The 138,021-nt window shown below is 39.8% G+C and overlaps 2 protein-coding genes across 3 annotated transcripts; one reads left to right on the plus strand and one right to left on the minus strand.

Moving 5' to 3' along the window:
- Positions 1-14,124: 14,124 nt before the first annotated feature.
- On the minus strand, positions 14,125-68,867 carry ALDH1A2 (aldehyde dehydrogenase 1 family member A2; the record flags this gene model as incomplete). 2 transcript variants are annotated; one of them, XM_082005305.1, is made up of 13 exons in its annotated part: positions 14,125-14,197; positions 18,891-18,965; positions 19,770-19,927; positions 20,368-20,532; positions 21,270-21,454; positions 24,129-24,231; positions 33,312-33,425; positions 33,558-33,686; positions 36,414-36,475; positions 42,357-42,486; positions 44,077-44,217; positions 44,415-44,519; positions 68,583-68,867. In XM_082005305.1, the coding sequence occupies 13 exons, from the start codon at positions 68,697-68,699 to the stop codon at positions 14,125-14,127; spliced, it is 1,557 nt and encodes a 518-aa protein (XP_081861431.1). The 2 variants fall into 2 exon arrangements, with proteins under 2 accessions (XP_081861431.1, XP_081861432.1); XM_082005306.1 differs by lacking the exon at positions 33,312-33,425 and having other exon boundaries at positions 68,583-68,699.
- A 12,100-nt stretch (positions 68,868-80,967) lies between these two features.
- AQP9 (aquaporin 9) lies at positions 80,968-107,530 on the plus strand (the record flags this gene model as incomplete). The annotated part of the gene is made up of 6 exons (XM_082005456.1): positions 80,968-81,069; positions 93,549-93,675; positions 97,249-97,386; positions 99,943-100,061; positions 101,697-101,914; positions 107,353-107,530. The coding sequence occupies 6 exons, from the start codon at positions 80,968-80,970 to the stop codon at positions 107,513-107,515; spliced, it is 867 nt and encodes a 288-aa protein (XP_081861582.1). The 3' UTR covers positions 107,516-107,530.
- Between the last annotated feature and the right edge of the window lie 30,491 nt (positions 107,531-138,021).

Below are 138,021 nucleotides of genomic sequence, written 5' to 3' on the forward strand. Positions count from 1 at the left end.
CAGAAGGCTTGCGTTTTCTTCCAGTAGGGAATTCTTTTTTTTTTTTCTGAAGTGCAAACGCTGAAGCAGCTTTCTGCGATAGGCCCCCAGGGGGCTCCTCGCGGCGGTTCCTGGCGCGGTGTGCCAGGGCGCAGGGGGCTCGGAGTCAGCAGGGCAGGCAGGCCGAGCAGGTGGCTGACACCTGATCAGTCACAGGGGCTGTATGAGGCAGATTGTGACAGAGGTGGTGATCTGTGTCAGCATATTTAAAAAAACCCTGTAGATAATGTATTCTCGGACTGTGTATGTTTTCTGAAAGCAAGATAAATCATCTTATACCTGGGTCTGCTTTAGCTTTTTAAAAGAATGTACTGAGTAGTTACATGTCTTAATAGCAACTACACACAACCTGATAACTGATACTTTCGTGGTGATACAAAGCTGTCAGACCCGTTAAAAAATCCAATAATCTAATCCCCTGAACAAGTTTTATTAAAATCATAGAAGTACATGATGCAAACATTGTAGTTGTTTTCCCTGTTTATAGCAATCTTACAGCTGTTGCTTTGCAGGGATTAATTTGTCTCCAAGGGGTTTCAACACTATCCTCCCCAGTGCATTATGAGAGCCTGTAATGTCATGTAATCGGGGCCATATTATTTTTGTCGAAATCTCTGGGAGTGATGTAAGAGGAAAAAGGAAACTAGCAAACTCCCAACCATTTGACCAGAGGTTAAATTAGTCTTGGCCTTCTCCCAGCTGGACCTGATGCTTTTCAGTCAAACATTTGTTCTGCCCTGCTCAAAAAAATTTGATGTCTTTTCTTGTCTTTCTCCCACCCTTGTTTTTTTTTGTTGTTGTTTGTTTGTTTTTCTTTACCAGTGTCACATGTTTTCTTTAGTGTTATGCAGTTATTTGTTGTGGAACACATCACTGGGACAACAGATGTCACCTACTGGAAGGTCTGACCTTTGATTCATAATTCCTATAGATGCTATGGAATGCCATGGGCATTAAGAATAAATTTTAAGTAGGTCATATTACACCGTGCAAGAAAACTTGTTATTTTTATTGTGTATAGTAGCTGCACAAGTTCAGCCCAATCCAGTCCAAGTTGCCCCAAGCATGGCCTTTTCTAACACTGCAGAAGCTGTTTATCTGCTTGAAAGATGCTAGAAAATCTCGCAGCAGCAATGTTTTGTAGGTGGTAAAAAAGTCTCCCTGCAGACTATTCCAGACCATGTACAGTCTGAAAACCTTCCGGTAGTACAGAATAACTAGCATGTGTTATGTGTGTATTCTCATGTCTATTTCCATGTGCAGTGATGTATTCTCGTTTGGAATTTTTTTTTTTTACATTTGTCTGTACATATTTAAGGGAAAAGATGATAAGGTTTTTGAGGTTCTTTAGGCTGTTAGGCAAGAATCTTGATTAAATTGCAAAAGGCTGGTATTAAAGTGTTTTGTTCTATGTTACAAGCAAGTAATGTCTGAAAAGATCAGAAAGAACATTGGTCTGGCCTTTAAGAAGTCTGTTTGCTTATCACCATTCTTTGGTGTGGAGCACAGGTTGGGCTGCTACAAGAAGAGATTTCTAACCGGAGTCAGCTGGACTGAGACAGTCATGACAAGAAAAAATTATCTGGTGCACTGAACTGTGAAACAGATTCAGAATGGGAGTGGAGCAGGGGAACGGACAGGAAGAGATGTACTTGGATATTAATCCTTGATGAGAGTTCAGAGATGTTCAGCAGTTTGCAAAAGTTCAAACTATTTCTTAATGCATCTGACTTGTATGCTTTCTTTTAAATGCATTTCTGCTCATGTCTAGTTATATATTTGAAATACAGATTGACTTTTATTTGTGTAATCTATTATTAAATCTTCACTATTTTGAAAAACTGCTAAAAGTCCAAATCCCATTAGGGGCCAACTCAGAGATACATATTGTGGCTGCTTAAAGAAGAAAAACATAACTTAAAAATGCTATTTATATACATCAGAATAACAAATGTAGATATTAGGTGGTCAAAGAATGGTAGTCATACAAAGAATCCTGATTAATAACTAAAGAATTTTTAATAGCACTAATCCTGTCAAATCCTTTGTTACATTAATTAATATATTCTAGTGTTCTTTATTTACACAATGCTTTAAAAAGCAAAAAGTATAGAAGTTATAATCTATTTAGATGATGCTGTTTTTCTTCTAGTTAAACCAATTTCTGAGTGATAGGTTTGGAAGGGAATCCCCAGCAACTCTTATAGAAACATTGAGAAAATAATTGAGCCTTGTGCATTTGAAAATTATACACAACTTATACCTTATACTGCAACCATCTAATTTAAGCTTCCAGATAAAGTCACAAGAATTCAGCACTAGTCAGGTACCTTTTGATACTATTTAGGAGAATGTTTCAATCCTTGCAAATGAAGCTGCAGTTAATTAGTCTTAAGCAACTTCTCTTTGCTAGTACATGTACTGTGTCTATGAGCAAAGATAGTTCAGAGGTTAATTTTCTTTTCCCTTAGCTCTGATGGGTGGACTGTGGCCACCCCATGGGAAGTAAGGGTTCAAAAGTGACCTTGCAAGTCATTCTCCTTGGGAAGAAACAAGTTGAGAGTCTGGCTGGGGGATGCTCTCCACCCTTGGGAAGAACACAGCTTGCATTGCATCACTTGTTTGCACTGGCTCGAGTGTATTATTGTAGTTGTGAAGGCAGCTGAATTGTCCGTAGTACCCAGTACCTTCTAGGAGGGTATTGCATTGTAAAAAGAAAACACTGGGAGCTAAGAGCAAGCAGCTAGTATGACTATATGCAGTTTGTTCAACCTTAGACAGCAAAAAAGAGTACTGAGACTAGTAAATAAAAGAACAGAGAAAAATAACATACAGAGTGGTATAAATCACGCTCTGTAAGAACTTTGGTGAGTAAGAACCAAAAGAATAAGTGGCAAGAGTTTAGAGAAAAATGTATCATCATTAATTATCTGACCAGTTTACAAAATCATTGGCATTTAGGATGGTGATTAAATGAACTTCTACTGTTTCTGCCAAAGGGTTTTGTTTATATATATGTTTTTCTAAAATTATAGCTTGCTTTTACTTAAAAGCATGCATTTTTTAGGGTTTGTTTTTTTTTTAGTGGTTGGTTTGCTTGGTTTTGTGGGGTTTTTTTTAGTTTTCACATTCTCAAGGCATTGTTGTGCCTGTATTACAGTGCAGTTGTGTATTGCCACCTTGATATTTTGAATCCTCAGGGTTTAACAACAGAGTTAGTAAGAGGCTTTAATCAGGCTTCCCTGAGGGTAACCCAGCACATTGCATACATAGATATGTAACGTTGCCATCAAATCATCAATAGTTTGGAGTTTAAAAAAAAGAAGCATTGAATATAATTTGAATTAATCTAGGTCAGGATGTAATTTTCAAATAAGATTCCTAAATTAGGAACCCGGGCAAGATGAATATCACCCAAAGTTGATATGTCTATGCTGGAGGTGCTGACACCTGCTCTGTGGGTCTAATCTCCCGTTGCTGTCTTAAGAGATAGAGTCAACGGAGTGTAGAGAACAGTCCATCTCTACCTAGAGCTCTAACCTGTAAGCCACTGCTTCTGCTGGCTGGACCTCTGTTACAGATCTCATGTAGCGGTCCATCTCCAGACTCAAGTTTTCAAAGGTTTTTATTCAGGCAACTGCATATTGGTGTTAAGCACAGCCAACCACAAACTGATGCCTAATTGCTTCCTTGAGTTAAAGCCTTGCAGAAAGTTGAATGCCCGTATGTCCTAGGTTTTCAGAAGTGCTGAACACCGTCAGTTCCCAGTGAACTCAGCAGAGATGAACAGTGCTTAGGACCTCTACAAGCTCACCTCCTGTTGTGGGAAGCAAATACATGAATGGAGACAGAAAGGGAATGCAAGGGATTGAACTATATGCATCCAAATAAAAAACCTGCAGCCTGAATGTACGTACCTATGTATGTGTGTAAAAAAAAAGAAAAAAAGAAAGTAACTAACAGGCATATCTAAGTACGGAGCTTGCCACTTGGCTATGGAGAAGCAGGAAACAACACACCAAAACTATAGTAAACTGATACAAGTGCTGAAAAGGTCATTTGTCTACAGTCAAGCCTTGGTGAAAGTTGATGGTATTATTTATTAGCTGAGAAATTCTGCGCTGAGTCTAAATATGTAGAAATGAATGGCTGGTGTGGCTATTTGTAACAAGAAAAATCAGACCCCCCCTACCTAAAGTCTTAAAAGATCATTAGTTCCAAAGAATTTCAAGGGCTTTTCCCAGTTTAGTTTGTCAGAAGTGAAAAGTATTGAAATTCTGCTCATACACATCTTTAGACAAACAGAATTCCTCTGTAAGAGTCCCATCAGTTCTCTGTGTATGTGTTTGCATGTATTAATTTTTCCTTTACGATAGTGTAATTACAGCATTTATATGCAAGAAACACAGCTCAGGAAAAAGCCAGTACCAAGTAGAGGACTGTGCCAGGAGTCCGGAGATCTGTGCTTGGTCCTAGTCTTTGCGGCAGATTTTCCTCTGTAATCTTGGGATGAGTTGTTGCATTTGTTTCTCTCTATCAGCTCCTTGCCTATAAAATAGTAATAATAATTTTTTTTTCTGGCTTTTTAATTTTACTTTTAAAAACTGAGGCCTAGGCCAAGTCTGTGTTTGTAGAGAACAGTGGGGCCATGGTTTTAATTGACTGCATACAAATCAGGTGATCAGTTAGCACCTTTTTCTTTTTTTTGTGCCATGAAGGAGGATTGACAAAGATGATGCAAAAGAAAGCAAATATTGTTGTTCCTGCAGGCCATTGCAGCTGAAATAACTTGATTTTATTAGAACAGTTTCAAAATGGATGCTTACCTTGTAACTATAACTCCCTCAGTTCTTGTAAGTTTGGTTTGTAGACCATCAAAGCCTATTTGTGTTGTAAATATATTCCTATGGAAGTGCTATGGGGACTTTTGCAGTCTTATGAAGAGAGGACAAGTTTCTTTCCATGTCTGAACTTCTTGAACATCCCTGACGTAAAGAAGCAGCTGAAGCAAATTAATGGTTTTGGATTTTGTATGGATTCTGGAAATTCTGAATATTGCGTGAGGTTTATGTAGCTTAATTGCTTATATGCAGGAGAACCTTTCCCTTTAGATTTCGAAAACAGTGCCACTTCAAGGACAATTGCAGCAGGTTGTGAAAGAGGAGCTATGCATGAGACATGTTCAAGTGCATGACTGGGACTGAGGCATGTGGCTGTATGAGGTGTGCTAAGGACTGCAGGGGAAAGAGGAAGTGAAAGCCCGTTTAAGCCACACACTACTCTTTCCTTTCCCTAAATTTCATCATGGTTTATCAATTTTTCTCTGCTCAGCAGCATCAGCAGTTGCCCAGATACTAATTTGCCTGTGATTGCAATAGGGGTTGGTTTGTGACTCAAGTTAGAGTAAGCAAGCATGTCTTCCAAAGTTTTAATAACCTTCAAAGCAGGGAAAGACCCAACTATGGGTAGAAATCTAGCAAGTCCTTGTGATTGTGGTTTTTTTTTTTTTATTTTAAAGGTCATAAAACATGTTTGAACAATGAGTTCTGAACATACAGTACCTTTGCTGCTGCTTAATTTCCCGATAAAAATAGATTACAAAACTATTTGCTGTAAAGGTTGATACCTATAACTGGAAAAAAGGCAAGTTGGACTGGTTAAGATAGGTTGGTGCAGATGAGACTAATAATGGCTTACTGAACACTGGCTGCTGTGGCTGAGGCCAGAAATTCAGTTATGTTGGCTGCCTTGGTTCTGCAGTCTAATGGAACATGTCTATGTCAGGAACATAGTCTAATGAGGAGCTCCTGCCCATTGTGCCCAGTGTTTAATGTCAAAGCTGGAAAATACTAGCAGAGACTACAGGCACAGTAAAGTTAAACATTCAGTGCTTTACCTCAGGAAGAACCTTTGGAGAGGCACTATTTACTCCAAGAGGAGTAGTAATTAAGAAGGGAGAAAGAAGTTCATTAGGGAGAATAATTGATTGTCTTGCTTTGTATAAAAAAAAAAGACAAATTGGAAGAAGCCCATCAGTTTGTTTTCCTTCATCAGGCAGAATGTGCTGGTGGCTCAACACACTGCACTGCTATGTGCAATGTGGTTCTTGCTGCTGAACACAGCTTTCACAACTAATGCATGAAATCTGTCTTTGTTCTTCTGAGCTTTATGTACAGAATAGCTGAGAACAGCATCTGCAGTGACTTTGATTTGGCGACTATATTACTACCCCAAAGAGGCAAATAGTAATACAGAGGAAAGCATTTTTTTTTTCCTACTTAATTTTTCAAAATTCTCGAAGCATCAAGGAATCTCTTGACCAGCCTGTAATCCTACAGCTTTTAGAAACTTTCAGCAAAGTGCCCCCACCCAGATGGATTCTGCAGTCCATAGTATGAATTTTGCCTGGAAAAGAATGGGGCCCCAAATGTTTGAAACTCCATGCTGGAAGGCCAGCTGGTAATTAGTCTTCCCAGAGTGGACACTGTAAAAACAAATCATTGAGCCATTTGTTGCTGTTCTACCTAAGAACGCAGTTAGTTAAAAGAGCCTCTTTGCCAAAACCCTGAGAAAGAGCTCAGGATGTTCTCTGTGTTTTTAAAATAGAAATCAACCAGCAACCCTGTCTTTTAGCAGAGCTTTGCACCAGTCCTTCTATAATACATGTGCAGTTCACTACAGGGAAGAAAACAGGTTTGGCATTTTCATAGGAAAGGGCTGCAACGTGATTTGAAACACTGAGTATCTGTGGTGATTTTGTCATTGTATTTTTTATGTCTGTTGTAACGAAATATGAAATTAACTTGAAACATTTGTACTAGAGTCTTGGCTATAAAGTCACTACAAAGGCAGATGAGGTCTTTTTGAAAGGCTGTTGGGCGGCTGGAGTCTACTGTCATTTTCCCACTAGAGCCATCTGAAACGATGGCATCAGAGAGGTTCACAAAGGGGAATGTAATGGGAATTGTGGAGAAGGTCGAATGTTCTGCATTTACTAAGGAAACTCCTGTAAAAGTCTGTTGTACCAGTGGCATTTTTTCCCATAAATGTCTAGCAAATTTTGTCCCTGGAAGGCAGATGCTGCAAGGGAAAGACTGCTGGAGAGACAAGGCTGCAGCAGAGATGGAGCAGAAATTGCTCTGGGTTTTGTTGCAGTTTCAGTTGGGGGGGTAGGTAGCTCTGTGTATATTAATGTGATCAGAGGCCTGGCCAACTTACCAGTCCCCAGGAGCTCTCTAGCAATAGCTTCCTGTGGCTTAGGGTGTGCAATATGCACTGTGGAGAAACATGGGACAGATCCTTGGAAGAGTCTGTTGTTCCAGTGTAATTTCATGCCGGGACAGAGGAGGCATAGTGCTCTCAGCAGCCTTCCTAGACTTGCCTTCTCCCCTCCATCGGACATGGCAGCCCCTGTGATAAGGCAATCCTGGTGCAATGCAAGGTTGTAGTGTAGGACCTTTTCTTGTACTGCTTAGGAGCTCCAGGCTGCTAGGGAACCACAGATTGGTAGCTCCACAAATGTCCATTTCTTTGGAGACAATGTGTTTTTCTCCTTAATTTCACAGCCAGGTTGTGTTTAAAAGAGAATATGCACATTATGCTGGAAGAATAAGGCTGAAGAGTACTTGGTGACTTTTCTGGACTTTTTGGAATGCTTGATTTGAATAAAGGCAGTCTGTTTTGTCCCCTGTACAGCCTGGGGATAGGGCACCTCACTAGCCCGCTCTGACTGAGAACCACACTCTCATGGTGAATGAAAGAGCTAGGAGTTCTGACTAGTGGCAGGACCATCAGATGCAAGGGGAATGCTTTAGCCATTGTCCCCAATCTGCAGTCTCTTGGTAGGAGCAAGGAGTACCTTTCCATTCAGCATCCTTCCCAGAAACCTGAGTGTTTGTGAAGTTCAAAATTAAAAACTAAAAGGAGGCCTGTCTTGCCAGGCACTGACTGTGCTTTGAGATGGGATGTCAAGTGCCAAAGACTGTGGGAGAGGTTTTGGACCAATAGAAAGCAGGAAACAGCAGAAACTTCACAAGAGATTGTGCTCTATGTCCCATCTTGTCCCAGGAGAGTCTGAGAAAACCAGTGGACCGTGAGCTGGAGCCCTTTTGCCAGGGGAAATAGTGCAAATACATTTTGTTTGGCAGCAGGAGTGGGCTGCACACAAATGTCTTGCTAATTATGCTGCTGTAGGAAATGGGAACTCAGCCAGGCATACAAAGAGCAGGGAAAAACCCCAAAACGAAGCAAGTTAACATTAGCACGTTATACCAACCTCATAATGAGGAACCATAAGAGAGGAGAGAGCCTAAGCAAGGTAATGAAAACTTATCAAATTGTGTGTGAGTGCATATCCACAAATGCATGAATACTCCGACAAAAGCTAGTGCAGCTAAGTTCCTGCTTTGTTACATAGATAAATTGCCAAAGGAAACATTATCCAAACAGTTCTACTTCAAAGACAAAACGACAAGCTTTGGGGAACTTGTGGTACTTTCAATCTGGCCAATAACCAAGTGTAAAGTGTAAAATATACATGTTTAGGAAGTAGGACACATGCCGTTCAAGACAGGCCTTTCCCATGCTCTCAGACCAGTGCAGCTTCATTTGATGTGCAAATGCATGATGTGTGATCTGTCCTGGCAATGTGCTGCCTGCCAGCAGCACAAACATTTCACAAACACCCTTTTGGGTTACTTCAGCCTGCTGTGTGCACAGCCTCCTTGGCAACCTCTGCAGCTGGAGCTTTTCTTACAGTCTATTGCTATTGTGGTTGCACAATCCAGGTTTGTCTAGCAGGTCTTGTAAAGAGACTCCAGGCAGATAAAAACACCTCAAAGCTAGCCTGGAAGTGCAGGATTTCATATTAGATACTAGGATTAAATGACAATACAAGGAATGGTTACAGTAATGCACTGGGGAACGTATCAGTAATGCAGACTTCATTGATCCTTAAGGCAAATTGTTTCAGCAAATGTCCCAGCCCTCCTGGGTATTGGAGACTTCAGGGCATTACAGCTAATAGCAAGGGCCCTCCATAATGTGTTCATAAATGGCACCTGAAATCGGGTGAAATAATGTTCCCTGGAGTGCTTCCTAGCACTGCAGGCACAGCCAAAAATGTGTGTGCTGTGCAGAGTGTGGGACAGCCTCTGCTGTTTGATGAAACTTATCCTATGAACCCACCAAAAGTAACAGCACAAACACTCACCATAAAGAAGCAGTGGATCGTGGGTGCAGCCCTTCTTTTTCAGTAGTGGCTTGAGTGGATTTAAATTTGCTCATAACACAAAAAAACAGCTGTGGTCTTCACAGTGCAACTGGGCTCTAGTGTACCTCTGCTAGGGGGATGAGGTTGGCTTTTAGTGAGGGTTCAGGATTTAAACTCAGCTGGATGAACTGTTTTAGAATTAACCATTCTTATGAACCAGGGCTGTGTAGATGTGCTTTTTCTCCCCCTCTAACAGTAAGCTAAGGGGATTAGGGGCATTATGCAACAGCTCTCATGATTTATCCCAATTGTACCAAGATGCAAGTCACTCTTGTGCCTCTACTCACTGTTTTTGGGACAGATTGTCAGTCATAAGTGTGTGCACAGCCTCTAGGCCTCAATCTTAGATAACCAAGGACTTGCTGCTGAGCACTACCCCATTGTAGCAGCTGTGGCTACACAGACAGCTTAACCTGCTCCTCACCACTAAAATGACTGAACTTGCACTGCAACCAGCTGTAATAATCCATTGCTTGTGTTAACCTTGAATTCCAGTGTGTCAGTTCCAGTCCTCTGAGGAAAATTGGGCAAGTGCTTATTGAAACCAGCATCCCAGCACTCCACATTGTGCTGTATGGAAGAGGAAAATGGGACCCCAAGCCCTAGTAGTAGCATATTCTAGCCACACTACCACTACTCTCACATCAGCCTCATCTATTCTTCTAAATGGCCCAGCTTCATGCTAAAGTCCCTCGATTTGCTTCAGAAGTTCCTGAGCTTTCTGGCAGAGCCAGTATAGTTCCCTGATACCTTTGTGCTGTCAGTGGACACAGGAGGTACAGCGAAGATACAGAAAGAATTAATCAACTATGTGTTTAACAAGGAAGGGAGATGTGTTTTATGCAGCTGTAGTCTGATGTGCTGCGAGAAATCTGTTTGAATGGGTTGGGAATGCTGATGGCATCTAATAGCCACAGAGGCTTTTCCTGCTTCCTGATAGATACAGCACTGTGAATATCAGTCATTGTGGTATGAAGTTGTTATGAGAAAAATAACTTCCTGTGTTGATAGAGTTAGCATGCAGTAAATGGAGTTGTATGGATGCAAATGTAAGGTGGTTGTAAATGTAGCTCTCCAGAGCTCTAGGTGTGACCATGCAGAGAGCCATAAGTAAACAGTACAGTGTATTGCTTGTCTTTGACTTCCTCTCTACCTAAATTGGGCCCTGAATTCAGTGTTATTATTGGTTCTCTTTTTTCCAGGACAGAACTGAGAAATAAGAGGGCAGTGTAACACAGTGCCTCTGCACATTCAAGGCAAGCTTTTTTATCCTGCCCTCTGTGGGGAGGAAGAGAAAGAGCGTTCTTTCTAACAGGGCATCAATAAGTGTGTGAATGCTATTCAAGTAATATCAAATCCATTGCTTTGTCTGAAGGCCACAGAACTGAAATTCTTTTTGCCTTTCTTCACATCCTTCTCCCAAAAGAAACGTACAGTTACCTCCAAACTTTCCCTTTGCTACACCTGTATACACGTTTAATGACACATTAGTGACAGTCTGGGGCTCCTCAGAGTCCTTATTTACTACAGACTGAACTTTGCTCATTTCATTAGATGACAACACTACTTGTTTTCAATGGGTTCCCAAAGAACCTTCCTTCGTTCCTTCACTTTGCTTTCAGAAAAGCATTCCATTGTCTGTGCCTATGTGACCACATGGAGCAGTGAGACAGGTTGCAAACAGGTCAGGGGCACGGGGAATATGGAAGGTGCTAATTGCCCACTCACAGTCCCACAAGAGTGTTGTCCATGTCAATAGCTAAATAGAAACGAAACTTTGCTTAATACATTCCTGATATCCCAGGCTTTCAGGAACAGTACTCCTTATTGAGAATGCAATTTTCACTCCTGTTAGTAAGTTTTATTCTCTTCTATCCCATCTGTTTTAGTCAAGTTACTTTATCTATTGTGATTGCCTGAGAGTGTTGATTGAACCAATAGTATTATTCTGTGACACTGAGGCATAACCATTGCTTGCCATATAATGAAGTAGCTTGGCCTTATTAACTGAGTAGTTACTTTATCTAAATAGGCACCATTTCAAAAGAGGAATGCTGTTCTGGCAATGAAAGTAACCTTGGAATAAAGGGATTGCTTGGGGGAGAGTTGTATAGTACCTGGCCATGTGTATTTTACTGGCTGTCAAATAACATTCAGTCTGTCCTTTTCCCCTGTTTTAGCATTTTGGAATTAAAGACAAGTAGAATATCATGCCATAAATGATCTGAGTGTTAATTTAATCATCTCTGTGACTCATCTACTGGAGAAAGAAAAGGCATCATGATTTTTTTAACATTATCCAAAACTCAAGCTGTGATGCAGCAGTTTGCAAGGGTGCCCCACTGGTTCTGATGATTTCAGACCTTCCCCAATAGCTAAACTTTATGACCGTGAGGGTGAAGATGAACTTTGGCTATGACCTAGATCTGCAATTCACGAGTGTTTTTCATACAGCTGCAATAATATTCCAGAAAATGTAATTGGCCTTTTACTTCATTCACTTTTGCAAATGAAAATAAAGCTACTGTGAGAGCAGATCTTTTGCTAAGAAAATATTTTTTTTAATATTTTTATAGCTCTGTCAACAATAAAGGAGTCTCACAGTCTAAAGTCTTTCTCTAAACCTTTTTAATGGAAAAAACTTCATAGAAAATATCCTTTTACTTTTTTAATAACATATAACTATATACATGATTAAAAACTGTAACAAAAAGCTGCAGGGACTGGAAAAATGTTTTGTTGGATCCATGCAGATGGTACATTTAAAGAAGGATTTCACAAATCCATGTACATCAAATGGAGCTGCAGTGACAGGGTTGAAAAAAATGGCAACTCTATATTATTTACCTGAATGTACTGGGAATAAAGCACAGACATACAAAATACACAAAAAGAATACAAAAGAGTACACGGTGTAAATGCTGTTAGCACAGGAAGTTTCTTTTTTAAGTAAATAGGAGAAAAGAAGTAAAATCTCCTTTCTCATATTTTATATTGCAGTTTAAAAGATAATTAATCTCTTATTTGCTGTATTTTGTTTTTCTTAACTCTGACAGACACTACAGTAGAAGTATATGGCATTTGCATTTAACAACTCAGGAATATTTTGATTCATCTCCATGTCTCTGAATGTACTGTAATTTGTGAGTAACGTCATGTATACATACTGCTTTAAAAACACATGCACAGTTTGACATGAGTTAGAAACACAAAATATTGAGGGCCACCACACTACAAAGTGCTGGATACTCTTGTCCTGATCCAGCAGTATGCTTAAGGACACACACAGCTTCAAATCTAAGAGGAATCCTCAGAGAGTAAAGGAAGTTAAGAACATGCAGAAATGATTTGCTGATCAGGTCTGGAGTTTTCAACAGTTCATATTATAGTCTATGCAGCTAGGAAAACTGTTACACCTGAGGCTGTAATACTGTCCTTACACCCCAGATAATGTAGTTACACAATGTAGATGATTTACTGTACTTTAAAGATAAATTTTCTTACTTCTAAGTTAAAACATAAAATGAAACCTCTTCTAAAAAAGTCTGGGGATTCTGTGAGCTCTGCAGCTGGAAAGAAGAAAGAGATGGTGTTTAGTTTGTTAGTTACAAGTTGGAAGAGATTCTGTAGGCAGCAGGTAATAATGTGACAGGTTTTAAACACCTCACTTCTAAAAGAACTTGCTCATATTTTCGTTCTGGGCCAGAAAAAGAACAGACATAATTGAAAAATCAGTACTAGCCAGTAAGCTCACCTGAGGCTCACAAGCATGGTGAGGATGGCAACCCATCGTTTAGTAAGAAAATAAAGTCAAGCTTACTTCTTGTCAGGTGGGCTTTTGCTGGGTTCTTCCTGCTGTAACGAATACTTAATAATTCCCAGTGTAATCGCAGGCAATTTAATAGCAGACAAATAAATGGCATCTGTGTGTGCGTATACTTGTTTAAAAAAAGAAAAAAGGTGAAAACAACAACAACAAAACTAGACAAGCAGTGAAAGCTGAAATATTCTGTGAAGCCTTGGGATCTGTTCCTGTTCTCCTTAACACCCTCCCACCCTGTCTGGCCATGCTCTTTTGGCAGGCAGGTAAAACCTTTCAAGTTCCTGTAAGTGAGGGAGGGTTTTTGCTTATAGCAAGACATAAGGTAATTATGAAAATAAGCTTTGAAAATGAAATCACTGTGGGTCATGAAAGCCAAATCTCACTGACAAGTGTTTGGTTTTCATTGTCCATATAATGGTTTAGTTCCTTCCCCAGTTGGACCTCTTTATGTGAACATGCTAATTGGCAAGTTGCCAGTATACCAGTTTTTGGCTCATTACCGTTCACAGTCTTTAATTTTTTAAGAATGTCAATGATATTTATGTTGTTCATTGCTAGCAGTTTTGGTAAAATCTGGCTTGTAAAGCCCTGATTGAAACTAGAATGTCAGTACAAGGCAGGTCTGTTTGAGAAGGCAACCTGAAAGCAGTAAGACTTACTTTGATTATTTAAAGAAGAGATAAATGTGTGTGTGCATGCATTTGCATTTAACAGTTTTGGAGCTAGAACCGTTATTAAATGACGCCCAATAGCAATTTTATCTCTTGTTATGATTTGTTTTATAAAGATGTAACGATTCTCAGTAGAGTTTTATGAAAACATGCAGACTTGGTTTGCATTACCTACACAGTTACGTGCCCAATATATATGTTGCAACATAATTTTTTAAATATATATTGTGTAACACTTTTTATTCCTGAGTGCTGGTCTCCATAAGGAATAGAGAGGGTGGCATCATGTGCTCTTCTGCACAACGTGGTCCTTCATCATTTTAGGAGTTCTTCTGAGGGATCTTTATTGTCACAGTTTTAACTTCAGAATATTCTCTCAACCCACATTCGCCCCTAAAAAACAAATTGCAGCATCAGCTTACACCCAGCTATTAATTCTTTATCTACCCAAACTTGCAAAGTGATTGCTTGATAAAGTTAAGATACAATCTAAAATTCTTGGCATAGGCTTCTGTTGTACTGTGATTTTGTACAAGTTCTCCTTTCATGCCGTCTTTCAGAAAGCCTGAAGATGAAACTTCAGTTTAGGTCAAAAGAACAATGGATGGCTCCAGCATTTGATAGGGAGATACAGAACGACATTAAACCCAGACATATACTCACTGTCCGTTGATGGAACTGTTGGGAGTGAATTGATGTCCTCTGTCCTTTCCAGACCTTGAAAATGTCCAAACACCAAGACCTATACCACTGACCAGTGGAATTTCTCTTCATATTTGCACTCAAGAAAGAGAAGGTCCCAGCTGAGTACTATGGAAAACGAACTACTCACAACCCTGGATAAAGGTGAATTTGACTCCTAAACCCGCTGACCATTTTTCCCTGACAAAATACCCAGCAGCAGGAATCAGCAGTTGCACATACAGTGAAAGAGCATTCAGCCTGCTCAGATTTCCACTAGATGTACGTAGAAGACGTCTTTTTGTCCTGGCACAGCATCTTACATAAGATCCTCTATAATGCTAGAAGCTAGCCACTTACTAGGTCCCAGTCATCTGACACGTGGCTCTGAGCGGTACACGTTCTGCTATGGATAAATTATGCTTAAGAAATGGGTGTTTCTGAATGCTGTGTAGATTTTGTGGTAGTCAGCTCCAGCCTGGCTCATCTCTTCGGCAACTCTGCTGAGGTTTACAGTGGCTATTGCATGGCTTCTTGGGAGTTATGCCTGTCTTCTCTGAAGTATAGGTATTTGCGTTTTGCTGTGCATATTCTGAGTAATGGAGGTGTTCTAGTCATGAATTAGGTTCTAATATGTCTGCTGGATGCTGTGTATGTAGAGCAAACAATGTCCCCACCTCAAAACATGTACAGTCCAAGTCTGGAAGTAGAGTATCTCTTTGATATGAACTCATACGAGGATTCTTTTGCACAAGCTCTTACAGACATTTGTTTCTTGGTTAAAATCTTATCTCCACCCCTAAAACACACACAATACTGCTCCCTTACTTATATTAAAATCTAAAAAGCGCTGACATGCATGTCATGTTAGCATGTTTACTATTTAACACTGCCTTCCCTCTGGATGCCCCTGTGCAGAATTTAATGCCAACTGCACCATGAAGAGTATTTCAGGGGAATTCCTCAGAATGTCCTTCTAATAAGTGTTGTGAAGAAGAATGGAGTGAGCGGCCACTGTTCAAAGCAATTAAACCCCTCTGTATGCCCCCAGTGTTGCATACGCTACTTCGTATATATCTCTACACTGCAAATTTTACATTGGGGGAGGAAGTCCTGTAACCTTCCTTGGAAAGTTAAATCATTTGGGCAGAAATAGGAGCATTTACCAGCCCATTTCACTCCACCTGCAGTTTTGAAATCTTTCTGATGTGCCTGTTGGCTTGGTAAGTCTCACATGTGATATAGTGGTTGATGCTTAACTCAGAGTGATGATTCAGTAGGCAATTTAAGATTTACCAGAGTCTAAGTAAATGCAAAGAAATATATTAGTAAAGATTTTTTGACATGTGAAAAGTTCCCATTGATTAGGACCACTCCACCCCCAGCCTTCAGTAGAAAGTGGTAGATTTGTCTCCAAAGAATGACCAAAAACTTCAGCTATTTATCAGACTCAGCTGAGCCACAGAACCATTCCCTTATGGCTCAGTGGAAGCTGTCACCAAGAGCCGCATGGAGCCCAATAACTAATGCTAGTAAGTCTCCCTCTGTGAAAGCTTCTGCTTGGTTCAGTAGGCTGCAGCTTGGCTGCAGACACCTGTTGCACACATTTTTGCAAGTCAATAGATAACCTAGCCAACAGAGTATCCAGCACTTTCATGCATATCCCAGCTGCCACTTGGTTTCTTATCTTGGTGTGGCAAAAAAATTGGATATACTTATTGTCTGTTTCTTCAGCTCAGGGCTTCAGGGCCTTATGCATTTCTTTTCTGTCCGAAAGTTTGGAAGTAGACAGCTGTGATGAATTCTAAGGCAAGTATTTTTTGAAAAAAAAAGTTTTTAAAAAGTTGCTCTTGCTGAATAGGAAGATGGGTTATTCCAGACATGCAGAGCAGAAGAGTTAGCGCATGTTCAGTTAAAGGCCTTGCTTGTCCCCACAGCCTAATACAGGGAAGTAGGGAGCAATAACATCCTGTTCTATGGCCACTTTGGGTCTTCTTGGATTGCAGTTTCATATCAGGGTGAGAACAAGGGTTGTGTCTGTGAAAAGGAAGGAGTCCACGGGTCAAGTTTGCTTTGGTTGTGTAGGTATGAGGAGAGGGGAACAAATTGCTCTTCAAAAGAAATATTGCATACTGTCTTCCCTTCCTCAGTCCAAGAGAAAAAAATGGGAAAGAAAAGAAGGAAAAGAATTATAACTCCAAGCCATTCCCCTGCTTGCATTTATTTTGGGGAATGCAGCTATGCACTGCTGTAGCTCTGAGCTATCCAGACAATAATAATTCCTGTGACATTAAAGGATAGCTCTGAAGTAGAATGGTACCTCCTTTCCTTGAAGACATTTGGACAGAGACCAGAATTTTGGGGGACTTTAATATTAAACAGCCACATGGGGCTTTCTGGATTTCTTAGAAACTAACCTGATTTTTAGTTACAGGAGTGAAATTTTACACCACTCAGGTAGTGATAAGATGCTTTAAAGAAGTGTAAATGTAAAAAAATCCTTCTTTTAGACTCCTTTAAGAAGACAAGAACGTTTTAAGTAGCCTTAATGTAAACAGAAATCAGTTGTATTGTGTAGATGAGTTCTGGTCATCTAGTGGTATGCACATACCCTGCTACATTTTGTGGGAGTGCAAAATGACTCTAGTAGATCTCAACTTTCTGTGATCATTTTTTTCCCCATGTGTGATAAAAATATGTGAATTCAAATGCAGGAGCAAAACAAGTCCCAGATAATACAGTGTTAGCACAGACAGCACAGTGGCACAATTATGATCTGGCTGTAACATAGTATTAAGCTTAGCAAGGACACACATATGTATGGACACTTTATCTTTTTTTTTTTTGTTCTTTAATTGCCTGACAACATTATTTATGCTGTAAAATGTACCATTTCAAAACAGGAGTCTAAGAAACTGTGGCATTTTAATAAAAAGTATGCAGATATTAATGCATGGGGTGAGGAGGTGAATTAGAAGATGATATCTGATCAAAGACGTTCTGAAAGGAGTAGAATAATTACTCAAAAATAGGTTTTCAGGCATCTTTGTGAGATAGAGATTATTGCCATTCCAAACATTTATTGTTTATGGTGAATGTTCTCAAAGCTGTAAACGGGAATCAGGTATACAACCACCATAGATTTTTCTGCAGGAGCTGGGGTGCTGCCTGGTTTCCCCCCTTGTCAAAAACTCTATGATACCAATATGTGAATATTTTGCTTGCACAGTTAACCTCCCTGAAGTCAATGGGGTCACCCTTGGGTGTCAAGTTACTCATGTGCTCTATCGAGCTTAGTAGTTCTAGAATATTTTCACAATGATAAGAGTTAGATGAGCTGACATATTTATGCCAGTGTGAGATCACCTCATAACTCATGAATGTGGAGAATAGCATGAATGCGTTATTCAAAGTACTCCCTAATGAGGGAAAATATTTCAGACTACGTAGAGCTTATTTTATAGATCAAGTTGTATACTTCCACATATTTAAAGTTTTAAAGAGTTTGACCTTACTTTAGTTTTACTGCGGAGTTTGCCATTAGCCATGAGCTATTTTGAAAGCTTAGGTGAGACATATCTGGTATACATGCCTCCTGCACAGGAATTAATTGAATCCTTTGTATGCGTAACCAATCTGGGGCTGATGCAATTGCTAAACTTCCTTGTGATTGTTATGAGAATTAAAAACTGGTAAGACTTTAAATTAGGTACATGGGACAGTATTTGAGTGTGGAGCTCCATTTCAAAATATTTGGCACTTAGTTCTAAATGTAATAGACAGAAAGCTTTGTAATGGAAGGTGATTTTTTGAAAGGGGTGTAAGCACATTTGTCTATCCTTCTCTAGGCCTGATTTCATTTAACATTTTTTATAAATCTGGAAGAGATAGATAACATTTTAATAAAATTCAGATGCCCCTATATTAATAAATGTAAGAAAAAGTAAAGAAAAGAAACAATAGCAAGACAGGCAAAATACATGGCAAAACAACTCTGAAACAAATACACCAAACCAGTCAGCAAGCACACAGCAGTACCAAAAAGAGAATCTTTCTGTAAAAGTGCTCGTTAATATGGCTAAGAAAAACTCACAGAAAACACAGGTTAAAAGTTCAGAAAAACACTCAGAAATTTTCAGTTCCTTTCAGAATTAGAAGGGAGCTCCAGTAACTTGTTCTGCTATGACAAAAAGAAAAAAAAAAAGAAAAAAAAAAAGGAAAGAAAATGGTCTTACCATGTAAATCAATTTCATTTGGAACTGGCAATGATCATCAGTCATCCTATATTATGCCCTCATCCTCAGATGGGGATATTTCCTGATCTTAATTTGCATGGAAGGATTCAGTAATGTTTATCAAGTTGTAGAGCTGTAAACAGTTTAGAAGACAGCAGTGTAATACTTACATCTCTCTCCCATTGCCGGACATTTTGAATCCTCCAAAAGGACTCTGGGCATTTAAGGCATTGTAGCAATTTATCCTGTAACAGGAAGAGGTATTAAGTCCAACTGTGCTGTCAGAAACACCTTGGGACAACTCAGGGAGAGGCTGAAACTTGTGGAGCTAAGGACACTATACCTCTTAGTAATAACAAACATGTCTCTTATTGAAAAGAAGCAAGGGATTTATGCCACAAAAACAACATTCTGCTCCTTAACTCATAAGGAGAATGGGATTTGGCCTGTGAGGACTGGAGGAGGGCACCAAACACTTGGACTCAGCTTCAGTAATGAACTGTTAATCTGCTGACAAACCGCAGTGCCACTTTATAACACAGAGCTATTAGATTTGAATTTGTTCTTTTTCTCCCTGATTTCTCGTGGATCTTTAGTTTACCCAGGCTTGACATACCAAATTCCAAACTATTGAACTCCAGAAGCGGCATTACCTATTTCTAAGGACTAGAGAGAAGAGGTGTCCCCTCCGTTCCCTAATGTTGTAGAAAGTACATGATTCTTTGCGCCTTTAGCAGAAACCTCACAAGATTCCTCTGCTACACAGAAAGGATCATTTATACTCTGCTTGCTTTGTTTTCAGTAGTGCCATTCGACAATGTGGTTTCTAATGGGAAGGAAGGCACCTTCCACTTTTCAATAGCTTTCACCCGTGGTGAGCAGAGTCACAACACCTCCCTACAGCTGTACCATATCTTGGTTAGTGATTCACCACTAGGATGGTCTAGATAAACATTTTTCAGACAGAGGTTGCAAAACTGAGGTGCCATAATGATAGTGAGTCAAACTCTTTATCTCCAAAAGCAGGAGTGTGATAACTTCTGCCTTACCAGACTGTCCCAGCCTGCATTGCTGAAGAGACTGTCAGGGCCTTGTTTATGTCATTTGTAAAGACAGCAGCTACCAGCCCAAAATCAGAATTGTTGGCTCTCTCTATAACTTCATCCATGGTTTTAAATCTCAGTATTTCTTGAACAGGCCCAAAAATCTGCAACAAAGATTAATCATTAGTTAATAAAGCAGCCCACTCGGAGGCATTCTATTCCTTTTTTTATTCTGCTTTTTTAATTGTCTTCTCCCTCCTGTTGTATTCTTCACAAATTCCCACAGCAACTTTTAATAGTGATAATAGCTGTCTGTAAAACTGCATGGATTTCCCAAAGCAGTTGCTTCAGCGGAACTCATCCATTCTTCCCTTATCTCTTCTGTGAGGCCTGAGACTGTACAGCCAATGACAAAAATTGAGCTTCTTTACCCAACTGATGTTGTCAGTTGCTGTGTGCATAAGGAGTTCTGAAAAGACTTTACTTTTTTTTTTAATATAGTGGTAATTTTCATTCTAAAGATTTTGTCTTAGGAACTAAACAAAAGAAAAAAAAAATCATGTTTAGGACATTCTAAAATGATCTTGCCCCTATCTGTGGATACCTCCTCCTTGGCAATCCGCATGTCATCTGTTACATTGGAAAACACTGTAGGTTCAATGAAGAAGCCCTTTCTTCCTAGCCCTTTACCGCCACATTCAAGTTTTGCTCCTTCAGTAATGCCGCTTTGAATCAGTTCCAAGATTTTGTTGTATTGTTTTTTATCAATCTGAAAGAGAGAAGAAGCCATTTGACTGGCAGACTGTGCACTTGACAATCAAGTCAAAATTGGTTTTTAGGGAAGTTGTATCCCAGTGAGTAGACTCACACTTATATTCACTACTCTTTGAGCTGGAGATGCCAAAGATCTACAAATAGATGCTGACTCTAACATAGGGCTCAGTATTCTTAAGGATGTGTCCCCTTGCGTACGTGGCTCAACCCACATTCTTGCTAAGCAATCTGGTTTACAAGGACAAACAAAGCAGATAATTATTTTTGTCACAGGTTAACTTCCTGCAAATGGTATAAGACCAGCTGATTATTAGCAGCAGGAAAATTTTCTAAATTTCTAATTCTGCCCATCTTTTGCTTAGAATTCCTGTTTCTCTAGTGGTGTACAAGCACAGTTATGGTTGTAGACAGTTCTTGAAAGTAAGTGCCCACAAAGACTTTTGAGAGCTTCTCACAGTTTACAGGTGTATCTTGGGGGCTGAAGATGGGAACTTTGCTGTTAAAGCTGGGAGGCAAACTTACTGATATTTAATATGAGAGCTTGTACTTAACAAGAAACACCTCTGAGCTGTACAGATTATCTGCTCCTTTAGAATTTTAATCTTTAAAATGTTCATCATGTCAGCTACCCTGGACTGTGAGTGAGTATGCATTGACTGACCTCTGTCCTAGTAGAGTTTAAATGCTTACAGGCACCTTCTGGGCTGTAGAGCCGAAGCCCTATTCCTTTACCTGTGGACCTTGTTCCGTGGTTGGGTCAAAAGGACTCCCTACTACTCTCCTCTTTGCACGTTCTACACTTCTTCGAACAAACTCTTCATAGATTGATTCTTCCACATAAATCCGTGATCCTGCAGTGCAGCATTGACCTTGATTGAAGAAGACCCCTTGGTGAGCTTGCTCCACAGCATAGTCCACTAAAAAAACAAGACAGCAAATATTGCTCTGAAACATCACAGACCCATCTGCTGTTGCATCAGTCAGTGTCATGTGTATTACATAGTGCCATGTTCCCAAAACTTCAAGGCACAAGTAGGATTTGGTTAAAACAAAACAGTGACCAAATCAAAACATACTGTTGTTGTGTCAGGTCATAAATGAAGATGATTCTTTTGTGTCATAATCCCTGTAAAAATACGGAGTTTTTAAACATGTCTAGAGTTAATTTTTTTCCCCATTTATTCCACGCTGGACACAGCTGTATTGGAGGGATATTAGGAGCATTACAAGTGTTTCAGAAACACTAGATTTCAAGGGACCACTTATGACTGCCTGGGGTCAGTAGAGGTGGGGAAAATTTGTCTGTTTGCACTTGCTTTAATACTGCATATGCGAGAATTACAGCCGACCAAGTACTTGAGAGAATTTTACTTTGATAATGGAAGACCTATCCTTCCCAAAAAGCCACATTATTTTCTGCAAGACAGAAACATCTTCTTGGCCTATAGAGGTGACAGGGTAAGGCTTTAGAAATATAGGTCAGCTATAGAATAACCAGCCGTTGATCAACCTTGATCAACTATCAACCTCTAACTTCTTTGGAGGTAAAATTGACACGTTGACTATCCAAGCAGGAGAGAGGATCCAGTCATATTTAGCCATTCATAGCAAAATTCTCTCATTGAGTGTAACAGCTGACAAGTCTATTGAATTTATCCTTAAACAGTGATGCCCTACAGCACTGTAATAACTCAGTTACCAGCTGTAGCACTTTGGAACATTGCTTAAAGTATAATCTTTTATGGAATAAACAAATCAACAGGGCTTTACTTCCAGCACATCCTAGACACCTCCATCTAACAGAAATGTTTTGCTCTGCCCTCAGCGTGGTCTTGAAACAAAACTATATACAGTGTTCCCTGGATCACATTCAAATTTTCCCAGGCTGCTCCATGGAGATTGAAAACACTGGCGGATAGAACTCATTAACTGATGTTCCTTCCTCTGTTGTTAACGGTTTTTCGCCATGAAGGGCTCTAACCATTCTTCCCTGTTTTTTTGGTGCGCTAAACTTTAAACAGCTTTGCCATGTGTTCTGCTAACTTTTCGCATGCAGTGTTCCTCCAACAGAACAAACAGCTCCTTTGGAATGGTGAGCAAATTGTCTGCTGTTCTTAAATAATCAGAGCTTTGAACTCTGAATCTCAGGTCAAGTGCTGATGGTTGTAATTATGGGAGGACCAGAGAGCTTTAGGATTATATACTGTAGAACAGTCCTGAACAGACTTCGCTCTCCTCTGTGCCCTGTTATTCCCCTGTTGCCTGCAATTTCTCCCTTGGTCCTCAACCTTACTTGGCAGGTATAGCAAGTCACAGATAAACTACAGCTCTGTGTGGCAGCTAGGAGCATTTGTCCTTGCCCTGTGGAGGGCCCCCAGCATACATTACTCTACTAGAAGTAGAGTAGAGTTCAGGTGATCCAGTCTGAGTTAGTAGGTTAGGGATATTTGAGATGTGGTGATTTCTGGTGGGAGATGGAGATAAGTAACTGGGGTAGAAGGCTGTAACATCTGCATCTGGCTCCAGTTGACAGGAGGCTTTTTAACTTACCAGGATGACTGTGTCTGTAATTTAGATGCCCAACCTGGCAGAAGATTTCTATGTAGAAAAGCTGCAGAAAGTTCACAAGCTTTCCCTAGTCTTTCAGACATTGGTAAGTTTTGAAAACAAACATAGGATCATAACCGACACTTGTAATTCATCCTTTTCAGAATCACTCTTCTATTCACTTTCTCCTTTGAAATTAAAAGACCAAATCCTTATATGACTATTTATTTGGGTTACAAAGTTCTCAGAAAATGCATTGAGTACAGTGTGCCTGCACACAGCCTGAAACAATAGCTCAAAGCAAGGTGTGAACTGTCCCATTCATCTTAATGGGGTGTTAACTTCAAAACCTCCTGCTGACGATTTAGATATCAACATTTTTAACTATTTAATTGCTGATCATTTAAGCAGAAACTTCCAGTTTGTGTTTTTATCCTGTCCTAAATGGCTGTCCTGTACCTTCTCAAGTGCCAAAAATCTCAGCTGCACAACATCATCCAGCTGCCAAAATCTTGAGCTCTCTGCTGACAGTGGCAATGAGGATATTTCAATACACAATTATTCAATTGTGAAAATTTAGAAAATTGGATAGTCTCTACTTATAGCTACTAATCAAAACAGTTTAACAAAGGAATACTGCACTGACTAGATTAGCCACTCAAGGGTAAATTAAAGCCCTCTGTTTTTATAATTGCTGTGAAATAAAAAAATCACCAAATTTCCAGTTTTAAAGCACCTTGCTGCAGAGTTTAGGATGACAAATGTGTATGGGACCATGACTGTGACTAACACCATTTCTATATATTTGGTTCTAACTTCTTCCTGTTTTCTTATTGTCTATGAATTTGTGGGTTAAAATGTTATCTTTTTATAAAAAATATCACACCTTAGGCTGCTTCTGTAAGATTGAGAAGTGCAATTAGATACAGCTGTATTGGCCCATTTCACTTTGTATGAAAGATATGCCCTAAAATGAAGGGGGGAAAAAACCCAAAGACACCACACAAACATGTTTTTAAGAAGAATATGCAAGTGCTGACTTACAATCAGCATCTGCAAAAATAATGTTTGGGCTTTTCCCACCCAGCTCCAGTGTAACTCTCTTCAAATTACTCCTTCCAGCTGCTTCTTGGATCAGCTTCCCAACCTGAAAGGAAATGGAGACACATTTTACAGGGAATGTAGTCATACATTTAACAGCCAATGTTGGCTATCACTGGAACAGAGCCTTAGATAATCCATCAGGTTCTTCAATCCAAACAGATTCTCATCAGCAGTGGACAGCTTTCCAGGTTTTTTTTCTAGAAATTGAGAGGGGATAAGGCACAGCACAAAGTGTTTGTACCCTCCACCTGTTCACATCTATGCTAAAATGGCTCGGGGCTTTCTTATAGGGTGCTTTAGGAGGGTTGAATTAAAAATCTGAAATTGGTGTAACTAGAATTACTTCCATCCAAACTAGTGGCATATTCACAAAGTTTTAGATACTATTATTAAGAGGTTTAGTTATATAATTTTCAGTGGAAAAATCAGATCTGATATCTGAGTATGTATTAAGCATCTATTAAGCTTATTATTAATTAGTAATAACTGCTATCATACTTCTTTGTATAGTCCAGCTGTTAGTTACTGCGTTTAGAATTCATTGCACTCTGACTACTTACAGTAACTAAACTGCTAGCCAGCCTGTCTGTAGGGGGGCATTTGTTCTCCTCAAAATACAGTTTACAGTGCCTGAAGGTTTAAGTAATTTGACCATAAAGTCATAATCCAGAATATGTCAAATACTCATGAAATCATCAGTCTTTTCTGCAGGATTAACAGCACATAGCAGAATGCCAAGTAGGGCAAGAAGTTACAAAAGCACCATCCCAGACCTGACCCTCAGCTGCCCCGCAGATAATCTTAATATGGGTTGAGGAGGTCAAAAGCACCTCCAAAATGTTTTTGTAGATTGTGGGTCAGCTGGAGCAGAATGCAGCCCTGTGGCTGCAAATTGCAGATCTTGCCAAGGAACATGAGGGTAGATGAAATGGAGTAGCAATGTGACAGCTACATATATGATGTGTTTCCACACCAGTACAATTGGAGAGGCAGCTGTGCTCCCTGGAAATTCTCCCCTCCCTGAATCAATGAATCCAAAATAGATCAGATTTTATACTGTTGCAGTGTAATTATTCCCATTTTGCAGCTAAGGAAGTAATCACAGGTAGATTTAGGCCCCTACATGGTAGAACACAGGATTAAAAGTATCTATTGAATATTGAGAAGCTTGAGAACCTTGCCAAGTGCTTTCTTTTAACTGAGACGTGTTAAAGTCACATAGAAAGTTAGAGGTGAAGCGAGATGGGAGTGATTCCACAGTTGGACTTTTTTCTCCTTGTAGTACACTGGTCTCTCTAGCTGTGTTCTGTTTCTAAGGTCAGGTGAGTGAGACTCCCTCCAGTAAGGGGTTAATGGATGAGAAGCTGAACCTTTTCAGGAACTGAAGGCAGTCTGCTGGAGAAAGTTAAGTCAGCACTGGAGTAATCAGAAAGCAAATGAAACAGAAACCAGGGCCCCCAACAGAAAAAACAAAGCAAAAACCCCACAGGATAACGAAGGAATTGTCAACCACTTCATGTACCTTTGTGATTAACTGTTTATCTGGTGATACCACAGTCGAGTGTGACTGAGGTTATTTCTTTTTAAAAAAATAATTTAAATTAGCTTCTTTTCTTTACCTCTGTATTGATGGAATGGAGTGTTGACATTATCATGAAATTCCTTGCATATCCCCTTAATTGGAGCTGATTTTATTGCTACATTTGACTGACAGCCAGAAGTGAACATGAAAAAGAAGGAGGACCCTTTCTGCCCTCCACCCCCACCACATACATTGAGCACATCATCTGGAAATTCCAATCTCTGAAACCGTGCTGAAAACGTACACTGGAAACCAGTAACAGTGCTTTGTTTATAGCCAGTGCCAGCCAATGCCATTCACACCCTCGCTGCCTTGAACCTCCCTCTCTCAAAGAACAATCAGCACCTATTTCCCCTCAAAAATTCACAAAGAGCCGAACAGACCAAGGAGGCCAGAGCCATGTGTCCAGCCTACAATCTCTCTGCCTTACATTCTATCACTTTAATGTTAAAACTCTTTTGTCCTTATAAGTAAAGATTTTGAAAGGATTCTGTGCAAACAAGTGATTGGCAAATATGCAAGTCCAAACACTACGTGTATGGCAAATACTAAAGTCCAGTTGGAGACAATGGTGTTAATTTGAAAAAGTATGGTCCCAAGCATTGTTAATGCAGGGAGGTGGTTGTCAAGTTTCCAAGTATAAACTTAACAGACGGCTTTGCTGTGTCCTTGCCATTAGAAATCAGCATAGACATCAGGATGGTAGGGCTCGTGCTGCTACAGCATTTTTGTTCACTGTGCTCCTGTTGTGCCATGTGTGCTTACAGGTTGAGAAAAGTCTTAGGGAAGGCACCAGCACTGTGATTATTTAGGGACAAAGGCAGCCTTTTGTGACTGACCCTCTCTTTATGGTGAAAGGCAGCATGAAAGGCATAAGTGATAGTGTTGCAATCTGTATGGTCTTTCAGTACATGCTTCCTGTGGTGTCTCTCAGCTCTATCTGTGAGCTCCCAACAGGCACCACAGCCTTGCAAGAGAACACTGGAAAAGAGGACTCCCCCACAGATAATGGAGCTGTGGGATTATTCAGCAGGAATGTTGGCAGAGAAAGCCTTGACTCCCCATCCTTGTTTTGAATAGGCTTCAAGATTGATATCAGGAGTATCCCTGGATAGCTTGTGAAGTACCATAACATTGTAGGCTGCATGGAGGGCGAGGCAGATGTAATTTGGCCCATTTCAAAGAAAACAATTTGTTATTCAGAACAACAACAACAACAACAACAAAAGATTAGAGAAGCATTTTGCAGCACCCCTGTGCAAAAAAGCTATTTGAACAATATTCCTGCAAGAGTCTGTTTCTGGACTGTGAACGGTATGACATTAGGCATTGAGAGTGTATCATGATATAGAACATTTGATTGTTCCTTATTTATGCCTTCTGTGTTTGGAAGTTTAATGTCTCTCTCAAGAGGAGGCTTATGCAGTCACATTTTAAATACTTGGTGCAGAAATGCAAAAAAGTCTGTTGCCTTTCATGTCCTCTTAATTTTCTGTTTTCAGACAGAAAGCTGTGTTTCTAAAATCGTACAGGTGGGTTTGCCTGTTACTATTAAAGCACTGGAAGTCTCATGGGTCAAAAGCAAACCTCCAAGGTTTGTGATACCTCCTCAACAGAGGTATGTTGGAATATCTATCCTCTGTCAGAATGTCTGGCTTCTCCGCTCTGAACCTTCCTTTGATCGCAGATACACGTGAAGTCATTAGGGAACACCTCAATGTAGGGGAACAGCAGTCTAGCTGAATGGCGGGTAATTTTCTTGCACACTGCCACAGACAAGACTGTGAAGGTAAGACTGCACAGGAAACTATGTAGATTAAAAGATTCTGTGAACAGTGCAAAAATAGCCAGAGGACACAAACGTCTTCAGTTACTTAGGCATTTTAAGTATCTGGGCTGCCCATCTTCACTGTTACACCTTTCTTAGGATATCTGAGAATATCTGAAGAACAGTGTTTTAAGCTACAAGAGATTGATTAAGTTTTGGGGAGATGCTATGATCAGACAGAGATTTTCTATGTTTTCTGTAATTGCAGTTTTCTTTCTCCAGCTATTGAGGCACTGGATGTCAGTGTTTTGGCAAAACCTTCAAACCCATGCTGCTGCATACTTTGATTTTTTTTTTTTTAAATTCCAGATTGTATGCAGAATCTTTCTGAGAAACATTTTATGACCGCCTGGCATGTTCAGGGTGTGTCTCCAGCAAAGACAACTGAATTTTGAAATCTTGACATGAAAAGCAGCAGCTTTATTTGACTGTGCAATGCCCTGGGTGAGGAGCAGCCTTGAAAAGAACATAGTGAAAAGTGCAGCACAAGTAAAAAGGCAATCCCAAACAGAAATTCCTGGAGACAATTATAAGCTATAAATGGCTCATTTGTTCCTTGGGATAAATCCTGGCCCCATGGAAGTCCATGGCTAAACTCTTATTAACTTTGACAGGACTGATACACCACCCTATTTGTTTCAGTTTTAAGAAGGCGAATCATTTTGACATGTATCTTTTGTAGGCAACAAGGCACAACAGCTGTCCAAGGACAGCTCCCTAAATTCTACCAAAAACACCAAGGAAGGAAACAACTACTTTTCATTCAGGAGGTACAAGCTGTCCAAGATATGTTCAAAAAGATTGAGCAGAAGCAGGAAGGAATAATAATGTAGCTTCCCTAAATTCTCCGTATTTGGAACCGGGCATGTGTGTAGCATTGGTAAGCTAACAGACTTCTCAGAACAGGTCAACTCACTGTTAGGATTCTCGTTGCTAAAGTAGCAAACACAAGGTTGTAATTCTTCATGGTACCCAAATCCAGCAAGAGATTACAACTCACTGCTCATGCAGTAGGTAGACATTTTGTCTACATCATGTATTGTGACATTCATCTCACTTCGGAAATGAAAGGAGAATCCTGCTGAGTAAATTAGAATCAGTGGTAATACAGCTGTTAGCTACAAACATTTGTTTGGCATGAATCAATCTTGACTCTCCTGTAGTTTGCTTTGATGGTCTCTCTAGTATCTTGTTGACTAATGATGAGATCATGGTTTGTTAATCTAAGTGCATAAAGAAAACATTCTGCCAAGCAAAATGCAGACTCTTTTGCTGGGGTTTATTGCAGTTGTTTATAGACCTTTTGTTTACACAGGCATCCAAACCAATTTGTTGGATATTTATTTGGGTTACTCTACAGAACTGCATGAACACAGACCTGAATCCTATCTTTAATCTGTCTGCATTTTAATGGGTCACAGTTTGAACAAAGTGGAAACCAGCCACTTAGGATACATTTCTTGTTGGCCAGGGCTTCAAATGTTTTGTGTGCTATCTCTAATTCTCATCTTGAGAGCATTTAGCAACTGGAGAGAGTTGTAAGCCACCCTGATTTGGAGGTCACGCATTTGTTTTTGAACAGAAGTTACTAGAACTCACTGAAATTTTGCAACAAGCAAAATACAGTTATTTTTATGTGTATAACTTCTTGCTCTCCATAATCATCTCTAATCTTAAGCCCAGAACGTACTGCACCCAGCTATTCCATGTGCACCAGGAACTTGTGGGTATGCAGTTCCTGTTCAAATGGAGCACACGTACAGACATGGCTAGACAGCTCACAGCAGTCCAAATGGCTGTATTTGCAAAGCCTGTAACTGAATTCACAGATTTGAGTGGAAATAAAAGAAGATGAAGAGTAAAGCAGCTTCTGATGGCTGCTTTTCTCTGCTGAAGGCCTCTCACCTTTGCTACTTAGCAAAAGTTCTTTCAGAAAATAAGGTGGTAATATGAAGAACTCCTCTGCAAAAATTGTCCCCTCATCAGCACTTGTCTTGGAAATAAATAAGGTCCACTGTTCATTTAACTGGGGAGGAGAAGAGACTTTTATAACATCTGTACTTCTGAGCTCTGCAGTCCAACAGCAGACACATTGGTAACAGCAGACACAGGAGAATTTCACCTTACAGCTAGGGACCAGAAGGATCAAGGAGAAATACAGTAAAACATCATGAGATACTTAAACTGATTATGGGCTTTCAAGGTAAGATAGGAAAGGGATAGGAGCAAGTGTTGACATGGTCAGATTGGCTGGAAGAAAGATTGGTTTTAGCAGCTTAAGTTTCATCTGATGGTGGAAGATGAGGGGAAAAAAGTGTCAGTTTATCTGACAAAATCTGGGAGGAGATTGCAGTAATTAAGGAGGATCATGGATTAGCCCTGGTTCACTAAAAACAATGCAGTAAAAATAAACACTTTTGTTAAAATGCCCATACCAAACAAGCTGCTGAAGAACAGGAACCAAAGCAAGCAAAGAAGGCAAGAAAGCTGCTGGAATCTAAAGGTGGCACAATGTTTTTAGGCTCGCTTTCATACTCTGTATGATTTTCTTTCAGTGTGACAGTTGTCAAGTGAAATTCATAGCGTGCTGGGTATCTGCAGAACCCTTCTTCATGAGCTGCAGAGGGAAGACTTTTGAGAACCATGCAATAGGGGACAGGCAGAGGAGCTGATCCATGGGAGGGTGTTTTGTAAGAAGTGGGCAGGCTAAGGGATGGGAGAGTTGGCAGACTACTCTGTGTGTGAGCTAACCCATAAAAGGAGAGGTCAGAAGGAAAGAGGGAGAGAAGTGGAATCAAACAGTGATGGTACCACAGAAAAAGAGGTCTTTATGATTTTTTTACATATTAATTATTTCAGGAGAATGTGTGAAAAGTAAATAGTAATACTTACAACAATTTCAAAGCACTAGAGAATCTAAGAAACAGAAAAGAAATAGTGCAAACTAGTCCAGCATCATGAATTAGAAGAAATCAGCATCATAAATTAGCAGTCATTTATGTGTTGTCATTGGACAGCCATGGGCTTGAGGCCTCAAAATAGCCAGGAGTTTCAAGAGGGTGAACTAATGCATGGATGACAAGGCCATTGGTTGCTATTCAGTACAATTGTCCCCATGCACCTTTGGGCTCAGGAAGTCTTTAAATTGTTGATTACCAGAACCTGTGAGGCTACAGCAAGGAAAGGATCACTCTGCACATGCTCTCTTCTTCTATAAGCATCTGTTACTGGTCATGTTGCAAGTTAAGGTGCCTAGGCTGAAGGGATTTTGGTGTGGCTCTGTCAGGCTTTATTGAGTTAAGGTCATGAACTTGGCCTTTTGGCTCGTATTTCTATGGACTGGGTTCTAAAAATTTTGGAAAACATTAGCATTAATTTTTTGGTAGGAAGGGCAGCCCGTTTTCTGCCTTTAAAAAAAAAACTTTGCAGGAAGTAGATAATAGTAGCCTGTTTTTTTTTGTGATTTTTACAAGGCAAATGGGGAGTTTTCATTAGCCATAAGTATATACTTCAAAGTATATAGAATTTATATTTTTTTCCAGAAGAACCTCATGGTGAAAACTTGAGAAAAACCTTGTGCTTTGGACATCTAAACTTGAAGATCTTTGCTTTTATGCTGATAGGTTTTATCATTAACTTGCTCAAATTGAAAGTATTAAACTGCCTTAACTAGCACCTGGATGAAACGGGGGAATAGAAGTTAGTATCGTGGCGTTTATATATCTGATGGCTATCAGAAGTCCACATCACTGGAGTGTACAGTTGACAAGCCTCAGATAAGACCAGAGAGACAAAATATTTCCATTACTATTTCATCAGAAATTGAAATCTGTTTTGGAGAAGTCAAAGACTCTGTAGTACAGCTCATATCATAGCATTGCATTTAAAATGTTACAATGTTGACTTGCTGTTACAAAAATTCAGTGTTACAGGAAATCAGAAACAATATGGAATAGTTTACACTAACTCTGCATTAAAATGTTCCATCTGTTCTTGCTTTAGGTTCTTAGAGAATTGCTTTTTCATCTCTGTAATGCTTTTCACTTCCTATTAGTAAGGCTTTTAAAGGTAGGCACTGAGTTAGTATAAAACCCACAGCTTTTGAGTTTAAACGCCTATTAAAACTAAAGCTGTCTGGAACTACAATAAAAATTTATTTTGGCTACAAAAGACAACTTTGAAACCTAACCCATCTGTATTTTTCCTCCTCCAAACAGTGCAACATCCTGTATAATAGAATATTTATCTTAAATAGAGACCACATATCTTTATGAAAACAATTGTTTCAACTTAAATTATGGGGGGTAATCAGCTCATATTAAAATTTTCAGTATTCCAGGATGCTAATATAAATGGGTTACAGGAGATGTAATGACTGGAGTAATTCCACAGAATAATCTGAAATCTGATGTTGCCATTGACTTAGAATATAACCTGTGTATATTATAATCTAAAATACAGTAATTACAAAACAACCGTGTTTTGGTTGTGTGTGCAAATTAGGCATATGACTGCAGCTACATTTTACTGGTAATTTAGGCTTGTATATGGTGACTTCCAAACTCAGTTACAGGATAATTCCACCAGAATCATTTATTTGAAATAATTGAGCTGCTCTCTGCAATCCCTAGGCCCACCAGGGAGATACCCACACATATCACATGTATCTAGTAGGGCTGCTTGGTCAGTGAATTTATCGAGTCAAATCAAAAACAAATTGACTTGCTGCGAAGAGCAGCATCCCTGGGGTGCATAAAGCCTCCCACTGCCACGAGTGGGAGTCAAACATATCAGAGACGGGATCCCTGGGGTTCAGCTCCCTCCGTACAATAGTTTGTCAATAGTTTGAATTGGAAAGGGACGGGTTTAGCACTCTCTAAATATAACCAGCCCTGAAACTCCCACTGAGATTCCTTTCTGTCTGCCTTCAGACAATGAGATAAGGCTCCTTCGCCTGTGACTTCAGTCTGGAGTACCTCTATCATCCCCACCCCAACCCTGATAACAGCCGGCTTTGCACATATTTGAGTGCGAGACACGATCTGAGTTTTGAGGCATTCATTACTCTTTCTGTAGATTACAGCCTTCGTCTTCAGACCGAACCTCCTCCATAACATCTGCATCATAGACACATAGCAAGACATTTTGGCATGCAGGAAAAAAAGGTCTCCCTTCATCTTCTGGCCAGCTTCTTTCCATCATTTTGGGAACAGGCACCTTGGACAATCTCCTTTTCTCCCTGCACTCCGTCCTTTTTAGATCTCCTTCTCATCCTCAATATACTTGAATGCTGCATCAAAGTTGAAGTATGTTTGCCCGGTTTGCCCCCTTCCTCTCCCCCTTTCCGCAAGTATGCCAAGATACACAAATTATTGATGCTAAAGCAGCATTTATGTGTGCTGTGATATACACGGGATGTTCTGCCTACTTGCATGTGATTCACATCCTCATAAGCCCACAGGAAATCCCAGCAATATTTTTCCAGGCATATCTCCTGTGCTGAGGTGCCGAGCACAGCAGGGGCTGGAGGAAAGGAGCCATTTCTGCTTTGGAAGTACTGCGGTACGTAAGTTTAGCTGGGAAGGACAGACCACTGTTACTTAGATGTAGCTCTTTTACTCAGTGATAGTGAGAAATGTAGCACAAGGACATAATACTACCTCCCTAAGTATTTACTCACATTTTAGAGTAATATAGCCATGAATCCTCTTACCTCAGTGGATCCAGTAAAAGCAATTTTATCGATGCCAACATGAGATGCTATGGCTGCACCAACAATTGGACCAAATCCTGGCAAAATATTGACAACTCCTGGTGGAAAGCCAGCCTGTCAAAATAGGCATGAATGAAGGGAAGCATGATTTATGAGAATTGACAGAGCACGTTAAACCAGGCATGTGCTGGTAGTTCCTTCCCCATGAGAAGAGACAGAAACATTATTCCTGTCAATTATTCTTACCTCCTTGATGAGGGCTCCCATATAGAGAGCGCTGAGTGGTGTTTGTTCTGCTGGTTTAATAACTACTGTATTGCCACAGCACAGAGCTGGAGCAATCTTCCATGCAAACATCAGCAGGGGGAAGTTCCACTGTAGGAAAAAATAAAAGTTGATAGATGGAAAAATATTGCAGTGGTGTTTTGTTTTCAAGATGTCAAGCTGCTACCTCACTTATTTCTCAGGCTGATCCTCAACATAAATCTTTCCCAGCACAAAGCAAGGATTTTTTTTGTAATTACTGCCATTAAGAAAGGGACAACAGTGACCTTTTAGGTTTCTCTCCCATTCAAAGGAATATAACTCCCACCTGCAGTCTTCATAAAAGAATCTTCAGTTATCTGTTAATTTTTTTAGTCACAATTTTTTATTCATTTACTGTTTTGCAGTTGGCATTTTTAATTCCCCCATGACAAATAGTTCTTGCTTCTGATACATTTGGAAAGAACTGTTTGTTCATGCTGAAGCATTTTTGGATGTAAATTTCCTATCCCTGAATACATCTGAAGATACAAAATTTATACTCAAAATTATACAGTCTTTAATTGACGGGATTACCCTAGAAAAATGCATAAATGTCAATGCTTGGTCAAAACATTTAAATTTATTGGAAACGTCTTACTGAGCAATTTATATGGAGGATGTTAAAAGAACAGTAAAAAGTTGAAAAACACTTTGCTGATGTAAAATTTTGTATCATTAATTGCAACTTCATTTAACTGCAGCAGAAGATGCAGTGTATTATATTAGTTTGATGCACAAACAAGTTGTGGATAAAGGTAAGAGTAACAAGCCTGTGTGCATCAAGGCCTGGTCCTAACAGGTTAAGTGGATAGTCCCGTTGGCATTTCCACGGAAATCAGAGTAATAAAATAACTGTGTTGACACAATCACTCTTATAAATGAATATAATAATCTCCTTTGGAAAGAAAATAGAAAATATCGGTCACAGAGAGTCAGCCGCTGGCCAGAAGGTGTTATTGCCTGATGCATATCAGCTGCCACTCTTGCAGACATCTCTCTAGCCCCTGGCTAGCTTGAAAAAATACACAACTGTCTGTCCTTCACCGAACACCCAATTTTTTACTCCTTCAGTTGTTTATAAACTCCAGAGACAAAGTGATGTTTTAATTCCATCATCTCCAGTATATAAACCTGGGAGGGGAGCTATAGGGCCCACAGTGTGCTGACAGCCTGCACTTCTAATGGTATTGCAAGGAGAGCTCTGACATTATAGAGTAGTATATATCCCTGTTTCTGCTACAAAGCTGCCAAAGAGCGTATGTTCTGATGGGAGCTAGGATGTGGAAGAGGATGAGGAGTTTAGTGCTAGGCTTGCTGTTTAATTTTATTTTTCTAATAACATATTTGCTAGTGTAATGTCTAAGTGCAGGCAGTGGCCCAGGGGTTGTACTCTGTGACTGGTAGCTGTGGAGGAAATATGTAACAGATTAGCAGCAGTGTTAGAACCTATGCGTATAACAGCCACATTGAAGTTCTGGAGAACAAACTTGGGGGAAGAATGAACAAGTGTGGTAGATGGCTGGGTACCCTGAACAAAGAGTTTTACAAATCTGAACTAAGTAAATCCTGGTTTTGGCATGATCTGGGCCCGTGGCCAAGTTTCTTCAACAGATCTGTCAGTTAAGCTCCATGAGATAAGCCTAAGACACGTCCAGCAACTGTGGGTTAGATGTTGGGGTTGTTATTTTGCAAATGTTTATCATGTGGCTGGCTGAAGAATGGGGACAGAGCTGTGGAATTGTTCATTCCTCAGGACCACTCACAAGTCAAGTTAGGAGAGTGCGTAGGTGTTTGCAGGACGGGTGTAGCCACATACTCTCTGAGTCGTTTGCGTGTTTCTCTGAGTTTCTGCGGAGTGCCAAACACAATAGCCACCCCTTAACAAAGACGTGAAATAACAAAAAATATAAATAGGGAAAAAGGGCTTAACATTGTTAATCTTTTCTGGCTGCTCCTCTTTTAATGGAATTGGTGTATGTTGCTCTTTAGTGGCTTTGTGGTTAACATGAACAAAATAAATAACATCAACAAAAATTTCAGAGAATGACCTGATTAGTTCCCCAGTGCTTTGTCAAGGAAAAAAGCTTCCACACAATATTTTAATAGCTATATGTGAGCCTCCCATTGAAATTTCTGCCAAAGCTGGTTAACTGGTTCTTCTGAAAAAGTTAGCTTCTCAGTGTAATTCCCATGCAGTGTTCAGCAAGAGTATATTAAAGATGTATATTGGGGTGTAGAGGGAGTATTAGATTTGATGAAATGCTGTGTTTTTCTCTCATAACAAATAAAACAAACATTTCATGTCTTTTATTAGCTACACAATGTTAATTGTAATGATATGTCTCCTGGAGTTTCCTTTTCTCTTCCAGACTTGTAAAAGAAATAGCAGGAAAGAATGGAATTAAAATGCATCACATTCTCCCAGGAACTGAGGAGCCTGTTAAATCACAGTAAAAACTAAATAAATAAAAGGACTACCACAGCAAAGCATCAATTTTCCATAAGTTGTGTGAACATCCATAACCACTGACAGCATATTAACACTGTGCTTTGCTTTGCTTGTTTTAATCATGAGAATTCTATGACTTGAGAACTTAACTCCTAATAACAGAGCCTAAACCCTATTAGCATGTTCAAATAAGCATTTGCAGGGAGGCTGTTAAAGATATGTCAACAATATGAGCTCAGCTTTTTTCGTAATGGAAAACACACATAGCTGAGGACCATGTTTTATGTGTCTTTAAAGAGAGCTGGTTCAAATGAAAATAAATAGAAAGCGCTAGTAGAGATACTCACAGGGATGATCTGTCCGCACACTCCGATGGGTTCGTGTCTTGTAAACGTAAAATAATCTCCATCTGAAACAGATGAGCACGGTTACTCTCAAGTGTGGTTTGACTTGGCAGAACAAAAAAAAAAAAAAAGGGGGGGGGAAGCTCTAAGGATCAGCCTTTGATGGCAGTAAAAGAAATAAAGAAGTCATGGAAATGTTTTTTCATGAACCAGCATGGGAAACCTAGGTTCAGGAGCAACCTAACTGTTCTTTCTGTAGAACAAAGGAAGCAGGCATCCCATTAGAAAGTAACCTGATTTGTTCCTTGGGAAAGAGGACAAGCTGTACGTGCAGAAAAAGGGCAGTAGCAAGAAAGCCACTTACTGGCCTCTGCTGATTTCAGTGTGAGAGAAGTGAAGGAAGAGTCCCAAAGACAGTTTCCTGAAAGGCATGATTGGAACACAGCAATATAAAGGTATATATAAGCAGATGTGGGATAATGGAGTAACATCCATCTTGCCCATTTGCCATTGAAGACACAGGCAGTTCGAAATAATGGAATGATATACCATGATCTGTAGATGTGGAACGAAGGGGGGAAGCCTGTGACTGATGTGTAATTGAGCATAATCTACTGCAGAAGACAACACTAAGGAGAATGCAGGGCTGATCATGCAACCATGCTTTGATAGCTGACTTGTAGAACAAGGCCTGTATCAGGAATGGCCTCAAGCTAAATAGGCAGTCAGTTTAAGTTCACAGGGAGAAGTTGGATGCAGCTAGAAAATGAGACAACAGAGAATAAGAAAAGTTTGCACAAACCTTCTGCGCAAGGTAGAGGTGAGCAAATAAACAGACCAAGTCACTGGAAACTTGGAAATTATGGGCTTTTCTTACTGGGCTTTTCACAGAAATAAGAATATGGACTAACAAAGATCCTAACAACAAAGATGCAGGAAAAGCAGACTGCATGTTCACAAACAACAGGTGTGGATAGTATGAGGCTAAAGGGAATTAATTAATTAACACTCTGATCTGGTAATTATTTTTAAGGTCTTGAGGAACAAAAATGGCAAAAAACTCCAGGTGTGAGAAGTATCTTTAGTTAAAGCGAGTGCTGTGTTAGATCTGCAGTCCTTAACTAAAGCACTGTTGAGCTCAGGGCAGCCTGACTCAGGTCATGAAATAAATAGATCTGTGATTTGGGGTCGGGCCTGTGGTCTGTGGGAACACTTCACATGGCCCGGCCTGCTCAGAGCGGCAGGTCTCTGTGCTGGCTCATTTTGCACAGCTGGTGTAAGTGACTGTCATGGGCTGATGGAGTTCATGCTCTTTCACAAAGCTGCACAGTTGTTGCTGCTTCAGCACTTGCCTGTGGTCTGGGAGTACACGCTGAGGTTATACATGCTGTGATACGATGTGGGTTCTTTCTTCGCAGTTGATAAAGAGCAGGAAAATGACCTGCTGTATGTGGGGACCAGTTAAGGTACTGTCTAACCATCAGCCTTGTTAGTGTGCGAAGTAGATTTACAGCACTTTTGTACCTAAATTGAGTCTTGTAGCTGTATAAACTAGCCCAGGCTCAAACCACCTCTGAGTTAAGATCAAATGTTTTTTAGTGAGGCTGCAACTGAGGGAGAGGCTACGCTTAAAGGCATGAGCTGAATGTGCCCTTTGGCCTGTCGTGCTTGGTCGTCTAGAAAAACTTGAATCTCTTTACTTAGAAAAATCATTTCAGCCAAGTATGTGGAATAATGAGAAGGTTACCTAGGCTTGATCACAGGAGATGATTTACCAGGGTAGGAAATGGTCAGACAGAGGAAGGGAGTAAGAGGAGGGAGATTACAGTGCTTTTGCTCCCATTGTCACTGTCCAGTGCAGGGGTATGTGCTTTCTTTCACATGGTGTGAAAGCATGTGGGCAGCTGTGGCCTCTACCTGTTCAGCCCAGACCTGCAGCCAGCCTTGTTCAATACTGAGGAAAGATCTAACTTCACAACAGAGAGTACATTTTGGGAACCTGCTGCAATGTCCTGTGCTATACATCTGGTAACAATAAATGGGTTAATCCATAAAGCTTCTTGGGTTTAAGTAAAGACTTCAACTTGAACTTGATTAGAAATAACTTATTTCCAGGTCTGCTTATTTCTGCGCATCTACTTTACAGGATTTGCTCAGTGGAAACCTGAGTTAGAGTAGCTAATACACACCTGAGCTAGAGTAGCTAATACATCAGCTGGGGGCCAGACACAGAATAATGATGAGAAAGGCAATAATGGTCTGCAACCAAGACAAGGGACAGAACAGAGGAAATAAAGGAGGGGGAGAAATGAGATTTTTATCAGGAAAAGGAGGGAGAAAATAGCTGATCAGTCCATTTGCTCTGCGTTGACAAAATGTCATTGCACCTTTTTGATCTCTAGATGCTTAACAACTTGCCAGTGCAGATGAGAATATTTGTTTCAAAAATTGAGATGATCAGTTTGATTTTCTAGGTTCTCTTTCTCAGATGCTATCAGTGGTTCACAGACCACAGGAAGAACCATCAGACCAGACAGAAGTAAAGTAGAAGTCAAAATACAGAGAAGTATATACAGGCAAAACTGTCTCAAGTGCTCAAGAGGCACATAGAGGAGTCTGCTAAAAATACCAGCTTGTACTTGGTAGTGCTGTGAGAGGTGGATTCTCATCCAGAAGGATGGTGGCAACATAACAGTAACACAGTTACGTTAGCACTGTCTGACTTTAGATTGTCACTGCATAATCTTGGCCACATGTCTGCTTGCTTCATAACATAAAGTTATAGATAACCTGAACCTGCTTGCCAAGTCAGACAAATGGTGGTTAATTCTACCGAACGTAGGCAGAACATTTTTTCCGCAGAGCAGTACCTCCCATGCAGAGTTGCTTGCCCTGCTTTCTTCCACTAGACTCGAGACAGCTGCCCTTTTTGACGCCTACTTCCAAAGTTCATCATCCACAGACTTACTGTTAAGATGGGATTTTTGAGGTTGCTTTCTAACAATATCTTTGTGAACACAAGTAACTTGAAGTTACTCAGAAGCTTCAGATGCCTCTGGACAGGCCAAAGATGTATCTAAGAGTTTCCTTGTCCATAATGTAAAATAAGCTGTTACCATGGCAAAATAACTGGAGGTTGATGAAGTCAATCACTTTTTCTGAACAGTGAGCATAGAAAGCTCCCCTGTGCTCAGAAATTAATTAGGAGACTTTTAAAACATTTAGAGTTTTAAGATTAGTTTATACAAGTCATGCTAATGACACTTACTCTAAGATGCTGTTGCTGATGATCGTTGCTCTTATCCTTCCACTAGCTGGCAGCCAAAAGAACATTGCCCGAGAGGAATCTGACAGTCTGATCCCACATCCAGTCTAAATATCTGTCTTAAAAGTGGGGGTTTTTTTAATATTCTCAGCTGATGTAAACTGGTATTCTTCAGTCCTCACTGATATTAATAGAGCCAGATCAATTTGCAGCTGCTTAGCACCTGGCCCAAAGATTTTTATTTTTTAATCAGAAAGAAGGCCCCATTTATCCAGGGATCTTACTTTGGAACAGCAATACCTTTACAGATGTGTTTGCTCAGATTTCCATCACAAGTCTCTGTCTTGGATATTTTATTTGCGTAACAATCATAACACAGTCACATGCCTCATATAGCAGGACACAGCAAGCAAGTGGGTGAGGAGAGTCGAGTTGGTTCTTTAAGCTGTATCATATCATATATTGATTTCAAGATACATTTTTGCTTGCATTCAGTTTATTAGTTTAACAGTTTCTAGTCTAGCCTTCTTCTGTTTTAATTTAAATCATCAAGGCTTTACGCATGGGAGCAAGCAAAGGGCAGTGTGAAGGTTTTAGCAGCTCTGGGACCAAAAGGAATGTGACTGTATAACGCACTGTTCTTCTTCTGCTTGTCTATCACTTGCCTATTTTTATTCTAGAGGAGAAGAAAACCTCAACAGAAACAGATGAAAGATTGGGAGGTTTCAGATTTATTACCACACTGAACAGAAAGAGGAGGAGATTTAATAGGGTTTTTATTTTGGTTTTGTTGTCGTGTTTCGTTTCGTTTCCTTTGATGAGCTGAAGGTAAGTGAATGTGAAGAGCATCATTGTTTAACACCTGTCTTGCTCTAAAATAGCTTTAAAAGAATGACAAATTTATGCTGTGAAACTAGGAGTACAGAGGAGTGTTAAACAAAGAGGAAGAACTAATTGATACCCTGAAAATCTGTGTATGGACTTATGATTCTACACTAGTGATAACTGTGTTTGTTAGCACTGAAGTTTGCATTTTAGGTAGGCATGCTGAAAATGTGCCTTCCTCTTCCCCAGCATAGCCCACCTCACTGAAAAAAATCAGGGTTTTCATCTGATAAAATACTTAAGGACAAGAATAAACAGAGAATATTTATTCTCCTTAACCTGAAAGTGCCTTTTGGTGACTGACCTAAATTCTGTGTACCTGCGGGGCTAATGAGTGAGAAGGAAGCATTCACTGACCAGGGAGAAAGGGATTAGGGAACAGGAAATTTGCTGCATATATGAATTTATGATGTACTCTGCACTTTTGCATGTTTAAATGTGAAGTGCAAGCAGCAAACCCAGGATTTATGAATCTCAGCCTAAATGACTGTGAAAATCTTCAAGAGTCCTTACAGGAGAGACTATACCTGAAATATTGTCATTTCTTTGGTGAAAATATACTAGTGATGATAAATATCAGTCAGTACACACGGCGATTTTCAAAGCTGAAACACCATGATGAGTAACACTGCAGTAAGAGTTACATGATCTGTTTTCCTCCTGAAAATGTTGGGGCCACATTTTCGATTTTATCTGCTTGCCTAACTTTGATAGTTTTGTGCTTTGCTGTACAGAGGCAAGCTAGGGTACTGCAGATATCATGTTACATAATGTAATTTTATGGAAATAGATGGGCAACAGCAAAATTCATTTACTTCTGAGTGTGCCTTCCTGTTCTCCTTCAGTAAAGTGTAATAAACATGCATGTGCAATGAACAGTGTGCACCATGAAGCCAGAAAGAATCCGTAGAATAAATGTTGCTTTTCCTTACTGTTTTTTCCAAAGATGTACTTTATGCAGACAAAAGATGAGTATATTTATCTTAATGACTGCACCTGCATAAAATCAGTCTTTGCTATCATGTGCCATTTTTGCATAACTATAGCAGTTGTTACATCTAGTCCAGACTGCAAATGAATATGTTTTCAACAGAAAATGCAGCCTGTATTTGTTAAAACAGCTGGGCAGGAGGAAGAGACTTGTTAAATAGAAGTAATGGTAAGGATTTTTTCTTATCTCTTTAGCAAAAAATAAGAGCAAAATAACTAACTTCCTAGTACTCATAAAGATTTATCTCATACATACAACATAAACTCATCCCGCTGAATAATTTGAAGACACATATATAACAAAATATATGATAGGTATGTACAGTTCTGTACAATAACGTTATAAACTCTTTCAAACTATAAATGGATTTGGAGCCAGTGTTAGTCCCAAGTAAAATGATTTGCATAGGCAGTAAGAAGACATATAAACAAGATGTATACGTAAGCATGCTGTTTCTTAAACAGGCAGCTAACACTATTTTCCTGTGTTCCAAGGTATTTGTCAGGCTTATACCACATCCATTTTTGTAAGTGTAACAATATTTACATGTAGGTATTGAGCTATCTCCTTCTCAGATGGACACATGAAAAGAAACAAAACACTCTTTGAGATGTGCATGTAGGGCAAAACAATAGCAGGTCCTCTAGTCCAGCCCTTGCTGACTTTTAAACATCTGCTGCAGCAACATACTACGCAGTGTGAGACCAAAGCAAGCTTCTCTTCTACCTTTCACAAAGCTGTAATCTATTAAGCCATTTGGCCACAAGAAGGTTTAGGTGCATACCTGTGCTTTAATCCCCCTTACCTACAGGAATGGTCATTCCATGGATTTTGTCTGCCCAACCAGCATAATACCTCAGGGTTTTTATGACTCCCTGAAGATCTACATAGAATGCTTGCAAGAAAGGTTTGCCACTGTTCAATGATTCCATAGTCTAGAGGACGAGAAAAAGTTAAGAGAGGTAAGCACAGTAGCATTTTTAGACTGTTGTACTTAAGTATTCACTGTCCTAACAGCTCTTCAATCATGACAAAGAATTTAATGAAGACCAACCAGTTATGCCTTGGCATAGTCTTAATCCAGAAGGTTCAGAACAACTATGTGATCCCCTTTGTTACTTTTTTTGCAAATGTGAAAAAAAAGCATTTTCCTTAAAAAAAATCTGCTTACTTCTAGAGTATTCTGGAATGACTGTGATTTTAAGAACGTATGTGTGTGTATCTGTCTGTCTTGTATGTTTGTGTGTGTATCCACATGCATGTACATGTGCCTGTGTGTATTTTGGACCTAACAGCCACTGTGTTTGGTCCAGATATACAAATGCTAAATTGCTTTAATCAGGAGCCAAGATAAAAATGCCTGTCAAATTAGGTTCTGTTATGTTAATGATAACAGCTGAGAAGGGGCTCCTTGTAACCCCATATTAATGATCTGAATCCATAAAGAGAAGAGTGGACATATCCCTCTTTATATAATTGATGTGAATATAAAAATTTCTCAGTATGGCTGCCAGGACTCCTGCTGAGGTCTGAGATATCTATACTGTACAGCCAGTTTATTTATTGCCATCAAATAAACAAACTGTCCTGTAGGGAAGCTCATAAATTAACAAGCTAATGTCCTTATTTTTAAGTTAATATTCCTATTTTTAAAAGTATCTTATAAGCTATCCTCTTAGGGGTTCCTAAGATCATTTAGCAAAAAGAATCCAATAAAATATCCTGAGATGTTGAGTAGCTTAACTCATTCTCAATAGCTGTCTAATAGAAATCACTAAGAACGGGCAAAGTACGCCCATGTGTAACACACCAACCGTCAAATGAGTTTCTATAGAGAAGAATGGAGGCCTAATTCTGCACTGACTTATATCCCCAAGAGCAATTAATGGTATTGCCTGCAGTGCAATTCAGTAAAGAACTTGGCTCTAGAAATAAAAATCAAATGACAGGCAGAGTAAACTTGATTTGCTGTGCACTTCCTTCTCCCTGTGGCGATTTTACAGTATACACTGGTGGTAAGATGATTTAAGTGTTGACAAAGCTGGAATTAAGATGTCCACCAGCTTAGTTCAAAGCACTTGACATGCGGAAAACAACATTAACAATGCCACCCGATAGATGGCTTCATACATGAGCGAAATAGTGCAGTACCCAGAATTACCTTGCCAGTTGAGTGTCAGTAAGCATTTCACCTGCCTTTTCATTAATATCTGCACAACTTACTTCACCCAGTCTTCCATTTTTTATTTTAGAAAAGTTACAAGTGCGCATAACAGGCATATATGTGGGTGCACACCCGTTCATTTGTCTAATGTCCAATTTAAAGCTCATTTGAGTTAATTGGAAGACTCTTGTTGACTTTTATGAGCTTTGGATCAGGTCTTAAGTAGACAGTCAGCCATCTAAGCCACCAAGCTGAGTGTAGTCTTCAAATCTAATTCATGTTAACACATTTATGAGCTGATTTGCTTTCAGAATGTAAAACTGACAGGCGATTTAACTGTTGATTTTCATGTGCCTCTTACCGCCAGAATTGCCCTGTCTCTTTCGACCAAGTCTGCTAGCTTATCCAAAAGATGGCCTCTTTCCGATGCATCCATTCTCCTCCAGACTGAACCTAGAGAAAAAGCAAGGCGAGCTGCTCTGACTGCTTTGTCCGTATCAACCTGTCAAGAAGGAAGGAAGAAACCAAAGGCACTGAGGTAAATAACATTACCAGGCTTATGTAATTTGCTGTTGTCCAGCCTTAGTCACATGATGGGTTTTGGAACTGTAATTAATAAAAGAACTGTCCAACAGTGCTGTTCTGGACCTGTTGCTTTCATCTATTTAGACGTTTCTACCCATTCATGGGATGCATTACCTTGTCAGCTTCCTGGATCTCACAGATCTGCTCTCCTGTTGCTGGATTATATACTGGAAATATTCTCCCACTTTCAGAATTTTGCCACTCATTATTGATGAAAATCTAGAAGAAGACGACAATTCATCAGTCCTCCTGCATGAATGAACAGTAATGTGTCTAACAACAAACTCCTGGGAAAGGCTGCAGATTCTACTACAGAAGAGTTGAAACTTATTTATGCCTGTAAAAATTACAGTTTCAAGAGTTCAGACTAAGGGTCAGCCCCTGATGTCTTTCTGTACTCTGTGGCAGTGTCATTATAGAAGCAACGTAAAACTCTAAATAACTTGGTTGACATTCATATTTAGTTCAAAAACTGTAACAAATAAACTAAAAAAAGAAATACCTGTATCACAGAAAAAGCCTTGAAACTGCTAGAGACAAGGCAGGGATTTGGAGTAAATCGTTCAATTCGGTAAGTAAACATTTGGTCACTGATACAACCCAGTCAAGGCTGAATAATCTCAAACATCACAGTTCTTCAATACACAGTCAGTTGATTATCGCTAGTGATGGCTTGCAGCACAGAATTAACTTGCTTATCTGCTTGGAACAATGGAAATTGTTACATTTTCTTAGTGTTGACATAATTCTAATGGTCATGGGCAAACCAGATTTGAATTTTGGTGGTGCTGACAACAGCTGTCCTGAGAGAAGTAATGACAAATGAGTTTAAAGTCGATTTTTACCGGTAGCTGCATACATGCCAGTTATTTTCTACTGAATGACTTTCAAGAACAGGATGCAATTATTTATTAGCAAATGTGAAAGAAGTCATTCTAGGAACATGACTGAGTGAAACGTTTTCCAGGTATTCAGACTCTTCCTGCCCTTGAAATCTTTCTAAGAATGAAAGCATTCATAAAGTCCAGGCACCATATGGGTTCCTTGGAGTTCAGGTATCAATGATCTTTCATTGTATTCCATGAAATACAACTTTAAATCTGTAAGGGGAGGTTCTGTCCTTATTGAAAGCAATACAAATTTTACCACTGACTTCACTGGAGGCACGAGTTCACAGCTACTTAGAAGGAATGTTCACCACCCTTTTTTGCCTGAAGAGTTAAGTTGTGTTTATAGAGACAGGGACCTTTCTGTGGTTAAAGCAAAGCAAAGCCCCATACCTCCTACAGATCTTACAACTGTGAATGAGTAGAAAGCCAAGGAACTTTCTGAAAGATTCAGGAGTCTCAGTTCCAATCAGAGATACTCGGGTTGTAGGAACTGGCCTATCTTTTTAGATCATGGCTACAGAACAAGAGTGAATGATTTATTAGATATCGGTCCAGTTTCCTCACAGAACCACCATAGACACTGGGACAAAAATCTGTCCCACTGGTCAGGTAGACTAACTATCACAACCAACCTGCCCAGAATAGTACTTGACCACCTTTTTAATCTTGCACTTTCTGCTGTCTTACTACCGTGTGATAAAGAAGCTGTTACCTTTGTACTGGTACATGGCTCAGGTCAGCCAGATGAGCTCAGGGAGATGACGGAGGACAGTTCATAGGTAAGGACTTTGCTTAAATGGTGTCAGGTTGTTGGTTGGTTTTTTGTTTTCTTTATAGCAAAGTTAGATGTGGCAAAACCAGGACAAAAAAATTGCATGTTTTTCATGTGGAAATGAATGGAATGTAATACCTGTCTTTTCTAGTCAAAGAATAGTATCTATATAAAAGATTATAGATCATCTGCTAATCTTTTAGCCTTGGAATAGTACAATGAGGGCGGCCACACCAGCCTGCCAACTAAATAATTTAAAAGTTATTCTAACTTAAGTGTTTACAACTTGTCTGACGGCAAAAAAAAAGCATTGGCATCAAAATGATGGGTGTTTAAGGAAAGAGGAGCACCAAAGCTTTAACATACTAGGAAGGAAGGAAAGGAAGGAAGGAGAGAGCTTGTCATAAACTGATGAGGAGAAACTGAGCTGGGAAAAAACCCCAACACTACTCTAGCAAAAAAAGCAGCCAAGAGAAAATACGGTCAGAAAGCTCAAGATGAGCAGGTGCAATGCCAAAGGGTATAAAGTGTCTACAAAAGAAAAGAACACGGTGAGGACACTGGTGTGCCTGTGCATTTTAAAGAAAGTAAGGAAATTGCACACACATATTTGCACATGAAGGTGAAGATGTGTCCGTAGAGTCCTCTGTTAGCAGACATGAGCTTGCTCAAACTATGCTCCAAGCCAAATGGAAGCCATGTAGCTGTGTTCTTCTCAGCAGGGCTTATTAGCTCAGGCTCAGTGCCACACTAACTGCAGTGACATAGCTTCTGGTTCGGGGCTGACTCATGTCCGGATGACTGAAGACATGGGCAGAAGGAACCCGTGCCTGCCTGGAAAAAACCCTGGCAATGTAACTGTGCACAGAAACCAACAATTACATGTGCTTTTGCTTTTATGGATGGTTTGTTGTGCTTCCTCATCTTCCTTATGCCTCTAGCCTCAGCCACTTTGCTGTGTGCCCTTCCATCCATTTCAGAGTCCGTGCTTTCTTTACTCCCCGCCCCCTCCCCCCTTTTTTTGCTTTGTTTTTCAGAGGTAGCTGAACCCAGGCCCTACCACACCATCACCCATCTGTTGCTTGCTTTGCACACTGTATTTATCTTGAACCTGTTCATATCCACAGACTGTAAGCCCTTCAGACTGTGGGTGTTGTCTTCCTGCTCAGTGATTACACTGCTTTGCAAACTGAAGTACTGGTCCCTGTTAGGACATTCTGGAGCTAACCCAGCCAAAATAAGATAATGAAAGAATTACCAGTATAATCTCTAGTGACTAACACCATCATAAGCCAAAATCCTCTGGTGGATCATTGTCACTTTCTAGACTGTAAGTGAAATAAAGAAAAACTAATGAGATCTGTGACCTCTGCGGAAGAAGGATTTTACTGTCATCCTTTCCAACCGAGTTTGATGGAGTTATCTCCATGCCCAGAGTGTGTGGGGGTGCACTGAGGAGGGAGGGGAAGGCAGAAAAGCTTGCAGCTTTGGGAGCAGATGGCCAAAGGAGATGTAAGGATGTTTGTTTAAGGTTACAGTATGTACATAAACACATAGGTCCCTTGTGTGATCTATCTTGCAAGAATAAAACAGGTTGAGAAAAAGAACCTGAGATGTGGTGGCAACCGCAGTTTGGTACTCTTCCGTTATAGAAGTGGTCTGCTCTTTTTAAAAAAGATTAAAATATGTTAACAACATTCTGCTGGGATAAACACCTATCATCAGGTTTGCTAGTACACAGGATATGTATTTGTTCTTAAAATACATTTCCCCATAGAAATAAGAGAGAGTGCCTTAGACTTACAAGAGCGCGTTACAATTCAAGTTGACTGGTACTCTAAGGTATATTATTTTATTGAGTGCTCCATTTATCCCATGGATTTAGAAAAAGAACAGTAATAGCAAGTATTTCAGATAGGACATGGGAAGGATCTATTTGGCATGAAGTAAGAGTTGAAGGCAAGAGAAATTGCTACTGTTAATGGTTAATGTTAGTTTCTTCCTGTTCCACTTTCTATAAACAAGGTATTGCCTATACAAGCTCATTACGGTAAACTGAGCACATTTAAATTGGCAGTAAAATCAGAGTGTTTACTCTAGTGCACAAATAAAGTACCTAGTCCCATGTTTTGGAACAGTTTCAAGTCTTGAAATCCAGCAGCTGGCGGCTTTACAAGCAAAACCTTACACTGAAATAATTCACTTTTGAAAGTTTTAGGTGTTCTGTGTCAGGTAGTACCATTCAGCAGATATTCCTACCACCAAGACACAGATTCTTTTGCAATAAATTTGCATTCACAGGGGCTTTTATAACTCTTCTAGCACTACTGACTCCAATAGCTGTTGATTAAATGTATATATCCTGTACATTTAATCTGACTTTCATTATGGCCACTTCGTAAAAATGCCATGAAATGGACAAGCGATGACACATTGCAAGAACAAGGAATCCCTGCAAAGCTTCAAATTGGTTTTTTTTCTGCCTTATTTATAGTGACCATGGTAAAGGCGAACTCTAAATCAGGGAGAATATTTGACAGCAAATGTTCCTATCTATGGATTATATATAACCCATCCTAAACACCAGATGAAAAAGGGGTAACCCTAGAAAAAAGAAGGGCTTGCTTCCATGTAAATCATGCTACAAATTGGACAACACCCAGTGAGTTCATTGTTCAACCTCAATTGTGAAGGCTATTCACATTTACTATTCCCCTGGAATCAATGTTAATTAAGGCTGACTGGGGCTATAAATCAGCCTTTCGTTTTTACAACTTAATTCAGCATTAAGCATATATATGTAAATAAAAGGTAACTGATTAACCACTTGAGTTTTGCAGGACTTACTGAGGTAATTTGTTTTTGTTTGAGTCCTAGTGTTACCTTTTGTGATTTGCAGTAAGGAAAAGAAAAAGTACGTAGTATGTCATGTATTTGCTATGTGGTATTGTGAGTAGTTAAATAATCTGGCCTGTTGGGTGCTATCAACAAAACTGTGCCAAAACAGCGGAAGGGAACACTCGACAAGTTTTGGAACACATGAACATTTAGTTTGGCATCTACTCTCAGTAGAGCCAATAACTGCAGTAATGCCAGAGCAGAAAGAGAAAAGGCAAACCTTCCTGTTTTACTTAGGTGTCCCTGTCAGTACAGTGATTTGGCCAAGAACAAATCCAGCAAAACAGACAATGTCTCCTGTAAGTGAGGAATCTGGCTGTAGTTGTTGTACAATGGTCTAAGGAGGAAACGAAATGCTATTTGTTCACCAGCAAAGCTACCTAAGGCAACATGCAGAACGGGGCAGCAGCTGAGGTAGCGGGTGGGTGAGGTATTTGTGCGGGATGGGGAAGTTTCAAACAGGCCTTACAGTGTAATAGGTGCGGTTGGAAGCTCCCAGTTGCCCCGTGAACGTGCCCTTGGAGTGTCATCATTCTCATGGGATCTTGTTGCAAAGGTCTCTTGATAATTTCTGTTCCTTTCCAAATGAAAGATGGAGAGAGCGTGGCATTTGTTTACAAGAACAGGCGCATCCCTCCTGGGATGAGGAAAAAGAACCTCTTTTTCACACACACACGTCTTACAGACCTTTTGATAGAACTTTGCAAGATAATGGTCCCATCATGTATTTGCTAGGTTCCACTTCGGCCCACAGTTACTTACATACAGCCACAGTTGACAAGAGTTCTGTAGACTAACCAAGGAAGCAATCTGACCCGTCCGACAGGGCACATAACTGTTTGGAGCCTTTGAGATGCCATATCATACAAAAAAGTATACAAAGGAAAAGTAAAATTCAAAGTTATCTTGTAAAAATTCAAGTTACTTTGAGACTCTGCTGACAGGTAGTTGGAAGGAAATCATGTATTGCGTTTGCATAAGACCTGCATTCCAAAAGCTTTAGGCACCGAGTTCAATAGCATTTTTGGATGCTCATCAGTTTTGATATCAAGCCGAGAGTAAATGTTTTTAGCATAAAGCAAAGCAAATTAAGCTTTGCAAATAAACAACTACAAAATCTTGTTTAAGTAGCCATCTGTCCCAGTTGGCTTACTAATAATTAGCAACCTAATGTTCATTTCAAACCATGCAGGTAATTGGAGTGATAAGTATTCAAAGAGAGAGGGACGTGTACAGAACTGGGCTGAGCCATCTAATCTGCAATGCAGTAGTAGCAAAATTTAGAGCAGGAAGGAAATGGATAGGATTTTGTGTTTTCATCACTATTTACCACTGAGGAAGTACAAAACAACTATCTTTGTGCATGCGCATATAAATACAATTACTTAAAATGCAGCACAGAAATAATACCTCCTTTGCAGCTCTTAATTGAATGAAATTTGGTTTAGTGGCACTACAGATTCCCTCTGATGTTCACCCAGGGGCTAGCCCTGGATTTGGAAAATGGAACCGATTCTTAAATTCACTGGGGGTTCCTGCATGGTCACTGCCTCTCTCTTTTCGTATTGTCTGCCCTTAAAACACAGAAAAAACGTAATTTGGGCTCCTTTAATTCTTAAGAGTAATCAACACAGGTGGCAACAATGTAACTTTTCATTTCCTTTCTTGAAAATGTTCTCAAATGATGTGTGAGTGAAATTATGATCTACATTCTTAATTTGATATTGCTTAGTGATGATGTCATCAGACATTTTCTTCAGGCTCCCCAGCTGTGTAAGAGTGAACTTCAGCCAGTGGACAGACAGTGGCCTAGCATTCAGCTCCTTGGAGGTGGAATTACTTTCCCATGGATTTAATAAACAACGTTTTTGTGCTGTCACAGCTCCAGAAATGTTTTTTTGGTACAGGAAAAGGATTTAAACATCCAAATAATAATGGCTTCCCACAGGAGATAGGGTTCTGGATGAATGGAGGAAGGAATGGGAATTTCCTAACTCAGTTGATTTAGTAGCTGGTTATAGTTTCATTCCATCAAAGATCTTTTTTTCATATGTGACTTTCCCCTCAGAGAGCCTTTGACGTTAAATCTGCAAGGATGGGGGAGGGGGCATCGGATGCCAGAGTACTGTACTTTATAAAGTACGCAGCTGTTTGGCCCTCAGCATCTTCTCATAGCTGGAGGCATTAAGAAATACATACTGGCACTTTTTGGGGGAGGGACAAATGGACATACAACAATTCGAGAGGCATGCAAAAAATCCAGCAGCAGCATTTCCCTTGGTAAATACTGCATAACATCACAGATACCGGGCACCTGTGCCTCAGTCTGGTCAGGAAATTTCATATCCTTTCCCATCTCAGCAACTTCATTTCCTCCCCTTTGGAAACTTTTCAAGAGTCCTAACGATTAGTACGATTGTAAGGGAATGAAGTGGAAGGGATTGCCAATCAGAGGTGTAGCTTGTTTATTTTCTCAAGCTTTGTTTTCCTTCACTTTTATGGCTGTCTTGCTACAACAAACCTCTCACATTCTAGCCAGAGCATGTTGCGGCGCACTCCTGGGAGTGACTAGAAACCAACAGCTGGCTACAGAATCGGCAAAAACCTGGTTTATAAGTAGGCACTAGGAAAGCAAAAGCCAACCCCAGCAGACTGATTGCTGACTGGCCAGCGATTGATATGCAGTGCCATTTTATTTTATTTTAAAGAGGGAGGATTGTTCAGGTGAACAGCAAGAGTCACTGCGCCTTGCTGGCAGTTCACAAATCATGAGTAACGGGCCACAGACTTTGAGGCCAAGCTGCCCAAACGTTCTCAGTGCAGAAACCTGCTTCTCAAGGCAATAGCGAATGAGCCTTTCGTTGGGCAGTGCCAATGACTGCATTGCTTGCAAATACTACACCTACGTAAATCAAGGCAGTCTGGCTGGCTTGAGGATACAAACAGAAACGGTTGTCATGTCATTCATTATAGTTACCACAGAGCCATATTAGTCCTGCAGAAGTTATTCAGATTTTGGCTCTTGTAATAAGATGGCTTTCAACTGTGGAGGAACTGCAATTGTTTTCAGAAGAGTAACAGCGAACTGTACATAAGTAACACTGAACCTTGCACTAAATTTAATTCTGGCAGGCAAGCTCCTGTGGACATAGCTGGTTTTCAGCCACTAGAGGTCCAATCCCACCCACAGTAAAATAAAAGGAAAAGTCCAGCTGGCTTCAGTGGGATCTGAATCAGGCCCCAGTTGATGAAAAGGAAGCAATAGCAACAGCCTCCAGAGGGATGTTTGTACTGGGAGACAGAGCTGTTTCACTGGAAACTTGACACCTGCTCTAGAGTCCGTGAGGTCTGCGAAAGCCAAACAAAACCAGAACGTGTTGGGTTGTCCTGGCTCCTTCCCTCTCCTTACCTCATGCTCCCCCCCCAAAAAAACCCCCAACAAACCAACATTTGAAAAGGAAGAAGAGCTCTTTTCTCAAGCTGTCTGTGTTGCGGGGTGTTCACGTTTTTTAAAAACTCATTTGGACCTCAGAGCCAGATGGATAATGTCATGGCTTTTAGACACAGTCTACCATAAATGGGGGTTTCCTTCATAAACCTAAGCATGTTTTTTTTTTCAGTCAAGAAGTCCAGAATCCAAACTTCAGAGTGTACTGAGAGGGCTGGAGAATTTTAAACATTTACAAATACACTACAGCAGGAGGATAAAAAAGTGGAATCGGGAAAAAAATGCACAAGAAGTAAACGAGGCTGCTCTGATTTCGCTGTCAGCACAGCAGTACGTCAAAATCTAGTAGAATTACGTTTACGCAACCCGAGTCCTGTGTCAAGGGTACACGCCTGGATGAGAAGACTGGCATGTTCAGCTTCTCTGGATGTAACTTCAAAGTAGCAAGGCCTCAGCCAAGCCTACTGAAATCAGAAGCAGTCCTTGACATGAGTAGACTTTGGATCAGAACCAACAGTATTTAAAATAGGTGAATACATCAAGGTCCCAGTAGCATTTCAGTGCATGTAAAGAAAGTCAGACATCAATGTGGCAGACATAAGCTGAAGGAGAATTCATATGATCTAGCACCTAATGGTTGCATCTAATGCAGAAGCTCAGTCTCTTTCCAGTCCCCGTGGATTGGGAGGAGAGGTCTCGGCTCTCCCTCAGGGCAGTACCCACTGCCTCAGGCGTGCTCAGTTACCCCTCCCATAAGGGCCTGTCTCTCCAGTGGCTGTTACACTGGCCCACTCCTCTAGACTCTTGTTTAGGTGCTTAAAGGTAGATACGGCAAATCCCCGCAGAGCCAGCTCACAGTTAGGATAGCTTTGGGGAGTGGTACACAGGGAAATGGGTGCAACTGGGAGGAGAAACTGGGGGAATCCAGGGTCTCTGAGCAGCAAACAGAATTGGAGAAAGAGCTTGAAACCTCCTGTCAATCTGCTGTGAAAGTGGAATGTAACATGATTTTTTTCTCCACTATGTCCCAAATCCCTCACACCAAATGTTTGACCTGCCTGTCTTCCTGTCCTAATTAGTCTTCTGTCTTTCTGGGAGTTGGGTCTGTTCTTTTGCAAATGGCAGCACATCAGACAGGGGAAACCTGTCATGTTTATTTTCTAATCTGTAGGGGGCACCCATTTGAAAAAACTCCCAGCTTATCTTAACATTTTTGTTTGTATGATTTTGAATTAGGAAGTTTGAGTAATTAGTTAAGAAGATTAAATAAGTCTTAATAACACGCAGTAGCATGCTTACTTTCTTCCTTCCCCCCAAGTATTTCCTGCACAAAACCCAGGCTGCAAAACTATGATGGTGTCCTTTTCCATTTTAGTTTCGCACTGTGCCACATGCTGACACAGCATCCGTTATTTCAATTCAGTCTCTTTAAAGGGATTATTTTGCGCCTGCTTGTTCAAGAAAATTAACCTAAAGAGAAGAAACTTCAATTGTATTGTCTGTTGAACTATACCCACCACAAACATTTTACTCCTTTTGGCTGCCTTATTAAACCTGTGGGAAGAAACTTTACTTAAGGCTTCCTCAAAGTAATTTCTACTTTTTTTCAGCTAATGAAGAATTTACCTGCTGTTAGTAGCACAATACAGGAGCAATAACACTTTCCCATAGTTCAGGTAATATTTCATGTATTCTTAAGAACTAAGCTCCTAGGCTTTACTTATCCTTTCACTTGTGGAGCTCTTTTTAATTGCTAGAGAAGAACATTTACTGTCTTTCTTAATACTGCGTCAGAAAACCTTGTTTCTGAAGCCAAGATAACTAAAAAATTAAGTATGCTCTGCATTTCCACTAATAACAAAAGAAAAGCCATCACTGAATGATTTGGGTAGCGATGGCAGTGTTTTTTATGGAGTACGATCCTTGATGTCACTTAACTGCAACTTAAAAATGAAATAAAGATTTCTAAAAATCCATTAAATCAGGAGTGGAGAAGAGGGAGTATTTGTTTACAGAATCAATTATTGGGCTGTCATTAGGCTTTAATGAAGTTGTGGCTATTAAGAACTTGATCCTGAAAACCCTTCCACAAGCACTCACTTGAAACGCTGGGAATGAGGAGGGGTTTGTACAAACAAGACTAGAATTAGTCTGTGTAGTTTTCCTGTGTTCTGCATCGTTTGTGCATTGCAAGTCTTGTGTGCTCTTTATGTGTGACATAAAACAGCGTGGTCTATTTATCTGTACATGGGAAACGTGTTCTGCCATTTAAAAGAATTTAGCAGATCATCACTTGTAGGTAACTGACATTTTAAATGTTCATCACCAGAGAACAAGTTCTTACCTAGAAATTAACTAAACTGCATAAATAAATACTGCTACTAAGATTTCAAGCACTATAGGCAACACAGAAAAATACAACAGGCAAATTTATTTTTACTTAAAAGCTCCATCTGAGAAAATCACCTTATAACTACACATGAGAAATTGCTGGAATGTCAACTTCATTTGCAGTGGCCCCTTATGGCCTGATCACCCTCCCTGGCACGATAAATCACTGGCAAGATCCTTACCTTAACACGTTTGATCTCAGCTCAGCAAGACTTGGTTTTGATGTGAAGAACTCCAGATCTGTTAGGTCAGAGACAAATAGCAGAGCCACTGACCTGCAAAGTGCTAACGCTATATTAGACCCAAGTGAGCAGCCATAAGCTCCTGGAAAGTTTGCCTTCACTTCTACTTTGCATCCTGAATATTTTCAAATATTACTGTTCGCATGTTTTGCTAAATGGTGCCGGTGTCATTTCCTTTCATGTCATCCTGCACATACAGAATCCACAAAAAGTCAAACAAACAAATAAGCATGCAGTGTGAGAAGAATTATCTTGGATAAACCGTTAGAATTCTCTGCACTTTAGGGCGACATGAAATAAAACTCGATTCCATTTACATAAATGGCTTGCACTGGCCCTTTTCTACCTAGACCATGCTTACTAATATAATAAAAAATGATATTCACCAGTACGCTCATTAAGGTGATTGCAAGTGCCTGTATGTACATGTCCGTACATACAGAAATTCAAACTGCTCCTAAAAAAAAAAATTCAGCTTGTGACATTTGCATTCGAAATGTGAACTTTCACAAAGACCAGTTTTGTGGCCACTCAGTTTTGCAGCCTTGGTTTGAAACTATTCCTTATTGTCCTGGTTAAACAGTCACTTATCTCTGCGATAGTAAGCAGCAGTGGTAGTCTACCAGAAAATTGGATGTTCTTAATGGGCTTTGGGGGAGAATAGCTTTGCATCATCAGCATTAAGTTAAATCACATTAAGTATCCACTTACAACATAGGGATTACCACTTATGACATCTTTGGTGAAAGCCTTTAAAACAAATTGTTGTGTTTGTTAGAAGAAGCTGTGAGATAACAGTTCCCAGAAGTCTGATTTATAAACCCTTTTTGCTCTTCAAGAAGATGCAAAGGAACCCAACACGTCTCCTCTCATCCAATGCTGCAATGAAATCTCTCAGGCTGGAAATTCTTTTCAATAAAAAATCTTGGGAAATACTGATTTATTTACTTTAGAATATCCTTCTGGAGAGAAGAAACCTTTAGCTAGATTCCCTTTCCTCAGACTTCAGTTCTGATTTGTCCTCCACTCCTTTCTGTTGATAAGCCACTGACCTTACACATACAAAACTGGAACAGGTCATTCTACTTTTTATTATTCATAAGGCTGACTGGGGAGAACTGGGCTTAAGCTGTCAAAGTATCCTGCTGTGCTTGGATACCTGACAAATCTACACCCCAAAGTACACTCTGTTGCTAAGACTAAAATTGGATGTGAAGCGTTCTTGCAAGAGCTGATTACAGTCCCAAGCAAATAAAACCCTTCAGGGTATAGCAAAATAATGCAGATATTTAATAGAGTTTAACATTTTTATATATGACTGGCAAGCTATTCTGTATAGAGATGTAGGCCTGCATGAAAAATGAGCTCTTCTGTTTACCTTTAAATAGAAGCAGACTAATAACTTCAGAGTGTGTAAATTAAAAACATTACCCTCACGTTTTGCCAAACATGCAGCATTAAAAACATGGACTAAGGCAAAAGCAAAACCTAACTATACAGAGATCTCCTTAAATGAGCAAAGTAGTTTGTAAGTCTTGTCAATAAAAAGCCTTCCTTAAAAACAAATGTTCATACATGCAGTCTCAGATTTTTTTTTTTTCCCCCATTTCCTTTAAAATTTATGTTTCTCTTCTCCTTTCTAACGAAATTCCCTTTTTGTCTTCTGGAACCCCTTGTAATGATACCAGAATGTGGGCAAACCTCTTTAGTCTCCCTGCTGTTTACAAGACGGCATTTATGCTCGGCATAGTGAACACAGTGACACATGATCACTCGACTTTAATCTGAGAAATTTTTCACCTGGACACTGCAAATACCATTGGCATGTAAAGGTATGAAAAACAATATTAATTACAGCGAACACATGTCACCCAACGCACAGCTTTCTGCAAGTATACCAATAACTAGCCATTTGTGAAGGTTAATTTCATGCAACCTTTGGCATTTATCTGGTATAAGGTATGTCGCCAATTCAATCCATTAAGTAATAACTAAATTCTCATGGGACCTAGCTGAAGTCAAATGTTGTTATTCCAGGTTCACTGCTTTTAGTCTCCCCGAAGACCATTTAGGCAAACAGCTGGAAGAGCCGACTACAAAGGTTCCCAGTCACAGGGAACCACTCTAGGAAAGCAGGTAAAGGCTTCTCACCAGGAAATAAATTATCAAGGATTGGTCCTGTTGCTCCCTCAAGGAGAGAAATGAACTGAGACAGAGAGCAAGAGCATGAACACATTTGTGTTTCTGCTAGAATCTAAACATTAAAAGCAAAAGCAATTGGCTGATGGGAGGAAGAGCTGTGCTGCACCAGTCACTGGGCATGTTCTGCACGGGCTCCTGGTTGTCATCTAAATAGCAGGGCCTACCTTCTCCCTCTATGTTGGGAGCACCTTACTAAAACAAAACCTTTGAAAAGTGAATAGAAACAATACCAGAGACAACAACCTGGACTTCCAGTACTGCTCACTGCATTGCACCAATGGAAATACTCCTCCTCCCAACAGAAAAGTACAGAGGGGAGCAACGCGGCAAGGTCCAGCTTCATTTGAACCCACTATGCAGATCTTCCAGCAAGGAGGACACTGCCTCCCAGACAACACTCAAGGGAATAACAGCAGGTACAACTGATAAAGTGATGCAGAAAAGGAGCAAAAAGCACAAAGAAAGGGGTCTTTCCATCTATACTGTGTGTGCATTTGTAGGTGAGTGCACAGGAAAGTGTGCAATTAATACCATACAGAATTGTAGACAGGCATCTGAAATTCATCTGTATTTCCATTTCCCAGAATAGTACGTACAGAAAAAGAGATTTTATCTTCTAGTAGTCTGGTTGGTTTAGCAAGAGAGCCTGCCTCTGACACTGACCTACTATCTGAGTTAGTCATGGTTACACTCCCACAAGTCTAAACTCCCCCATCTGTGAAGGAGCCTTGTCACCAGTTTTACACTGAGACTGAATCAATTAATGCTTCCAAAAGCTTTGATGGAAGGAGCAGAATATTAATTCATGCAGTTGAGTGATGCTAGCTAAAAATGTCTTTAGTAATGTAACAAATGGATTTTAAAATCACTATCAAAGGGCTGGACCACCAAGCCTAGGTCATCACCAGCACAGCTAACCCATCTAGTGTTTAGTCTCCTATCACAGCTTCAGATGAGCAAGTGAAAAAGCAGAGCTGGATTCTCGCCTCTCAGGAAAATAGCATTCCATAGACATTACAAAAGACAGAAGAGGCTGTTAAGTAGTAAGTAGCTGTGGTAAAGAAAGTGTTACAAGGACAAAAAGAGGAAGACCAACAAAACATCAAGCACTGATGGAAAAGGGGTGAAGGCTTAGCCAAGATGTCCTGAAAAACACGTGTGCGTGTTTCTCAAGGTCCGCGCAGGACATTTGGGTCCAGGCCTGGTGCAACCATACATCGCAGCTGAAGAAATTGGAGAGAATAAAATAAACTCCTTGATTTGGAAAGGCAGGTGGTAATTTCTTAGTAGTTTCTAGCTACTCAAGAATAAACTTAAACTATTTCTGTTACAGCTGAAAAAAACCACATGAGCACATGTAAAATGTGTAAGTTTTGAAAATACCCAGTGGAATCAGGACAGTGCTTTTATGCCTGGATGCAAAGAATATTTAAAATAAACACCAAATATGCTTCAAACAAGAAAATGAAGTGGGTCCTTAAAAAAATAATGTATGTATCCAACTGGCAGTTAACATAAATTCCTTCTCCAATCAGTTTAACAGTGCAAAGAAGTTTAAATCTAATTTCTGTTTTAAGGACTTTTTACGCTAGCAGAGTGGTAAATGAGAGTGAGGTGCAATGTCACGGGAAGTGCTTTAGTGGTTGAGCTGAAAAGACTTTACAGGGTTTTTAACTACCTAGATCACAATTTTCATCTGGGTCATCTTACAGTTAGGGAATACAAGCACAAGTGCCTATAAACCAGCATAAGATATCTAAGTGTGAAAATGGGTGATCTGGACTGTATCACGGAGACGAAAAAATCTCATGTTTTTTGTGCATAAGGGCATGAGAATTATCGGAGGCATATCACAATTCTAGTTATAAGCTACATAGAGAGGACAAGTCAGGCTGCAGAGAGTGGGGAGTAGCACTCTGTGCAAGGAAACGCGTGGAAACTTCTTGGAAGAGAAATATAACACATAACATAGGCCCACGCGTATAGAGGCAGTGTAGGTCATGAAGGATAATAGAGGGAGTGAAGTACTGGCTTCTGGATAAGAGCAACTGAAGTGACATTGAAGTGGCACTGAAGTGGAAAAAGAATATGAAGGCAGTAAGACTGGTGCAAAAGTAACTGCTTATTAGTTCAGTGAGAGCTGCACCGAGATAATGTCTAGAGAACCTAAGAGTTTTCTGTATCCTAATCTAAACAGCATTTGACATAGTCCTGTCAAGGACTAAGAATTGTGTCTGAACCCCTGAGAAATGGTTACCACATCAATAATTTCAGCTTCATTGCAGGAGAGAAACACATGAAGAAGCCCTACTCTCTGGGATACTAAACTTCAAGAAGCGGATTTTTTTAAAAGAGGAAGTAACTTAGAAACTCGCTGCTTGAAGCTAGGAAATTAAAATCCATAGAGTCAGCATGGAGGCTTAAGAATGTGAAAGAGTCAAGAAAGATTTGCATTCCCAAGACTAAAAATGAGAATCACAAGCAAGAAAATAAATGGGGTGGCTAAGCAGGAAGATACAAGAGGAAACGTAGGCCAAAAAAAGAAACAAAGTGCTAAATTTAAAAGGCTGCAAAACACAAAATAAGAATTAAAAATTGCTGCTAAATATTCTGAAGAAAAATACCAAAAAAGTAACACAAATAAAACAGCCAAGAGAAGCCTAAGTTTAATAAAAAAGCAAATATAGGCTGTGGGAGAGTCAGTGGATTCTGAAAACAACTTGGCTATGAAAGGTATGAAAGGGAGACTGAAGGTATTTCCAGAAGTGGCTGCTTATTTAGGGGGATCTTAATTTGGCTATACCAAAGTAATTATATTTCTGGCCAAAATTTAATTTGTGTTGTAGGGCCAAGGGAAGGAGAGCAGAGCCACTGGTTTGTATAGTAGAAGATGACAGGTACAATACTGGTTCTGAGGAATCATCTTTACTAAAAATCTAACACCAACAGCACACCAAAGCTCATTTAAAGGCCACGTCCAGGACAAGGGTGCTTCAGTCCCAACTGTGCTGCAAAGAGTTGAAATAGAGTTCCTGAGAGAAATCCCAAATGCTAATGCATCTCAATTCTTCCAGTTTTCAAAGGCTGAGGTATCAGGAATTGCATAAAAGCCACTAAGGATATACCAGGGGTTGGGGAGTGATGGTGGTGCTGTATTAAGTGGTGTTTTTCCCACTGAAGCCTGAGAACAATGCCACAGCACAGCCCTGGAAGGACCTTCCAGCTGGAGAGATCTATTTAAGATGAAACGTAGACCTGAGGTTCTGACCAGCTCTAGTCACCTGAGGCCAAATTTAAGGCATGCTGACCTATTCACAAGAGGATAAATTCAGCTTTTATATGACAGTCAATAAATACCTGTATTTACCTGAAATAGTAAATAGCTCTGCTTTGGAAATAAATCAGTTGCACTTTAGAGTGCAACTTTATCTGTGTAAATACGTGCATTTGGAATTTCTGTAGGGAAAGGCCCTTTCTGATTGTTTCCGAGTCAAAACTGAGGGATTTTGTGTAATCATTGATAGATGGCCAGAGCATGGTAAGAGGACAGTGTCTTCCTGGCATCCTCTTCCCATCCGAGTTTAGCGAAGAGGCTGCAGCCTGTTCTTCTGTGCCACACTTCCTACATCTTTGTGACTTTCCAAATGGATTTTTGTAACTCACTTATTTTAAATTGGGGCACAGTGGAAATCCGCATAGAAATTAGCAAAGTATATCCTCTCTGTAACCACAAGACCTGCTGTAGGCCTCTCCACAGCTGTCTCACCAGCATCCCTCTAGATTCTGAGTTCAATTCAAAGTCTTCATTACCTATGAAGCCCTCACAGATTAAGGTCTATATACTCTAGTGGTCAGTGCAGTCCTTGTGTTTTAACCTCCAACTGAGGTCAACTGAGATCGAGCTGACCTTAACCACTTTCATTTGGGTCACAGAATTTGATGTGGATGGTTCTCTCCTCTGAAGCATTTTCCCACTTCCATCTAACAAAGCTGGAATGCATTATGTTTCAAGTCATAAAGTAAAAATCTTGTTCACTGGGCTCTCTGGGAAAGGAACTGACTTCGAGTGAACAAGAATGAAGTCCTTTTTTCTTTTGTCAGTTGGAGACCATTTCAGTAATGCTATCGCAGCAACGCTTTGATGTGGCTTCACATATCATACCTTTAGTAATGAAATGCTCCTAAAGCTGAGTTACACCACATAACTTAAAATCGATCTTTGCATTCATGTCACAAAGGTAGATTGCTATTAAAAGTAACAGAAAATGCTGGTCAGTAGAAATATGTTTTTTGACAAATTCTGAAATACAGAACTTGTGTTTTGGAGAAAAAACAATTAGGTGTATGCAGTCTGAACAGGAATTCCTCTGTTCATTTGAGTAAGCACAAAAGTAATGAATGATTGGGCCCTTAGATGGCAATCATTTTTCAGACTTCCTCTTTCTCCATGTAATACTTAGTAGTAAGTCTTCACATAGCTATTTACACACTTATTTCTGCTTGAGTAGGGATGTCAGCGCTTGTCTGAGGATTCCTCACTAAAGCACTGCACAGAGTTGCAACTTTCTAAAGGTTTTTTAAAAGTTTTACACATCTGTGCTTATATTTACATAACTTCCTTATAATGTTGTCTCTGTATAAATGCACTTTGTGTCTCTCAGCTGAACTAAATTTGATGTTTTCGTTATTTATTTCAGAGAGTGAGTTCTACTCTTTAAAAAAAACAAAAAGTTGTGGTTTTTTTAGAAGTGGAGATAATAATAAACTGTGAAATGTTACAGTTCAGTCTTAGGAAAGATAACTGCAAAACTGTAAAAGAAGAAATGTGACTTTATGTAGGATCTGACTGAGAATTTATGATATGGACCACTGAACTCATCTTTTGTTATTTATCTCCGTAAACCTGCGAGATTTCTTGGAAGATAGTTAGTCAAATGACGAGCTGAGATGAATCAGTGGATATAATTTATTTAGACTTTAAAAAGGCTTTTGATGATAAAGTCCTTAGCAAGAGGCTATTAAGGAAAGTTAGTAACCATATGGTGAAAGATAAAGTCCTGCCATGGATTAAAAAGTGGTTAAAAGATAAGATAAAAAGACTGGAAATAAATGGATAATTCTCTGTGGAAAGAGGTTAATAGCAAGGTGCCCCTTCATTACTGTGACTAGAAATCAGTATCTTGGTTCACCTGCTTTTGCAGATCATTAATAGTAAGGTACAGAGTTTGCAGACAAAAAGACTAATCAGAGTACTGAAGAAAATATCACTAGGGCTGAAGTTAAAAAGCATTACCCAACTCAAGGGTAGATGAAATTTGCCAAAGGTAGTAAATGCAAAGCAAAGCCTGTTGGAAGGAAGGCTTCAAATTGCTTCTAGATGCTGATATGTGCCCAGTGACTTGCAAAATCTATAGACAGCTTATTGAAGGCAACTGTTAATGTGCATTGTAAAGAAGGGAAGACAAACGGGTACAGTGGTACCATTGTATGGTGCTCCCAGGAACAAAGCATTTCATGGCAGCGAATAACTTCAAACTGGAAGAGCCCACTAAGTTCTGTGGGGAACAATTTTGCATGGATAGGGAGATGGACAAGCTGAGCAGAGATCATAGAGAATTTTTGGACTGTTGGGATGGATGGGAAAGTGTGGAGACATCAAGAGAAATCTAATATGGAAATGGACCAGGATTGGTGAACTGCTGTGGGAAATGTTTCTGAAGGACAGAAAGGAATGGAGCATTAAAGAGGGATTTTTTTTTTTTTTGTCAGAATGACAGTGTGTTCAAGACACATTAACCCAACTCAATAGTCAAATAGTTAGGGTCAGTGCCTAGACAGCCACAGATGTTGGACTGAATCCTTGCTCTGTCTGACGTTATCAGTATTCTTGGAGCAAAGACCTGAATCCTGCTTTTCCTGCATGAGTGTCCTGCCTGCTGGGCTATCAAGTTGATATCTCTCAGGGCTCATTTATGACTTAGAAGTGAATTATCCAACAGGAGAGAATGTGAGACTCGTTCCAAGGATAGACAAAGGTAGACAGCATCGAAAATTGGAACCTATCCACCATCAGAAAGCAGGGATCCATATTCAAATTTCTGCTCTGCTTGCTTCAGAGCAGGGTTTGAATTTGGCTGCTCTTCAGCTTGGGCAAGTGCTCTGGTTATTACTGACCACCTGGTTTTGGTGTGCCAATAAATATATGCATCTTTTGTATTGGAATACTTGAAATCATGAACATTTTTGCAAAGATGAGAAAAACACTTGTCTTCCAGTGTATCATCTGACCTTACTGACTGGGCAAAGAAAATTTCCCCCTAGCCAGCAATATAGCATTGTATAGCTTGATGAATTAAATCAGCTTGCATTTTCCCCAAAGATTCAGTCTTTCCCTAAAAATTCAGCACAGTAAGAGGTCACTGCTACAAACAGTTACCTACTCAGTGATGTAGTAGTTATCTGCAGTAGTTATCTAGTTGTTGCCAGTTTCAGCTTGGTAATTGCTGTATTGTTAATGCTCTTGAGTTAACATGGTTACAGCAGCTGTATTGGAGTAAGCAAAGGCAGGGGATTGGATACATGTAAGACTACAATTATTTCTTGATCCCTCACACAAAACCTGGGTAAACTGGGTTTGTGCAGAAAACCTTAAAGGTTTGGGATGAAAGAAAGAATCCTATATTCAAGCTGTTAATTGGTAAGAAGTGCATACATAGTTTGCAATTGCTGTATGGGTTGATGGATTGTAATACTAACCACTAAGTATGAACACAGTAGAAGAGATGTCAAACTGCAGATTTAAACAACAGTAAATCTAAATACAGTATATACCCTAAAACTTCATATATGATGATACACAGGGACATATCTAGTGCCAGCATCAGATGCTGAAATGTTCCACAAAGGGGAAAAGTAGCTGTTCTATTTGTCTACTTTTCATGCAAACATCTCTAATTTTCTGTGCCCCATCTTTTGTAACTGGACAGCGCTCACTGAGCTGACCCAGACGGCTAGCTGATTTCTTCAAATATCAGTCACTGAATCTGACTTGAAAAGGCATTAAATGACCTCACTGAGGGAAAGAGAGGTGGGAAATAGCATGTATTCATTACTTACCTGAGTTTTGCCAAAGCTTGCCTTCAATTAAAAAAAGGACAAAGATTCTTCACATTACTCTAAATAAAATAGATTTCCTGCCTCCTATCTTAATGTCAGTCTAGAATTTTATCTGGAAATTTTGGTGAAAAGAATTTATAGTAGTCTGCAGCATTCATTCCTGGGCAATGCCAAGAAAGTACAATGGGAATGAAAATACAGAAACTTAGTAACAAAACACTTCAAACCCACATGCTTATAATATGATAATTTGAAATGTATTTGTTAGTTCTTATCTACCCAGAAGCAGTTTGCCTACGCTTAATGTAAATGGCTGTATACGGTTTTCTGTTGCAGTGCGGAGTTATTTACCAGGTCTGTGTTTATAAACTCACCTGATTTTAGCCTACGGTGTAAGAGTAGAGGCAAACCCTTTCACACAGGACAAAAAAATATGGTCGTCAGCCAATTCACAGGCTATTACTACAGAAACATTTTCTATACCTCTTCACTGCCACAACTTTCACCCCTTTAGAGCACCTCTTTATAAAAAGCCCTCAGAACCACAATTCTTCAACTTTTCCTCCTGCTAAAGTTCTTCAGCTCTTTCTCAGACTTAAATCAGTTGGCAAGCAAGAAACAAAACATGCAGCTGGATTAGTGTCCCCAACATGATGCAAACTGAGGATGTTTGTTCACTCAGTTACATGATGTAGTGACAGAGCTGGGACAGGGCAGAACCCTAGGGTCTTCATTTTATACCAAGCTGTCTTTTAAAGTCAACATAACTTACTGAAACCACTATGAAAATACTTTGTAAAGCACATTTGATTATGCTGTAACGAAGGATAGCCACGTGCTGCAGAAACACCTTTAGCCCCTGAAACTGAGATAGTGGGAGGAAAATGCTGCAAAGGGCTCAATCCATTGGATGGATTCCATGTCTACCATCAGGTACTTCGGAGGTGCTCGCATCTCGGGAGGGAGAATGGAGTTTCGTAAGAGCATGAAAGAGGGAGACATCAATAGAATACTAAGCTGAGAACTCTCTGATTGCACTAGAAGCTAGCAGGTTCTCAGAGCCATCAACTCAGGGGTGTGCTTCCTGTACAAAACATGCTAATAACATGTCCTTACTGGGCGTCATGCTACAGCTTATCTCACACATCTGATATTTCTGGAGCGGCCCATTCTAGGAGAATTTCTGGCATAAAGTTGACATTTGTAGAAGTATGACTTGTTGCCAGAGAGAGGGCTGGATCCCGCTCCTACCTACATGCTCCCTTATGTATGGAGCATAGCACTGCCAACACACTCCTGACAAGTGAGGAGGGCTTGCTGTGCCACGGGGCTGTAGAGTAACTTAATTCTATGTAATACTGGAAGATACCCTGTTCTGCAAATGCAATCCCTTCCCAAATGTTAATGTTAAGAAGTAGAGAATTAAAGAGTCATCACAATGAAAAGAGAGATAATATTGCATGTAGCAGTTGCCAGCCACACAGGAAAACTTAACCCTGTGTGCTTGGACACTCATCTCCATGTCTGGTTCACATCCTGTTCACAAATTATTACACACTTCTAAAACACTTTATTTTTCACAGAGATCATGCCAAGGTATTAAAAAGCTGGGAAAAACATTTCTAATGGCTGGTTTTTTTAAAAGCAACATAGGCTGATTCCCAGTATTGAACTCACAATAGATACGGCTGCACATCTTACATAAAAACACGGCATCATATAATTTTCATCACTAAATATATTTTTCTGACCAATGAAAAACTACATTGCTTCTGTGTGCTACATCAGGTGTACAGATTGCAAGGACTTAACACAGAGTTTTCTGCTAACTTCAGTAAATCTACCAGAGGAATATTTCACAAGTTTGAATAATTCTGCTAAGTGATCAAATACATGAAAATTCCATGGGTAGTATTAGTTTTATCTGTGTTCTTGGAAGGAGCTTTCATAGTAATTCCAAGAATAATGCAGTGTTTTCAAGATTAATGTGTGCTAACTATACTTTTTTCTGGTACATGCTACAAATCTTTAACAAATCTCATTTAGGGATTCCTGGAATTTCAGCATGTTTTATCCTGACAAAACTGTCTATTTCCCAATTTTAGACTTCCAGAAATGGAATGTAATTGGCAAAAAACATTTAAAATTACTTCACTTAGTTTAAATGTTCACAGGTACCTCTATTTTTCATAAATAATTATCTCCCAAATGGTTAAGATTTTACATTCAGAGACAGCTGTAATAAGGAGTTCAAGAATTCTGTGTCCTGGTTGTGTATTTAAAATTCTCAGCTAACAAGCAGGATAGAGGCTGCTAGGAATGCTTACAGATGTCTGATTTTACAAGGTTTGGGGTTGTTGGCGTTTTTTTTGCCAAAGTGCTTTAGTCTAATGTTATTTATTGTTTATGGAAGCTGTTTGTCATTTAAGACATGAAGTAACCACTCCCCCCAAAAGAAAGAATCAAGTTACAATCCATTATTTCATTTTTGATTGTTTTTCTTTGTAATAGGTGGGAAAGTGGATCCTGGATAAAAGTCCTGCCCAAGACAAGACTCCAAGCTGAAGACTCAAATTATCTATAAATCACTTGCATTTCCTGCAGAGAAAAAGAAAAAGTAGGGAAGAGAGAGACAGGCAGAAAAACAGAGACAGAGGATATGCCAAGTGAAATATTCGATACCTGTCCTAAACCAGATTTCTCTCAAAAGCAACCAGGAGTTACCCGATATCTCAAAACCAAGCTCAGAATAAACATGTTGCCATTGGTTTGGGCTTAATATTGAAATAAAATAACTTTTTACTTGCTCCATGGTATAAAATGCACAACATCTTACATATTCTGAGATGATAGCACTATATATTCTGAATTATTCAAGGTTACTATCCAGCTGACATTCTCACAGGAAGATATGATTGCTGATGACTGTTACCTTTTTCAAAGATTTTTAGAACCAATTCTCTAGTTTGAGAACAGAGAAACACAAGTACACTCACTATGCAGACTGACTGTGATACTACTCTCAAGTATTATCCACCGAACACTCCTAAAGCGTATTTTACACTGAAACAGCAATAAACAAAATTTGTGCCAAATCCTATATGCACAGTATGATTGCTCCCAAAGTGTAACATCACACAACATGAAATAACTACATTCCTTATTTATTTAAACTCTTCTCAGATTGTATGCAAGAAACCGTATGCAAGTTTCAATTTGCATATTGCAGTTTGCATTAAAATGTAATAAAATCTAAAATAGTTGACTTTCCTATGAAACGTTCTTCTAGAACATGGAACTGCTGTAACAAATTAGAGGACAAATTAGTTTTGGCACCCACTTAAAAAAGATGAAAAGCTTTTAATGTGATGATACGGAGGAAAAAAAAGAGACTACATCAGCCGAAATGAGTTTCCTATCAGCTTTAAAGCTCCTGAAGTTGTATTTCCAGTAAATAAAACTGTTACCACCTTTTTCCAGTGCTGATGGGCTTATTTTCCTATTAAGTTACTCAGTAATTAGAAACAAAGTCTGACACATTGTAATCTGTTCATATAATACATTTGAAACTTCTCCAACAGAAAATTCTTTAACTAAAGATGCAAAGATTCAAAATATATAAACGAATTTAAAAATTCAAATTGCATTTACAAACAAAAGCCCATTTTAATCAACAAAAACAATTTAGTCCCATAATACACCACAGAAAAACAGCAGATTTTTCTACACTGACCCAACGGGTTTGTTCTTAACCCTCTCTCTATGAAAATTAGCTCTAAATGTTAGCAGGTAAAAATATACCCTCCTACAGTACTGTTCAAGGGTGCACTGAGGTATCACGGAAGTAGAGAGACCTGTTCCAGTGCTCTAACAACCTGGTAGTATTAAGAGTCCTCCAGGAATTGTAAGAGAGTCCTCGGGTACACAGGGTAATTCAAGAAAGAAAACATTTTTATTTTCTGACTGAGACATGCAGGTACGGTAACTTCCTTTACATGGAAAGCAACTGAAATGTATTCTAGAACTACTGATTTTGCACTGAAAATAAACCCCAGCAGCTCTGTAGAAAATGCTACATTTAAAGAGAAGTGTCCAAGCCAGTACCAGCAGATCTAATTTGCTTTTCTATTATCCTGTGGTTTTTCAGATGATTACAGGGCTAAAAAATCTGTTTCCTTTACTACAGATTCAAGGCAGTCTTTTAGTAGTTTTTGTCTCTACACTCAAGTTGGGTAGGGCAGAATGAAACTGATTTTAAGCAAAATCCCTCTTTTGGAGGGAAAGCCATAAACTTCCCTGCCAGAACAAACGAACACCACTTACCTTGGTGTATTTGATTTCAAGGTTGAGAGCGGGAGAAGGCAACAGATGCAGAGATGCCATCAGGGCTGCAGGATCTGCCTTCACCTCCCCTGGCATCTCAATTTTACTGGAAGTCATAGTCTAGGGGGGGGTTTTATAGCACCACCAAGCCCCCGGCTCTGACCTGATGTTGTGTTGTGTTTTGGGCTGGTCCCCCCCCCCCCCTCCAAAGACCAGCGCCGAAGATGTTGCTCCCGTCCGCTGTATATAGGCAGGTGTCAAGCCGGGTCTCTTCTTATTGGACATGGGGGCAGAGGCAGGGGGGCAGGTCCATCCTACCTAGGGCGATAGCGGCGCAGCCCCGCTCACTCGCGCGGCGCAGCCGCGGCGCTCCGCAGGCCCCCCCGGCCCGGCCCGGGCGCCGGGGATGCCCCTGCCACGCCGCGGGAGGAGGGAGCTCCTCCCGCCCAAGGAGCGGGGCTGGGGAGCCCGGTCAGGGCCGGCGGGGGAGGGGGGTGGGTGTGTGTCACTAAAACTGTCGTGCTCTCCCCCGTCTTCCCCGTGCGGGGCAGTGGCCGGCCGGGAGGCGCCGCGTCCGGGAGAGGCCAGCCCCAGCCCCGACCCCGCGCCGCCGCGCCCGGGGCATCCTGTGGGGAGCCCCCGGGGGAAGGGGACCAGGCTGCCCTTGGGAAGCCCTGGCAGGGCGGGGAGGACCCGGGGGACGGCGACCCGCCAGCGGCATCGCCTCACAGCGCGGCCCCGGGCGGACGGCTCCTCCTCGGGCGCGGAGTCGGCGGGGGCGGCCCGGCCGTGGCAGGGCAGGGGGCCCCTCACGGGTCCCAAGCCGAGGCGCGGTGAGGGAGCGGGGCCGCCCCACAGCGCTGCCGCGGGGCCGGCAGAGCGAAGGCTTCAGGGCAGCGTGTCTGTCCCCGCTCCCCGGCCATCTACCGCCGCCCGCTGCTTCCCCTGCGCTGCCCGCTCTCCCGGCCAGGGGCTCCGCGCAGCACCTGGCGGCCGCGCTGCTGCCCTCCCCCGCTCCCGCCACCGGCCGCTCTGCCGAGGGCCCGTCCCCGCCGGCTTCCCTCGCAGCGTGCCTGCTGCTCCCCGGACCGCCTCGCTTTTATTTTTGCGGCAACTGACATCAAAGTGGCTGCGCGTCCCCGGTGACAGTGATGGATGCGCGGAAAACACCCCCCGCACCGACCCTACCTGCCGCATCGGCGGCGCCATCCCCGTCCGCCTGCTGCCCCCTGCCGGTCGCGCGCCCGCCGCCGCCCGCCGCTACGGCAGGGGGCCCCCGCCGCCCTCGCCTCGCGCCGCCACCCGCCCCGCGCCGCGCAGGGCCGCGCTGCTCCCCGCGCCTCGCGCCCGCCCCGGCTGCCTGGCGCGCGCCCCTCACCTCACGCCGACGTCCCACAGCGCCTCCCCCACGACAAGGCCGCCGCGTCCCCGCGCAGGGCTCCGGGCCTGGAGCGCGGTTCCTGCCTCCCTCGGCAGCATTCGCGCGCTCAGTCCCCGTCGGGCGCCAAAGTCTCCGCTCTCCTCCAGGCCGGCAACGCTGGGCGCGCTCCTCGCCCTGCTTCCCGCGGGGCCGGGAACGCCCCTCCCCTTGGTCTGCGGGGGCCATCTCCACAAAGCGGGGCTCTCCTCCTGCCGTCATGGAAAACCTCTGTACACCTTTCCTCGCTTCCCCTTGCAAGGGCCCACACTTACTCCCTTCGGCTGTGGAGTCCTGCCTTTCCTCCTTCCCGTACAACAGCCTCCCACCCTCCAGTGCTGGGGGCACTGGCGCTGCCCCTGCAGCCAGTCCCGCCGCTGGCGGTGTGTGGCCCCGGGCACTGCCGCTGCTGCGGGCACGGGCAGCCTGTGTGGAAGCCCAGATTCTTGGGACTCGTGCAGCAACGGTGCCCAGGTGCACCTGTTTCCAAATTCCTCTCGGAAGAAAGCGACCAGGAGGAGCAGGTGCTCACTGTCAGAGCAGGTCCTGCAGCCTGCTTTCTCTTTTTGAAAGTTCTTTGCAAAAGGAAGAGGCCTAACATGCAGAATAATTTGTTCAAGCAATAACCACGTGTTCCCAGCTACCATTCGGGGGGGGGGAAGGGCCTCTTAGTGGGAGGCCACATCATGCAAAATGTTGGGCATGCCGAAAAAATGTTGGGCACAAGAAGTGCCAAACTTCCACTGGGAAGTCAGCAGCCAAACAGAGCCAGATGCCACTGCTCCACTGTCTCAAACTCATCATGTGTGCACTAAGCGGCACATGTGTGGTGGACATCTGTCCTAGCTTTCTGGATGAAACAGCAGACTGCTTGAGCTTGTGCCCTGACGGGGCTGATGGACATCATAAATTTATGGTCAAAGCTCTACACTGTCTCTGAAAACTTCTAGGCAGAAAACATATGAGCCCAGACTATTTTTGTTACTTCAGGCAAAATCAATAAAGCTCTGCCTACTGATGCAAACACTCCCAACATTTTGAAACCGATCAGATATCACGTTTTGAAGTTATCACATTGCAGATAGATAAACAGAGAAAGGAAACAGAGAAAGCCTACAGCTGCCTTTAGGTGGCAAAACAAAGCAGCAAGAAATATACCATGTGACCATTTTATTGACCTAGTCATAAATAAACAACGGGATCTGGCCATGTTTTGATTTTGTTACATTTTCCATTTGTTGATTCCATAGATATTCCTTGCTCCATGTTTTACAAGTTCGCAGACAATTGTAAAGAGTGTCCCAGCATTCCCCTGGTGTTTATACAGCAGCATGGGACAAAGGTTGCTTCTGCACAGACAGGCAGCACAAGGTACAGGGTGCCTTTTAAGTCATTTCAGGGTTAACATGCAAATTTGTGTCAATTTCCAGCTCAATAATGAGGAAGGGTACTGCAGAGTTTGCTTCCTCTCATTTTTCATCTTTTTTTTTTTCCCTGCCAGAGGAAATGGATCCATAATACTGTGCTGTAATGTGACATGCAGAGCTGTCAAACTGTGACACTTGGGATGAGTGAGACTTTTAAACGTCAGGAATTCAATTTTTAATGGCACACTGGCAACACAGACCTAACACTTCATCACAAGGATGACACCTTCTAAAAGCTGTTTTAAAATAAATCAGAGTGGAGATGTGCTCCTTCAAAAGGGGACAGCATTTAAACAGTTTCAGGAATGAGGAAACTGTATAACAGTTTCAGCAGTGAATCAAGTCAATAAAGTTCAGGAGATTTTGGTGAGAAGGGATTCCATTGCATGTGGAGATGCAGTTCAAACCCACAAAATGTGGAGCTGCGTAAGTGACCTCCATCAACTACTTGTTATACAAGCCACATTCCTCCTAAATCTAAAAGCAATTCAGCTTGCAAAAGCACTCAGAGCTGACCACCTTTAGCCTAACTGCTACCCGCGGCTCGTTGGCATTCCCCAAGCGGAGAATGGCACTGCACTTACCACGCTGCAGGCCCCCGGTCTACAGCCAGCTTCAGAGGGCTCCCCAGAAGAACATGGCAGACATGTGCCGTTGCCCTTTCCGGCAGCAAGTGACCAACCGCAGTTCCTCTTCTGCCATCTGGAAAGACAACGATGTAGGCCTTAGTGCCAAGACCACAAGCGGGTTTTTGCCAAGCACAACAGTAGCTTTGCCAAACAGAATTAGGAGCAAGGTCTGTAATGCTATGTTGGACACACTGATGAATCCAGCTTGGTGAGCAGCTTCAGTGATTCAGCACTACACTGGCTACTTTGTGATAGCAAATTGAGTCACGGCTTCAAATCATGCAAGCGAATATTTAATATTTAATGCAATTTCTTTGTGGAAGGGATTACTACTCTTATTGCCTTGGATATTAGGACAATAACTCAGTAATAACAATGAATACAGAAGTAAACACATTAATTTGTGAAAGAAAAAAAGCGAGTCCAACGATTGCCAAGAAGAGGAAGAACAGAAACAATGTCCCAGGTTCAGCCTGAGTTCCACGGTCCTTAAACACCTACATACATAGAGAAACCACTTATTCTTCTTGCACTCCTGTAGCTTCTGTTTTGTTTGGGTTTTTTTTGTGAATTGGCAATACTAAATCAAGTAGCAATTAAGTCACACTGGCTTATTTTCTCTCACATGAATGGGTTTTAATTAAACTCCTACTTAGACAGCAAATCAGGAAACAAGTATGTTCTGTTTCAGATTGAAATGACAAAGATATTACTGTCTTCACACTTTGTGAATAAATGGCTGTCAAAACAATGAAGAACAACCAAATGACTCGTGTTTCTTACTTCAGTGTTAGAATTTAGGCTAGTATATGGCCAAGATCAAAATCATTCCTGAAGAGTTTTAATTTTGTATTTAGATCAATGTGAATGTATAATTAGGAGAAATACCTTTGTTTCATTTACAAGTTTCAATTTCTCCAACCACCCCCGGCAGCTGGTATTATCTATAGACAAGGACATAGACGTTGCTTGTACAAACACCACCTGATGGAAACAGGACTTTTGGTAGCTAGAGAGGATTTTGCTAGAGCAAAAGACAGAGCTGTGATGTTGAAGACAATACAGATGTAATTAAGGCATCCCTGGGTTGCTCAGTCAGAGTACTGGTATTTTTCTGCTCTATACTACTGTGTCCCCATTGCCTAGACGAAGTCATAAAACTAGAAGATTGGGTGAAACTATTTGCATCTCAAATACCTCTTGTGGGCAGAGTAACTTTACCAAAGCATATTCTGATACACCACTGAAATGGACAGTGGCTACAGCAAGTCCAACAACACAGAGCTCTTCGTTCTTACTACTTCAAATCTGTGAGCTCCAGACTCTACGCACTTTGTCACACACATGAAGGAACTGAATCAAATCACATCATTCTGTCAGATACCTCCAGTGATTCATTTCAAGATCAACTTCAAAACCTGCCCCAAAATTATTTCAATCTGACCCATAAGTTATTTTATATATATTTCTCTCAGCCGTACCACTACCATTTAGCAAGGATATCCCCAATTCCTCATACAAATCCAGCATTGATTGAGAGAGCCTACTCCTCTGTACCCTTTTGCCTCCCTGCCTCAGTAAATGTCCCTTCCCATTTCTTACGTGCTTTAAAAATCACTTTTGGAAGAAAAATAGGGACCAAAAAGAAACTTCCACTAAGTTATTTTTCAGCTCAGATTTCCACTTATGAAAGCTGAACCTCATTTTCCGATACATATAGTAAAAGCTTCAGCCTCAGGTGTCCTATTTTAATTGCCTGCTATTTTCATTACTGACCATGATGGCAGCAAATGCTCTTCAGGAGATACTTGTATTTTAATTTATCTGCAAACATAAATCACACATTATAGCACTTTTTTCCTCTAGGTTAATTGAATCAATTCTCTAAATGTCTCTAAGCCTGATCATTTGAAAGAGGTTCACTCTTTGAAATCTCTTAAGAATTACAGCCCTTGAATTGTGTGCAGGCTGGTATCAGTCCTTGCTCCAGACAAAGATATTTCATACATATAAGGTAAAAATTTTGCTATACACATAAGCAGTATTATCTGTAAAGCAACACCCACAATACTGTGGTGATCCTATAAAATATTTTGAAATTTTTCAAATATCCCAGTGAATTAATTGTCTTAATATCATAAATCTTACTAATAATTGTTTAAGAACGAGTCTGGATATATTTTAAGTTCTAAAGAAAGAAAAGAAAATATACTTTTATTTTCCTTATTTCTACATTACTTTTAACGTAAAAAATAAAATAAATGCTGATATCAAGAACAACTATTTTTGTTACTGAAAATCCAGGAATGGCTATTGAAGAAAACTTGATTTAGCAGAATTTTTACTAAAAATGAGTCAAATGGATCAGTTTTCTTGTCTGCGATACAGGCCATTTTATACCCAGTAGAACTGTAAATTGCTGCTCTAGTAAATTCCGTCCTAAATTGAAACTCAAATTTAAGGATTTAAGCAAGCCACAAATAATTCGGTGACAGTGATAAAGCAGAATATGCTTGGAAAGACTATCAGTGTTTGGCTCACTTGATAAGTGGGTCAGTTTCAAAAATTAGTATTATAGTTTAAGTCGACAGTTGAAATGTAACATGTCCTTCACCAGGCTGTTGTGCAGAAGGCTGGTTTTGCCAGCTCTGGAGTGAGCCTGAGGTGGCACTCCTTTAGTCTGAAGACTTCCCGAGACCACCCAGCTCAGAGCTGCTCTTCGGCTGGTCGCCACCCTGGGCACAGCGACGCACAGCAGCACGCAGCCACGGAGTGGTTTAGCCCAGTCTCTGCAAAATAGCACCCGGCTTCCCTGGCAGAGTAGACGTGGCAGTGAGTGGCAGTGCCTTGGGAGAGTGCTGTAAAGAATACATTCCGTTAACTGTGAAATTATAGGTGATGTGCTCTTGGTTGTAGGGATTCTATGCTGAATTTAAATACATTAAAAAATCTTTCTATTTTGAATTTCTCTTCAATTTACCTGTTTGAATTTATTATTTGTAAAACGCATCAAGCCTCAAATGGATTGACCTTCTGCTAATGTATATCACCTAAATGAATGGATGCAATTAACTAATTCATATTGGAATATTACACTTTCCAGATCACATTTATCATCAGTAAATGTGTGATCTAGTTTGCAAGCTTAAATTTTTTATTATTACCCTTTAAACTAAAGAAATAAGTCTTATATTTAATTACCTGAACTTACATATTCAATTAATAGCTTCATTACCTTAATGAACATAGATACTGCACAGAAGTAAGAAAAGATCGCTGCCTGGGTCTGCTCCTAAGTACACGCTATGAAGGGTCTGCTATGAACCTCAGAACAATTTTTTTTTTTTTTTTTTTTAAATCTTGACTGGGGAGTTCCAAAGGAACTGGGCCTGGCAATCTAATATTCTTATAGAGGGCCTGAGATAAATGTCTCCTCTATATTGTTAATATTTGATATGTAAAAGGAATCCCAGAATTAAAGCTTATGTTTCTGGAAAGACAAAGGATTTAAACATTCAAATGTGAATCATTCTGAATGAAAGGGAATTAAAAGAATGAAAAACAGGCCAACTGGCACCTCACCTACTAAAGGACGAGGGATGAGTGTTTGGAGCATGGAGGCAAAACAAACAAATGCTCTTGTTCTGGGAGAAAGAGGACAAAGCACCAGGAACTGCAGCTCTTACAGAAAATACGTCTCCAACAGAAAGTCAAAATGTGGCTGGATGGTGTCCTTGGGGGGCCACGCCGAGTGGGAGGCAGCTGAAAATAGGTGGATTGGCAAGTCAGATGCAGGAAACACCGTCACTTTCCTGACAGTAACTGGGTTTCAGGACCATGAATCGGCTGTCCTATTCAGCTACATCTATTTATTTGCCAAACATGCTACTTAGCCTTTGTGTGTCAGTGGAGTAAAATCTGTCATTATCTTCAGCTTTCATGTTAAATCTCTTTTATTAATTAGGTCAGCTCAGCTCTCCTGCTCTTCACAACCCTACAGGTAGCTATAAGTCGTCTCAGGGTGTCTACTGCATTAGGGAATCTATGCCCTCTATAAAGATGAAGATTTTGAGCATGTATCTCATCAGGGTTAAGAAAACACAGGGCTTAGATCACTGCAGACTCCATTAGATATACTTTGAGGTTTTCTTCGTGCTGCGTGGGTATATATACACCAAGATATCTTTTGCTTTTAATGGCAAAGCTGAATTTAATATTCTGATCTCCATTTTGAGGGCTTTTTATAAAGAATTCAGAAAAGGAAAAAATTATTTTAAAAATAACATGCTGTCAATAATCTTCCTTTACGTTTACTTCTTGTGTACGTCAACTGTTTGAGAAAAGGGAATATGCAGAAAAAAAGAGGAGGGAGTTGGCTGCAACAAAGCATTCATCTGTACTAAATTGACCTATTCCTTAAAAGCAAAATTCTTCTTGTAGTGAAACAGCCTTTTTTCCGGATGCATTCAGAAAGTCAGACCTGCACATACTGTAACCTACCAGATAAGCGTATACTAGAACTGTATCCAGCACATTCAGAAGGAAGCACAGACTAGTGCAGCAGATAAGGCTGGTGCACATAACCATCTGTACAGCATTTCCTTAACACTTTCACGTTTTGCCAGCACTGACAGTCCTGTCACAGAGCCCTTCAGTGTGGAATGTTATGTGTGCCCCACTATGCCAGCATGGCTATCACAGAGGTTAAACTGGCTTGGAAACTCTCAGGGCCTATATTATACACAGACACATCTATACAACAAATTTTAAAATTTACTATCATCCACTACATAACTATATATATTTACACGAAGTAACATCAGTTACACACCGAGGCCTGATGGCGCGCCCAGCCAATCAAGACCAAAGAAAAGTTTTGGGTCCTGCTTTAGAGAAAGTCCAATTTAATTCTCCCTGAAATAAGTGTCAGCAACAGCACACTTCAACAAGCTTTGAATCAGGCCCTAAAGATTACTGGCAAAAAGCTTGAAACAGACATATGCAGTGTGTTTTTGATCTCATATTCATGATCAGGACTGAAACTACAGGTCTGGACACTGAGATCACAGAAAAAGAGAAGAAAGACATTCTCAAGGGGTCACCTCGTGTGCCCTACCCCTGCTCCAAGGTGGGCTCAGCTAGACCTGAGCTGCACATTGCAGATGTTTGCCCCCATGAGCACTTTTTGACCAGGGACTATGGCATAGACAAGAGGATGATCAGAAAACACAAGAACTAAAGAATTTTTTTTTTTAGGTACTCAAAAAGCTTAGAATGCTGAGTTACAGTGTGTTCAGATCTTCCTCACCTGAATTTTTTTCTTTGAGTTCTCCAGCAGCAGGATCAATCCATAAAACAGTGAATGTCCTTTAAGGACCACATAGCAGTTTCTGTATGAAAATGAAGGCAAAGGCATTTGACCAGGGACATGACTTATAGTAGATGTACACATTTAGACTTTGTCTAATTCAACTAAAAATAATTTGCCCCATATTATTACAATACAAAAAAAAAAAAAAAGAGCTATATTTATAGCTGTGGTTTCTCCAGCTGTGTTGGTTTAGGTTTTATTACATCAGTAATAACAATTTATGTGATACTCTGAATAATGTGCTATTAAAATTCAGTACAGTATATACTGTAACCCATGGGATTTAAACTGTGGGAGCTATGCATATTATTGTCTACTTTGCTATTTCTATAAGAGTGAAGATTACTATAAAAATGGTTAGGTTATATACACTGCATTAATTCCAGTTCTGCTTGGATCCAGGTGAAGAGAAGAAATAGTTCAGTCCAGACAGCCTCGGGGTGAGGGTCGCAGGGGTCTTGGTCTTGCAACCTAGGGTTACACTGATCACACGTTCAAGCATGAACAATAACATCAACATGCTTTTTGATGTCTTTAAAGAATTCCAGTAGATTTGTGAGGCATAACACAACAGAATCCATTTGATGCTTCTACAGAATATTAGCTCTATCTCTGTGTCTATTGATTTTATTCTTTACAACAGTTCATCTAATTTTCCTGGCACAGAAGTCACACTGACATTTTTGTAGTTCCCATGATCGTTGTTGGAGGACTCTTTTGAAAGGCCAATGGTACGTTTCCTGTGCTCTGTTTTGCTGGCATTATGATCGGGTTCAGCAAAAAACAGCCCACTGGCACTAGCACTTCAGTAGCTGAATATTTGAATCCCTTGGTGGAAACACTGCACAGCTCCAGCAGTTAGTTACTGTTCAACTTACCAATTTCTCTTGAAGTCTTTCCTACTGACAATTCATTCTAGGACAGTTCCTCATGCTCAGCCCACCTAACATTTGGTTCTTTAGCAAAGCAAATAATTCTTCCACCTTTTTAGCTGTGGAGTTAGCCACCTCGAATGCTTCTTCTACACTTTCATCCTCATCATTCTTGTAATGCTATGTACATATTTGTTAGATTTGGCAAATGTCTTTAGAACCTCTTTCTGAATACAATAAAAGGAGAAACTTAATTCAAATTTTCTATGCTGCCCCCTTTTCTATTTGAAAATAATTCCAAAGTGTAGCAATGACTTTAAATCACCAATTGTCAAAAGCTGGAAGGATTTACCAAGGGAGCAATCATGTCCTAGATACTCTGTTCTTCTATATTTTATTAGAGAATCTGCTTGAATCTGGTTATGGAGCTAAGGAGGACCTTTGGCCTAACTTAGCATCACAGTTCTTATTAATGGAGGTAAATAATGTGATTTCTATAAAGTATTGAAGAAAATCTGAAGAAAGCAAATGTAAAATATGCATATTTGTGTCAATTCTCCACCCTGTAAAGACAGAAAATTGTTATAAGGCAGGCAACATGATCTGGACAAATGAGTAGGTGTTTCTGTCTCTGATATGTTATTGTCCTATTGTTAGTTTAAGAAATAGAGTTAATGCCTTCACACCTGTTATGAGACTAAACTAAAAGGGATCTGTATGCTACTTTGTGAGGGAGACCTGCATCTGCATGAGAGAAAGAACTGCTATAGACAAACAACTAAAAATTGCTTTCATAACATATTTATTTCTCATTTTCCTGGAAGAGAGGAAGCGGTTTATCTCATTTGTGCTGTAATGAATGGCCTCCCTAGCATCCTTCCTCAGTTCTAGTGTATACATAATTCTGAAAGTCTTCTCTCACAGACATAATAAACATATACTTTAGCATGCTGTGATAATTAAGGTCCTGAATAATATCTTTGTTCTGCAGTGGTGTAGGCTAAAAGTTTTCAAACTGCCATACACAGGCTACTTTCAGGGGCTTCCCAGAGGCAGCTGCCAGCTGTCTGTGCGAGTGCAGAGCCGCGCTACAGGCAGGTCCTGTAGTGCTCCTCCAGCAGAGCTGCCTGCTGCCGTGCGGGTGCTCACCCTGGCTCGTGCGGCACCAGTACAGATGCTGTCTGTACATGCATCTCATGATTCGTCAGCTATTTGGCTTTCCACAGGCCAGCATTTTCTGAATCAGCTAAAGGCAGAGCGGTATTTGAATGCAGAGGTAGAGAAAGGTGAGTAAGAGGACATGGAAAAGCTGTTAAGAATTAAAATTGGGTGGTGGGGGTGAACTGAGTGGTTAAGGGATGAAACTGGTGGTGGTAAGGTGACTACAGTTGCAGGGAACACGCATCAGGTCCTAGCTTGAGGCAAGGAAGAGCACTGATGTGGTCACAGAAGTGGCCCATTTGCCCAATCCTGTAAAGCTCTGTCCTAGTCACAGCAGGCAACAGTACCGACAGACCTAAACATATTTACCACCAAGGTGAAAAAGGTTTAGGACAGAAGCAATCCAAGGCACCGAGCATCAACACCACATGCCAAAATAATCTACCAGAAATGGGCTATGGTTTTGGTGTCAAGTCAAACGATAGAAAATACTTGTAAATCAGCCGGACGGGGTGTTAGTCAAGTCAGTATCACATCTGATAAAACTATTCAAGATGCTTAAGAGTGTAACATTTTTCTCTAGGAGGCCCAATTCTTTGAGATATTCAGCAACTTCATGTCTTAAGACCATTGAAAATAATATTATAATGCTTCATATTGTAGCACCTATGCACTTTTAAGCTAAACTTATTAGAGACATGTAATATGTCATTCGGTGCCTCACTTGCCAATACTGCATTATAGTGAGCCACTGGACCGAAGCAGATTTCATTAAATGTTCCTAATTTATTCTGCCTCATTGCTCTTTTGTAAACAGGGCGGGTCACTAGAGAGCAAGGCATTTAGTCCAAAAAGAGTATTTTGTGTGAATATATAAATTCCACATACTACCAAGGTAAGATTCCTCATTAGCCACTGCAATCCCTCAGAAGTGACAAGATAGGAGCTTTTGTTTACAGGGTAGAGCACAGCATTCTCACAAGCATTCGTTCTCTTTTACAACCTCCCCTTGAAAAGTTTTTGGACAGCCAATAGAAGCATGGTTTAAATCCCAATCTAGGTCAGAGACAAATTTTCAACTCTATTTTGGTTCCTTTCTTTGTGGTTTCTCTTTTTGCCTTTCTTTTTCATCAGGGTGACAGGAACCACATTTTATTCACTTTTACTGGGGAAAAAAAGGTGACATAGTAGGAAAGGTAATGATTAATCCATTCTGCAAGAAAAAAAGACGATTTCTGATCATGAACTTACTGGTGTTATCTAACCAGTATAAATAGAAGCGTAGTCAGAGGAGGCACAGGATGGAAAACTCATGATGAATTGTTAGGGCATGTTGAGTTGGTTCTGTCAATGCCTGCAGTCAGATGATTTCACTGGCTGTACAAGATGAAATCTCATATTTCAATGTATAAGTAAAAGTGTCAAAGTTCAGCTGAAGCAGGGACGAATACAGAACAAATTTTGTGTGTATTTGTAACTAGGGCACCAGAGCAATAGAGGAAGCCAAAATGAGCCTGAAAAACAAAAGGAGTTTAAAGGAGAAATTTGCCTTGAAGAACAGCTTGGTTAAAGAAGCCCTCTCAGAATTCCTGGGAACTTTTATACTGATAGTAAGTGTCAGCTGCTTTCCTTTCTTCCTACTAATCTAATGTTGGACAGTGCTTGTAAGGGGACATGTATGCTTTTTCTTGTACTGTACCAGCAGCGTGGTTACTGCCTGACAAACATTGTACAGCCGTGAATGAATTGCTTCTATTTATGGTAAGTTTGTAATTCCTTTCTTCACCTGATGTAATTATCACTAGCTATTAAAAACAAATAGCTTTATGTATTTCAATTATCTAATAATATTTGATTTCATACAGGAGCAGAATTTCGGTGAATTACCACATTCGGAAACATCCAGATATGCACAATGAATGTTAATAATACTCTTGCTTTTGTTTTTAAAAAGCTCAGCTGCTTATTCCACTTTCACTTCTGTGCACAACTTTAATTTGCTTTAACATACTGTACTGCACATCGAGAGAATTTTAGCAGAGTTATTTTCCTGTACAACATAGAAATTTAGCTGTGTGATTTGTAGTGAATTTATGGGGAGTTGCATTGCCAAACCTTCAGAGATTTTGCAAGTTAACTATTTTTTGGTTTGTTTATAACTGTACTACATAAGTTATACAGTTGCTTGATCCTCTAGTTCTGCTACAATTTAGCTAAGTACCAAAACTCCCCATTTTCACATCCCCAGGTTTTTTACTTAATTTCTTGCTCAGTTTTTCCGTGCATTTTACACTGGGACACAAAGCTGTTTGGTGATTTACCAGGGTAGAGAGCAGCCTCAGTAGCAGAGCTGGAAGTCAAGCAACCAGAGTATTTATGCCAAACTTTTTCTTCCTCCTTTTAGTCTGAACAAGACACTCTTGCTCATTGCTAAGTATTTCATCATAGTGAAAAGACAGAAAAAAAATAAGAAGCAGGCATAGTACTGACATAGTGTATTCTATAACTGTAACTGTATTAGCTAAGTTTCAAGTAAGCCATCTAAAAAATTCCAGTAGCTCATAAAATACATGAAAATAATGGTCTTTACTACACTTCAGCCAACCGAAGTGCACAGGCACTGAAGGAACATTATTCTCAAATTTAATACCATCCATAAGACATTATTACAGTAAGGAGCACATTTAGAAGCAAGGAGCACAAAGCACTTTACAAACATTAATGAATTAAGTGTCACAACACCCTGGTAAGGAGGGGAAATGTCATTATCTTAATTTTATATCTTAGCAAACCTGATTACAGCAGGCTGCACAGGAAGCCTGAGGCAGAAGTCTGAATATAACCCAGATCACCTGACTTCCAGTACTCTGCCCTCGCCACAAGATCATCCTCCTCTTTCCATTAATACAATTAAGCAAGTGAAGAAAATGTATTAAAGTGCAGATTAGACCGCAAATGCTATTATTTAATGTCCTGCTGCACAAGACTAGAAGCAAATGCAAACCCAGAGACCATTTTCTAGTATATTCACCGTATGAATATAGTGGAAAATGACGTTACAAAAGTATTTTTGAGAATCTGACTGAGTTTCTCAATTCTATCTTACCCTTTCTAGTTTCAGCCTTGGCTTAAAGCAGAGAAGAGCCTCACAGGAATTAAACTGCAGCTTTCTCAGTGCTTGCATACCTCTATTTATGTTTAGACTATGCAAGTTAGCAGCATTACAAAGTGTTTATTGTGAAGAAACTGACTTTTCTGCTCTTATTTATTGCTATTGCTTTTAGACTCTGTCAGCTAGTAAATAGTTTCTCTTTAAGAACAGATAAATATTAAACTCTTAGCTTAAATTGGAGCTAATGAAAGGGGCACCCTGTAAGTCAGAGGGCAGGAATCCTTGAAGGACAAACACCACATATGCAAAAGAAGTGATAGCTTTCTTCCACCACCCTATTACTATGTCTTAATCCTGTTGCAAAGTGAAAGTGAGGCAAGGGTTCAGGGCCTATGGCACAGTTGATTCAGATCTTTGCGGAAAGCCATTTCATGTCACTGTGATGGGTTTTACAGCCTGTGGGGAGCACCTGCACCAGGGAGCAAGGCAGGGACCCACAGGCTTTGTCTGGAAGACAATGCTAACTGACCATACCTAAATCTGCGACCACCCTAGCACCTCAGGAAGTTAGGCAGGTGAAATTCTGTCCCCCCAAATCACCTATTTCTATTTTTTTCTGGAAAACATCATCACAGACCACATAGTGTTAAGAGCTTAAATTACCATCTTTGGTAACTCTCAAGCCTTGCAACATACATTATTTTCCAAACTGGAAAATGTACAAACTGTAAGATTAATTTCAGGACATCTAGAGAGTGAAATCACTCATCAGGCAAAAAAACAAGCCTTCACCTGGGGGTGAGAGGGGCTCTGCCTGCAATGTTGAACAGATTTGAGGCAACAAACCTTGAGAAAGTCACTGGGTATACAGTTTGGATAGCATCTCTTGGTCATCCCTACTTAATACGCTGTGGTTTGCCTTGCAGCATGGTCTCAGAGCATCTAAACCGAATTCTTTTCAGATGAAACTAATGTGGAAGGTGAGTCTCCAGAATAATAGGGAATGTGCTGCCCATTAATAGATGCTCAGTCCAGTGAATCAGACTGGAGCTACTCCTAAGTAATCCTCCCGAGATGTCCATAGTCAGAGTCTCTGAACCAGCTGCTTGCACTGCACAACTTGATAATACATAGTCTGTGAGCCTCTCTCTGCTTACCAAAGCACCAAACCCTAGGAACCTGGAAGTGCCCTGCTGTATAGCTGGATCTGATGGTACAGAGAGCTGCCATTGTCGCCTGTCTGGTTAATCCTGCTGGTGATTAGGGTATTTTATTCTTACATATATTGTGCTGGGGAAACGAGTATTTCTTTCGGTATCAAGCCTTGGATTATTCCCAAAGGCATAGCACAGCTTCTCTAATTACACTCTGGAACAAGAATTGGGGCAGAAAACCCAAAATGTACAGCCCACAACCAAATGCAAATTGCACGTGGTTTTGGTTACACTGAGCTTTTGGTTACTGTCTTGATCTATATCATAGTCACTTTATAAGATTCCACCAAGCTGAGAAAGTGGTGTACTTCACCTCTTATGCCATTTCTATAAAACAAATGGAGTGATGCAGTTTTTACGTAACTAAGTTACATTTGCAGTACAGGCCATGAGGAACATGCATTATGCTGGGTATTTGTATTTGCAGACTTGTGAACTCCTGGCAATTTCTTGGTGCTGTCACATGGTAAACCCCCAACGTGCAACGTTTAATTGTGCCACTTGTAATTTAGTATAAATATCCACAAAAACCCACAATCTACCCATAAAGTTTTCAATGAATATTTGAAAAGGATACAACCGTTTTCCAGCAAATGTATTCCGAGTAGTGTGGATTTCACAGTGTGTTTGGATCCAACTTGTGGGACTGGTCCCTCCAGCCTACACCTATGCAACAGGTCCCCGAGGTGGGAGAACACCAGCCTGTTTGTACCATGGTAGCTGAGAGGTCAGTGCGTGCACACATTTCCCGGCCTCTGACACAGCCTCAGCCTTCTGCAGCTGGGGCTGCCCCCGAGGCCTCCCTTGCGAAAGAGCTCTCTTGGAGAGCTTTTTGTTTTCCAGCATGTCCCCTGCTTCAGTACATTTCCTCTTGGGAACAACATCTGGGTGCCAGAACAAGAGAGTCAAGAAGCCATGCTGCACCAGAGAGATGGTTTACGTGACTTTTCAGTGAGTCTCTCCGGAACCCACCTATCCAACTGCCTCTCTGCCTTTAGTCGTGCTTCTCTCCATATTTCCCCTTTGGAACTTGGCTGCATTGCTCTCAAACAAAATGGTATTTACTCTGGCTTACGCCATTAAGTATATCTGAATTGGAGCAATTTCAAAAAGAGAAGCCAAATGGCACACATGCCTTCCTTTACCAGCTACTGCTCACCTAACATAGTTTGTATTTCATTTTCACTCTTACAAGCATCTTACTAAACAGTTTCCCAGAAAGGAACCGCACAAGAGCCCGTGTCTCCTAAGTCCAGAGCAGTGTACACTTCATTGCTGAAACAGAACACAGGCTTCTATTTAGCATATAAAGACAAGGAGGTAGTATATATATTCCTATCCCAAAGCTTAGTAACCAGGAGGTGGTGAGCCTTTTGCAAAACTCCGACAGAAGCAAATGTTTGTGTGTGCATAGAGGATGCAGTGCATGAGCATGAACTGAATGCATGACACCTCACGCTGCAAATTGTCCAACTAATGAGAAGGAAGGCTTTTGCTCATCAAAATCTTTTTGTCTTGTTTTCATATGCTGACCATTAATTCTGATCATTATTTAATTTATCACTCCTGCTTTGTTGGGGAGTTTAGCCTTGCCTGAAAAATCTTCAAGTATGACATTTCATGGATTTGTTCAGTCCAGAAGATTAAAATTTAAACAACTTTTCCATATCGTTCTTTTTGTGGCCCTACATACCAGTGCATGTTAATTACAACACTGTACAGTAATATATATCCCTTACTCCAAACGTGCATTAGAATCCTCGTTACTTGATGTTATTACAGAAAAACAAATATAGCTTTTGATCATTTAGTCCTTAAATAAGTGTTTAGCATTTAATAAAAAATTATTACTTAGACATTTTAAACAAAGATGAATTCTGTGTTCTAAATTTTTGTCAAAGAAGGACTCTTTGTATATAATAAAATTGCTTACAGCGAGTTTTAAGGTACGAAATTAAATAGCAGTAGCCTCTAATAGCTACCTTGTTTGCCATCAGCAATTAATTTCCTGGAGTACAGAATCTTGTATAATTAGCTCTTGAACAGTGAACTTAAGTTTGTGAAAGCTTGATAAAAAAGGTTATTAAAACATATTTATGATTGGTATTTTGATATCAGTCAACAGCTTTTTAAATATTATATAATGCTACAAATACCATGGGCCTTAGCAATGTTTGCACTCCGAAAAGTAGCCCTCATGTCAGAGATCCATACATTAGGGTCTCTAGCAGCAGTACTATAGTGAAACCAATAAATAATAGAAGTCACTCATGAATCTAATGTTATAGAATTTAATCCTGCACTTCCAGACCAAAACTGCCCATTTTATGGGAATAAGATGCTTCCTTTCCCTGTCGTCACCAACTCAGAGTCCCTTCTGTTTCTGCAAATGTACCAGTTGCATATATCTTGATGGCATGAAATTTTGCTAATGAACCTGCTGAAGATGTGCAGAATCTTCCTCTTTCTTGCTACTGCATTAAATCAGCACCGCAAGCAGAAGTCAAAGAGGTAATGAAGACTCTTAGTCATGCTGAGGTTAAGGAGGTGTTCTTGCACACTTGTATTATTTCTGTATATTTACTATTATCAAAATCAATTTTTTTTTTCTCTAGACAACACTTCTGTTTCCCTGAAGTCATTCTTTAATTTAGCTGAATAGCTAGCACTGTGAAAGAACTGAAAGGAAGGTTGCCTAATTGTTCTTTCACCCCAAAATGTTTATTACAGCAAATAATTCTGAAAAGTCACAGGAAATCTTTTGTTTTCAGTACAAACTGAAGTTTTCCGGTATATGACATTTTAAACTTTCAGGTGACTCAGATGTTCTGTGTTGCATGAAAGTTTTAAAAGAGAATTATCTTCATCTCTGCAACATCAGCCACAACGCAAACTCAGCTCTCATTGTTTAACCAAGAGGTTCCAGTAAGTTGAACCTAATTTTCCAAGACCTTTTTCTGTAGATGCATTTTTTTCAGAAAGTTTGCATCTGTAGGACTGAAGGGTAGGCACTGTCCCTAAGTCTCACAGAAGACTTGCATCCTACCAACATTCAACTGCAATTGGAAAACTAGAATTTGTGTTTTATAGACAAATTTACAGGCTGTTTTTTCAAAAGTTTCACCAAATAAAAAAGGTAATAAAAGTAATAACTTTTTAAAACTGTCATAAACAGTTGAAGAACAGAATAAAAGATAATGCCATAAAAAAAAAGTTCATGCCATACAGTGAGTTTATATCTTTGTGACCTCAACACTTAAACAAAACATACTGGCTAAAAGTGAATTCTAGTAAGTTCTCCAATCCATGGTTTGGTTTCAAGGCAAACTTGACTCAGTTCCTCTAACCCATTCCTCAAAGGCTGCTTTGCTATTAAAAGCATTCAGCTTTTTTTTCCAACAGAAAACAGCTTAGGAAGAGAACATACTGAGGCTTTAATTGCTCAGAACCATGCACCTCCAACCATACGGGCACAGCAAAGATCCACACCTGCACCCAAAGGAAAGAGGAAAAGAAAAGATACATGTACGCTTTACACTCCTAAGAGAGAACAGAAAACCTTCTTTCTCAGAAACTGCAATGCCTGCTCCTGCACTCTCTCTGAATGGTACAAACCCCTGAGCACTGTTACACAGACTAAGCACGTTTTAAGAGCTTAGAAAGATTTTAATCTTTTCAGTTGGTGTAGGAAGCAAAGCAGAGAAGCACATCTCGGCTCAAGAATAAGTAAGTAACCTGGAAGGGAAGCAGCACCTGAATAGGCTCTTTTTCTCCTCAAGAAGGTACTAGGTAAGATTTTCTTCTCTTGCCCAGTCTTTTCTTCCTAGCCCCTTTGCAAAGGGCCATGATCCACTCCTGAATGTTTGTATCTGAATATGAAATGTTTCATTTCCTTTCTCTGATGAATTTCTAAACCTTAGTAAGAAAATAAAAATAATCTTCATTGAAGAAACTGACTCAAGCCAGTTGCCCCATACAATTCAGGAAGGAAAAGCATTTTAGCATTTCAGGATGAAGAGTGCAATATTAATCATAATAAAATACGAGAGAATCCAGACCCTTGCTTTCTCTCTAGGTGATTTCAAGCTTTTATTTGTCTCCTATTGCATGTGCAAAAGCAATAATAAAAATTTAAAAGCATCAGTTTATATAACACAGCATAGTTTGTCCCTCAATATTTTCACTGTATTTATTCCCACAGAGGAATTTGAACCAGATCTTTATATGCTTCAAAAGCTTTATACACACAATTCATCCAAAGCCTTATTAAATTTACATTCATGTCTCCAAGTAGTAATGCTGTCTGCCATTAAAAAAAATGGTTTCAAAATGGCAATCATTTTAAGGCTTATGTTTATACTATTTAATTAACTAAATAAGCTGGTTTTTTCAAACCCTTATTTTATTAGATAGCAAGTTGGAAAAAAATGAAGGGAAATCCATTTGAACCCAAGAGGATATTGCTTGTGTCCCAGGAGATCATCAGGAGAACGGATATAGCAACTTCTTATTATTCCAAGTTTGATTAAATCGTAATGTACAGAAATCCCCCCCAGCCCCCACCAAACTATTTAATTAATGATAAAATAAGAGCCATGTGTTTTTAAAGTATTTAAAAATTACTTGACTGGTAGGCTGTAGTTTTATCTCACCTTAAAATTTTTAAGTACTATCTGATTTAACATAAGATAGCAAATATTAAACATGAAATTAGATGAAGACTGGTCTTTCCTGGCAGGAGTTTCCTGCAACTTGAATTCTTGCAAAGTTAATGCCCTGAATTTTGGTAATGTGTCCCTATTTTTGTTGCTGTTAGCATTACTGTCCCTATTGAAGGAACGCTTAGAAGCCCAGTCTGAATCAGGCCCTACATAATACACAAACATAGCAAAAATATAGCTCTGTATGGAAAGAGTTTCTTATTCATAATAAAACACCTTATTATGAAATGCAGCAGATTATTCATAAAGCAAGTCTGCTTAAAAAAAATAAGAGATTGGAAATGAAAGTGAGTTCTAAAATACACTCCAAGTTAAACACCTTTAGAAGGACACCATCAATTTAGTAATCAGCCTCTGAAAAGTTTATTTACTACTTTTTTTAAGCAACTGCCAAAGTAACTGTTTATGGAAGTATTAATGGGGGGCAGGAGGAACTGTACAAGACTACAGAAAACCGCAAACAACCCCTTAATGTTTTCATGGGCAATTTTGTTCAACAAAATCCCTATGTGCAGTAAAGGGCAAATGCAACCACTTCTCCCAAGCCCCAGAGGCCTCTGACTCCTCCTGCCTGTATCCCTGCCTCTAAAGGCCTAAATATGTGGTACTAAATCTGGCTGCTTAGAGAAGTCACAGAGATTTCCCTAACAAGTGAAATACCAGGGCTTGTTCTCGTGTCCTTGATTGTCCCAGTGATATCACTCTGCTTCCGCAGACTCGGAACAGGTAACTTTAGGATAGCAGAAGGACACTCACCGCAGGCACACAGATTGAGCCTAATGCACTGCACTGACCCCGAGAGCGCATCCCCTTCACAGCACTGCACAGGAACATATGCACGTGCAGCAGCATCCAGAGCAGTACTGCAGGTCCATCCAGTCGGAAAAAGGGGAGCAGACAAATTGCAGGCTAGCAGGAAATTCCTGTCTGGGCACAGTAGGAGAACATTGGTGGGAGTGTGGCGTGGGAAAGGGGCAGTGTTGCCGCCTTCCCTGAACAAAGGCATCCTTACAGAAAATTGTGAATTGGTGGAGGGATCCTTGGAGATTCTTCACAATTAGCTGCAGTTGTTTAAGTATGGTTCTGTCTTGAAAACTGTCTGAAATTGAAATTCTGAACTATTTTTCTAGCATATCTTCATTGCAAGTGTACAGCTTATAATTAAAACGTGATTTTTTTGTAACTGCCGACTCTCTATTCCTAGTAACACACTGAATTCTTGTACTCGTGTAGAGCATCATCAGTTGTGCGGCCATTGAGGCCATACTCTGCCTGCAGGGACATCTATGGTACCCCGCTGTAGGTATGTAACTCACCACAGCTTGGCAGCTGGTGATGTACAAGATATAGCAAAACACATGTCATTGTCTCCAGGCTGCTAAAAAGCAGACTTGACTGCATTTTTAATGTTACAGAGTGTATTGCTATGAATGCACACTTTGATAAGAAGCAGCCTTTTTTATATAAGCATTCTGCTTCAAGATGTCAAAAACTTTACAGGCCATGTAGAAAAATAGATTCCCTAAATTCTGGATTCAGATTTTGCAGGAAATGCTATTTACACTGAAAAAAGCTATTACAAGCATTTGCAAAAATCTGGAAAATAGCACAGATGGAGGCAAAATGATCTTTAGTCTCTCTGATGAGTGGGATAAAGTTCTGCAAGCTTCTAGGGAGTAACAAGACATTATACTCATTGGAGACCAGTTGTTTTCCTTTCCTAACATTAGCCTTGTTACTCAAGACAAAGAGAAGGATCTAATGTCTATGAAGCAAGTTTTTTGGCAGTGAATGTGCAGACAGCTATTCCACACCCAGACATGTTATTTATGACAGTAATCTAATTACTTTGTGAACAAAAAGTCAGTACTGAAGCTAATCCAGTAAATTTAGGCAGATCAGGCTATAGACAACTGCTAAGATGAAAACCTGGTAACATAAGATAAGATAGAGAGATCTGTCTATATTCTACTGTAAATTAAACTCCCGTCAACTCCATGGGCTTCAATCAAAGAGTTTGTGTGGGTGCAGCTGATGGCTGAACTTGGCCTAGAAACTTAGAATATTTAGTTACAACTTGATATCTAGTTGTTCTTAACTCAGCCAAGCAAAGATTCACAGGGTATTAAATTGCTACTCATAACTACATGATTAGGTGATAGTTTCCAGTTATGTCAACCTAGCTACACTAGGTATGAGAAAATTTTTTTCTCTCCTTCTTAAGATGACAGCAGATGGAGAAAATATTACCATGATGTGGTTCAGATTCGCAGGTTCAGTTCCCAGTTTCCCCATCCCAGAATGGGCACACACTGACTGGGGCTGCAATAGCGTTCATTCATCGTACATGAGCAGGTAGTAATTTACCAACATCCACCGAGCAAGCAGCCAGTGCATCTCTGTTCAAGCTGGCTTGTATGCCTTCTTGCTTGTAGATACAGTTTTCTGAGACTGGTTAGCCCAAAAATGGAGCATCTGGAGTTGCATATTTCCCTATGACGTGCAGCGCGAAAGCTATTATGCAAGAGGACTACACATCTGTTTCTGTATGATTCTTCTCAGTTCTGGTAATCAGGGAAGGGAGGCCACAGCCTCCCTGTTATTTTCTTCCCTCTTCTTGTGAATTTGTAGTTGATATACACAGATGTGGTTACTGTCCCTTATCCTACTCTATAATTTCTAATAGAATATTCTAATATTCTAGAATATTCTAAAAGAATATTCTTTTTTCATCATCCTTACAGAAAGGGGTAATATTTTCAAAAGAATGACCTTTTCTTTGCATCTGCTAAACTTTGTCTAAGCCATTTCAGAACGCAAGTGCATACTTGTAGATGTAACTGCTTGCCTGAATACAAACTGCACACTAGTGTACACCAGGCCCCAGACCAGCCTACAACTTGCTCCACGTCTGAGCCATATCTTTCACTAAATCTTGCTTGGTGTGATTTCTGGAATACTCCCTTTGAGAAGTCTGGAAAATGAAGGCTAGACCATGCTAATTCTACCTCCTCTAGACTTGTGACTTAATCTTAAGCTTCAGAAATTCCAGCATACTCATTCTTTCCATATTAAACATATAAATACACAATGAGTAGAATTGTCTCATATAAAGTTTAAAAAAACCCATGTAATTTCATCTGCGAACAACTAAAATTTTTGTTTGTTTTATATCTATATGTGCATTTGTACTTACCATTTGAATTTCTATGTGATTGAATTGCTAGATACAGGATACTAACAGCAATGAGAGAATGCCTGACATAAGCATATGTCATCCATTGCACAGCAGTTGGCTGCAGCTTGGAATATGTCTTGTAACTTTCAACTATATAGTCCAATAAACTACGGCTATCTAACACCACCCCACCCTTATGTAACCCGACAGCCGTAACACACTGGCACCAGACAGTGTTTTGTTTGCTTGTGTGATTATAACCTCAAGGCAAGAGCTGCACCTGGGTGTATGGCACAGTCTTGGGGCACTTTTATAACAGAGACTGTCTGCATTGCAAGGCTGGTTAAAAGCATAATTTTATTGAGAGGTTTGCTGTCACATTTTGGTATTAGTTAAAACCCTTGGGGAAATACTGGAAACAAAAGTATGATTTTTGCCTGTTTAGATTGCATCTATTCTAGCAGGACTTGCTTGTTGAACCTCAATCACCAAATCTTTTTGGTACAGTCTATTTCTGAGGCAGGAGAGATTCTCCCATTATTTTGCAGTTTCCGAATGCAACTGCCTTGCAACTGAAAATAAGCATTTCTAAAAGAACTAAATTTTGTATATTCAAATATGCATAGTTAGGAAGAATATTTGTGATACAGTCATTGGTGACACAGAGTAATGGCAGAACACTAAAGCAAAACAAGGAGATTAACCAAAGCAACTGCACTGGCTAAGATGGAATGATTTTATAGGAAGAAAAAAAAAAAAAAAAAAAAATCAGATTCCCATGTAACATCAAAGAGGAATATACATGTAATATACATATATCTCCAACTTAACATCAAAGTAATTAAGGTTGCTCAAGATAAATCTAGTCACATCCCAGAAATGGTATGATTCAGATTACTCACAGTTGCAGAGAAGCAAAAGTTTTCAGCCTATAGATATTATCTGATATCTTCCACAGAGTGTTGGGTCCTTACTCAGCAAGACACTTAGGCATATATTTAAAAAGGAGATTTTTCAAAGACACAAATCGATTTCTGGTAGAAATGGATCAGTCTAGTCTATCTTAAGCTGAAGGCCTTTTGTACCTTTGAAAATCTTTCATACCAACTTTAGTAGGACCTACACATATGCTTGAAGATAAGCAGAAGCTTTAGAGCTGAATAAACATGATCTTAAACATACATTTAAATGTGTTGCTGAACTTCATTCTGAGGGGAACCAACATAAAATGGAAGCCAGTTTGAATCCATTGAGAATACCCCAATGTGAACTCTTCAGGTATCCCCACTTCAGCTAATTGTTCAAGCTGCAGAGCCAGTGAAATAGTCTGATGGAGCTATATATGATATCAAGGCAGCATAACAGTATCACACACTCTAATCTCCAGAAAGTTGTCTCATTCCAGAGTTTCAGCATTAAACATTAAAAGCTTTTTGAACTATCTTTCATAACTTTTATAGCAATTTTTTCATTGCTTATAGCAACAATCTGGAACTGAAAACTTACCACACAGAATTAATTCCTTCTTCACTTTCAAATGCAGAGATTTGTTGTAGAGGCTGTGAGATCTCATCTAGGCTCCAAATTCTGATCTGTATCCCATTATTGTACTTGAAAACTGTTTTCTGGGGAAAGAGAGGTCCTTATTAGCAGACATTCTTCCTGGTCACAGGGCAGAGGAAAATAAAGAGCAAATGTTCATTGCAACAAAGGCAACAATGACATGTTCTAATCTCAAATTCTAGCATTGTTTCAATATTTAACAACGTTTTCAGCTATAACGGGACAGCAGCAGGAGTTGCAAACTAACCAAAAACATTTGACAGACACGCTCATGGTTTTACGTTTCCCTTTTAAAACACAGGCACTTGGATGTGGGTGTGTGGGACAGGCTGTCCTTAGCCGAGGAGCCCATGGTGGGCCCATGACAGTATCGGTTGGGTTTGCGATGGCAGTCACCATAGCAGTGTATGTGTCTGGGGGAGTTTCTGGTAAGTTACTTTTTTCTTACATAGCATTTATTGCCACGGTTTTAAGACATTAAAAATTAAAGTTTATTAAACTACTTCTAGTTCATGGTATAAACAACTATGTATGTAGCAATAGCAAGTACCATTACTGCAGAGTCTGCATCAGAGTTTTGCTAGTAAATCTTCTGTGTTCTTGTTTCCTTCTATGCTTTGCGTTTGACAAAATCTTCCACCCAATTCTGACCTGAACTATAGCGTTCAAATCTTGGCAGACCTCTAGCCTTTATGGAAAGTGGCCTGTGCAAACCAGAAGTGGTCTTGCTTTGAAAATTCTGTCAATAGAGATGATCCTGGGCAGCACAGGTGCTGCATTTAAGGAAATAACCATGAAAAGCTTACAGAATCCAGCAGTCAACAGCTAAAACGGTTGCCAGTTAGGTAGAAGGCAGAATGACCAACTAATGGGTGTAATGAGCAGGGTTCACCTTACAGAGTGCAATTTATCTCTTCATGTCCTATGACAGATAGTAGCAAGTCTGCTCCTGTCTGCTTGTTTGCAGAAGCAGCAGATCATAGAAAGCAGAAACAGCAAAAAGATTCACTAGAGATACATTCTGTGATACACTGTCAGTGTACTGTCATTGCCCCTTTGTTTCTCCTATAACATTTCCTCATATATCGGTCAGGAATGTCTGTCTTGTCTGTAGCTGGGCTAACTTATCAGTGTCTACATGTGCCATATTGGATGGTGCTTTGTCTCCTATTTCCACCATTCAGTTTGGCCAAATTTATGTCAGAAACATTAGCATAACTGCTTCTAACATTTACATTCTCCCTTTAAAATAGAAAATGATGGGTTGTAATACACAACGGTGTTGTGTATTATAATACACAATACTCCACGTTGTACATGGAGTTTATATTGCCCTTTTAAAGCCAATGGTGCCCTTGTACCCCAGTTCTCATAAAGACATTTCTTACCCTTCATAAAGAGGGTAAAGTCGATCTGGGCAGATCTCTCTAGGTATAATTAGACCACTATAAATAGTTGCCATAGCAGAAATTATTGTGGCCATTTCTCTTCCCTTTTACAAATTTTTTTATGGCGACACCACGCATGAGGAGGTTTCTAAGTTCACATTAGAAAGTGCTCAAGGAAAACAGGCAGAAAACAGGCTGAAAAACAGGCAGACTTGTCACTGTCATTGAAACAGAGCAGAATGGTTCCTTAATACCACAAAAAGTTAATTCAGCAGTACATTCCTATTATTTGAATAACTTTAAACTACAGCTTCTGGTTTACACGTAGGCAGGTAAACTCTTTAATGCAGCAGCAGGAAAAAAACCTGTAAAGACATTAACCTGTCCTACATTTGCATCTTTAAGGGATATTAATCTCCATTATATCCCAGAAGCGCAGAGCGGTTGCAGATGTTGCGGTATTGTGCTTCCTGTGTTTTTCCCATGACAAAGGATCCTGCATGCAGTACATTTTCTCTGTGAAAGAATAGGAACAGATATTTCAATAGGCCGTGACTATCCAACATATGATTACTAGTGGACACTTTAGAATATCAGTTCCTATATGGAATTTGTTACCAAATTCTGTGGCTCTTTGGCCACGAAGTCTCATGTTTAAGTACTGCTAAAATATTTGCATCAGTTCTTTATGAAATTGTAAATTCATGGTAACATAAAATATATAGTCTGCACACTTAGTGAAATTGAGCTCTTTTATCGAGGAAAATTACCCTTTTTGCTTCTTCTCCATCTAATTTTCCTCAATGCCTAGGTAATTTCCCACCATTTATTCCAACTGAACATTTCAAACTCATGACTGTGATCACTGCAACAACAAAAGAATGGGGAACACACTGTCCAAAGTGGACTTTTTTTTTAACCAGGAAACTACCAGGGGCACAGGAACCAAGAATTTTTTAACTCACCTATGTTGGCACGAGAGTCATCAACTAGACTTTTCCAGATTTAATGTTAATCAGACATCTTTAATATTATTATGACTTGTCCTGGCCATCATAATCACCCTGTATTATATACAGGTGGGGAACAATATCAGGTGTTGAAAGAAAGGAAAATTATTCATTCCAGCCAGAGTAAAGAACAAAAGACAACAATTTATCAAAATTCACATGAAGGGCTGTTAAATAAGGTGCCATCCATCTATTTGCTCTGTGCTGAAGAATTTGACACACAGTGAGGAATTCGAAATTAATTCAAGACTGGTGCTACTAGGTCAGAGTTTTGAAAATGATACAAAGAAGGTTTTATCCAGCTCGTTATCTGTGTTTGTCAGTTCATTATGTATCAAAGGTGCCTGGATTTCATAAGATAATGACTCACTGACCTGAAGTGCAAGCAAACACAGAAACTGTACACAGAGGCCCTTTCTCCATCACTAGCCTTTGACAGACAAAGGTCATGCTCTTTTAGTTATTTTATTAAAGACAAAGGCCATTTTTTTCTGATAACCATGCAGGCTGAAATGAGACTTTACCTGGAAGGTAAGCAATGGATCTGCTACATCCTAGCAAAATTTGGGGTTTATTGTATTTTTTACTCTGGAGTACTGTTTCATCTGTTTACTTAAGAAATACAAATTGCCAAGTAAATATCAACTAGATATTTGTTAAAAAAAAAAAAAGAATTCTCCAGATGCATTCAACAGTTTTTCTCCACGTTGATAAAAGATGTTGAGGAAAGTGCCTAGCATGTGAAATAATAATAAATTATTTTAGCAACAAAAATTGTCACAAAATTCCAACGTTGCTGAAATCTTTTCCATGTGTGAGTTTAGGTGTAGCTACTCCTAAGTACAGAGGAAGGAAATTCCACAGGAATTAGAACTCTGTTTCAGCACAGTTACTTTATCAGTTTCCTTATTGTGGACCTTTCTGGAGGGTCTAAGAGCTTGATGAAAACATGCCATGAAGAACTACACACTGGTGTCCCCAGATCCCATCTGGGCATAGCTCACCAACAGTCAGCATGAAGCTGGACAGCGCTAACATTATTTTATGCTTCCTTTATGTTCCTACGTAATCCCAGGTTGAAGATGGGGACATAAACATGACTTAAACCCAGGGTACTCCAGATCTGCCTCAAGATATATGATCAAGTCAGTAATAATCCTTAATCTTAATACACATTTGCTAAACTGAGTGCATGTTCTGCCCCAGTCCTCCCTTAAAAACAAAAAGCCAAAAGACCTTGAAGAGAGAGAGAAAATGTGCAGAATGATGGACCCTCCCATCACAACTGATAGGGCATATTGAAGCTTTTTCTAGAAAAGTTGTCTTTAGATCTATAGATTATATACCGCAGGACAGCAGTCTGATAAACAGCACAGTCTGCAAACATCAAGAGGGAAGCTGGATCTTGGTGCGTACTGGCTTTCCCCACCAATTTCATCCAACTTGTTTCAGTTTAATTGCAGTCAGCATCTAATTGCACAGTAACATCTAGAAAAACGTGTACTAGTCTCGTGCTCAAAAGTGCCCACATTTTTACAAATAGTTCAGCTATTCTTATACATGAGAGTCATCCATATGCCTTCTTTCGTGATTTATTTTTCAGGTGGTCACATAAACCCAGCAGTTTCATTAGCCATGTGCGTGACTGGAAGATTAAAATGGACCAAATTACCAATTTACATGTTAGCACAACTCCTGGGAGCATTTGTTGGAGCAGCGGCTGTCTTTGGGATTTATTACGGTGAGTACACCTTAGACATGCTCACAGGACAAACTAGAGGTCAGGCAGTCTCTAAGGCCCCAATTTTTCAATAATGCCAAGCAGGCAGAGGACTCTGTTCACACAGGGCTAATGGCAGGACTGAAGCTAAAGCCATAAAGAAGAAAGGAAGAAGCATAAAGAGTTTGAAGGGGAAAAAAAAGGCTCAAACATTCCAGGTATCCTACAACTTTTCTGAAACGCTAATAGTCCAGGAAACGTCCTGAAATTTAGAAAAATTATTCATGGGAAATCAGATACTCTGAGATCATGTATTTCTCAGTAAGGATTTTAAATTACTTAATAGCCAGGATATAGAGCCATTCATCTTCCAAGCAAATTAGAAACATTAAAGACCTGATCCAAGTGCCTGTAGGCAAGTATCACCAACATTGTTCACTGAGGTTACAGGATATGAGATCAAGTCCCTCGTGACTAAACTTCAGACCACCCTAGAGGTAGCTCTCCAAGACAACAAACTCCAGGTAGAGTGATAAAGGGGCCACTTTTTTTTTTTTTTTTTTTACTTTTTTTTATATAACAAAGATTACCCCCATCCTTGAGGCATGTTTCTTTTACAAAGCATGCCACAAAGGGAAAAACTTAGTAACAGACTCCCTGCCTTGATGAATCCACTCAGACCAGCTGCTTCAATCACCTACTCCCAAATGCTGCTTCCACTGTTCCAGCCCATCTCCTCCAAAGCCTCTCTTATGGGCATTATGTCTGCAGACAGTGCTGGCTCTAGGCGCAACAGAGAAAAACTGAAACGGGAAATGCCTAATTGTGTATCAGCTAAGTGCTCAGTACCAGCAGTAGTCATGAACGGAAGAATCTTTAGGAACTGTGGTAACTCTTTTGGGCTTGGTGCGGTTTGTTTGTTTGGGGTTGGGGGCTGGGGAGTGGTTCTAAGGTTAGTGTTAGAATTCAGAAACTGTGTGATTCCAGAACAGGATTTCCATCGGAATCTAAGTCCTCCTCAAGCCAGACAGACAGGATTAGGGTTGTGGCCAGGATGCATCAATACATCAACATGCACATGGGGTTAGGGATGGATTCACAGTGTTCTGCCAAAGGGTGGTGGCAGGATGGGGAGCCAAGACAGGGAACTTGGGGCTAGGGTTAGAGACTTCTTCCTGTTATTCAGGAGTGTAAGATTTTCTCATATCCCTATCTCTGCTCAGGTACTTTGCCCTCCTCTTGTTATTAATTCCCAAACCTCTTCTGTACTTTTTCCTTCCTGCAACTTGCAGGAGTGTCCTGTACTCACTGAAGTCAACTGAAAACTCACTGGTAGAAAAAAAAAAAAGAAAGAAGCTCAACACCTCCATTTTCCCCACACAGAAATATCTGAGCTAGGTGCTTTCATTTTCAGCAGTATCCCTGAAAGAATGTGGGAATGGATATGCTAGGCTGCTGAACATGAGGCCTTTCTAAAGGCGTCCAAGTAATTCACAGCTGAGAAATTTTCCTTATCCTTTCTTTTTCTTCGTAGTAGTTAAATGCAACAAAATAATCTGACACTGCAAATGAGAGAGCCTGACCAAGGTAAACAACTATATATTCTCTGCACCCATGTTGTGGCCTTAAGCAAAGCTAGAAAAAACAGGGAGCAAGGAGAAATAGAGTTGTCTGCTAGCTTCAGGAGAAGCTAACCGTCCTCACCATGACTTCCATGGGAGACAGGGAGCTGTTTCTTTACTCATAAATATCACCTCATCACTGGGTCCACTAGTGAAATAAAGGCATAACGTTTGTTATTCATGTCTATGTAAATTTTTGAGTGCTTCATCTTAGTGTCTTTCTATTTCTAACATTTCAGCACCTGCCAAGGTAGCAAATTATTCCGACACGGAAGTCATGTTATACTATTTAAAATATGCCTTAAATATACTAACATAAGTATACATGTATTTACAATATACACAAGTCTTTACAATATGTATAAAAATATAGTGACTTAAATATACCAAGAACCAAAGTTTTGGGGCTAGCCTCTCCCTGCACATCTTGGACAACTAGCATAGCAGTTGGGTGTAAAGCCCATGCAGAGTGAAAAGTTCAAACTCCTTTAGAAGAGGTTTCTCGGGAGAGGTCATTCCCAGAAGTAATCATTGCACAACTGTGAAATGGAATAGGAGTAATTCCTGGTGGCTGGGAATCCACAACAGTACAATCAGGATTCTAGGCATTTTTGGGGGCATCATGCAAAATATAGCACCTCTTACAGAATAATACAACTGTGTTCAGAATCAGAAGATGCTCCGTGGCACTGAGTTTGGAGCAATGAACAGGGGAAAAAAGAGTCCCATTTTGAAAGCTGTGATACATAAAACAAGTACTTCAAGGCACAGGAGGAGAGGTGAGACAAGAGGGTATGATTAGTACCTCACCTCAAATCCATTAACTACGCATCCAGAAAAAAACAATCGGTTTCAGTTGCGAATGTGAAGTGCACAGACCTATCACGTATATTCTAGTCCTAGAAAGCCTAGTGTCTGTGGAGAAGTGCAACCAGGTAACGGCTGTTTTCTACAGATGCCTTTATGGAGTATAGCAATGGAACACTTGAAGTCACAGGACCCAACGCAACAGCACATATCTTTGCAACATATCCAGCTCCGTATCTGTCTCTCATAAATGGATTTGCAGATCAGGTAAGTGTGCTTGCTCTCTTGATTCTACAAATTAAACATACCGAAAACTGTAAAAACAGGCAGTAAAAAAAATACATAGATCTCCAACAGGTATGACAAATCTCACTGTTTTGGTCATACATCACTGCGTACAATAGCAATGAGAATGCAATACTGTTTGCAGGGGTTACATTTTAGTCATATTTTAGAAGCAAGGTAATTTCAAGTTGTTCTTTCCACATACATCATATTAATTGTTGCACTCTATATATAGTCAAAGCAATATATGTAAGAGGTTTTCCCCAGCATAAATCAGTGTTTCTCCATAAACTTCAGCAGAGCTGTGACCATTTACATAAAAAAACAGCCCATTTTGTGGACATATTATTCCTTAAGTAATACTTAAGCACCCAGTTTAACACACCTTGAACAACTGAGTTTTCCGCTACCATAAGCCTCTTCTCCAACCTTCTCTTTGCAAGTAGATTTGTGGTATCCATTATTTTTCAAATGACTGAATCTGAAAAAATCTCCACTTTATTTCTAACCTGTATCCACCAATCCCACTTATCCAACAGTGAAAAGTGAAGTTTCATATCTTCTATCTACTTCTAATCAATTTACCTTCTTCAGGCATATGTGAAATAAACACTGCCCAAGTAAGCTATTAAAAAAACAGGGGTTGCTGGAATACAGGAATTCTTTATGTAAAGGACTTGAAAATTATAAAATCAGGCTTCAAAAACATCCAAACATTGCTTTGAAATTTTGTAAGACAGACAATTCTGATTTTTGCTTTAGATCAGTCAGACTTTTCCATAAGATCTTTTTGCCCATGAATGTTTTAAAATAAAATCAAAACCAGATGAAATAAAAATAATTTTTAAAACATAAAGTTCGTTAAATCAGCATAGAAGTTGAATGTTTTAACATCACCAACCTTTTGTCTATTTCTCCCCTGTTAATTATTAGCGAAGTCAACATTTAGAAAGCATTTGATTTAAGCACAGCAGCACTTTCTTCAAAGTAATTCCCAGAAAATTTCCTTCATCGGCTTAGTTAGCATATACAGAGTTTATGTTACAGTTACACATGCACGCTTAATTTAGGTAATTCCTAATTTTTTCTCAGTTTTGACTTTGTAGACTTCACTCTTTTTTCCCCTTACGTTACGCAATACCTGGACAAAGAGGTGCATATTTAGTTTCATTTATCAACGTAAGCTACAGTCACATAAAACACTTCGATATCAATGTAACTATTGTATTTGCATAGTAGAACTACCAAAAATCAAGTAAATGGAACTGTTAAATTGATAGGAAAAAATGTGGTAAAAAAGCATCAGACCTCACACAGGAGATGCCTTTTAAATCCTCTATTCTTTCCACACCAGGTGGTTGCATTTTTATTTTATTTTTTTTTATTTTCAAACATCCTCAGCACACATCTTGTCTTTTTCAGCACAGATATCATAACTTCTCATTATTGTGAGGTAGAGGGGCACTGGGTTCCAAATTTTGCTACTCTGTATAGCAGGACAAATCTAAATACCAGCTCTAAGCCACCACAATCCACAGAGCTGCCATGGACCCTCTTTTCATTATTGGAAGGAATCTGCACATGTTTATTCAATATTCTTTTCTTTGCATTGGCCAGGTGATGTCAACAGCTGTTCTTCTTCTGGCTATATTTGCTATTTTTGACACCAGAAACAACAATGTACCAAAGGGCCTGGAGCCAATTGCCGTAGGACTTCTTATAATTGTTCTTACTTGCTCCTTGGGAATGAACAGCGGCTGTGCCATGAACCCGGCCAGGGATCTAGGCCCAAGGCTCTTCACAGCCGTTGCAGGATGGGGGATGGAAGTATTCACGTAAGTATGCTTGGATATAAAGTAAAATGCTCGTAGCTAAAATTGCTTCCTAGGGAAGTAAGATCCTGATTCAACATGGTACCAAGACATACCTTATATATAGTATAGGTAATTCTTTGCATACCAGAAACAGCTATTCATGCACTTTAAGCCAGACATCCTCTAGGAACCACGCTTTTAAAAGGATTTCCTGCTCCTAGGGCAAATCAAACGTGCATTATCTCTAATATCAATCATTGTTTCAAGCAGATCCTTCCCAAAATATTAGAGATTCTTAAAGGTCACTGAAAATATAAGAGTGCTTTCTTCTCTTATCCTGCAGCTTTCAGAAAAAAAATGAAATCGTGAGAGAGTTAGGTGGGAATATTTATTTGGTGCTGTAAAAAACACAGACATATCAGATTGATTTAGCCTATTACTACTACTGAGTTATTGCAGAAATTACAACGATCCAAAAGCCTGACTTCCTGCCTGGGAGTGAAGGAGTGAAAGCAAGCTCCCTTCGCTTTCCCACATTTCAAAGCACACTCTCAAATCCCTGTGCATGTGTGTGCGCACGCGCACACACACTTCTGGCTGGCCAAATGCACAGCTAATTAGTTGCACATCAAATCCACAGCTTACACATATCCAGTGTAAGAGGCACCCTGGGATATCCAAGTAAGAATAATCTGTCATCAGGAGGTTGATCTTTTGGTTTATTTTTGTATGGTTTGTTTTTCCAGTTATTTATAAGTAGGAATCCCCAGAAGTACTATAGACCTCTAGAGAGCTCTAGTTAATAGAGATTTCATTTTAGCTACTTCACAAAGTATAAATAATCTGTATTTATTTAGCATGACTTCCATCTACACAAATCACGTGCCTTAATAGAGGAGAGCAGTAGCAAAGATTTTCTCATACAAAAAAGCTAGGCACAGAGCATAGAAGAAATGGGCACACAGTCATGCCATGGGCCAGATCCAAAGCTCTATGTAACACAACTCTGGCGAGCCCCAGGCAAGAGGTCAGCTCTCCAGACTGGTTTCCTCCAAACATTTCCTCACCAGCAGCTCTTTCCACTGTACCATTAGACTGTGCCCTTTTTTTTTTTTTTTTTTTTAAACAGCAGCATACAGAGTGACATCCCACACCTAGGATTCTTCTCTCTATGCCTATCTAATTATAAGCAGTTGTTGACTATGGTGTTAATTGTATTAGAGATTATAGCACATGACACTATATTATAAAGTTGGCTATTATGTTGCTGAAAAAGTTTGGAAGCCTGATTTACTGTGGTCTGGTCACAGAATACCTGTAAACTCCCCTCCTCTCCAAAAGTAAGGTCTTACTAATTTACATTTAAGAAATTACAAGAAAACTCTACATCTGTACCAACATGGGCTCCTTGCTAGTTTAGTTTCAGGATTTATATACAGAGAGGGAATGCATCCCCAGTGTGAAGGCTGAACTAAGAGATTTAAAAATTGAAACAAAAAAATGAGATACAAGATCTCTGGTCACTGCCCAAAAAAGCTTACAGCAGTCTTAGGGATGTATAAATTGAGGAAGAAGTCTTCCTCCCTGCCTTCTGTTATAAGGCTACCACTATAACCAAGTTCAAGGGAATGATACAACAGGAAGATGTTCTCATCTATTCACAGCACAGATCCAGGTGAGACTTGGAAAGAACTTGAGCTTTGTTAGGTAGCTGGAAGCTTTGGATCAGTTACAGGCCATGGGAGAAGTCTGAACAATTGTAGCTGGCATCCTGGACCGCCCGATGCTCTGCTGGCATTACACATGCATGGGAGACTTAAGTGATGCAGCAACAGTTCACAGCTAAACCTTGGGTGTCTCAGCTTAACTGGAATTCACAGCTTTGAGGCAGATGCTTAAGCTCTCTAGTAAAAAGCATGCTGAGGAACTGGGACCTAAACATGAAACTTCAGTGACGTGAGGGGAGTGCTGGACAACTAAGCAATAGCACATACTGAAGGGACATTGAACATTCATTGAAGTAAGGATGGAAGCATCTCACAAGGTTGCTGAGTGTCTCTGTTCGGGTCAGTGAGTGTTTGAGTGCTGCCTACAGAGCAGCCAGGGACTGCCACAAAAGCTTCACTTTGGAACAGATCAGATACAGAGGATGAGACTCTCTAACACCCTGATCTCAAGCAAATTCTCTAAACACTGATAAAGATTTCACAGGGGGAAAATCCCCTCTACCCTTCTTCGTGCTCACAGGTCCAGTAAATTCTGGTTTTATCATGTTCTTCGGCAGGGAACTGCAAGTAGGCCGGAGAGGAGCTCTTCTGCTGGACCGTGGAGTTGTCCAGAGGATGAGGAGGCAGTTGAGCAAGGGTTTCCTAAATGTTGCTGCTACTACATTTCACACAAAGGCACCTGAAGGAGCAGTTTCCCTGAGAATCAAGACAGCTGACACAGGCTATGGTATGGTTTTCCTAGCCAGTGCAGTCAGATTTGTTTTGGTTAAAGGCTCTCTTTAGAAGTTGTTCTGACACACTGCAGCTGGAAAGGGGGTGTCTGTCCGGCACCCTATAGAGAGTGCCATTTTGCACACAATAGATGTAGTCAGCACTGTGGCCTGCTCCTGCAAACCGCTCCTCAACCTGTTGGGAGTAGGTGTCACAGGTGGCAACTGTCCCTGTCATTAGAGACAACAGCTGACACTGGAGACCCAAATGTTTCTAATGATTTTTCCTAAAACCATGGAGATAAACAAGAGTCTTTCTTAAGCAGATGCTTAGTATTCTAATAAACTTAAGAATTTGGAGAGTGAAGTTTTGCCTGTAGTGAGAAAACAGCCAGATCTTTGAGTACAAATAGCAGACTCTGGATTTTGACAACCACAGCAGAGCATGAAATGGCAATGAGAAAGCCAGAAACTCTCCAGAACAGAGTTTCGCATCAGCATTTGAAGCTAGTCATAGAATATTTCACCCTGGGTTCATTACGCGTTCTTTTGCACCTTTGCTGAGGCCGGGTCTGACCGGCAATGGCAGCAGTAAGGGCACCGTACTTGCCTCGCTCCAGGACAGCGCTCCGCCGCCGCGGCCCGGCGGCAGCTGCGGCGGGCAGAGCCCGGCCACCGCCCAGCGCCGCCGGCGCGGTAACGCTGACACCTCGTGGCCGCCGGCCCCGGGGACGGGTTGCCCGGACGAACCTGAACTGCCTTTTGGAAAGGTCAGGAGACGCACCTATTGTCTGCACAGGGATTTGGAGGGCAGAGCGGCCTCTGAACTATTTTGCATTCTTCCCGGAGCGTAGAACAGTAGCCAGACACCTTCCACGCTTCTGAATGCCTGAATTATCCTGGCATTTCTTATAGCAAACTGTTATCTTACCATCCTGCAGCAGGTGGCTAGGTAAGAAATGTATTTGCACACCTAAAATGGGCCAAAGTTCCCAGTCCATGTAGCTTATAGGCTGTAGTTTCCTGGTAATTTTCACAGTTAACAAAAATGCCACCTGCCAGGTCTGTGCCTAAGCCTCCTCCCTTTCACAGCCGGCTCCCTCCTGCTCTGCCCAACAGCAAAAACACCTGATGATGACAAAGGCACAGCCAGACCTTTTCCTGCTAACCTGGCAGCAAAGCTGTAAGCTAGGGTAAAGCTAGAGTATAAGGGAATGAGTTACTTTGTGACAAGCACAGATAGCTTCACTGAAGAGTTCTTGCTCCTGTGTCAATGAAAGATGATTGAGTGTCATGGAAAGTTGTAACTCAGCTGTGTCCGGATCTCATTTCAGCATTGGCATCACTCTCTATAAAGACTTTACATCCATCATCTTAGCAGAGGGTGTCTAAAGCACAGCTGACAGCAGCTGCCGCAAATACAGGCCATGGTCTGGAGAAGGTCATGTGAGAGCCAGCAAGGCACATGTCAGTTCATGGACTAAGCCAAGAGAGAAACCTGCTAAGAAACACCTTCATTATATGCCCACAGGCACACACAGAGGAATACATGCAAGTACTTGATATAGATTTTGTTGTGCTGATTAATTCATTAAAACCTTAGTCCATGCTTGTTCCAGAAATTCAGAGGCTCAACAAACACTTGTGACTCCACAACAAACAGATCTATAAAGTCAGTAGAACAATATCCTCAGTGCAAAGTCTAAATAATTCCAGAGACAAGACATACACAACCAAGGCATTTCTGAAGAAGGAATATTATCATCATCAACAGAGCACTGTGAGATTAGTCTTGTGCTATTATTGTGTTGTGAATTAACCACAAGTTCACTTCTGCATAAATCTATACAACTGAGTGCTGAATAATTATCTTTACAGTTTAAAAACTCCCCTGGCAGCTTCCTGTAAAGTTCTTCTCACAGATTAAACTGTCCCTTTGTATTTATGGGAGAAAAAAAAAAAAAGTTACTTCTGCATTTTCAATATGCATTAACATTGAGGTGGCTCGGTTTTCACTGCAGACTCACATATTCAATTAATACAGCATGTTATCAAATAAAAACACCTTCACACAGTGGTACAGTTAAGACAGTCTGTGCTCTGAAACCGATACTCAGTAATTCACTGTCTGAATGTGGACGTCCAGGAAAGGGAGAGGAATTCCACAAGCCCAAGTCTCCTGCATAAAGAGTTTGTTATTTATTGTTTTATACCTCTTAATGGTGGACTCGTTTCTTTAAAAATGTTCATAAATCCACACATTTAAAATTAAATCCTAGCAATTGTGCAAAGTGAATGTAAACATTTCAACAGAACCAATATGCTGGACTTTCTTACTGAACATAACAATTCTAAGAAAGATTAAGTTCTAGGTGTATAAAGCTTCTAAACGCTTACTTACCTTTTACTGAAAGACCCCACATTTTAAACAGAGACACTACATCATGAAATTTGAATCTTGACCACTCTAGTCAAGTATAATCCGCTTTACAGTCACTGTGTTTTATTACATTCCTTAAGGCAAATACACTCAAAACCAAGTATAATCTATTATACTTGTCAAGAGGAACACTGTATATACTATTGCAAGCCTGAACCTGCAAATCTCCATGCAGATGAGATAACCTGTTTCTGCAACACACATTTGCACTAATCACTCCTGAAAATCTATTCATGAACATTTGGCAACAGCACCAGTCAAGACTCCCGTGCAATACATATGTCCCAGTTCATTTCATTGTAAGTCAATGAAGCCCATTTTCCACAAGAGAGAAATTATCCCCTGCCCCCAAAACAGACAAGCAGTAAAGAGGCCGTATTTTCTAAGGCGCAAGTACAGCACATAGGCCAACATGCCCGGTGGTTACTACTTAGCATTTCCATCACAACATGGGCAGGAAAGACACGGGTGTCATACATTTACGGGTATGAGACAAAATAGAAAGGTCTACAGTATAGTGAGGGTAGGGTATTCACTCGAGTAACAAATAATGATAATTTTTTTTTTTTTCCCCCCTTACAGTGCTGGAAATAATTGGTGGTGGGTCCCTATAGTTGCACCTATGCTGGGAGGTGTACTTGGAGCAATGATCTATATTGTTTTTATTGAAATTCATCACTCAGATACTCAGCCAGGAGAAGAAAATGATGTGTATGATAAATACGAACTGACCAATATGGAGTAAGAAGTGAAGAATTTTCTATCTCACTTTGTTGTGCAGTTTTTATGCAAATGATTGTCTGGACCATTTTATAAAACCTGTATGCCTCAAGTAGAAATTCACTTTTCAAAGCAGAAAATCTGTATAGAAGACAAATTCAAAATTAACCTCTTTCCATGAAACATCGGGCTAATCGCATTCAAAACTGGGAACTTGGGTGTGAGAATGGTAAATTGTTGTTTTTTGTATGTCTCAGATCAAGTTATCTCCTAGATTAAATTGTAGTGAGATGATGCACTGACCTGTTAATTCAACACATATGATCTTAATCATGTTGCCTAATTAACTGAAAGCAGATATTTTTACGAAACAGCATTCATAGGTATTTGATTGGTTCAGTGCTGAATTAATGTGTAAGAGCACTGCTCACTTCTTAGAGCCATTATTTAAGAATGGCTCATCTGAAAACTAAAAGCTATACCTGAATCGAACAGCAAGGAATCAACTCATCAGTGATGAGGTTTAGTAACTCAGAATATGATCACAAAAGGTAAAAACTGTATCAGAAGATCAACACCAGAAAGACAAAGCTGTACTTCCACACAAGTTCTTCATAGCAATAATGTTCCATTATTTTTAAACTATTTACTTGACCTTTATGCTACCCAATATTAAAATCCTGACCTAGAATATTAATCTGAACCTCTTCCACTGTGTTTTCTGGATAAACTTCATTCCTGTGGAGATGGGCCAGCAACAGAGGTTTACGCTCTGCAGAGGTCAGCATAAGGCCTATGACCGTACAAGCTTTAAAGAGGCACTCTGCTGCTGATCTACACGGGGGGGGGGAATTTCATCTGCTTTGGGAGAGTAATTTTTATTTCGGTAGCAGTAATTAAAATTAGAAGCTGGTCTCAGACCTAGTCCTAGATCTGAATTCCCCAAGGAAGGGCAGCTCCACATCAGAGTTCTGAAGCATGGGTTCTCTCTTGCTAAAGAGAAGTGGTTGGATGTATACTACTTCCTAAATATCCAACCTTGAAAAATGAAATTATTTCTGCTTAATCATTGTGAATTGAATTTATCCATTTAAATCAAAGTTCATTTCTAATATGTATACACATATATATGGTTGGGGGTGGTTATTATTAATAAATAGACATCCTATTCAGTGATGGTCCTGAGCTATTTTCATGGCAAAACTTCAGGGTACCTCTTCAATGCACTCATTTTAGGGTGCTCTCCCTTTTGCATTCCTACAGTTTTGCTCCCTAGAATTCCACAGTATTGTCTGATCTCACTCCTGAAGGGAGGAACCCTTTGTGTTGCCAGTAATAGCCTGTGCACTTCAGTGAGGTATCCACAGAAGTGGTTTGGAAAACACTGTGGTCAGAATCTGCCTCGGCATTTGGGCATATCAGGCCTGTGTCACTGCATGTCTTTATCATGTTCCCTGGTGTGCCACACCAAATTCATGGCAGCAAAGGGATAGAACTATCAGGTCAAGCAAAGCTTTGCTTACTGCAGCTGTAAGTCAGATCGTGCTGTATTCTCGAGGGAGTATAATTCCAATTTTAATTAATGTTTTTGAAGAAAAACTTGCAGAACTGTAATGAACTCAGGTTGCCCAAAGACCATATTAACCCTGTGCAAAATGTTCATCTAATTCAGTGTTTCTCTGCTGTGGGTTAAAAACCAATATAGCTATAGCCATCCACATTTGACTGCATTGTATCATTATCTGGAGAGCTGCAATAAAAAGAAGGAAGGGTTTACAGAATCAGTCCTTAATCTGAGCAGAGGTACATACAGGAGAATCAAGAGTGCAGTGTGGAAATTATTCCTAACTGTAGACCTTATATTGGCAGCACAGACAAGCTAGTTCATCTGTCCTGTGTATTGATAAACGGCACTACATAAAACAAGGTGGTGTGTAAAAGCAATTGCGGCCCGAGCCTTCTTTTGCTCCCCCTTGCAATGAGCACCGTCTCTCACCCCTTGGTGATACCTGGCAGGAGCACTCCCAGGCAGCTCCAGCCAACTGCAGCTGGCGAGGAACTGTCAGAGGGCTGCTCTCAGGTCTGAAAGGCACTTACTCTTCCACCAACACCAACATCCAACATGAAATATCTGTGCAGAAAATAAAAATAGCCAATTGACCAGAAGTAACCTATTTTGTCTAAAATAGTAGGGGCAAGGTTATCATTATTGTGCTAGAACTTTGCATAGTCCATAGGCTTCACATGCCTCATGATATTGCTTCCTTTAATACACTATGGAAAACAGAATACCGGTCAGGAATGAGAAAGAGACAATTTCTGCTGAGTGACCAGCCCACACTTGGTGCATGTCTGTGCATCAGCCAAAGTACTTAAAGTTGCACATTTTCTCAAAATTCTTCTGATCACAACAGGTTCTGCCTGTAAATCAACACGAAATCTTGTTTATCCTATTTATGCCATTCCTATGCACTGAATTTCTGTGTGATATTTACTCATCTGAAGTTGTCAACATGCACATTGTAAGCAGTGACATACTAGCATGATAGCACAGCAATATCTAAAATATGCTCTCAACAAGTTGTTGTCAATTCTGTCTTTGCTTAAAAAACTTATTTTTAAACTTTAATAAATCATTGAATACGTTTGTAAATTCTTTGAAGACGCATGTTACTAATACCACAGTTCATACTGACTTCACAAACTGCAGAATTTCATTCAAGAACAAGGTGTTATAGCCTTGTCTCAGATTTTGCATAATTTACATTTATAAGTATAAGAATGAATTCCTGCTTTAGGGACAAAACTCAGTTAAGCCTTAACTGCAGAGCTGTGACCAATATCTCCATAATATAATGGGAACAACAACAATCATCTCATGCTACAAGCTTCTGCAGACATCATGATCTCTTTTGTGCAAAACAAAAAAGTATTTTTACTTGCATAAACTATGCAATTTTCTAATATCAACTGATATTCAGTGGTCACACTCATGTTGAATTAATATAATGCAGTTGGCAACAAGAACCAGTTTTTCCAGCTGTAAGACATTCTGGTTAGTGAATTAACAGTAATCGGGCTTGATGATTTTAATGTAAAAAAAAAAATTCATTTTCAGAGCATTGCTCAGCTTTCAGTCTGGGGTGGGGGAGGTGGGGGCCAACATGTTTGTTCTTTAGAGCTAAACTTAGTAGTGAAGTAATTTGGAGAGTGATCCTGCAAATAGTACTGGGTTAAAGGTTGGCTACTGCATGTTGTTTCATAGAAGCCAGTGGAATTATTCACAACAGGCAAGGATAAGTGCTCAGAGACTTGAGCTCAGAGTATAGTGGAAACTGTACTTTCTTGTAGTTTGGACTGTGGATCTGGATGAATGTGTTGTGGTTCAAAATAAATACAGTCAATTCACAATAAATGCATTCCAGTACTATTTTTATTTTTATAAAAAAAATCTCCCCTCTGGCACGTAAGGACATATTAAGAAATAAATAGCTGCCTATTACGACCTACAGTGTTTTATAGCCTTGCGCTGGAAGAACACACTGACTAACAAGCTGTATTCCCAGAGCACAGACCCCGTGGCTGATTTCGCGGGTCGGAAGCAGTGCCAAAGCAGAGAAGTGCTCACATGAGTAATGGCCGCTGCCAGGCCAGCAGGCACCATACGACAACGAGAGGGCCAGGCCCCTCGCCTCCGGGCCTTCTCCTGTTCCGTCTGCAGCCTGCCTGGGGATGCTTTCTGCTGCGGCTTTCCCACCGGTCTAACGATAGCCAGGTGGAAAATTTTGCTTAAGTCCCTCTTCAGCGATTGCTTTTAAGGCGTGCATATCTCACATCAGATTTGGCCTACAGTGCTTACAAAACGCCCCAAGCTCATCTATCTATTTTCTACTCTACATATTTGTAGCAGGGACATGCTTTGCTTGTTTCATTTAAAAAGCACGCAAAAATCTGTTCAGGGCAGCGCAGGGCGGGGGGGGGGGCGTGGAGAGGGAAAGATTAGGAGCTTCACATTTACTCAGGAAGCTGCAAATGGAAAAAAAACCACACCACACCAAAACCCAACCAGTTTGAACTGGCAGTAGGCATTTTATCCTCCATCCATCCTAATGACCCTTACCTTCCCGTCAGTCTTTCTGATTTTTCTGTTCTTTCTTTGTCCTGACAACACTGTGTGCTGTGCTCTCTCTATACAGTACAACACATCTCCAGAGATTTAAACACAGCAAGCTTTTCTCAGTTACTTATGAATCTTAGAAAGTTCTCATGAGAGCAAATTCAAGTTTCACCTCACACGCTTGTTTTTTTGGCAATTGCTTGCATTTTTTCCCCACTGTTCCCACCAAACAACCTTGTGCTGGAAAATACAACAATTAACTGTAACTTCCAGTAACAGCTGCTCTGTTTCATACAATTGTTATTGCATAACAGATTACTTCTTTCAAATGTGTACACTTTTTAAAGCCTTCCTCTTTCAAACCACTATTAAATATAGCACAAGATCATCCAGAAAAAATATGCCATGCGACATCAGTTGGTAGTTTGGATTTTTATCTTCTATTTTGCAGTTACAACTTGTTAAAAAACACTTAGAAATATCATACTGCGAGTGTTAGTGTCTTTCGGCTTCTTTGCGTACTCTAACTCTAGTCTCAGAAGAAAGTAGTAGGTAAATATTTTTAGCCATTAGTGTTTCTTTGTATATTTGAATCAAATATTAAAGAAATCCATATAGTATGAAGCTAGGCATGACACACACATGTCACTTTTCTCTTTGCTGACCATAACTTCCTTCAAAAGGTGTTACTAAAATAGGGATTATGAATGATACAGCACCTTAAGTCAGCAGTGATCAAGATCTCTGGCCAGACGACTCAGCTCCTTTTCCATGGCAGGAGAGGACAGACTAATATGGTCCCTCTCTGAGCTGCCTAGGGACTGAGCAGTCTGCTTTAAACTATTGCAAGTCAAGCTTTCTTTTCACACTCCAAACGTTGCTCCAATCATCCAGAAATCGAGAGTAAGGATCCTGCTATATGCTACACTGACAAATAAAGCAATATTAAAGAAGAGAGAAAACTTGGTAGTTTTCTAAAGATGGCAAGCCCTTTTGGCCAGAAGTCAGCCAAAAGGCTGACTGATAAATGTTTGGTTACTTCAGGAAGTAGTGTACATTTTACTGGGGAACGTGGAAATAAAGAGACAACAGTATGAAGTAATGCCACCAGAAGATTGTCTTCTTGTTCACCTATCAGAAAACTCACATATGTCTTGGATGAAAAACCAATATTAAAATAAATACTATTTATATTATATATTTAATATTTTGAATATATTTATTAATTGATATTAACATATATTAATGTGCCAATTTGGGCACATTAATACTATTATTTCCTCAGCATTAGGCACATAATAGACTAAGACTAATAGGTAAAGAAGACTTTCTACACCCTCAGAAATAACAGTACTTTGTTTCACTGTACAACTCTTCTCAAGAAACCTTGCCTGTCTTCCAGTTATTAACAGGGCTGTGAATGAAAAAGCAACAAAGCAAACAATTTGTTAAGACCTGAAAAGTCAGCATCTGAATAGAAAAAAAAAAAAAGAACAATCTCAACCAGAATTGAACAGATGCAACACTTTCTGTAGCGTGACCAAGGCAAATCACAAGCACGAAGCCAAAGCAGCAGCACATGCCTGGCAACAAACATTGCTAAAGTAGAGCGCTGGGTGTTTTGTCAGTGCCTTTTATATAGGCTTACAAAATAAATTATATTTAAGAAAAGGACTAAACTGCAGTGGTGGTGCTTTCCATGGTAAAAGAGAAAAAATTGAGGATTTGAACATTTTCAGATTATTTCAGAACATTCCAGGAACAAAGTTAAAAAAAGCAAATCTCAGTGGGGAAAAGGGAAAGCACAGTAGTAGCTTTCTTGAATTCATTTCCAGGCCCATGAACCCTGCTGCAGCCCCTCACAAGAGGCAGAAAGGACCTTTCCATTAAAGCTGCACAATACCAAGACCAGAATTGTTTTATCTTCATTTCCATCTCAGATGTTCAAGACTTTCTCAGCTGACGGCTACACACTGCAGAAAGCTTCTGCAACATAACCGTTCTGCCTTCTAAGGAAGAAAGCCTATGCAGCTTCAGTTCAGAGAGAATTTCATGTCATGCATGTGTAATCCCCAGTGGGTTCATGTTTTTCAAGCTATAGAAACAACACATGTTTCTGGAGACGCTAGCACTGAAGAACAGCTATCAGAAACACAAATTGAGAGAGACATGAATCCAGCTGCCAGATTACCACCGAATCCCGGGGGATAAAGCAAGTGCAAAGGCTACTCCAGCAAGTCTTGGAGGAGGAAAACAACAACAGACAAATCTTGACTCAGAAACACTTAGTCTTCACACCTTCACAGAAGAACGCTTCAAAGACACAGACCATTTACAAATGTAGTGTATAGGCAAACACCACTAGCAATTCAAAGACTTATGATCTAAGAAAATATAATAGTTGAACAAAATATGGGTATGAACAAACACATTTCAATCTCCTCTGTCATAAAAAGACAAAATATTAAAAGCTACAGAATACTGGAAGTCATTATAAGCACCATTTGCTATCACAGGTCGTTCTTTGGAATTAGAGAAACACAAGAAACCAAACAGTACAGCTTTAAATCAAAGGACAAGAATCTACCTACTATATTTACCCTGCCTGTAAGTGGATCTGTAGCTTCTTTTTCCAAGTCTTTTACCTCGTGGTGTTGTGTTGATGGTTGGACTTGATGATCCTAAAAGTCTTTTCCAGCCTTAATGATTCTGTGATTCTAATAGAACGGGCAGCAGGCCTCTCGTTCTCTCTCAGGCTGCAGTCTTGACTGTGTGTCACTGGTCTTTCCTCTCCATTCAGCACCAGGCCCCAAAGTAGTCTATTTCCATGAACCCAAAAAGGCAATTTCAAGATGGATTTCAAAATGTATTCGGCTCCATACAATTTCAAATCTTATACTGCTAGTAAACTGGGCTTCCAACAATTCATTGGGCAGTTCACTCTTTTTTCTTGCTTTTGATCAGATCTGGGGCTTACAGCAACCTGGTAGGACGATAATTATCTCACTGAGGGAGATCTACAGTACATGGGATTTGGATTTCCCCCGAGGGAGATCCTAGAACAAGAGGCATAGCTCAGGCATTGGTGGATTTTACTTGTTATGCAAAATTGACCCTGAGAAAGTGGGTAGTTAGCTACACTCTGTTACAGGATATGATGCATAAATCAGTAATCAGTTTGTCTTCCAGATTCTGGATGGAAAATGTTTAAGGTTAATAGAGTTCTCATTTGTACCTCTGGTTTCAGGTAATTTCATTAGAAATTAGAAAGCCAGAAACAAATACATCCCTAAAAAAATATTAAGTAAACTTTACAGCATAGCTATCCTAAAAAAAAAAAAAAAAGCCCTCTCTTCAGGTGTAGCAACTTCACTCCAACCCCAAATAGCAAATGTGTACAGTTTATAAAAGTGAAAAGTTGTAAAAGAACTCTTATGATCTGAGCCGTTTTGATTGTGTTTTAATGGTATCATGACAAAGATAACCATGCTCAAAAGTAATTAGCTTACTCTACTTTCAAACTATTTTTCTGTAATAGATTTGTAATATCATAGCCTCTGGCTATGAATTTTGCGTCTGTCATCATTTTTCCTGATGTTCCTGAGGGTGTTCTGCTCTGTTCCAACTATTCCAAATTTTTAATTTTTTGTTTTTTTAAACAAACACAAGCGCAGGCCTTTGTGTGCTTTTATTTGGTTTGATGATAAGCACATTCTCCTTCATGATCATCTTACTCCTCAGTTTTGGTATACACAGTGAAGCTCTCTGACTCCATGCACATGTTGTGTCTGACTGTGGAAGAGCAATGTGTTACACACCAGGCTTCCAAGAAACTGCAGCTGCTCAGTCAGCAGCTTTATCCCACAATCCTTCCTCCTACAGTGGCTTTGGGAAGATTTTCACTGTCACAACAGTCCTTTATTCTGTAGGACAGCTTTATCAAAAGCAATGCCTAAAACAAAAGCCATAGTGGTACCTTAGCTTCATTGTTACAAGAGGAAGAGGATGGCCATCCTACCTAGGAGGGGTGCAATGCTGACTAAAGGTGTCCAGCTGTTCTGCAATAACAGTCAAATAAAAACTTAGAAAAAAATTCTACTGTGGTAAATGTAACACTAGGAGGTACTTCTGGCATGCAATTCCTCTGCTGGGCACCTTTGACCAAAGGGCCTTACAGCTACATACAGAAGAGGTGAATGTAAGTTGCTGAGGCTGCTGCTGTAAGTATTTACCTGGCAAAGAGCAGCTCCTGGCAGAGGGCAGCACTTCAGAGAATTTTATTTTTTCTTTTAGAACATCAACACTGAAACATCACCTAGAATACTTTCAGTTAGTTATGTATCAACAGCCACAGCACTTGTAAGTTTTAATAATCAGCCTCCTACTCACCAGTAGTTTTGTTGTTTGTTTTTTGTTTGTTTTTTTTTTTAAAGAAAGCTTGTTTTTAAGATTTTCATTTGGACAGATTGCTGATTATCACCATTACTTACTATATTACTGTTTGAAGACTGTGACACAGTGATACAAGTGCTACAGAAACATATTATTTTGATATAAAATATACATAGTAAATGTGAAGAGTATGGCAAGATCACATTAATTCAAAAATTTTATTTATTTGTCTCAGTCTTGAAATACACGGATTATGTCTATACTTTATTAAGCCATTTGCTTATTTGGATGTCTTAATTAGAACATTTTTCAAATGTAACAACTTGTTCAAAATTAATTTTTAATAGCAAGGTCTATTGATCCTACTGTTTTTACAGAGGTGGCTTCTGTAGTCAGCAGCAACATAAGTATGAAATGGAGTGAGCAAATGCAATGCAAGTGGGAGATGCCACACTTAGGTCACTCAGGTCCTCTGTGCCCAGATCGGGAGGACAATAGCTAGACTTTCAGCTCTGAGTGCAGCCATTTTTTGTTACATGTTTGTATGACGCTAAGCACAATGATGAGGCCCCATAGTATTTGGGATAATACAGCTTCTCTCTGCTGCTCCAGAATAATCCTTGACTCAGAACTTAGCCCTTTATTGTAGGGGAGGTGTATTAGCCTACACCATTTGTGCAGTCCTTGACGTCTCTGCCGAGACTGCTGATAATATAGTTTCCAATGAATGCTGAGAGCAATGGCTGTTTTTTTATGACTGGATAGACTCCCAGTAAACCACGATCACCATACTCCATGCACATAGTTTGAGGCAGATTCAGGTTCCTTGTTACACAGAGAAGCATTTAGCATAAGCTTACTAAAAGAAGAAACAGACTCTTTGTATTTAACGATGAAAGCACAAACCTTACTTCTATCCAGAGATATAAACCCCTTGCACTAATTACACCAATAAATGCAGTATTTGACAACTGTGGTATACTTGGAAAGATGATTTGAACAGGACTACTACGTTCATATCCCATTACCAGGCTCAAAGTGGCCTTACTTATATTGTTTGTATGAGACTGAACTGCTTTATGCTGCTTTTGGACAGTATGACTAATGTCTCTGGGGAGTATCATGAAAAGGTCATGTGTATCTCACAAGACAATCCAAAATCCTTAGATTTTTAATAAACACATTAATCCATGCTAAGTAGCTCACATTCCAGTTACAGTTCTATTTTTATGTTATTTGTTGTACTTGTATAAAAAAAAAATTGTCACCAGTTTTGAAATATTTTTAAAGATAGAAAATAACAGCTACCTTTGTATGGAAGAGGCTGTTGAGGGAATGGGCTGCTTCCATTACACCAGTAGCTGCCAGCTAATGGAGCTGCAAGGAAGGAGCCAGAATGTGGTACAGTGACCCATACAGTAACAGGAGCTAAATGCTTCGGAGTGAGCTGGAGAGCTCATCGTTGACCTGATTGGTTGTTTTGGCCTCCTGAGTACCTTAATAAAATCTTTAAAGTGAAGCAAGTGCTCATTATTGAAACAGCACATTGGAATATCTCATTCCAGCAACAACCTGATCTAATGGTCGTTAGATACCTAACTACCCTTAGTATCTGAGATTTTCCTAAGGGTTAACTACTTTTTCCTATTGCAGCATTGAAGGGCCAAAAAATTAGAGAGACAGATTTGCCCATAAAAAGCAGAACAGCCCCTTAAAATGACTTCCATGTCCTGCAGAAGTAAGCTCTCTACAAAAGGGTGGAGAAAGCTGTCAGCCATGGCTGTGACAAGGAGGGCTATACAATCTGTAATAGTTGCAGTCAAATTACAAAGACATTCTGAATTTATCATCCAAGTTACCAAAACCTACACACAAAACTTTTCCTCAATATTTCTACTGGAAAAAAATAATTTTCTATGAACCCCGAGTAGCATTCTTCTGTGTACCCACATTCAGAACAGATTATATATATAAAACAGCAACAAAGCTTTGCAGGTATAAATTAGGCTGCTGGCATGAATGAAGTGTGTGGAAGTGTGACTGTTTAAATGCCAGTTAAGTAAAAATTTTGGGATCTACTAAATGTGCATTAAAAACTGGGTCTTCACCCAAAATTACATTTTTTGATTTATTAGAAAGCTCAAAAAAACCCCACCCCAAAATATTTTCTTGTTCAATTTTTCAAGAAGAAAATATTTTAACTGTAATAAATTTGACTTTTGCTCTTTTCAGCCTCTGAAAATAACAGAATTAAAGGCACATATCATGTGATATTTTAAACTTTTTCCCTGTTAATTTCATTTTTTCATCCTTTGCAAACTCTGTATCTTCCGAGTATTGAGGGAGTTTTAAAACAGTGGAGAAAACATGAACACTACATCACTGAGACCAAACAGTTTAAAAGTTGTCAATGTACTGAAATTTTCTAGTTTCCAGACAGTTTATATATGGGTGTTACCATAGGCAAATTCAGGAGCCCAGGAATTGAAAATCTAGTCCAAAAGTCACTGGATTAAACAATAACACATGGCCAGAAAATATCTTGCAGAGACCAAATAGAAGAAAAATTATGTAAACCAGGCAATAAAGAGAGATCACTTGGGCTGTATGTTCTCTACCGTTGTCGTATGAGGAGCACTATGAAAGTGAAAGGTTATCAAAAGATTTGATTATACTATGAGAAAAAGATAGGCTAATTGTGTAGACTAATATTGAAAGCTATGGATAACTAATAGTCTTAGTACACGAATGTTGCTACAAAATGGCATTTGATCTTGTGCGACCACAAATTTTTTGGTCACTTTAATGTCTTTCTTATCAGCTAATTATTTTTAATCAAAGCAATGTTTCCACAGTACCATTTGCCAATATGTAATTATATATACTTAAACATATATTATACACAACAGGATAACAAGTTCATTGCTTAATTAGTTAATAGAAAATTATCTTTAGACCAAAGATATGAGAAACTAATGAATTCCCAGGATAGCTGAAAATAATGTTACAATACAACCTGCATATTTGTGTTCCAGAAGTTTTTTGTTTAGCACAATATTGAGACAAAGACTTAAAACTCAGCTCAAATCATGGTCTCACAGATTTGCCTCAGCTTTAATAACAGTAATTAAAACCAGACTTATACATGGTTTGAAGTACACATAAGAGTATGAAAACACTTCAAAATTCTCTAAATTCTGTAAATTATTAAAAATAAACTCATCCATGATTTTAAGTTCACATTAAAAAATGAAAACATATTTCAAAATGTTCTAAAACTTGAGTCATACAAAATGGACTGAACATACCTCAAAATTCAAGACATGCATTAGAATTTTTAGGTTCCTGAGAAATCTCCCCAACCATTTGGAGTCACCTGGAGGGTCATGGTTTGAACTGCAGTCATGATTAATTGACTAGGTTCCATATTTTGTATAGGAATTAATGCAGTGCATTAATTTAGGACTTTATTCCCACTGAAAGCAAGCCTATTGATTTTAGCGAGTTTTGAAGCAAGCTCTCCATGGGCACACATAAAATATCTCTCTACTTTCTCTATCTCAATACTTCCTAGGATAAAACTGAGTTTTCTGAGGGATTCACATATTTCATGGATAATTAATCATTCCTTTCATACTAGACCTCTTTGATCTAGACTTACAAGATATACTTGCATACTTTAGTAGTTGCCCACTTACAATCATAGCAACTATTTAACCTGTTTATCTCACAATAATATCCAGCACTGTCAGCAGTAAATAATCCATTCAAATAGCATGCTTCAGTCAAACTTTTGGGAAATGTGTAATATTTATAGGAGTTGCCTGAACTCCTGTTAACAACTCAGATTTAGAAAACTGTAAACAAAAGTAAATATTTTTGACAGCTAACTCTCAGCAGATAGCCTCATTTGAGTGTAATTTATACTTTCTACAAATGTTAGCTGATAAAGACCTGATGACACATTGTAGTTTGTTTCAGTGAAACATGTTACAAAAGAAATCTTGACACAGTTTGTTTAACCCCTCTTACATATGTAAATCATATTTGACCCCTCCAAGACACTTTCAAATATCATATTCATCTTCCCCATCTGGAAGAAAACAACCAGTACTCTCAGGATTGTAATTGGATTATAATTTTCAGGTCCTCATGAGTGCAAAACCAGAGGATGCACATGTATTAGAAAATCTAATCAATTCAGTTTTGAAATATAAGCGATATGAATTTGTATTTCCTTTCGCATTTTGAATTTGATTTTTAAACAATGGCCTGTAGTTTACTCTCAAATGCCTCCAAAGCCCAGGCCACCAAACAACTGCCATCTGTTCTATGTGAAACAAAAAATTTATCAAGAGCTGGGACTAAATCTTTAAACAACAATGAAATACTCCAGGCACCAAGTACTTTTTAAAAGGCATACCTTTTATCTGAGAGCATGTCTGAGAAGAAAACACAGATATTTTTCCTCAGTGTTGGGGCTGTCCATATTGCAGAAGGCAAGTCACAGAAAGGAGTCAGGTGCCAGATAAAGTCCATGGGGTCTGTGGAAAAAGACAGGGATCCCTAAAATTATGATTGCTTATGATGAAATAAAGCTCAAAAGCTGTCAAGTATTTTGGAAGAGATGTTAGAGCATACAAACCCAGGGAAACACAAGGCAGATATCCTCATCAGACTCAGCAGTTATTTTGTGAATACAGGAGACCTCGTCTCTGCTTTTTTAGGCTGAGCAGCCATACTTGCCAAAAGGCAAAGAAAACAAGATGCAGCTGCAGCCAAAAAGGAGGAAGGGAGAATACATGACTCGGAGCAAAAATTCTCAAAAGTGGAAGTGCTAAAGACTTTGTCTGAATGAACATACCTGTGTCCTGGGGTATCTGAACAAGACTTGTTATCTCAAAAAAAAAGCTGCACTTTTCCAAGGGCAGTACCACACTCCTTGCACACCTGGCTGAATGTATTAGCCTGGGTCCCAGGAGTTATATAGACCTAGCAATAAGGCTTCAGGTGGGGCTCATTAGCCTCACCTGTTCCTGAAGTTAATTGGCCAAGGCGGAGCACCCTGCTGACACCATCATTTTGCCCCAGTTTGGGGGCTGAGCTGTCCTGTGGTAACTTTTGTGTTCACTTTACAAAGTAAAAACATGCTGTTACTTGTTGCTACTACTTACAATTGCTTGATTAAGTAACTGGTGGCTGAATCCTAATTACCTTACTCTATCTAGCATGTGGCACTTCTCAGCCCTGCACTCGTTTCAAAATCAGTATCACAGAGTAAAAGCCCCTTTCTGCAGATACGTCTTATTTCCATGAAAGCTTCTCTCCCCGAAAACAAACATCTGCAAACTGCCATGGCAATGCCTGCAATCAAAGAACAAACTTCCTCCGTTGCTGTCATCACCGTGGCCTACTTAAGGGAAACTTTATGATACAAACGCCAACTTTAGCTCTCAGTTTTGTTTGTCTCAGAGAATCTTGTGATTCTCAAGCAATTCTGCTTGTTGAGTGGCACATTGCACATGGGGGAGCTCAGTCCCAAAAAGCCACTTGCAGTGGCCTGTTTTTGTGCCTGAATTTCACTTCATCAAAATATCATGCTAACTACCACAGTCTCAGCATACAGACAGCTGGCTAACATTGTGCTTAAGGTGCACATACATTAGGGCTTATGCTGGCAGGTAACACATGATTTCTTAAACTTAAAATCAATATAACTAGGCTGGCAAAAGCATTTCAATGTAGAATAAGTTACTACACACAAACAGGCTCATCATAGGAGGAAAAAACACAGCCAAGGGACCATTCCTAAATTCTCTTTATCCTTAGTCATGGTTACTTACTGCTGATGCTGCTGTGCTGTTTTCTGGGCAAACATGTTGAGCTGCATTATGCTGAAAGTAAGTGTTTTAGCTAAGCAGAGAAATGTTTTGTCAAAGCTATGCAAATTTGCAGTGGGGAAAATGGTCTCACGCAACAGACAACTGTCCTATTACAAAACCTGGGAGCAGTCTACAAAGCCTTATGTCAGTATAAAATGTCACTGAAACATCACAGAGAGGCAGCAGGTCTGCATGGTGGGTTATCATTCATTCAGAGAATCGCATTCCACAGACCATAGACGAGTGAATCAGCATAGCATCTGTGGCCTTAGACATGGACTCTGACCTCTGAATCTACCCAAACCTTGCAAATGCAGGGCAAAGCCCCGAGTCGACAGAGCATAGATTTAGCTTTATGTCAACCTGACTTGCAATGTTTACCTAAAATGATTTGCTGAATAGGAATAGTCTTCAGAAAAAAAACAAGATTCAGTATAAAAGACTGTGCCTTCACCTGGCATCTGAAGATTTCACAGGGTGGAAATCTGGAGAATGTTAAAGGTTAACAGTTCAGCATCAGACATGGAACACTGCTGGCACTGTGTTCACACCCGTTGCTCTATGTTTCCAATTAACTTGATTTTGGAGCAATGGAAGCTGTCCAAAGATTTACATAAATAACAAACACAGTGAAAAGCACAGATTTCCTGGGGTGTTTTAATTTAACATTAACCAGACACATTTGCAATAAAGGCTGAATTAAAAGCCTGGTGCCTTAAAGCAGGGAAACCATTTACAATGGGGAACTTCCCATCTAGAAGGAATATGCCCCAAGAGATTCATATGTCGGCTTGTAACTATTCAACATGGCCAATATTTTACATGCTTTTAGCCAGGTCAAGCCCTATGGTGCATTCATCAGTCATTGGTATGAAAATCTGGTTATTAGGTTCCCCAAGGAATATATATTTATTAAACGTTTGCATTAGCATAACCTGCGGAGTCTGCTCAGGCACAAAGTCTATTAAAATGAGCAGAATTCTTCCTGAAGAAAGTATCCTTCTATTTAGTTAGCTACCAAGTACTCCGATGGTGCTTTTCACTCACAAATCTCACAGTGCTCCACAGTGGTTGGTTAAATGGGAAAGCAGACACAGAAGTAAACTGAGCTGGTGAAGTTCATGCCCGGAAGAGCACAAGCAAGAGCAGGGCCTGGCAGAGATGCTGCTGGGGGCCCAATCTGCTGGGTCATGCTATTGCACAAGAACGAAGGGAAAAACATTTCACTCAACAAGACTTTGGAGGGTAAAGGTAGGGATGAATTTTCACAAAAATATGTACAAATAGTCGGGTCTAGGCAGGCACTACTCTGGAGATTCATCTTTCCCTCCACATGTCTCTATATGTGATTACTATTTTGGCACCTTCCTAAATAATTTCAAATAAGACTAGTCATGTATTTCACACAGAGAGTCAGGATATTATACACTGAAAAAGGGACAGTGTATTTTAACAGATTCATGTAATTCATTAAGAACCAGTAACTTCTTATAGAAAACAATCTCACTGAGTCTGCTGAGAGCCTATATTCTTTTTATCCCACCTTCCTGTTCTTTTTTTATTAAGAAGATTTGCATAACAGCAAGTCTTTTTTTCCTTGAAGTTCATTAGTTCCAATTCCTTCTCCTTCATCTGAAATCACAAGCTGCTGACTGTGAAATCGCAGCTCCTCATGATGGATGAGAGAACATTTGCAATAAAACAATTAAAAAGGAAGAATGACTAAGGCCAGAATGAAGCACCAAGTTTTCAAACAAAACAAAATACTGTGCTTAAAGGTATAAAATTTATATTTTATGAAGATTTATAAAGATAACTGAATCTTTAACCAATGTTGGTATTTTCTGGCACTTCCAAGGACTTTTTCTGCAGCTTGCTGGGAAATCCTTACTCTGGAAATTTTCAAGAGCTCTCTTAGATTTCTCCTAGTGCTTTCTAGGAATTACATCAGTCTGTTTTAGCAATATTCCTGATGCTTTCTAGGAAATCACCTTCTGTTTTCTAGCAATTCATTCACTGCTTTCTAGAAATTTCCCCACTACCCTCTAGGGCTTCCCCCATCTATACTCTAGAAATCCTGATACTTTCTAGGAATTCACCTGGTGCTTTCTAGGAATGTCCTGTTTTCTGGGAATTTTTCCTACAGTTTCTTCAAACTTTCACAGAGTGTTCTAGGAATTCACATGCTGCTTTCTGGGGATGTTCCTGATGCTTTCTAGTACTTCTTGTCTGTGTTTCTATGAATTTTTTTGCAGCTTTCTAGAAATTCCCCTGTTACTTTATAGGAATCTTTCCATCCTTTCTTGAACTCACTGTCAGAGAGCAGTAAGAGAAGGGCTGCTTGATGAGGAAAGCTGTGAGCAACCACAGACAGCATCGCAACCCATGGTACCTGGTTGGGGCAAGCAGAGCATAGCAGGGACAACAGCTGGTTCCACCAACACCCCAGCCATCATCAGACAAATGCAAGGCAGCAAGTCGTGTCCAAAGTCAATTCAGGAAATCCAAATAAGTATTCAGGAACAGCAGGGAACAGGGTTTGAAACAGGCACACTTGCTCAGTATAGGTCATGCAGGCACATTTACAGGATCAGAAAGCACTCTCATTGAGTAATTCCTACATCCAATGTTTTGTAAAATAACCTAATTAGAATCTCTGTATTCCTTATCAAATTATGAATTGCCGTAGATTTTTAACATGAGAAATTCTGAAATGATAATTTCAGATTTTCCATTTATAATCCATTACAGGATTTATTTAATTATCGGATGTAAGCAAACTGTTTCTTCTCCCCTCTGGAAATATGTGGGAAGATATTCTGATACAAAATTATTTCATCATAAACTTAATTTAAAGTTATGGTTTCTCAGATTGTACTTTCTTCTGTTTAGTACATTACCTACATATCTACTGGTCCTACAACATTTAAACCATGCACTACAACTTATTTTCATCATTCCTGTTTAGTCCCTATGGTAGAAAATGATTGTTAAAGGTTCCACGACAGGATTCTTATACTTGCTGAGGTTTAAAGTTGGTTAGTACAAATATTTGATAGGGTTTTCATTACCACTGATGCATTACTCAGATCCTTTGCTAATTATAGACAGCTATTCAGCCAATGTTTTCAAAAATACGTTTCAATGACCCTGGATTCACACAAGGGGCACATCTAGTTAATGTCTAGTGTGGGAGTGAAATAAAATTTTAAGTCCTCTCTTGACATTTTAGGTGTATCCTCATTGCATAATGAAATATGAGACACATATTACATAAAAGCACATTTTTCCTAAGAGCTTCTACTACTTTAAATTTAATTATTTAGTATTTCATATTTAAAATGTGGGGACCAGTAAGTATTTAGCACGTACACAGACAAGAGAACAAACCTTCCTACACATCATTTGCCAGCTGCTACACAAGCTGTTGAAATACTTGCACATATCATTTTCATTGCTCTGTGTTGGATACTAAAGGTTGAATATTCTTCACTACAAAATTACTACAAAAGTAATGTAGAGACAGAATTCTACACTGCGCCTCAGTATGAAATATACTGCAATTGCTCTTGCGACTCAAATGGTGAAGCAGAAACTGGAACTTCATAAATTTACTGTTCCCCTCAGCCAGGTTAGTTGAGACACGTTATGCACTAAAACCATCTTAATAGGATACATATCAGCTTCTTTATATCTCAGACTCTGTGAACGATCTAACCTACATCTGAGGTCCCCCAAACAATATTAAGATGTGAAACACAAATATTCTAACGAAGGATTTTTTTTTCTGAAGTTTTGCACTGATTGTGAAGGAACCGTTAATTTATTTCTTTCAACTTCCTATAGTATATGAATTTGGAGTTTCTCTTCAGGGTATGTCATACATATCAAAACATATAAATGAAAATGTAATGCATGTAAAGTATACTTTAAAAATATGTTCTAATAATTTTAATGCTATATTCTTGGAGACATCTGTTCTTATAGTGTATGGGAAGGTGTTTAAAACTGTTTGTGTAGAGATGGCTTATGAGTCATTCACACTAACCCTTGCTACAGGTGCTCTAGGAGAGAAAAAAAGTTGAGGCAAAATCCCTTCAATTCAGCATATGCTTACGGCCATCTAGAAAACTATGGCATGGCTCAGTTTTACTATGACCAGGCTCTTGATGTATTTGCAAAGGCAGTGAAGAAAACTGCCTTTAGTAAATACAATTTCAAGTTTCTAAAAAAATCTCATTTCCAACTCTTTATAGATCATTTGTATTAGTCTACCGCAGACTGAAATCTGAACACAAATCAGCCAAGGTGCCAAATGAGTTATGAAAAATGTCTTCAAGAATGTGAGATGTTTTTGATAATGTTAATTTGATTAGTATTCTTCTGAGATTATGGCTCTCCAACTAAATCAGCAACCTACCAAAAATCAGTGAAAGTCTGCAAAAGCATATAGACCCAATTCTGTTTTCATTTGCAATATGGCAAATCAGGAGTAAGCCCAATGAAAGCATTAAGGTTGCACTAATGTAAAACTCATATAAGTTAATGGAAAATCAAGGCAATATTTCTACTGAATTGGGTATTTTTCTTTTCAGAATGCATGCTGAGAAAACTTTAAGTTTCCAACATGTACATGTGAAATAGCTGTGATACCTAATTTTTTAATCCTCTGCATTCATATTCCTGTGATGAATCTACATCCTCACTGCGGAATAAATGTCCACAAAGACACATGTGGGTATTTTCTGATGTCTACAGCATTCAGAAAAATTAAAAGTAGACAAAACGGCATTTTTGGCGTATGAACATGCTTGCTATGATTTAGAACAAAACATTTCCTTGCCAAGCTCTCATCCTTTCCCAAGTCAGGAACAAGCATCATAAAATAGTCTTACATAACTGCCAACCAGATTTTCTTTTTAAGTGTAATTTGGTCTTTGTATTACAGCCAAAACCATTCTGTTTAACATGTATCTTCTCATCCTCTCTCCATGTTTGATTACACAATTAGCTCCTGATTTAAAGGCCATTGAAATCAATGGAAACATTCATATTCATTACAAATGAAATGTTTTCCATTTGAATTACAGAGATGGAGTAAGAAAATCAGATATAGCATCGCCTTCTGTAGATTATCAGCACAGCTAGTGGCAGATCTGTGAAATACTACTTACTTCTCCCTCGGTGACATGGAGTTGGCCATCTCCTATTGCAAACAAGTACTGCCTGTATTTGAAGAGTCAAAGGTACTTTTTGTTTGCTCTCCCTGTTTGTTCTGCAATGCACATAGAGGATGGAGGATGGAGAGGTTTCTGGAGGCGTTGGGAAATAACATCAGCTACAGTGGTCTAAGAGCTTGCTCCCTGCACAGGACTCCATTTTCTTCAATAAAATTGCACATACATAACAGTGCACGAACTGAGCCTTCAGCTGCACCTTTCTAAATAAAGCACTTCATCCCACACAGTATCAATCAGCTGAATGGTGATGCAAGAAGTTAGTTTAAAGGCATGACTATACACTCCAGCTTGCCTTTTTTGCTTTTACAGAATTAATTATTTGAAATTCTGCCCACTGAAATGCATTCTGCTGTCCCTAAATTTTAAGACAATTGTGTAACCATTGTATTTCAATAAAGGGATTTTTAAACAGCCAGCTAGGAAATCCCAGAGTCCATTATTAATTAGCAAAAAAGTGTCTTAGGTAGAACCTAGACTATCTGGAGCATCAGGTACCGATTTAAAAAATAAAAACACCATAGTACTTGTTTTTTCAAATTTTGCAAGGCAGAGTTATAGCTCCAGAACTCACAGAGATGCTCTTCACAGGTAGTTTCAAAGTGACAACGCTGCTTACCAGAATGGGAAAATACATGTCCTGTATTTCAGAGAAAGGGTGTACCATGTGTTCTGAAAAGATGAGATTAAAAAAGTGTTCAAAGCGCACTTTGTGAAAAGGGGTTGAGATAAGACCATAGCTGGCAGTGTGGCTTTGGCCTATTCCACTTTACGGAGCAGGCTCTGATCTGCTCTTCACAGAACAAAAGTACAAGAGAAAAAATTATCGCTCTGAAATTCACTTGAGCCTCTGCTGGTTATAATGCCCTGAAAAGTTAAACAAGATGGACTTTTATATTTTAAAAAATCTAAAATTAACATCTGCACAATAGCAATTACAGAACTGTGATCAGTAACGAGGCATTTTATGTTTGGATTTGCCTCACAAGAAATATTCAGCAATTTAGAAATTCTCATTTCTTTCTTTTTTGAACAGGAAACAAGATGGGTTTTCATACATAAAGCTGCTCTAACTCTAGGGAAAGATATATGAGACAGACATTATATAGGACGGACAGCACACTTTAAAATTATGGTTAATTTAGTGGGCCTCTTCTCCCTGTCTCCCAGCAGTTGCTAAAAAGCAGTCTGTGATGCAGCACTGGTGCTTAAGAAGGTTAGGTAAGCAGCAGCTGCTCCATCTGGGTTCCTCCACAGTGCCAACAAGAGGTGTGACTGTAGCAGATGACATCTAGGTTTTATATCAGCTGTCTCGAATACTAACAGTAGCAGTGGCACAGACCACGTAAGCCTTTTGGGAAGTCAAGTGACTCAAGCGACTAACATGTGCAAAAGACTCTTGATTCCCAAGTTTGCTGTACAGAAAGCTTGTCCGTGCTGCTGTCAAAGCTCCTATCTGCAGTGTAACCAATTATTTGTGAGGCTCATTACCTTCGTCACAGTGCAGAATGAGAGTTTGGGAGGACCCCTGAGAGCTCCTAAATTGATCTCTTCCACTGGTTCAACTTTCATGTGAGCTGATGCCACTAAAGGTAAGAAAACAACTTGAACATTGACTATTAGAATCAGTTAACACAAACTGAAATGTGTGTAGCTTGTCTGCATATCTAAAATTCAATCTCTTTCAGTGGACCTATGACTGATGTGACAACCTGAGTAATTCATGGGGCGTTTTCTTCCTGAAGAGTAAGCGCAGCTGGGACAACTGGTGTCCTGAACCTTTTATTACAGACAGCTTTTCCCTCTATAAAACTCACTCGACGATACTTATCCCTTTGTGAAGCATGTTGTATCATACCATTTGGCCAGTGGGTGGATAAGTGTTTTGTCCTGGCTTACTCATCCTGAAGTAAAAAACCCAAACAACAAAACGGAAGCACATTCTTCTGATTATAGCAACTTTCCAACACTTGCATTTGTTAAACAGACAGTGGAGGTTATGCTTTCTACTGTTCCACGATTAGTATCGCATGCAAAATACAGACTACCTAGGAAATTCACGCTCACAGAAGACAGCAGAAATGAACAGCCCTTTTAGAGGGTTGGATTTAGAATTTCAATATGCCTGAAAGATACTCTTCTTGCCCTAATGAATGAGACGCAATTAAAAAAACAACAGCCGAAAAGTAAAGAGATAGCAGAAGAATCATCCTCCTCAGAGAAAGCTTTATGAACAGAATGGTTTCTGGGAAAGGCGGCTTGGAAACATAAACAAGGAATCTGCCTACTGTGTTGAGGGGAACAGTGTTTTGCCTACATTTTTTGTTAAATAAAAAAGATTTAACAAATTAACTATCTGGCTTCAGTATTGATTTTTTTTTGTAATGGAAACAGCTTGTAAAACGCTGAACATACGTAGAGTGCAGGCTGATGTCTCCAAATTTCAGTACTGTTATCTCTGAGAACTGAATATTTGCCTAATAACAGAATACAGTAAGTAGCTTCTCCCTCTTGTTTAAGAAGGATTGGGAAGACTGGATTGTGAGATGTCTTTATTTGCCCTATCAGGCAATTTGCCAGTGTGCTTTGAGTCCTTAACACAACAGTAATTTGCTTTGTGCTTTATAGAAACATCTAAAAGACTGTGGTAAACTAGGAAATAATTTCTCTGTGTTTTCCAGCATTAGGTTATTCTCTGGCCAGTGGTACAACATATTCTGTAGGTAGACTTTACATACTGATCCCCCTGCCCTGTTTTCATAATGCTAGTTAAAAGTGAATGGCTCACCTAGCACCCCAGTGTATCAAGCACTAGGCCAAAACCAAGAAGTAAAATCCTGACCCAGACTTCTTGAAGAATTGGAATTGAGGCATTTGCTTAGATCCAGCACGAAGCCTTTGTTTCTATTCATAATCTGATACTGGGTGAAGGGAGAGAAGGAGGAGGAGCTGGGGAGGGGTGTGGAAGATGAAAACCAATGTCTCTCTTGGACTCACACTTGAAGACAAAACTCCATGCAGCTTGGATTCTCATTTCTGTGGAGTGGGTGTTTCCAGCCCTTCTAAATTTCCTGATTCCTACAGTCTTACCTCTAAAAACCCATGGATTCATAGTTGTACAAAACACTTCAACCTGAGTCAAAGTCTGAATTTAAGTATGTGGTTCAACACAGATTAATTCTGCACAAACATAACCCCATCAGTCAGTTCTGAAGTGTCATTACATATTTTTGGCCTCTCAGGAAATCAGTTGTCTGGCAATATAAAAATGCATTTCTATTTTCTGTCATTAAAACCTACATACTGTCAAACCTTACTGATTATCATTGAAACTCACTATGAAAATAATAATTCTTTAAAATAAGGGATATACCATGTAAACCACCAGAAACTGTGGTCCAAACCTTAGTGTGCAAGGTCGTTTAACAATATTTTGCTTTCTAGGAAAAAATATATGTGTTTTCTTAGAGAAACTATCTCCAAGACAAACATAGTTCTGTTACGTATGAACAGCAAATTTAGTAAGCTACAGTCATATTTTTAGTTGATTATATTTAAGAGCCCCGGAATATCCATCTTCTCTGTAAAATTGCTCTTGACAACATACAGACTTCAGTGTTCCTGGCAAATGTGACTTATTGATATTAAGTTGCCATTGTTGAAGACACTCAAAGCTGATAAATGCACATGGAATGAGATAAAACCAAATAAAGAGACTATATATTCAAACTAAGGAGCAACAGACATTTCAGATATTGCTGAAATTTGTACTGTTTCAGCACTTCATATGACCAAATTCTATTCTCCTTATATTCCCTCAAGCTGGAATTGTATTTTAAAAAATCAACTTTCAAGAAAATATAAAACACAACATAAAATGTAAGGGAAACTTTGATACACACAGAAAATGCTGAGAGAAGCAAAATTTGTGCTAACAATTAAAAATGAAAAAATAAATATTAAATTTTAATAAATCTAGGAAGTCAAAAAAGTTTTCAGCAGAATACAGAGATGGGAAGCATTTCCTTCCTGGCATCATCATACTACTCTGTGCATTGGTGAGAGAAGAAGCACTATCATTCCAGGCATCTGTCAGAACAGCTGTGCCAGTTGATGGGATCCTGACTGATCAGATCTGCTGGCTGATGCCCCTCCAGTTTACTTGTGTAAACTGGATTTTGGCCATAGTCACTGTCTGAAACACAGGACAGCTCTATTGTACTGGTACACAGTGCATTAAATGCTTTCACTCCTGCGTGCTGGTGTTCTTGGTGAAGATACGGAGAAAGATGTCTGGTTATGCTGATTTAGAAAAAAGACTACAGCATGACCATATCAGCTTTTAAGAAATGGCTAACAAATACCATTTGTGCACATGGGACAGTAGTGAAATCAGAATTGTCCTCTCCAAAGTCTTCCAAATGCACCACTTTTGAGAGAAAAAGACTAAATTTAACTGTTTTGACAATGCTTGTTTTCACTTTCTTTCCCTTTAGTCTGAGCAGCATACCAGCTTTTCCATCTCCTGTGCATGATCAATTCAATTACATGTCATTAGAAGACTGTTTTTAAAAAGCCTCACAATATCAAGTTCCTTAGTAGCATTTTCCATCTGAAAACGGCAAACATTTTGTAAGAACTGACCTAATAAAGCACTACTTGAAAGCTACGCTGAAACAAAAATTTTCCCTGTGTTGCCCCTAGTTTGCAGATAGAGAAACTCAAGCCAAGAGGAGTTAGGTTCACAGGGTGGGTCAGTATTAAATCTGGAATTAAAATTTAGGGTCAGAAACCCTTGCCCACTGAAATAAATTTTAATATTTCACACACTGCTATGGGACCCACTTCTCATGTTGGTAGATGACTTGCCGTGTGTGCCAGGGGTGCACTGTTCTCTGAGAGACAAGTGCCAGTTAACAGTAGAATTTTTAAAAAGTCGTGTTCAGGTATTCTGCCTTCAAAATTACACGTCATTTGCTTTTATTGCCACACTTGTATTGGCTTGAACTTTACAGGTTGTGCACAGCCTTCCTCTGGGACCAACTTCTCTTGGAGTTTGTCATGTCGCTGTGCAGCCACTAGATGCCACTTTATTAAGACTTTTTTTCCTAGTCTGTGAGTTTTATTAGTCTTAGTAGATAATTTCTTCATTTCATTCTCATTTTAAATCATTTTAAATGAGAACTGGTGATGCTGATGAATATTTTATAACTATTCTAATTATTCCATATTCCAAAATCTGAGCTCTTAAAACACTGTGGCAAAGTTTAAATCACCCTGTTTATTAAGAAAGTGTAAATGTCATCTAAACTTGTCTAGCACATTTGTAATTTGGGATAAGAATTTTAGCTCCACAAAATCACACAGTTTTGCTTGTTTTGTAATGCTGTTGCAATTTATGGAACTACAGAACTGGGAGACGTTTGGCCGTGCAGGGGCATGATGCAGGTGAGCCTGTAGTCACTTTGGAAGAAAAACATGAAGCCTCAGCTACCGGTTCCCATTCTTCTTTTGCTCCGTTTATACGATGAGTCAGAAATGAGGCACCAGAGAATGAAAAGCAGAGAAATGAACACACTGAGAAAAAAAGCAGTGCCACTTGCAAGGCAGATGGTGTCATTCTGGCCTGCTGTAAGTAACAGAGATGCTGTCAAGCACAGCGCTTATGGTTTAAAAGCACCATATATTTTATCCTCAGGGTGATAACTCTCAGCTTTCTGATGCTTTTGACTTCAAACTTGGACTAAAAGTTCACCCTTGCAGAGGGTGATCCAGTTCAAAAAGCATTCTCCCCTACAGCCAGACAGAAAGCTTTGCACAATTTTGGTACCAATATTAAAGAAAGCTGAAATCTAACTAGAAATCATAATCGGGGGAAAGGTGAGTCCCTTTTGCAAGAGAAGGCTCTAACAACTTCCTTGCTTATCCTGATAGTACAAAGAGTATGCTTGTTTCATTAAATATGTCAGGGCATGGGGTAAGAACCTGAGCAGACAAGCAGCAATAAAAAATGTCCTCAACTTAAAGTAGGGGATAGTTGGGAAATGAGATGAAGGTTTCTACCTGGCAGGCCAGTGGAGTTCCGCCCAGGAGAGTGCAAGATGCAAGGAACTTTACTCATTATTAAGCAGACCTTGATAGTTATAGATAGGAAAGGAATAACATGACACAAATGCCTGCAATGATCCAGGGGTAGTCTGTACTTCCACCTGATGCCAGCTTAGCCACCTCTACAAAGGAGATCTGGCGTGAAGATTTATTACTAAGCCTGGGGGCTGGCAGGCAACAGAAACATAAAATATTGTGAGAAATTCTAAGGGCTGCACAATATTCAAAAGACATGCAGAATGAAGAGATCTTATGTTGCTTTTATGGTTTATTCCAAAACATTGTGCACTTCAAAGTAATGACTATGCTAACTCTCTTAGGATGTTAATTCCACCCTAGCAGCTGTAACTCCTTTCTAAAGAGTTAATTGTCTCGTCTGCCTTGGTTCAGCTGATTATTCTAGTTTCTATTAATTAAGATTGCATTTCATGATTCTTAGCCTTATTAAATTAATGTTTACACTTTTTAATGCTACAAAAATAATACTTGTCATTATTTTAATTAAATTATTCATAAATGCATTGGTTCCACTTCAGATGTATGCATAATGAGAACAGGACCAAGCAGACATATCATTCATCATAAATTTTGATGTATTTTTTCTGTTAATTGGAGATACATGGAACTGTTCACATTAGATGCAAATCTTTCTAATTTATCTTCCTGCTTTTTGAAAAATATACTTTCTTCTTCAAGCTCAAACAAGGAGATCATTCTTTATTCATCTTTATACCTCATTTCAGGCAATTTTTTCCAGCCCTGCTATGGTTCTGAGAGTCTCCTTGCCCAGATGCCTTGGTGTGCTGCAAAACACACTGAGAATAATGAGGAGGCTGCTTTTTTCTCCAGTGCTGGCACACATATGTTGTCAGCACTATAGAACAAAACAAGATTAAGTCTGATATTCTATCCTGTTACAATGCTACCCAGAGCACATCCCAACATAAGTGATTTTTTTTTTTTTTTTACATTATTCCTTGCAGCCAGAAGATTGACTGTTTTAATAACACAGCTGTAAAGCAATGGGCCAAATTCAGCCATCCCACTGAGGCCCATAGGGCTTATCCATTCTACACTGTTGTAACTGAGCTATTTCTGACTCACACCAGGGAAATCAAGCAAAATTTGGCCCATAGTCCAAAAGGTAAAATGTTTTGGGATGTTTTCTGTCCTGCAAATTCATCGTCTCACTAGTGGAGAATAGGTTAGTGAGATCCCATGCTTGGGTGCACTAACCTCCACCCCATAACAGAGTCTGCTTTGAGGGATAGGAAAAGGGATTGTAACAAGTCTGTAGCTAAAAGTGAGTTTGTGCCCTGGCTTGTTAATTTGTTGTAGGACTGGGACAGAGCATAAGAAAAACTTCCCCGATGCATAGTCAGAATGTGATGCAGTGATTTACTGTTCTTTTAAAAGTGGGGGGTGGACTGCTGTAGAAATACACTGAAGTATGATCCAAATTTAAAATAACATGGAAAGCTACATCTTGAAAGGCTGGGTTTAAAATTGTTCCTTTTCCTTCCTGAGCACACACTAAAATGCCTTCTGTTATAAATAAAAGTAGTAATCTTTCTTTGCTCCTTCTTCCTTCTTAAATTCTCCTTTCCACTCTGATCTCTAGTTTAGGTGCAAATAGTTGCAATAAAGCTTCCAGGCACAACCCAAAGGAACAGTCCAACTGGATAATGGAGATCAGCTTGCTGAGTGTTAAACAGAGTTTTCTTGTGGATTTGGTCAAAAGCTTTGATGTCAGTTCTTGCAGCACAAAACACAGTCTCCAGATAGAATGAAGATGAGCTTTAGCACAATGTTAATATGCACAGTGGATCTATGGGAATCTAACTTACGCCATCTGAAATTAATACACAGTGGTTGAGTTCTTTCATTAGAATTGACCATTTTCATTGATGGTGGCTTGTGGGAGGGAGGAGAGGAGCAAGAATCATGGCCATCCCTAGGGAATAAAGGTAGACACATATTTACATGCATCACCTAAGAAACTACAACATAAAGCAAAAACAATCCACAAATATCTACAAATTCTAGGTAACACCAAAATGTACAGCATACTCTCCACCTTCCTGCCACCAGATTATTTCCACAAGTGATGAATGACGTGTACCTCCTACACTGATAACTTATTCATTGCATTAGTTTAGCTGCAAAGTCTCATGCATCTGTCCATACACGTTTCACTGAGCATAGCAGTTATCCTGCTACCATCTCTCTCTGTATTTTTCTGTGTCCAGTTAATTGTTAGCCTTTGCTAATCCACTTTTGCATTTGTTGGTAATCACTGTGATCAAGGATGCTAGAAGCACCTGTGGCATACAATTCAGCATTGAAGGAGACAATAAGTAACACCTGAGAGCACTAGTGGGAAAGTAGATTGGGGTCAACAATGGGGAGCACTGGCTTGAACACAGGAAAACTGCAGAAAATTAGGGTGAACAAATAGAAGAGCTGTAAAATTTCTGTTTTCACAGCCATGTATTTCAGGTGTCTTCTTTTCTGATATGATTGGAAAGTATAGATCCCAGCTACTTGTAAATCATATTCTCTCCAGGTTGGAATTTTCTTTGGAGGGAATTGCCAAAATCCAATGTTCTTTCCACAAACCAGTCGTTATCAGATCATCTTCAAATAATTGTACCTTCATTTTTACGACCGTTAAAATGTTTCCTCAGTGATTAATTAGGCCCTACATACTGACAATCAGGGTATGCTGGGTAGTAATTTTTTTCTATAATAGATGCACTGTTAAGAAATCATGACTTGTAACTGGAAAGGAATTTTTTTCACATTCTGTTACTAATTTCTAAGGATATTGCTCTCATATCATATATTCTATCAGCACCCTTTGCCTTTCCTTAAATGTGGAAGTCAGAGCACAGGGTGTGTTGCCACAAAATCACCATGCCTTTTCCCCTCTTGTTAAGCTGTAAGAACTCTGCCTGTTAGCAGAGGTTTTAGCCATTTCGTCTCAGAGTTGCTACAGCCTGTTAAAGATCAGACTGTGGTTTCTTATGGAAAAATTACTTTTGTTCTTTCTGCTTTCTTTGTTGTCTCTCTTAGACCAAAAGTACATAGTACATTTGTGTTTGCCTAAACAGAAGAGTGCCTGAAGGAAAGGGGCATTCACTAACAAGCAGAAAAGGATTCAAGGAGACAGTCAAGGTCACGTGACCCAACACGCCTCATAATATTCAGTTTCACAACACTTGTTTCTTTTATTTGTTGCTTCTCTTCAGATTTTTCTTCAAAATTTTCTTCAAATGGTACACAATGAACTTCCATCCGTTCACCTCTCCTAGGAGGAGGTGGTGCGAAATGGTTGCTAAGACCTGCTGTTGTCTAGATCTGTTCTCTCCTCTTCTGTTTTGATAGTGGGACAACAGCCTTCAGTTACACCTGTGATGTGAGTGGTTTTTGCAGTCCTCACGCTGCTACAGTCTGCTGGTTAAATTATTTCTTCAGACAGGCTTATGGCAATTTGATGACATATGAGTGCATGGAAAGGTCAAAATTTTGCTCCCAAACTCTACACTAATAACAATTAATTCTTACATAGTGTGTTGTAGCTATATAAGCATTTTATGAGGGAATTTCAGTATTACTATTCCCAAGTGACAGCAAAATAGATGGAGCCTGACCATGGCTGAGCCAGGAAGAGAACCCAGAGCTCTGGCTGGGTGCCCTCTCCAGGCTGCATTTTAGTATTAGTTAAGGCAGCAAATAAAACACTGCCCAGCAAATCACTAGTGTAGAAATATTTATAGGCCACGATTCAGCATAAGCCAGCTCATTGCCGCTGGCTTTGTTAGAGTTACATTTGCCTATACCACAGACAACATGAGCCCTCGATCCTTGGCAAGTGTGGTCCTTACTTCGGCAGCAGTTGGGTGCAACACAGTAAAGAGCACAAGGCAGGAAGAAGATGTGACTTTGAGAGTCAGGCAATCCTATATTTTTAAGAGAGGGAAATAGCCTGCAACACTACCCACAGCCACAGCTGGTTGGCTCCAGCTGGCTCTAGTCGGATCTTGTTCAGACACTGCTGGGGGTGAGGGGGAGCACAAAATCACCCTATAGTGACTGATGGGCAATGCTGCAATAAACAGTTCCCTCCTGCCAGTCTCATGGACTTTCTTTTATGCTTCTAGACAGTTTAGAGCTGTGAAAGGACACGAGTGTTAAGAGACCAAAACTCTTCTATAGATCAGTGAAACGTATTCAGCACATTCTAGTTAGGGGGACTTCTAACTTCATTAACTAATGACTCAGACATAGGAGTCACATCTGAGAAAAGGGGTGCCGTGCCACTGCCCCTAAAGACTTCACCTCCCTGTTTCAGGGAGCTGATTGTGCCAAAGATGCCATTTGCTTGGAGATACTGATTTTCATGATATAACCACCTATGCATAGGACTGGAACCACGAACTCATTTCACACAAACCATACAACAGCAACCAGGAGACATAAACCCAGAGGCTAAAATACGCCAAGAACCTGCCATTTAGATGACAGTAAGACCTTCTCTCAGAGCACAGGGGCTGACAATCAGATTAAGAACCACCGTTCTGATCAGATAACAACAGATTCTAACCTTCAGTGTGAGATTTTAGCCCAGAACAGTAGGATTCGTTAAAATATCCTGAATTAAGCACCTGAATCAGGTCCAAAATGTGATGCGACTGACTTCACACCACTCCAAAACCCCTATGTCATTTATTGTGTTGGGAACTAAGACCACACGAGGGCAGTGTAGAGGGGAGTAAAATCCAGGGATATGAAT

This window comes from Phaethon aethereus (genome assembly GCF_964289735.1).
Source record: "Phaethon aethereus genome assembly, chromosome: 12".
In the NCBI taxonomy this organism is placed as follows: domain Eukaryota; kingdom Metazoa; phylum Chordata; class Aves; order Phaethontiformes; family Phaethontidae; genus Phaethon; species Phaethon aethereus.